Source organism: Spea bombifrons, chromosome 13 (assembly GCF_027358695.1).
Source record: "Spea bombifrons isolate aSpeBom1 chromosome 13, aSpeBom1.2.pri, whole genome shotgun sequence".
In the NCBI taxonomy this organism is placed as follows: domain Eukaryota; kingdom Metazoa; phylum Chordata; class Amphibia; order Anura; family Pelobatidae; genus Spea; species Spea bombifrons.
In genome coordinates, this window is record NC_071099.1 from 4,226,478 (window position 1) to 4,336,712 (window position 110,235).

Sequence of the window (110,235 nt, forward strand, 5' to 3'; positions counted from 1 at the left end):
GAAAGCTTCATAAGTTTTTTTTTACATCTGCTAGATCTTGGGACAGAACGGTTAGTACTGGGTATGTACGTACTGGGTATGTGTCTAGGCTTGCGCTGCCGGAGGCGATGGATTCAGAGGAATGAGGGAGGAGCGACTCTAACACGCGTCAAGAGATTCTCTGTACATGATGATCCTGCAGGGCTCCCTCAAACGGGGTAGGGTTTGATTTGTTTATGTCTGTTTCAAAGCATCTGCTAACAGATCCTCACAGCCATGACAGCATCCAGTCTACCAGCAGAAGAACTGTCATTCTTGGAAACAATCTAGTGAATTCTCTTTTATTGGATACAATACCAAAAATACAACTATACCTGGGAACTTGAGCTGCATAATATCCAATACTCACCCTTTATAGCTCGTCAAAAACCGGCCCGGAGTGGTCATCTGGTGCATTGACCAGATGGTTGCAGGCTAGTAGGGCCACATAGTTACCGATACCCCCCACTCCAGAGGCAGGTCTGGTGCTGTAGTGGAGGTAACACAATAGAAAGGCCCTCATGAAAACCATTATTTTCAGGAGAAGTATTCTTAATTATATCACTTCTCAAAATTTGTGTTTTAAAATTTTGTACAATTAAAAAGAAATTACTTTATTGGGAACAAAAAAACCCACTATGTGACCTACAGTGGTGTGAAAAAGAACTTACACCCTCTTTGATATGTATGGCTTTACATATCAGGACATAATAAGGGTCACGGTAACTCCCTGAGGCGGACACATGGGGCATAGATTTGAGTTTGGGAGGGGGCACTGATGGATGTCCCCTCTTATGTCTAAGTCACATTGTGCTTAATGGGGGGCACAAGGTGACCAGGCTACGGGGGCTCTACATGCCGGAAACACTCCATACACCTGACCGAGACCTAGCCGCAAATCAATGGAACTGTGCGATGGCTAGGAACCGCGGCAATGCCCGCTGACAATTATAACTGTGTCGCTTAGGACACCTGTTGTCCCACCACGTTGCGCCTTTGGGGTTACACTATACTTGTGGTGGGCAACACTCGGTAGTGGTTATGGAGACGGAGCACATTTGGGAACCATGGTTTAATTACCCACCTATAGGACCGGGGTTTACCCAGCCATGGCTATGGAACTCTGGCCCAGCTACCACGCGGACTATACCCAGGGGCGGTTCCAACGCTGTCGATCAGGGTCCCATGGTCGGATCACGTTTTTTGGAACATACCATTCTCGGACACTGAGCTCTCCATTGGTAACCCAGGATTGTAGCCACTCCCTCAGGATCATCCTGAAAATAGTGACTTTTTGGCCATAAAACTGTATGGAGGCACCAGGCTGTCTGGTACGTGATGGGATTATACTCCTGATCCAATTATGTTGTGTGTGTAAATATCTGTACTGTTCCCAATAAAGTCAGCGCCTGTTTTACCTTAATAAGCGTCCTTGTGAGGACAGTAAATCACTGTATTGCTATGTTACCACAGAGGTTCCTGAGGAGCTGCGCTCCATGCTGTCTTTGACACTATTTCCACGTGATGATCAAAGTCTTGTATTCCTGGTGGCTATGGGCAGAAGTAAGCAATGTCTGGCGGGTGTACCCAGTCGTGGAACCGAGCTTCCCGTCACAATAACAATCATCTGTTCCTTAGCAGGTCTAAAAGTTAATTAAATTCAACCTCTCACAACAACACATGAGATTACACCGTGTCATGATTTATTCAACAAAAATAAAGCCAAAATGGAGAACCCATGTGAACTAAGTAGACCTTATGATTTCATAGCATGTAGAACCACCTTTAGCAGCAATAACTTGAAGTAATTATTTTCTATATGACTTTATCAGGAGGTATGCTACTTACCAGAATGCATAGTGCCTACTGTTTGTTTTAGGGTTTGTGCCCTTTGTGCCTATCTAACATCAGCGTCTGACCTTACAAATGCTGTTTCGGCTGAGTGGCAAAAAATTCCCACAGACACTCTCCTAGAAAGCCTCCTCAGAAAAGTGGAGTCTGTATGGGGGAGGGAAGAAGCTTCATATTAATGCATATTAAAGGTTTTGGAAGTCCAACAAGCTCATATCTATGTGACAGACAGGTGTCTATGTATTTTTGGTCATATAGTGTACATGTTCCCATAGTAAACATACTTGTTAGGTGGGATTTTAAGGTGGGTAAGGGCTGTTATTTAGTTCAATCATTACAGGAGACTTGAAGGTATTTTTAATACATTTCAACTGGCCTTACTTGGCATTGAATGAACTAATCCTCTATTATTTAGTAACACAGACCAAACCTCCTGTTTGTGTCTGCTTGCACATTTTGGATTTAATTATTAAATCATTCTAAAAAGGCAGTATTCCAAACATATACCACGGACAACAAAACAATGAATTACATATAAGCAGGTTAAACTAAAAATGATTAAAATACTGTTATAATGTTCAGGAGATTCTATTTCATCTTTCTTTAAAGTTAATAACGTGCTTTGACCATCAGTTCAGACTAAGTAACAACATACTCCCGGTTTGCTTGGAACGGGCGGAGTGAGAACTCTAGTTCGGAAACACAGATATAGAATAGAGGTAGGAGCCCCTGGTCCGAGCATGTCTGGATTTTTCCAGGATATCCTTTTTTGATTAGTCACTCACTTCAATGACTCTACCGTAAAAATCTGCCCTTTAAATCTCAACTAACAAAATTCTTCTTTTCCCCCTCATTCATAGAGTTGTACACAGGTGAAAAAATGTGTGTTTCAAGCTTTCAAGAAGTTTCCTCTCTTCTTCAGGTCTGAAGGTTTCAGAGAACAACTCTTACAAGCTTTTCTTTTAAGTATCATGTTAGTCCAATAAAAAAGGTATCATTCTATACTCTGCAATACTCCAGATTTTTTGACATTTGTCTCATGGACTCATACGGCTTAACACACACACACGCATATATATATATACAGATATAGATACATATTACACATCCACAACTTACAGCCTTGGCCTCTGTGAGATCACGCCACATGCTAGTGCACTTTAGAAGGCAAGTACCTATCCCTTGATTTCACCAAAAGGAGGTATTTATTCACCAACGGATACGTTGGCAGGAAAGGTAGCTTGAGAGCTGTATTTTCAGATAATTAATTTCGCTGTAAATTATGCAGAGCCAAACTTAATGAGTTTGTGCTTCATGAGGTAAGATGTATACTTAAATCTGTGAAATTTCTTCAGTCTTCTTACACTGTGAATTATGCACTATAGGAGGTCAGTTCAGTACCCTGGAGAAACTTGCTAACGTTGACCCTTTCTAATGAATGGTGAAGTGCGAGAGTTTAAATTCATAACTCTCCTGCCAACTCTGCCTTTAGTGAATAAACTCTAAACAAAACAAAATGTAGCATTGTGTTTGTTGTTCAAGTGATAACTATTTAATAACGAATATAAATTTCTTCAGGTTTGTTAATAGCCAATATCATTTTTATAAAGACCACTTTAATTGCTGAATGTGATCATTCTGACATCAACATGAAAGATTACCAGATTCTGCTATAATATGATATACAGCACGGGGTAAAAACATCTAATACTATGCTGGAAATCATATATTGTGATGTACAGAATGACACAAACCTAAGAGATATTAACCAATGGAAAGAAAATTGCCATTTACCATATATCAACACTGGTGTTATATTTTTTAATAGCAAAAATTAAAAATATGTCAAAGCAATAAAAGAGGGAAAAATGCAGGGCAACTGCTGTTTAAATACCACCCACAGTCCCCCACAGCGTCCAAAACAGTTTTGCCCACAGGTTTACAATTGAATCAATATTTTATTCTGCCTCGGTTATGCGCATCAAGCTGTTGGTTGTTGCCCAGGGGTCCTTTAAATAGTCGAAGCCAGCAACAAAAGTGAATAATTCCAGGCTTTTGCTTACAATCAATGTTCATTCAATGGCCCTTCTTCTCCCTCATTGCTTGGCCTTCTTCACAATTGTGCCAACAGCAGAGATGACTGTTGTTTTTGATCCGCTGGCACTGGTGGTTACTGTTACAACAGAGGGCAGCGTGGCAGTGGTGGTAAGGATAGTAGGTTGGGCAATGGTGGTTATCGGTATGGCAGAGTCCCATTTGCTCTTCCTTTTCTGAGCATCTGGAAGGAGAACAGATTATAAAACATTAGCGGGTAACAGAAACAAGATTTTCTGAAACTGTACATCTCCTCCACAGTTGTGCCTTTGTTTGTAGCCGGGACTGTCTTACCTGTAGTGGCGGCTGTTGTGGTGCTGGTGGTTCCTGTGGGTGCACTGGTCGTGGTGCCTTTTTTAGTGCCCGTCACAAATTCAATCTATTTTGTGGTACAGAAAGACATGTCAGAACAAGAACTAGAAAAAAATATTATACTATACTATGAGAATGTTGGACAAACGTATACTTTAAATTTAAAAGGGCACAAATAAATAAATGCAATAATTTTAAAGACTTTTTATAAGAATTATGTTTACTTAATGTTTCCATATATGTGAAGAATATTTTGTAATACATAGTAATTAAGCTCAACTACTTATCCTTCCTGCTTTTGATCCAAAAGAAGGCAAAAATGTTTTACCTTCAAACTCAGGATTATACATACAGTATAATGCAATCTATATCATTTGACAGCTTTCAGTGTGTCACTTTATGTTGTCTGAGATGTACTTCCACAATATTTTGCTGATATATTAAAATGCCAAAACAAAAAACATTCACCTTGGTGCGTTCCTTTTTTGCTTTTTCAAGCTTGTCCATTTCTATCTTCTGGGCCTTAGCTGCAAGTTGAGACAGATAAAAGAATGTCAAGAGTATGTGAAAGTAGAAGACAGAATATGTTGCACAAAAATTAAGTTTGGCATCCTCAAAAGTCTAATGCCCTATAGAATACAGAATATGCATATTATATAATTATATATATATATATATACACACACACCGTATTTGCTAGATTATAAAACGACCCCCAAAAGTTTTAATATTAATTTAGAAAAAAAAAAGAAAAAGCCTGAATATAAGACTACCCCTATAAGAAAAAAAGTTATTAGTAAAAATGAATTCACATGTAAACTATTTTTTCATATTTAATAACTACGATTGAGAAAAATGCATTTTTTGTTTTCATTTCCTTTTATTTTCCAACCTGCCCCTCAGTTATGCACATCTGCCCCCCCCAGATGGACGTCTGCGCGATGCCTTCCGCCAGGGCTTCTATGACTGAGCAATGGAAGGTCACGTCACACCGGTACTCAGTCATAGAAGTCCAGGCGGACGTGTCGGGTAGCAGCGGAGGTTGTCTGTGCGCATTGCAGACATTCACTGGCTGACAGGAGGAGGATCCAGGTCTCCTGCAGCTCTGCGGGTTCTCCTCCCCTCTGGCAGCCGGTGAGAACCCGCAGAGACAACCTCCACTGCTGCTGGCCGGTACTTCCGCTGGGGCTTCTATGGTGGAGCACCTGAAGTTCATGTCACGCCAACACTCCATCACAGAAGCCTTGGGGGGAGTGTCGGAAGCAGCGGAGGTTGTCTGCGCGCATCACGCAGATGTCTACCGGCTGCCAGAAAGGAGGATCCAGGTCCACTGACCTCTATTTGAGGTCTGATTATAAGACAACCTCAAATGTAAGACGAGGGGTATTTTTCTAAGCATTTTCTCTGAAACAAAACCTTGTCTTATAATTGAACAAATACAATATATAAATAAATAAATAAATATATATATATATATATATATATATATATATATATATAAAAAATCTGTGTTACTCTAGACAGTCTTGTATTAAACTGCAAGCTAAAATTACAGTAGTGGCCCAAAATGTGCAAATTAGATCAGCTTGGGGGAAACTTGCCAACTCTCCCCTGTATCAAATGCACTAAAGTTCATATGATGGCTGTAATGTCCCTTCGTAACTCAAACCATCAAGTGGTTTTGTATTAAACAGAAGGAATACAAAACGACATACATACCCAGTGACTCATAGTAAGAGTCTTCTGACCAGCCGTGAGGGTCAAACATATCCTGGGAAAGAAAGAGATGAAAATATATAAAGGGTCTTTTATAGTTGATGGAGCCCAAGGAGTCCAAGACTATACTCTGACAAACAAATAGTGTTACGCAACATTTAAACGCTCACCTTGGGGTAATTAGTGCCTAGTTCATCAATGGAACAGAACTGGATGAGTTTCTCGTAGATGCTGAAGTAGAAAAGGACTAGTTAATGGCAAGTACTGAAAGGCAATGCTTATCAAAAAGATACAGGCCACCGGCCCTTGGCACCTCAGACTTTTACAGTCACTGCTTACTGACCTGGGGTTGCGGAACTCTTTTTTCTTCTGAATAATGTGATTCATGTCTGTGCCTTCTTTTAGCTTTCGCTCATACAGTCTGTGTATCTTTTCCTAAGAAGAGAAGTTAAAATAAGAGTAAAACCACATGCAATTTCTATGTGCATGGCTTAATCGCCATATGCCATTATATGTCCCTTGCAGACTCTCTGTAGGGTATTACTCGATCGCACACTTGAAACAAAGGTGCACAAAGGCTTTCCTGTTTTATAGCTAATCAAGACCCCACTGGATTTAAAAATGACGTGTGGCATCTATACTTCTGTATGCAATTCTAGACATGTACGCCCTAATAATTCACCCAGAGGGACTCATCCAGCAGGAGGCACTAGGTGGTTGGTCTCAAGACCCTCAGTGCTCGTCTATCAAACGCGACGCAGCAAAAACATTTCCGGTGTATTAATGTTATGCTGCCCGCTGCCGTGCCCACAACACACATTTAGCACATGTCCCCGCAGAAGCGCTGCCCTTAAACTTTACATACTTGCTACCAGGATACAGGCTAAGCTAAACTGGATGAACCAAAATGTGACGTCCAGCTTTTTAGGTAAGTAGTGCTTTAAGTCAGTCTGTAGCATAAGCATGAAGTTATGTTTCATGCTTATTGTTAAAGATTATTGGGTGGACAAATCATCATTTACAGAGAAAAATTTGGCGGGCTCTTCATGATGCATGTCTACAAAGTAAAATATCTCCTACATCATCAACCATAGTAAGGTAATGGACCACAGTCTCCGCTATGACAGAGATTCTGTGACTGTATGGATAGATCGAAGCATGTTCATGGATTAGGCAATAACAGATGCCTGTGAGGAGAGACTGAGGTGGGAAAGCTTGACACCAAGTGACTCGAGGTCTTTAGCATACAGGCTGAAGCACGAATAATTTGGGTGGAAACAGATGGGTTGCGTTTTTCCCAGCAGCCACTCGCACCTACGTTCCACATTCCACACACCTGTGCGCGGTCTCTGCAGACGCCACCCTTAAATGCTTCTTAAACGCAGCGCTGCAAAGGCTAACAACACATCGACAACGTTTTCCACAGGTTGAACTTCCCAGGTTAGACCAGGGCACCAGATCCGTTCACTTTTTAATTATACCTGCAGGTGGTTAGAGCAGCGGCCCGCGGGTTCCGGTGGAATTCGGATATCATCTGGAGACATATTCCGCACTCTCTCGGAGAAAGACGCTAAAAACATAAAAACATGGACTAATGTAATGAGATCTGTAGTCTGAGTATCCATCCTCATCAACTTCGCTGTTAAAGAGTTAAATAAACCGAGTGAGAAACATGACATTTCAGCGCTGCCAAATCACAGGATTAATTCCACTGTTTTGGAGGAGGAGGAGGGAGCAGACATGCCACAGCCTATTCTGCTCAGATTGCCTTCGACCCCCCCCAAGCGCAACGAACAATTACTTTCTGTGCTGCAGCAGTAGTTGGCCGAGACGCACACACATTAACAGTTTAGGTTACCATTGGATAAACCGAGTCCATGCTCACTGGAATAACTTCATTAATGCTAGGCTGAGATCGCACTCGGTAAAGACGTTTATTTTCAGCATTTTATACCCAAGTACCGCAACGGCTGGGCTGACATGCCAGAGCTTTAAGTAAATCACCCGCACGCGTGACAAGGTACAGAATTAAAAGCCATATCAATATGACTGGGTAATTACATTTATTTTACATAATGCGAGATATTCCCACACGAAGGAACATGGTCTTTTGCTGTGCGCAGGGCATGTAGAAGAGGAGGAAAAGCTCAGTTATTTTAATATTAAACACACAAAAAAGTACAGGAGAAACGCTCTGGACTGGTTTAGAAAAACTTCAGAAGACCATTTTATTCTTTCTTCTGTATGTTCAATCATAAAGCGCAGATATCTTTATAAGAAGTATTTTTTTGGTTTCTATAGTGACCATTAATTAAGCCAAATAAAAATTGTACGATCCAATTACTTCTGGGAAGAGTTTGGACATTGAACTGTGCCGCGGATGATGTTTCTAAGGCTACAGAACCATTCAACGTAAGCTAAATAATAATGCTGACGCTCAGAATGGACAAACACAGAAACGCAGTCGTGAGACGGAATCGTTTGTGATCTCTCTCGTGCACTGCTTGCGAAGACATAAACATTAACATAAAATCATCTATTTTTTAAGCTGCTTGTGTCCAATACACTAAGTGCATTTACGCATTTCAAAACGGTGAAATATGTGTTGGGATTCGGAGGCAGAAGAGGAAGACGGGCCACTTCCCCGCAGGGAACGCAGAACGATCGTCGGCAGGAGTAGAAGATTCCTTTGTGCTGGAAAACGTGGGTCTACGGAAAGTTATGTTTTTGAATCCCATGTATAGATGATGTATGTAGCAAGCGAGTGTGTAGTTGTAACATTTTATTGCCTTGACACTTAATTGTTTTGTGTATTAATACCACCGAATTTGACTATCCTCAAAACTATGGGAATGATCACTTGGACAGAATATGGATAAGGTGACCCTCCAGGTGTTTATTCAGTAACAAAAGCGTTTCACACCAAGTTCCTTGTGCCTTGTAAAGCGTTTCTAAGCCCCCTCCTTTACTCACAACAGAACTACCAGCCTAACGGGCGTTGAGGGGAATGGCACAGTCAGGGCTCCTGTATTCAAGCAGGAGATGGGAGGGTGCTGGTGAGTATCCAAGGATGCAACAACTGGAATAATATCAAGTTGGTTCTAATGTAAGCATGTCTAATATTCAGCAGTTGGCAGGACATACCAATAAATATCATGTGATATTATGGCCTGACAAAATACAGACAGCCTTGGGTATGCCAGGTGAACAAAATAATCACTGTAGCGATATTTGCAGCAATGTTATCTGTACTTGACCCCCCCCGATCCAGAAGCCCCCTTTCTTTGCATTCGTTATATCGGGGGCACTTCTCCCCCAGCAGGATGTACGATACAAAGCATTGGATAGTGCGTTGATTAATACGCACTTCAGTCATCAACATACCCTGCAGTCATAAACTTTACAAGAGAAGGCAGGGTGTGTCTGCCTCAGCAAATACATACAGTAACACATAGCAAAGCCGCGGTCTGTCCTGAAGATGCGTCATACTATTTGTATAACATAGGCTCAGTAGAAGAGATTACTGCTGTACACAAAACATTCATTCCACGTCTTGTGCGCACATTTCTCACGACTCCTGGTGAGCCTTGCACAGAGTAAAGTACCATGGGACTTGTAGTTAAACATCTGGAGAGCGACCTGTTGGCTACACCTTCAACAAGGGAAACTTACCAACAAGCTCTTGAGGGTCTTTCATCTCCAGCTCCGATTGTTCCTGCAATAACAGAGAGAGTATTATAGTTGAGGGAATGGAGGGTGACAACTTTTAGGCATGTATAAGATGAACATGCAGCGGGGGGCACATACATTTGGGTTAAACGTAGTGGTGCACCACTTCCAAGAGAAGCAAACACACCAGGTGTAAGGGGTGTACTCTGCTGAGGGAAAATAGATCAGAAATAAAAATAGCACATAAATGGTCATTTCCAACACGATCAACATGGCAACAGAAGGAAGAACTGAGAAGTAAGAATGCTTGGCAGAAAAATAATAAGCCAAGTCTGTCTTTGGTGTCCACGTTTTAATGGAGGACAACCTACCAAGAAGAATACCTGTCCAAGAAGGGATAACCATTGAAGCTATTTGTACAAAAGACTTTTTGATGGCCGCATTATGGCAGACAAAACAAGGCTATTTTATTTATCCACATTTCTTGGATAATAAAAGCATACGATTAAATATCACTATTGAGGTTCAGATATTCATGTTATCAAATATACTAAAGACTTTACTTGTATGCTTCTTAGATTATACAGATAGTTTAAGGGGTAATTGTAAAGATTTGGATATATAAACACACATACTTTAATGTGACACGTGAACATGTTTTATTTAAGTTTACAAAAGTGATGTATGTATTATACCGAGGCCATAAATATATATCAAGAGGGGATTCTGCCTCAAGAGTTTTTTGGTGAAATTCTGGTGCTAACCATCAACAATTGCTCGTTACCCTCATAACGTCAAATAAGAGATGAGATCAGAGTGACATCACAAATGCTTGTCATTTCTGGCTAGCACAATGTTTAATCTTGAACTTAACGTCAAGATATGAAAAGGAGAGGGAGCCCTTAGCGTGGATAAAGATGTGAGATTCCTCCTCTTTCCGAACACTGTGGCTATTCATTACAGGCGCACAATGTGTTTCAGGGTTGCCTGGCAACCATGCCGCAGGGAGGGCGGTCACTACGCGGTGGACAACAAAAGTGGTTTGCCTCCCCAGTCGGGAAATGTGCCTAATGTTGTGGCACTTTGGTATTTCCCAGAACACTAACTCCTTCGCATTCTGGAATTTGACTCGGTAAGCAAGCGTGCTAAATCTAAAGTCACAGCTCCACACAACACCCAATGGCAACTAAAACACTGATCCTAGTTGCTCTAAAAACACTTTAGACACATTTTTTATTATAATATATATTTTTCTACCCATTTTAAAGCTGAATGTGGTGCATTGTTTTAAAAACACTGCTGATTAATAATAAAAAGAACCCAGAACAAAGCCCCGCATATATATGATTTATGTCTGTCTGGGGGAATGAGACACTTTCTATTGTAAACAGGTCAGACACGGATGGGGCCTTTACTGTATCTCCCCCAACCCTTTGTGTGCCAAGTGTATGGAATGGGTCATATTCACACAGCCTTCACCCCCTGGGAGAGTGTGATCTACAACCTGCAGGCTTCCTGCCTGTATCCTGTCTGTGCCGGCATGCTGCCCGGTACACAGGGGCAGGAGCCGGAGGGCACTGAAAACTTGTGAAGAGTAAATATATATACAAAGCCAGAGGATGGGAGGGTCGTTTGAAGAATACTGGCCAAGAACACCAGCTTGCCAAAGTATGCCTGTGGAATCCATATACTACACATTCTTAACGTGGGCCTGTCACAATCTTTTATTGTAAATAAATAAAAAATGTATATAATTTTCAATAAATCTTTTAGAAGGGTAACATATCTCGATCGACCAGACATCTTCTCCGCCCTCCACACATTAACAAAGAAAGTAAAGTGTTTGGCCAATCAGGAAGAGAGAGTGTGAGAGCGTGTGTGTGCGTGAGTGTGTATGTGTGAGAGAGTGTGTGTAACTGCCAAGAATGCCAAAGGTCAGAACAAACTTCTTCCCCAGGAGACCAGCCCAATTTTTGAAGTTTGCATAAGTTATGTTTAGGAGACAGCCTTAAACTCAACACCTTTTCTAGGGAAACCCATATTTTTTTCCCCCAGGACACATTAAGCTATTCATACATAACTAGTTTAAGTCAAACTGTGTATCCCATTCTCATCACATGATATGTTGATAAAAATAAAAATACAGTTATAAAATGATTGTTTAAAAGCTTAAAGGGGCTCTCCAGCCATCATATGGACGTTGATGCATATGATAGCCAAGTAGTCCCTTGCGTTTGGTCCCTTGCAAATTCATGGAGGAATTCTGCAGAACCCCCTATATGCATTTGCTTGTTTACCCCACGGAACAAAGTTCTATACTGGTAAAAAGAGGAGGTCGGGACTGCAAAAACCCTGGAGCTCAGAATAATACTAGACAGAGTGAGAACAACTTGATTCCTCCTCTGCAAAATCACAAATCCCTCTGCACACAAATGAAATGATTAACAGAAGCACATGAGCAGAGGCGGCCATGCCCAAGGTGATGGAAATCAGGGGTATGTTGTACGGTGCGGCTCGCTTCCTGCTCTCCTCCCAGTCTCTACGCATTCGTGGAAACACGCCTGTGTGAGCAATGGCAGGTATTCAGCACCGCAGGGAAGGAACGATATGTAAGAGCATGCAGATGCCTGCCAGGCAGAAATACAATGCCAGGTATGGCTCATCTGCAAACCATTTCACTGCCAAGGTGCAGAGGCGTAATGTACGGCTTAAGGCTAGTAGGGGGCATCTTTCTTTACACAGGAGTATTCCACAGGCAATATATCCAATCCTCTTAACGTCATCTTGGTTTGGAGTCCATGATTTGGTTGCTGTGCAATCTGCTATATAATGCATCAGCATGCATGCCTGGCATTGATAATTCCCTGTATTAATGCTCATGGGTCCTTTTATCTTACATGAACAATATGCTGCTATACTCTACGTGATCCAATGTCTATACATTATCCTCTAACTGGACATCAGTCCATCTTCTTGATGTGGATAATGCCTCATATCTGCAGACAGGTATACAGGGAGTGGCGTGTGAGGTGCGGTGCTGTATGAGGGACAATCGACTTAATCAGAGCTTGCACGTTAATGATTTCTTGGTTGAGTAATCCAGCGGTGAGTGTAGCGGAAGGGCTGAGTACGTTCCACAGAATCGGTAAATATTTAACACTTGGTTGTAAGGCATAATTTCTCCAATAGGATGCCTTGATAGCTACCCAGTTAACTAAATATATCAATATTATATATATATATATATATATAAAAAAAAAACTCAGCAGAACTATGGCGGATCAAAAGCGACTAAATACCGTATGTTATGAGATACAGTGATACAGTTTTTGTTGTGCCATGAAGGGCTACGTCTCTTGTCGTGCGAATTTAATGGGAAAGTCCTGTTACACCGGTGACGGTGTGTGTATATAAGACACATCCCGAGCCCAACCCATGCAGGCGTCCCAAAGATAAGGACTTGCTAGCTGGCCGCTACTGTCCAAGAGGAAATCAAAGCTCTGATTGCTCCCACTGGTAGAAAAGTTTCCAAGAGCCGGACAAAACCCCATCCTTGTAACCAAGCAACATCATCATAACATACTTTCTGGATTTTATTACTGCAATTTCACATGAAGAGCTGGTGCATTACAAGCTGATGGGGAAAGTCTTTATATTGTCCGTGTTAAGTTCTACAACAGAAACGAGAGGCGCTTCACTATCCTGAGGGCTGATGCCAAGCAGACAGGACCTTAAGTTATATTCTGTATTCACTGTTCCAGCCAATGCTTTCTCCCTCGACAAGAGGATTCAGGATTAAACACCACCGGTAGCCGTCTGACATGGAATTCTGCTAAGCAGGCTAGCTGGCTACTAAGCTGAAAGAAGAGGTGCCAAGCAGCGTACAGAAATACTCTGCAGAATGGGAAGGCATCAATGAATATTTTGTAGTACAAAAAAGTCAGTTTTGTAGAATAAATAAAATAGACAATGCGAAACACCCAATATGCACTATGTCATGTTCCCGGACACATTTTAATTATTTCTATTTAACACATTTAAAGCAGGGGTCGACAAATTTGGTAGGGATCTAGGAACCAGATTTTCTTTTTTCCCCCGCAATCATGTTTTTATTTTTCTGGTGCCCGGGGTTTGTCGAGCCTTGCCATACACTAGCATACCATACACTTACACACTCTAACACCTTACAGTAACACACATGCACCAACACTCTACACTTATGTACACACACGCTAATACCATACATGTCAGCACCACATTGTTATATACATGCGAGCGCGTGCACACACACCAAAACTATAGATATATAAAATTACACGTTGAATCTGACAAAAAAAAATACCCAGTAGACATACTGACTCCAGCACTATAAATTTACACACGCGCTCACAGACTGACTGCAGCACTATACATATACACACTAACTCCAGCACTATATACACACATGCACATTGACTGACGTGATTGTATACACACACTCATATACACTACTCCCCCCTCCCTCCCTATCTCACCTTGTCGAAACCAGCCGCGCCGCTGCCTACGTTCTGCCATTGTGAATCTGGCACCCTATGCTTTCCTGCGGGGACACAGTGAGGCGAGAGTTGTGTATTATGTGACCCGGTTGGGAGCCTCACGGCACCCACAGGGAAGAATAGGGCGCTGGATTCATAATGGGTTTTGTGGAGCACTGATTTAGAAGGACAGTCTAATGTCCTTGACATACCTACGAAAGAAGAATGAATATTAAAGTACTTGGGGGGCATGGAATGGGCAAATGCACATAGGGGGATTCTTCAGTATGCCCACATTCATTCGCAAAATGGACCACACAACTATCTAATGCACTAAAGTGCAAAAACTAGCTATGTCTCTAAAATGCATTTTTCATTAAAGCTCTAATTTCTAACGTTCTGCATCAATAACTTGGGCCAGTTGTGCGTAAGGTAACTTGTAATTCAGGGCAGAAGTATCTTACATTGGAGCAAACAGTGACTTTGGAGATAAACATCACCTTAAAAATATCCTTATTAAGCCACTAACATTTCTGTCATTATACAAACAAATTGTTAATTGCAGAGCCCCAATAATTACATACATCATGAGGGAAAAAGCACAAACACGTGTTACGTGTGCTAGGGAGACATCTAGTGCACGATCAATGTAACTGATAAGACCCTACGCCTAGAGATGTATGTTTCCATGGAAACATACATACAAAGATTGTGATTGCCCCCTGGCTTAAAAAAAAATATTACACCCAAGTCCTGCAAGTATTTGGAATGTACTCTGCATGTAAAGGCAAGCTTCTGCCGATCTGAACAAAAACCACAAATACAGGTTATGAAATTTGAAACTTTTTTTTTTGCCAAGGAATGCCCATTAAATTGCAGTACAGAGACACCTTAATCATATAAAAGTGCTGGTGTCCCCTGGTACTAACCATATTGAGCTCAGCAAACATTTCACCCAAAATACATAACATTAATCCAAAATATAGTTATCTATATAACCATTCAGTAAATAGAGCAACCTATTCAGAGCGCAATTGGTTAGTATATTGTTGATCACCATGTCTACAGGTTCATAGGATAAGCCCTACGACTAAAGAGAATACTGACTTTTCTTAATGCGAAAATTACACACATAGTTACATAGTTCATAAGGTTGAAAATAGACCCAAGTCCATCAAGTTCAACCCTTCTACCTAACCTTCCTATTCTTGATCCAAAAGAAGGCAAAAAAAAACCCCTAATTAAGCTACTTCGAATTCTGCCATCAGTGGAAAAAATTCCTTCTTGACTCCAAGAGGCAATCGGATTTCTCCTTGGATCAAGAAGCTCTAAAATATTAATGTTATTCTATTTATATCCCTGTATGTCATGCCTTTCTAAGAAAATATCGAGGCCCCTTTTGAAGGTATCTAATGTATTGGATAACACCAATAACACCACCTCCCTAGGAAGTGAATTCCATACCTTTACTGTCCTCACTGTAAAGAATCCCTTCCCTTGTCATCTATGAAACCTCTTCCAGTCTCAGAGGGTACTTATGGGTTTTGTCTTTAGGGATGGAAATGACCCGAATGATCACCTTTTTTTGTTAGATGTCAAATGGTCAGATTTATTAGGCCATCAAGGAAACATCCAAGCTAAAACCCACTAGGCCTTTGCATGGATAAATCACTCTTACACATGGTTGTGTCTAAAGTAACGGTCTAGTGCCCCAAATTATATTTGTATGTTATAATCCATGCTTGTACTGGGTAAACATTTACAGTCAATCTGATCTGTGTCCATACGTCCTAAAAGCAGATCAGACAGTCATCGATGTGACAGTGTTTGTCGTTTGATATGTTGGTGTTTTCCCAATTTCACTACATGAAGCAAGGTAGCATTACTTGAATAGAGGTGTAGGGTAGAGGTCTAACAATACTAAAGGGGAAGGGACGAGGTATAAATGTCTTAGAATACAGCACTGTGTACAGTAATAAATGTCTTTGCTATCATACCTACAATATACAATAAAGGGAATAAAAACGCAGAAACTTTGTGTACAGGTTGGAAAACATCTGCTACAGACCTACAGTCTTGATGATAAACAATGCAACAAACTCCATGATATGAAACAATACTAAAAACCACAGGGCCCCCACCACACCGATTCTTTAGGACATTGCCAATAGAGCCGTTTCCTTCACTGACTTTCAGGAATAAGAGTCTGACTGGGTGATCAAAACCTCCGCTGCAAGATTACTGGGAGTAATATCGAAAACAAAATGTGAAAGGTGTATTATTAAGTGTAAAGGATGCCCATCCCGAAACGTACCTTGGTTTCATCAGCCTCCTGATTCTCTGTCTCAGAGTCTTCCTCTTCCTAAAAAACAAAGCAAACGTACCGGGTTTAGGAAACGGTTTGATCGACCCACTCGGCGGAAACAACTATTACACTAAATACGCGCCATGTTTGTGGCGGTAAACCAACGCTGATAGGTGCGTGTGCTGAAGCTCGAAATAATTTAATATAATTATATAATTTAATGAAATCTAAAGTGTTTCTTAAATAGTTGAAATATAAAATTAGTGACAAAGGTTAGTAAGATCCTACCTCTAGAAGGATATTGACAGAGAGAGTTTGGCAGATAAGTGGAACAGTCTTCCATCAGAAGTGGCAGAGGCTAATCCAGCGAGGGCATTTAAGCACGCATGGGATAGGCATAAAGCTGATAAAGGTCAGAGTCTTTATATTAGGAAGGATGGGCAGACTAGAGAGGCGAATGGTTAAATTGTATGTTAAAAGAACTGACATCTGATCTTTGGTAAGGTCAAATTGAACAAAATAGTTTAATTCACTTCCGACAGAGGCAGATTTTACCAGGGTGCAGTGTAGGTGTCATTTGGTATTTTGCAGTGCCGTATCCACTTGTTTAACACAATGAATTACATTTTTACTCAACATGTAGCATTATGACAAGCGGTACAGATCTTCTAAAGACTGCAGGCCACACAAACATCGTTGTGTTTACAAGTAATTCAAAAAAGACATCAAGACAAAAACGCAACTAAAGTCATTTCATTAAGGCTGAGAAAACAGAAAAGGGGCATACAATAAACAATTAGCACTATTTTACCCTCAGTGATCTCTTTGCTTCATTAGAGAGACTGTTTGGATCTAGTGTTGCATAACACAAGAAAACAAAAACAGTACAGAATCCGGGTTAAAAGAGGAGAATAATGTTTTTGCTGAAACGTCACACTATATACAGGGGCTTGTGGCTTCTAGTCACGCTAGCGGCTGAGAATACCAAAAAAAAGCGAGGACTGCTTTTACTTACTGACTGCCGGCTGGTGTCATCGTCATCCTCCTTGTTAGACCTATCCTCTTCAACCCTTGAGAGGTCGCCATATGCTCTGGACACCAGGCCACCTTTGTCATCTGAAATGATGGAGGCAGCCTTAAGAAACAGCGTACATGCAAGTCTCTATATTCTCTATAACCTCCCCTGCGCTTTAAGGGTATACAGAAGTATTAGGTCATATATATATATATATATATTTTTTTTTATTTTTTTTTTTAATTTATTTTTTTTAACTTTAGAGTAACAACAGATTTACTTGCAGCTTTAGTGTTTGCAGTACATCAGTGACAAGGTAATTAAAAACGGGACACAAAGAAAAGGAAAAAGAAGGAAAACATACATTGGCAAAACATTTTTGTCAATTAAAGGTATAGATTGGCCGGGGATTAGACCGGATGATGAGGTCTAGTTTTGTTATGAGAAATATCATTATGAATCGGGCTTGATGTCCAACTATGCGTGAAACTATTGATTTGCTAAATCTCTTCGTGCTTTTTTGTTTTCCTTTTAAGGAACACAATAAGTTTTTTCAACATAAATTAAATGTTTTTCAAAATACAGTCCGGGTGTATATATTATAAAAAGAAAAAAAAATAAGAATATCGCAGGAGCTACCGTCTCTTCAACGTTAACAAAACAGTAGAGTGCTTCTATTGTGTCGGCATGAATTATTATTATTAGTTATTGATTTCTAAAGCATTTCATGTTCTATCTTCCCTTTCTGTTGTTGTAGCGAGACTGTATCTCATAAACACCAGATGGGCAACCTGGCCCGTTAACAGGTCTGAGTTAGCCGTAAGGACTGGGGAGGACCCAGAAAGGATGCTGACTTTATTCTTGTTATTATTGTTTATTCTTGTTATTTAGCTCCCCGCCTGCTCACCGAAACGGTTTGATCCCAGAGGTAACAGTCCCCCTGAGAAATCATGAGCTCCAAATCAAATACTTAGCAGTGCTGCCTAGTTAACAAATCTTAACACCCCAAATCTTAGCAAATCTTCAACGTTTTCAAAGTAAACAGCGGCTGGAAATGAAGCAGAAATGGAAACCCTCACCTAATTTCGTTTCGGTCCCTCTGATTCTTACTCTATCAGCACCTCTCCTGTTCAAAACCAAACTATACCTTTCCTCACTCATCGAACTCAACCATAATTTAGACCCCGTTAAAACGGACTACTAAACAATACAAATAACCATAACTTGTCTCACAAATGCCCCTGCAGTGTGGATTTGCCCCACACCTCCTTCGTTGCTCCAAATTCTTACTGCCTGTGCCGCCCTTCTTACCTTCGGTGTCCCCGTCACTGTCGCTGTCCAGTTCAGGCTCGGAGTCCCCCGCGTACACCGCCAGAGAGGATAACACATTCTTCCTGCTCGCCGCCATCTCTCCCGTCGCTCATGTGACGTAGCAACCGTGGCCGAAAGGAAGGCGCTAATACGCCACGGCAACTCTTCCTAGACTTGGCTGCTGAGTACGTCATCACAGCGCGCCGGGACCGGCGGAAGTTGAGAGGAAGTTTATGAGGTGGTGATATGTTTCTGTGTAGCTTTTTGTGTCTAGCGATAACCGTTCGCATACACTGACGCATATTCATGAGACCTGTAAGCCTATTGCACGTTAACGGGTCTAAAGCCAGTATAACGGAACCGAGATAATAATGTCTCGTTCTTTAGTCCTGGGCAGTTACTGTGTACAAGACTGGTCGGGGAGACTCCTGATATGGATGACATTGTCTTAACACATCCTTAAAGGTCTCATTAAGAACTCTAACGTATGTACGGAAGGCAGTGCCTTCCTCGAGCACGTTTAATGTCTTCCTGACCGTAAATGGTGATAGTTATATAAGACAAGGTTTTGACAACTAGGTGAATGTGTGTTCAGTGCCTGAATAATCTTTAATTGTAAAAGTCAAGGCATAGTCTGGATGACCTATATGTATCTATGTATGTATATATATATATATATATATATATATATATTTATCGCATATAATGGTCTGTAGTTAAAGTCTAGACACCCCTGGTGACAGCACGGTGGTAAGATGCTGTGGCTGGCTGGGTTGCATGTTTAAGGTATTATTTGATATTATGGATTACTTTGTTTAGAACATTTGTTATATGATCAGTGGGTGAATCGATGTTAATGGAATGCGTGATCTTCACGAGCGTTGGTTTTGGAGGAGAATTCATCCAGTTTTTATTTTCGTATAACGTTAATTGATAACTTGGCAGTAAGTGGTTTTTCACACCCGCCACATGTTACATGAGTGTTGTTTGTATATATTTAATCAGTGTTTGAACCCTAGAGCTCAAAGCTTGCCAATAAGACACTTTAAATTGACACTTTTCCAGCCGGGGATGAACATCATATAAAATTAGCTGTCTCTACATTGCTTTTTACTGAAATCTTACATTATGTAGCAGTAATGAGAGTGGCATGGGGCAGTTATGGTCATAGACACAGAGAAACATGCATTACCTGTAGTTCTCTAAGCAATTACTAAAATAAGAATTACTCTTCCAGAAGTAATAACTTTGAGTCAAACCTGAGGATAGGATCAGTGGGAATGTAGGGTGAACTTGAAAGCCTGAAAACTGGAAGCAATAAGAAATGACACAGACATTTTACATGAAGACAATTCATCTTCAGATATTTGTATCCATCATTAAAACAATGGAAGGAAATGTCAGTTATAATACAGAGTGTATCCATAAATAGCAATTACCCTTTAATGTTTCATGATGTAGACTTGTCTCGTGTCCTTATAATCATTTTACTGCTATATTTATATTGTATGTATCCAGACATTTTAAAATAAAGTTACTTATATTAGTATTATTAGTAGTGATATGTTACGTTCAATAATCATTTCAGGGAACCATAAGCAGTATTAAAAATGCTCTAAAACCCACTCTCACTGAACATACAATGGCCACCATAGTCACATGAATAGGCTATGGCTTTAAATTGCCATTCAGCAGGACCCAGATGCCTTTGGTGGAACTCTCAACACCAAGTTAGTATGGTTACCAAGCTATTTATAGAGACTTTGCCTTCTAATATCCTGAAATGCATATATCCCAACCACAGCTTTCCTAACCTCCATGGTGTGACTCCCAACACATTCCACATGGCACATAAGAGGTTCTGTGGTATGTAAACTCATTACATTGTGTTTTTAGAACACTAGTAGATTCTGTAGCATTATTACAGTACAAGGAAAATACAAATTAAACAATATCAAAATAAAAATAACAATAACATGAGTAAGTGAAAGAATGACAGAATATGACTTTGACCCATGCTGTTCTAGCAACATAGTAGGTGTGGGGCAATAGAAATATTCTACTGTTAAGCACTTAGGGGTATTTTTAGTGTCATATCAACTTTTAAACTATCAACCAGTTCATGAGGTTTATTTTAATCCTATTTAGCCTCAAATTATGAACAATGAAATGAACGGAGATAACGAAAAGAGGAGGGCCCTGCTTGTGTGGGTTTACATTCTATTAGGTGGTTAAGGGGATTGAGACATGGTGGAGGACTCATTGAAAAAGGATGATGTGATTGTTGTAAAAGTCACATACAGAATCCAGCGGCCTAGAGATCTCAAAGGTGTGATAATCATGTGGTTTGTCATTGATGTTTCCTCCATGTAACTGTCTGGTTTCAAACCCTTTTACCCTACTGAAATGGCTCTAACAGAAGTCTCCAATGACTTGTCACTTCCTCCGTTCTAATGCTCCTGGATCTCTTTGCTGGTTTTGATACTGTTGATCACCACCTTCTTCTTGACTTTCTTCTACAGGCGGGATACAGCTCTCTCCTGGATCTCCTCAAATCTGTCTAACCGTTCCTTCTCTGTCTGGCAAGACATCATCACTGCTTCCACTTTGGGTTGACTTTCCCCAGGGATCAGTCCTTGGGCCTCTGCTGTTCTCTCTTTATATTTCATCTCTTGACAAAGTAATCAACTCATTTGGTCTTCAGTATCATCCATGTAAACTTTCAGAAACAATACTCCCCTACTCGATCTTTACGTTTTTTTTCCCCATGGGCTAAGGTTCTCATCCTCACTTATTACCTTTTCCTTTTCCCATCTAAGAGATTTCACTGGTGCTGTCCCCATACCTCTTTAACTTAATTCCACCGAACCTTCATCTTTCATTCTCCCTCCCAACATTCAAACATCTCAAAACTCACTTCTTTAGAGAAGCCGCACCGTCTTAGTTGCTAGAACTTCCCTGTCGCCGATACAACCACCACACTACCTCTCTCCTTTCTTTGTTCCTTATGTTTGTTACCCTCAAGATTGTAAGCTTGTGAGCAGGGCTCTCTCCCCGTAATGTATCGGTTTGTCTTAGTCTGTCGATTCTGGTCTGGTCATACCCCTTGAATATATGTATTGTATTAAGCGCTGCGTAGATTGTTGGCGCTATATAATAAAAGATGATAATAATAAGGTAATGGGGTTGTTGTGAGGGGAAAGAAGAGCAGTGACATAAAGAAAAATGGGTAGAGGGTAGATAGTGAGATTAAATAAATAAAACATTGGGATGTTGCTGCTGCTTGGGGGCCAGGTAGCCTCTTTACTGCTGGCGCCTAACTTTTTTCTGTTAATAGCATTAGATGTGAAAGATAATATTAATTTTCTAACTCTGCTAACTTTCCATTATTTTTCCTCAGCCAGAAAATGTGTTCCCAACCTTCTACCTCTTTACCTGCCAATTCCAAGTGCAGAGTCCAAGTGGCCCTTAAGGATGTCTTTGGGTTCGATTCTTTCCGGACAGATTTGCAGGAAAACGCAACACGGACTGTAGTGAAAGGTGGGGCATTGCTAATCCTCCATTACTGTCCATTTAAGATGGTTACTCTCATGTTTCTGTGTGTTTTGCATTCATAAATATGCTGTTCTGTTGTACAGACTACTATAGTCCATGACCCTGGTACAAGAATATGTTGGTATTTCTCCCCTGTAAGTGGTAAAATTCATATCTACTAACGCTTTACTTTGCAAGGCTCCTTAGTATCAATGGAATTAAGGAACAACCAGCTCAAATCAGCCTTTGGGGATCTTATTTATTCTCTTTACTGTTGTAGATACATACTCTGGATGCAGAAGTGAGGTTTACCTTGATACTGTGAAAAAATCTAGTCCTGTAATACAGTGTTCCTATACTATTATAAATGTGTCTGAACCACTCTCCTCTCTCTCTTTAGGGGACCGAGATGTGTTTGTGTGCATGCCGACCGGAGCAGGGAAGTCTCTGTGTTACCAGCTTCCAGCTGTTCTAGCCGTGGGAATCACTGTTGTCATTTCTCCTCTAATTGCTTTGATTCAGGTGAGAAGTAGCCAAATATATATGAAAGGCATAATGCTCATGCCAATTGGACCTATTCTGAGTCTTAAACAGACCCAATATGGAAATAATTATGGTCGGTCTGCTTGTCATTAAGCGATCAGTAATTGTCATTTTTGGTTTTATTTGAATTGACCTTTCATTTTTTACATCATTGTAAGTATTGTACCAGTAGGATTCTTTCCTGAACTCTCTAACTAGGGGAGAAAGTACTTAACCCCTTAAGGACAATGGGTGGTCCCTAAACCCATTGAAAACAATGCATTTTGAGCCTGTACATGTACGGGCTTTGTCATTAAGGGGTTAAGAAAGAACATATGCAGTGCACCAAAGGTCCCATTAGCTGGGAGAAAGTTAGCACCCACTTGTAAATGAATATGAGCCGTGTTTCCTTGAGGTGAACAAGGGGCAACAGTGAGCCAAAAACAGTGGATATATCTGTCAAGAAGTTATTTTAAATATGTGTGACGATTTCAAATAAGCAGTTCCTCTGAAATAAATAATAACAATGGTTTATCTGGTTCTTTGGTGTTTCAGGATCAAGTAGATCACATGCTTGCTCTAAAGATAAAAGCTTGCTCTCTGAACTCCAAGCTGCCTCTTCAGGAACGCAAAAATATTCTGCAAGACCTGGAGAGCGAGCATCCAAAAATCAAATTACTTTATATCACCCCAGAGATGGCAGCGTCTCCAGGTTTTCAGCCCACACTGACACTGCTTGTCTCACGTGGCCTTCTGTCCTACCTCATCATAGATGAAGCGCATTGTGTTTCAGAGTGGGGGCACGATTTCCGCCCCGATTACATGCGCCTGGGTTCCTTGCGCTCCCGCATACCACAAACACCATGTGTGGCCCTCACTGCCACTGCCACTAAGCAAGTGCAAGAAGACATCATGACTTCACTGAAGCTGCGCCAACCCATTGCTATATTTAAAACGCCTTGCTTCCGTTTCAACCTGTTTTATGACGTGCAGATGAAGGAGCTACTAGGCGATCCTTATGGGAACCTGAAAGAATTTTGTCTGAAAGCTCTGGGAGAAAAAAAGCCCCAAGGGGTAAGTGGCAACAAGGTCATACGTAAAATATATAGAATGAAGCCAATAAGGTGAGGTAAAATATTAGCACGAGTCAGTACATTTCAGCAAAACAATGACTGTGTGGTTTTATTTTTCTCCAATTTTTTTATATTTAATAATATATATTGGTTATATAGTTCTACTTAACCTGAAATAACATCCTCTGTCCTTAAGGGATTCTGGAAGAAATCTTTATACGTGCAAGATAAAGGGATATCTTCTTCATAATTTTCCTCTTTCTTCATACAGACAGATCTGGTAATTCAGTATTCCGGTGAAGCTGGAAACCAGTTGTCTACTAATCCCCACTCATCGACTAAATTAAAAAATACATGCTGTAGTGGTCAAGACAAACAGATATTACTCCCCTCAGCTTGTTTCTCCAAAATGCTCTACACATGTACTGTATATACTTTGCTTTGACTTTGTTATGGTTTCAGGACTCTAACTTTTATGTGCAACTTTTTTGTCCTAAACAAAGGACAACATAATGTGAAATACAGATGGGAACTTACTGACAATCTGAGCATTATCTAAAGCGGACAAGTTGAAAATTTTGATTCAGTAGATAAATTAAAAACTAAAAGCATTGTATGAACTGTTCTATTGAGATTAAGTACTAAGAATTAAGAATAATATTGAGAGAGACCAACACAAGACTATCAAATTTGTACATTTCCTTGGTCAACTAGAGGGTTAAGGGCATTCAGTACATAAAAAGATCTTCTGGTTAATGCATATATTGAGTCTTTCCCTCATTTGAGCAAAAATATAATCTGTCAGATGTGAAGATATTAGGTTAAATATTATCTCGGTAAATGCGTATTTAACGGTTCTAATGAGATTAATACAACCTCAAACATTTTTGATTACCAAACGATAAAACAATGCCACAGCCAGGTGTTTAAATTTAAAGGTCAAAAAAGACCTCTTGGCTGGTTACCTATAATCCATAGGTAGGGAAGGACTTAAATATTTGATTCTGCTCTTATGATTGATATTTATTTTGGAAAATGTTATATTGTTTTGCATTAGTATGACCCGAAGAGATAATTGGGGAGCTTGGTGCATTTATGTAGACTTTAGTATTTTTATATATATATATATATATATATATATATATATATATATATATATATATACGGTATATACTTTTCTGTGGGGCTATATATATTATAGCAGTAAGAGGATGTTGCAGAGTTGGGCACATTTATGAAGAATTTAAGCCCCACAGAAAAGTTTTGTATGCCAGCTCTTGAGATATAAATATAAACTACCAAAAAACTGTAGCCTTCACTAATAAAACTCCATTCCATGAATCTGATTTTCTTTTCAGTAGAGAATTAGCAAAAGTGGATGCAAGTGGTATTTATAGATTCTATACCTATTATTGTCCAGTAACTGCTAGACAAGGATATAGGTACTAAAGCTGAGTTTAGTATTGAATTTTAATCTTGATGTGAAAGCAAACTCATTTCATGAAAAGTAAGAAAAGATCATGAAAGTGATCCAAGCGCATTTTCCTGCCCTCGTTTGATTTGATTGAAACTCACAGCATCACCCAATCTCACAGGGTTTCTCAGGCTGTGGGATCGTTTACTGCAGGACCAGAGAAAGTTGTGAAGAGGTGGCTATCCAGCTGTCCCAACGAGGGGTCAAGTCCAAAGCCTATCATGCTGGTGAGTGTGGAACTATACTTTTCCGTATGAGCAAACACATTTACTTATTTGACCTGCATGAGGCATTGATGGTTTACATGAATAGTAGGCCTAGCTTTTAATACTATGTATTTATCAGCTGAACAAATCACCTGCAAGGTTACGCATAAAAAGGCTAATCTTTGTGGTATAACGTTTGGATCTAATTCCTCATTGCAGTGTTTTTCTATTCTGATTATCCAGTATCTTCTCTCACACATGGTGCATGAAGATGGGCTCCAGCTGCTGCACCACCTGGAGAGTATGTTTTGATTCTGCTCCTGTTTTTAGCTTTTAAAGGTGTGAGCTGAATCAGAGCTGTGACAGAGTTATTGTATAGAGGATAATTGCGTGCGACAACATATCAGAATGTGTAAGCACTTTGTGTTTTGCCACCAGGTCTTAAAGCTGGAGATAGAGTGACGATTCAGAACGAGTGGATGGAGGAGGTTGTTCCAGTTATTGTGGCTACGATTAGTTTTGGAATGGGTGTTGATAAAGCCAATGTAAGGTAAGGTAGATATGCTTCAGAACGATAACTCCTCAACTATTTGGCCATTATTACTCCTTTATTGTAACAGTTATTTGGAACCCCTTCACTAACCCTCCAAGTACCCCTTCATCAAGCATGTACAATACATATCTATCAATACTAAGTAATCAAAAGTTGTTTGTTATATGTGTTACTTTGAGTGCTGTTTATATCCCTGCATTATTCCCGTTGCACGACCTTTACACATTTCCCCAAGCTAGCTCCCTTACAGTTGTACGTGTCTGCATTAAGTGCTCCTACTTCTGAAATATACACCTTATAATGTGAGAGCGAGTGCCTTAATAGGAAACCCACATTTAAGTAATTTACATTTAAAAATCATTTGTTGTGATGAGCAAGGTACTGACTTGTAGTATGACATGCTGCTTGGGTTTGTTGGTAGGTTTGTGGCTCACTGGAACGTTGCCAAGTCAATGGCAGGTTATTACCAGGAGTCAGGGAGAGCCGGCCGTGATGGCAAGCAGTCCTTCTGTCGTCTGTATTACTCCAGAACTGACCGGGACCAAGTGAGCTTCCTCATCAACAAGGAAATCTCACAAGCCCAGGTGAGCGACAGGGTTTTGCATTGTATAGTTCTCAGGGGTGCTGATGGAGTTTAGTTGAACAATGCATATATTATTGTTTCAATAAGTCAGCATAATTGATACTGTTACAAAAATACCGTATTTCTCCATGTATAAGACGCATTTTTAGAAAATTTGGTGTCTTATACAGTGGTGGTAGATTTTTTTTTTGTTTATCGGAAATAATCATCTGCATGGGACCTGCTGCTTACCTCTGTGTTGCTCAGCCTCAGCACCGTCTCTTGTTCCGTCGGGGCGACACAGGAATCCGCTCCGTTCCTGTTCCTGTTCGAGCAACGCAGAGGGAAACAGCTGCGCCCACGGAAGTCTGCGAGCGGCACCAGAAGATCTGCAGTTTAGGTAAGGGTGGGGGAGTAAATTAATGAATATATATGTGTGTGTGTGTACGATAGCATGGATGCGTGTGTAGGGGGCACAGCGAGGCTGAAAGTGATGTGCATGTACTGGCTGCCTGAGCATGATAGGAGTGTGATTGCTAACAATTGCTAGCAGCTAACATCAATCACACTCATATCATGCCCGGGCAGCCAGTACAATAACTCTATGTAATATATTTTTTTTTCAGATTTCGGGCCCCAAAATTAGTGTGCGTCTTATACATAGGACTGTCTTATACATGGGGAAATACGGTAGTTTAAATTGGCTCAAAATGAGGAAAGACGTTGCAGATATTGCGGATGATCAACAGTCACGCAACCTGTCTGAGCCAAACCATAATTCATTCTGCATTTTGCTGATAAAATGTGCAGGATTTTTATTATAGTAAAACTGTAATTGAGCTTACATTGGGTTTTTTTATTAATTTAATTTTTTAAATAATTGTTGCTGCCTTTAGTGTCGGAATTTGGCATGTGTTCCAAATTGCAGTAACTCTGATTTCATTATACATTATATGACCAGAATTATGTTGGAACCTGACCATCACGCCTATATCTTGTTAGACATATCAATCCAAATCCATGGGCTTTAATATGGAGTTTCCCCCCCACCTCGCAGTTATAGCAGCCCCTACTCTTCTGGGATGGGGTTTGGCATGCATCTCTAGGAATTCGTGCCCATTAAGCCAAAGAGCATTTGAGAGGTCAGTCGCTGATTTTGGACGAGACGGCCTGGCTCACATCTTTCCGTTTCATTCCATGTATTTATGAATGGCTGGGCTGTTTCCGTGTTTGAGTAACTGTCCCGTTTTCTTATTTTGTTGTTACGCTGAACGTAAATCCTTCACCCACTGGGTTGAGCTCACAGGCGGTGTAGCTGCAGAAGGCATGTTCTCCCCATACTCCTGCGTTTTATGAATCACTGGTGGTTTATTTGATTATTTATGTACGTGAATGGCCTACCACCTGACCTTTCTGTGAACAGAGACTATAGAAATTCCAATCCAATCCATCAAGTTAGAGGCAGTACAGCCCTACCAGAGTTTATAGATAGGATTTATATAGATATACCAGTGGATTTGTAACCATTCCTTTGCTGACATCTATCAATTTGTAGGATTACTATTACTTTGATTTTGGTACATTAATTAATTGTTTTAGGGGAATATTTTATTATAAGTTACATCCTCCGCAAACCTTTACAGTAGGCGCCATGTATTCCGTAGAAATTGCTCTCTTGACATCAGCCAAACACAATTTCGTCTTTCAGATAATGAAGCGTGATTTATCAATCTAGAGAACACATTAACATTGTTCCAGAGCCCAGTGTCGGTGTGCTTTACACCACTCCAGCCGACGCTTGGCATTGTGCATAACGATCTTTGACTTTTGTGCAGCTGCTCGGCCATGGAAACCCATTTCATGAAGCTCATGGCATACAGCGCTTGTGCTGATGTTACTTCCAGAGGCATTTTTGGAACTCTGTAGTGAAGGATTCTGCAGAGGACAGGTGAATTTTACAGGGTTACACACTTCAGCCTTCAGCATCCCTGCTGTCACCGTGCGTGGTCTACTGCTTCATAGCTTCATAGCTGTTGTGACTCCTAGATGCTAGTTACATCTAACTTGTAGCAAAGGTGGCATCTTAGGACAGTGCCATGTTCAAAGTTACTGATGTGCTCAGTACAACGCATTCTATTGCCAATGTTTGTCTATAGAGATGGCTGCCTATGTGCTTAGCAATGGTTGAGGCTGAAGCACCTATACTTAATAAGAGAGGTGCCATCATACTTTAGGTCATATGGTGTATTTAAGTTGGGTTGAATCATTCAGCCCCCTTAGCATATATATATATATATATATATATATATATATATATATATATATATATATACACACAGCCGCAAGGACCTTCGGTAGAGAGAAGGGAGTATTGCAGTATATTAGGAGGGTATGCACATCATGCTGTTTCGTGGTAAGGCTATCCGTGTCTGTGAAATTACGTTGGGACTTGTCTTCTCAAATAGGGGCAGGTTGTTTTTAGGACCAGGGTTTTTGATGTTCTACTACTATTTGGTTACACATCTGCAACTGTCTATTTGCCATGGCATGCCAAATGCAAACAGCTAGATACCTTTATTTTTTTATAATGATTTAACAAAGAATGAAATAGAACTTAAAACTTTAATCCTTTAGGCAAAGAGAAGAGCTTCCAAAGCATCTGATAGAGCTGCCATGGCTGGATTTGAGACAATGGTGAACTTCTGTGAGTCTTTGGGGTGAGTGCCAGTTATGAATTTTCCTAAGCCTTAGCAGCAGTAGTGCGCATATGCGAATTCCCTCTTCTATTCTGTACCCTATGTTGAAAATCAATAAACAGGTGTTACTATACTTAGAAGATTTTGCAGAACATAAATGTTTTTGTGTGGAGCCGCTTATCCTGTTCTGTAGCAAAAATCAGTAGAGAATGACCCTTGTAAAATAGCCTGGGTTAAATTTTTACCACATTGTCCTCATTATAGGCTGTGCTTTTTCCCATAATTTAATAAAAAGAAATGTCTTCTTTCTTCGTCCGCTTCTCCATGAATGAGGCCTCCCGGCACACTCCTATAAAAAGGTGACGCCTCCGGGCACACCCTCTTTCCCGATTGGAGGTAAAGGGGAGGGGCTGTCCTGTGACTCCGCTGTTTTGCGGAGGTACTCCGATGTGCCGGTATAATACACACAGATTCACAGAGAAAGAGAATTGTTTTTACTGAAGTGCTGCGGGAGGCCTGGTTAACAGAGAAGTCGACGAAGCAAGAAGACACTTCTTGAGAGAAGCGGAAGACAGAAGAGTCAACAAAAGAAGCAGAGTTGCATGAAATCAGACAAGAACATGGAAGCTGTTGGCAGAGACATTGAGAGGGTGAGTGTGAGAATTGTTGAGAGATTGGGAAAATACTCTTTTAACCTTCAGATAATGTGCTTTTTTATTACATTTTCTATAAACTATAGGGGTACGGCCAATATTAGGAATGTATATACTTTGGTAGGTTGGATTTGGAATCTGTGAACACTAATAAGGGTAGAGTCTGAAACATAAACGCTGCCCTTGGTCTGAGACAAATAGGGAAAATCTACGCTGTCCCTGCCGAACAAATTTGAAAAAAATATATAGCGTATTCTGATTTTTAGACAACACCCCAAAATTTGAATATTATTTTAGAAAAAAAAAAGAAAAAGACTACCCTATAGGAAAAAAGTTTTAGTAGCAAATATTAATTCACATGTAAATGCATTTTTGTTTTTATTTCCTTTTATTTGCTAACCTGCCCCACAGCTTGCTGTTCTTTCCCCCCAGATATGCCTTATACCCCCTATATGCCACTCTGTCCCCTTGATATGCCTTATTCCCCCCTATATGCCCCTCCTCCAACTTACCGATGCATCCCTAGACTTGTCCCCCGTGCTCCAGACTCCCTGGTGTCTAATGGGGCAGCCAGTGGATGTCTGCGCAATGCGCAGACAACCTCCGCTGCTGCTCTATGACTGAGCACCGGAAGGTCACGCCACGCCAGTGCTCTTTCATAGAAGCTCCAGTGGAAGTGTCGGGTAGCAGCAGAGGTTGTCTGACCTTGTCAGACGTTCACTTGGTGCCAGAGAGGAGGATCCAGGTCCCCTGCAGCGCTGCGGGTGATCTGAATCTTAGTCTTAGTCAGGTGTCTGGGCAGACCAGCGGTTAACGTCTGCGCAATACGCGTAGGCAACCTCCGCTGCCGGCACTTCTATGGTGGAGAACCGGAAGGTTATGTCATGCTGGTGCTCCACCAGGCGGAAGTTCCGGCAGCAGAGGTCATCGCGCAGACGTCCACGGCAGCCAGAGAGAAGGATCTAGGTCCCTGCAGCGCTGTGGATAAATGAAAATGGAACAAAAACCCAGCAGGCCGCACCCCCACTTTAAAGACCTAAAGTGGAGGAAAAAAGTGTGGCCTGTATTCGGGCCAATACGGTAAATGAAAATACGAGCAATATGTGGTGTTTCCAAAAAGAGGACAAATACCTAAATACACGTTTGGAGTTTTTTCCCCCCATCTGCACTGGTTATATTACGTTTTTATAGGTGAAACTGAAAATATTTCCTTGTTTTTCTTAATTTCTCCCACATTTTTAGATATTTTCCATACTAAATGATGGTTTATTTATATAATTATTATTTCAAAAGAAAGCCCTACTTGTGCTGAAAAAAACAATATATGATTTGTGTGGGTGCACTAAAAGAGAATTTACAGTTGAAGAAAGACAGCAAGAACACAAAAATGGCTCTGGTCTTTTAGCGCAAACGTCGTAAACCCCCCCCCCCGGTCCTGAAGGGGTTAAAGGGCATACTTCTACTATCTACTATAGTTTAAATAAAATTTCTGGTTTACCATTCATCTTACAGACCACACTGTGGCACTGTTTATCTAAAATACAAAATGCTGTTGATAGAAATTAGTCATCATAGGAAAATAAATGTTTGTGTATCATTTTAGTTACCAGTTTGGTATCTTTAGGAAATGGGAAGGGAACCGTCTTTATAGATTAAAATAAGATGTTTGAAAATGTATTATGGGTTCTCGCTCCAGGGATTCGTTTTTCTAGGGCGGGGTCCGAATGGCATATCTGGGGGTATAAGTCATATGAGGGGGCACATATGAGGGGGCATATAGGGGTATAAGGCATGTCAGGGGGTATAAGGCATGTTGGGGGTGGGCATAAGGCATATAAGGTGGGCATAAGGTATATTGGGGCAGAGTGCCATATAGGGGGGCACAGTGGCATATAGGGGGTACAATTCATATTGGGGTGCATAGTGGCATATAGGGAGTATAAGGCATATCTGGGGGGCAGTGTGGCAAGCCTGGGGTCAGATATGCATAACTAGGGGGCAGGTTATCAAATAAAAGGAAATAAAAAAAGAAATGCATTTTTCTCAATCATAGTTTTTATTAAATATGAAAAAAATAGTTTACATGTGAATTAATATTTACTAGCAAAAGTGTTTTAGGTATTAAAACCTAGTTTGAGAAATAGTGTGTTTGTGTTATTGTTCCTTTAAAATATAGCTTTTATTACATCAGTAAAATAAGAAGGCGATTAGAGAAATGCCATGTGACAGAGATAAAAGTGTTGTGTGCAGTAGATCTGCTGTTTGTTTTTAAACACCCGGTTTGTTCATTAACCCCTTAATGACAATTGACGGTCACCTGAAAACAAAGGGTTTATGACAATTGACGTGCCAGGACCTTCATGACTTCAAACGGTTGCAGAAAGCGATCTACGTTCAATTTCTGCACCCAAACGGTGTTGCTGTAATGCCTTGATGTCGAGGCATTCAGTGACACAGCGATCGGCATCAGGGGCCGTGTCTGGACCCTCCCCGAGGCGCCAACGTCCGCCATACACGAGGCATTCAGAGACGCCGAACTCCCACCCCAGGACAGCCGTGACCGCTCCGGAACGGTCACAACCGCCACTGTGAGTGCTTTTGCCCCAAATGTGGCCTTTTAGCCCCCAAAAAACCTGACAATCCCATGTATGGGGGATCACTGATCAATGTAGTCAGGAGATGTTGCTGAACACGTATTGGGGTGTTGTGTGACAGCGACATATACCAGGAGCTGTAAATCCATACATAAAGTACGTGTGTGGGGAAAAATACACACACAAAAAAAAAAGAGTAAAATTACCAGCATTTGAAATACCCGGGGCGTCTAGTTCTCAAGAATATATGGTTTTATTGGGGCACACTGAAATGGCCCGGCTCAAAGATGTACCAAATAGGGCATGGGCACCAAGTGTCAAAGTTTTACATTGAAAAATGCGCATGCCCCAAATGTGGCCTTTTAGCCCCCCTCAACAACCCAACAAACCCATGCTTGGGATATCACTGTACTCAGGAGATGTTGCTGAACACATATTGGGGTGTTTTATGACAGTGACATATACCAAGACCTGTTAATTCATACCTGAAGTAAAATGTGTGTGAAACAAACAAACGCAAAAAATTGACTACCACAACGTTTGACAAAGACTGGTGGTAGATTTAGTGCATGGAAAGAGTTAAAATACCAGCATTTGAAATACCCTGGGGTGTCTAGTTTTCAAAAAATATATGGTTTGGGGTAAATTGCATTGGCCGGCTTCAAAGATACCCGAAATAGCACAAGGGGGGAAGAATTACCAGATTTGGAAAAATGGTTTTGAAAAAGCTGTTTTTAGCATGTTTTAATAAGAATTTTATACTTGTGTGTTGTGAATACATATATGTATATATGAGCATGTATATCAGCTAGCAAATGTATGTATAACATGTTGCTTAACTGACATTTGCAGTTATGGTATGCAAAACATGTTCACAAAACAGGTCTACTTCTTATACAGAAAGAATATTGTTTGTCCTAGCTGAACTGCTAATAAATGAAAAGTTATGGAGTTATGGCATTTTATACTTATCTGAATGTACACAAACACCCTTTTGCATCTGAAAAATATGCAATTTATCAGCGAGTAATGAAAGTTTTGTGTGGCAGGCTCACTTTAATCAATAAATAACCTCATGCGTTCTAAAATTCAGTTAGGTGAATGAGTAAGTGACCCTGCCGTTAGTCAGTTAGTAGGTGAAAGATTAACATCATTATGGTTAATGAGCAATGCACGGAGTATTGACGTACACTCACCCAACTTTTAAAATATCGACAGTCTAATAGCTCAGCCTCATTGTCGTTCACGCAAAACCTTTTCAAGAAGTTTATTGGAGCTCATTCTCTCACCTATATTCTGCAAGTGTAAGGATACAATTACAGGTCCCTTAAAATACTTTCCCTACACTGCCCACACTTTGATTCCTCTCTAGCCAAAAAAAGGTTCTCACTCAATTCCTTACTGTCTAACAGGGCACATAAATAATAAAAACCTACCCATTTTGTTTTTTAAACTTTTAAATGAGAGATGAATACTTTAAACACCAGCTTACTTCTTGCCATGACTTAATTGTACAAAATCAAAAAGAATGTAACTAGATCATGGTCCACCATGCCAACACTTCCTCGGTGGGGTTACGAGGAATTAATCTGCCTGGTGGTGCTTTATAACTTACTATCCTAATTGTATCCATTGGAAAGTGTTCAGCTGCACCCAGCAATGCAATGACCTGACCAGCAAAAATGTTTTTATAGCCTGTCGTATTTTAGCATTGCGTTAGTGCTAAAAAGAAGGACCTCAACGCTCTGTTTCCTTCATTTAAAATATGCTGTATGAGTTCATGTGAGTGCTGCTTTCACCAAACCCATTACTATGTACCAACTGGCAATTCACATATCTGACTACTACTCATCGTGAGTACAGTTACAATGATTGTCCTATAGTTTCGACACAAGTAGAACGCATTGCTACTCTGCATTGCTATGCTGGTTCTTCTATGGTTTCCCTCCAGTCCTTCTTCTTTCTTAATATTATGTATATTTATCGCATGGCTATTTTATCTCTGTTAAAGAGATAAATAGTGTGTTTTTTCTAGATGACTATTTCTTCATATTAAATGTTTAATGGAGCGTGATCACCCCCTGCCACAGAGAAAGGCTATAGAAAAGTCAAGGGCAGATGAGATACTTGCCTCAGATTAACAAAAAGCTTTGGGGAGAACCAGTATTGTAGGCAGAAATGTATGTTTTATCCACTACTGTTAAATTATTATGGCAGGGTGACATGTGAGCTGTATTATGTCACAGCCTGTACATAATATGTACAATAAACTCTTTTGGCACAAGGGTACACCCTCAAACAAGAACATACATGCCTCGCAGAAGAGCCGGTGAATGGCTCCTCTGCTACTATTAAGTCTCCTGCTTTGTCTACACCCTTACAGAAGAGTCACTATAAAGTTGGCTTTTTTTCTGACCACATATTGTAGGGTGACTGGTTCTCCAACCTGCTGATGATGCTTAAGCTGTAATTTCACCTGCGGGTGCTCCATGGGAACACGCTCTGCAAACAGGTCAAGTGACATTAACCCATTTTATCATAAACAGAATGTACCAGAACCCGTTCTGTCAGACGATGTATGAAAGAATGGATAAACTGTAGCAAAATCTAACCCGTCTCCATGATATTCCATTGATACATAAATTATAAGGAGCAGAGATTTTCCTTCCTTACAGGTGACATTTAGATTGTCAAACCCTATTATACTCCAGTTCAACATGGACGTTTTAATAATTTATGTACTGAACTGATATTTGATCACATTTTTAAAGTTCCATATTGCTTTAATGACATTAATAACTTTGCATTGCCTGCTTTTAGCGAGGAACTAAGACTGACCCTGTGTGGTGTTTATTCATAATCCGAGTTAAATCCACACCTCTCCCTATGAATGGAAATCCAAAGTGTCTTGCACAGAAACGATACTCTCCCTGGCGCTGTGTCTTGGCAGCTGGGGCTGCAGGTACCATTGCGTATGCGCCCAGATCGTTCAGGGTTTGAACCCAACTGTGACCCATTCTGGGCCCTATGTAACAGGATAGCCTACCAGGTAATGAAGGGGACAAGCGGCTCTGCAGATAGTTTATGTAGTAACAATCCACAGAGATGCCCTTATTCCAAAACCAAGAGTTTAATAGTTTATTAAAAAGAGAAAAATATTTACTAGACCCCCTACATCACAAATAGTGATATCTACTTTTTGGTATGAGCTCCAAAACAAATGACATTTTATACATAAGTTATACAACATTTAGCATGTTTGAGAAGGCTGCACAATCACAATATGTTATTATTGGCTTTCTTTTGTATTAGTTTGTTTCGCATGTAATGCAGTTAATCTGTTTTTTGTTTTTTTTTTAATCTGTTTTCTATTATACATGTAAAAATATCTTAAGGCACATAAAGGCGTAGCAAGTATTTGCTTTAAAACCACAGACCGACATTCAAATTCGTCAACATCTTGACTTCTTTGGTTAGCTGCATACTCAGGCAAACTAGGGTAAAATAGTATGCTTGGTCCTGTAATATTGACCGAAAGTAAAGAACGTATATGGCATTCGAGGCCCTTTAATCTTTTGCACTTTAAATACCATTGATTTATTTTACATAACATTGCCGATTTTTGACCCACCAGAAACAATATTTCCATATAACATATATTATATATTTTTATACTGTTTTTTATGACCTCCTGCAGATTTATTTAAAAAAAAAGCTTTGAGTACGAAATTCTAAGTTCATGGAGACCTAAGAAATGTATATTTTTCTCAGTTTACATTTCAAACACTTGACGCCATTCAGCAGTCCCTTTTTGAGCCCAGTTTCATGTACTTGTATAGGGTGAGATGAATACGGATTTTAAAGGAAGACATTCTGATGTTGATTGTACTTGTGTTAATATTATATAGGGTGTGTACGCGTTTTCTTCTTCAGGTATCTGATCTGTGTTTCTTTTTTTGGTTCACTTTGTCCTAAAACGGACACAAAATAATGTATTAATCCCTGAGAGTTAACACATTCTGTGTGTTTTCTGTCGTCCTTCAGTGCAGAGAGAGAATAATATTGTCCTTGAAATCAGGAGATTATATGACGTGTCTTCAGTGCAGAATTATTTCAGTTCAAATTATTCTGGGCAGTGTTTAAAACAAGTCCATTGATTTACCTGTAGTTATTGGCTTTATCCTGTCCAGATAATAGTGTCCTTCAGTGGAGTCCTCGTTCCTCTGTACCCAGTTCTTTAGGCCAAGCCAGGACAAGAACAATTTTGGCAGCAAAGTACGGTTCCGTATATGGTTCAGCAGGATATAAAAGTGCATTCGCTTGGTATAAGAAGGCGTATTTGTCTTGTTGATGTATTGATAAAGTGTGTGCAGTCCGTGGATACACGTTGTCATATCCCAGGATTTGGCTTGACCCTGTGTCTCTTACTTATGCAGCAGTGAGAACATGCAACGGCTACCATCAGCAACACCACTCCTGTGTATAAGAGATGATGGTTAACGTTACTTCGAAACTATCCAAACCTCCAAAAGTGCTGCATTAACCACAATTGTGTAGATCAGATACCATATCCAGAAGAACATATTATAAATGTTAAAGGGACAGTCATGATAGGACAGTTGTGTCAACTAAATCAACTTCATCAAGTTGCATTGAGTGTTTCATTGTGACTTGGTTTGTGGAGACCCTTCACTCTTCCAGCTTTTTGTAGGAGTTTGGTCCACTGAAACCTAAAGACAAAATCTGAGTATTGCTGCCTCTAAGTAATATAAGATTTCCCTGAGTGTGATTCTGTGGAAAGGTTTTGTGACAACCAAAGGTCACAAGAATCTAAATGGTGAACAAGTTTGTACAGTCTGCAAATCCCAAGCATTACGTTTGTTTAAATTGTGATTAAATGCTGTATGTTTACAGTAGGGCTATCTAACTGGAATTATATATTTTTACAAATGGAATTTGCTTTCACTGGCGTTATTGGTTATGTGTGATTTATCTTGGATACAATTCCGTACAACTGAATAGAGTTCATGAATAGAATGGAGCCTTGAAAAAGTTTGGAGTGATGAAGAATCATTATGGTGGCCCACTGAAAGCTGTCATGAACTATTGATTTTTTTCAATCATCTTTCTGGTGCATTGATAAAAAAAAGACCTTGGTCAATAACAGAGAGAGGCTGACAAAAAGAGAATATGTGACAAGAGGTATAAATGCAATCTTTGCTCAGGGTGTGAAGAGTGGATAGAGGATTGTACCTGCCATGCGTTTAGTGATGTGAAATACATGGGAATGATCCTTTTATACCGCACCTTCGCTTGATACTCACCAATGAATATTAGGATGATAACAAATGATATGATTTCCACTGTATCTGCCTGTGGCATCTGCTTTAGCTTCCATAAAAGCCTTTCCCCCATGTGCTGGATTTCCCCCTGCAGGGTTTGTGAAGACATGGTCAAATCCAGAAAAGGACCAGCTGTATGGAGACAATACGACAGTTCAGGCCAAAGTTAGCGTAGTGACAGCTGCAAAAATGGAGCCTCATCACGAGAGGGACCAGCAGTGCATTGGGGATTATTCAATAAAGAGGGGAGCTGGCAGGGGAGTTGCAGTTTTACCTCTCTGACTGCACTATACATAATGAAGGGCCAACCGCAGGGAGCTTCTGCTTCAAGAATAGTTTGCATGGCCCTGAATGAAACGTACCATGTCTCTGATTGAAATATTCATTATGTATGACCTATTCAGCCATTCTTGCAGTGAAATTTGCTATGCGTAATACATTCACAATTTGAAAGAACTCTGAATCAAACTGTCTTGCCAACTCTCATTTTAGTGAATAAACTCTATTGTCTTTCTATAACCTTTTTTATTCAGTTCTATTCAACACACTGATGGAAGAAAAGAACATTCTTACGTCAAACAGCACACGTTACTACGACATATAGAACATAACACCAAGTAGTAGGTGTGTGTTTTCCTGTATTAGTTGTAGGTTTTAAGATACTGAATTTAGTGGATTAAGGAAGTAACCTTTGAAAAGATGTATACGCCTTTAGAACTATAAATCTGATGTGAGCCAACTGTAAAGATACGAGACAAGTTCACAGCTCTGAAAGCAATGCTTATTCACAAAACCCAATTGAACTGATCATATATGCCAGTGTTCAAAGGTTTGGGTTTACATAGAAATGTCCTTGTTTTTGGAAGAAAAGCCATTTTTGTAAATAACATTAAATGAATCTGAAATACAGTGTAGACATTGTTAATGTTGTAAATGTAGATGGAAACAAATAGTTTTAATGGAATATCATCAGACAGATATTTGCCAGTTGCCTGGCTAGAACAATTTATTGATATTTTTTCATGTACGACTTTTTTTTGTAGTTTTTTTCACAAAGTCTGTTTTAATGTTTGCGCACATTCTTGCCTCACTGGGAGGATCTGGCCAGACCTATAAACAATGTTATGTCATATAATAACATGTTTTCTATTTGTACACAGCATTTCATTGTTGGGCGCACTTTGTTTATGCTGTAGTCTCTTGCGTTTCAACATTTTGATGGCTGCAGCCACTCAGATTTGCTTTTTAAATCCACTGAGAACATCAGCCTTACTACAAGAAGTGCCTTCTACATCTTATAGTATAGTACTCCACTTACCAATTCTCCATTCCCCAAATCCAGCCCCCATCCTATTATTCTTCTGCCTCATTAACCACATCTCTGCCAGTCTCTTGTCTTTCATTGCAACCCAGTCTTTTTTTCCCTATACAGTAATCCTTCCACCGCCAGTCACTGCCAGTATTGCAGCTATTAAGCGGAAAGTTGGCTGGGACACTGATTTTTTTCCCCCCTCTCCAAACACCCTTTAGCCTATTTGTGCTTGTTGATATTTTGTTCTTCTCTGGAATCTACTTTTTCTCCTTCACTCCCTCTCGATGAAGCAATGTTATGGTTTAAATGCCTCAGTGCCTCAAGGTAGGGCAGGGAATAATTGTTAATTGTTGCCACCCTGTGTTGTACTAATACACAATAGCTTTCATGCAGATCTTCTGTATTTTTCATTTACGGTAGTGATTGTTGAATGGTAGCATTCAGGTTTATCAAGGATACATTGCACACACATAGCATGAGCTGAAATAGACAATGGTTTTCAGAAGTCTGCAGTAAGTAACAAAACATTTGTGTTTTAGCAATGAGCGATAGTGAATTATTGCACTTTGTCTACTTGCACCTGTCTCTTGTTTAATGAAATCCTGCATAACCGTACTGTGCAGCTGCTGAGCGGACGCCTTCAGCACAAACGTACCGTGCTCTACTCATATCTCTGTTTATAATATTATTATGTCTGTGTTCTTACTGTAGAAGTCCAAACTTAAATGGTCATTCTGGCAGCCCAAGCCTAAATCGGTTCCCCTTTTTTTAAGAACCATGTCTCTGTTTGTAAGGATGCGTGCCGTCTGATACACCAAATAATATGTATAGCATTTTAAAAATGAAATACTCTGAGCCACAACATCTACAACAACGCTACATTTATTGTGCAGGCAGCTGATCTGTTGTTAATGAACCAGATTATTATTAACTAATAGTTTATTTGACTCTCTGTCCCGGATGTGTGTACGAAGGAATGTTATTTAATAACAGCGTACTAATAACAATAATGGTTATAAAGCATGTTAGGAGCACACGCCAGGTCTTACCCTTTGCTGCAGTTTGTTGTGCTCCTCTGTAACTGTTATGTCTCCCGGCTTTTCTTTCACCCCATGCAGCCCTCAGTTGACTGGTGTGCTCCTCTGACAGCTGCCCTAAACGTTCTCCCAGCTCCTTTGGTTGTCCTGGAGATGGGAGGTTTTATATTACAGGCTCTCCTCAAAGGGGTGGGAAGTAACCGGGGTGTGGAGGAACGAGAGGGGAAATAGAAGAGAACCACTGGCTCTGTGCTCTTGAGAGTTGTGATGAGATTCCTAATTTCACCCTGGACATTCTATCTTCTTTGATTACTGGAGAGTCCTCTCTATGGTCATGCTACACTCTCGTATATTGCTTACAATGAAATGATCCAGCCTATGTCTATAGAAAGCTTCAGCTGGGTAGTCATTGCCTACCCTCAAGAGTGAACAAATATGGGCATTCAGACTCGTGAGCACTTTAATGGTGTGGCTTTGCCAAGGCTGCTTCTTGCACATAGACGTTTCTTGTCTGGGTAATGCCACGCTGCCTCTGAAAGGAGCTTTTCTTTGGTTTGAAAACTGAGACTCAAAGCTCGTCTCCTGCGAGGATTCGTAGTGAAAGGCACCATTGTGGATGCTGTTCATGGATGGCAGCCACTCACTCTGGAAGTTCTGCGTCATTACGATTTGTATACTGGTCCATTAAATGTTGTTTTTTAAAAGGGATTATGATTATCAGTTTAGGTCCCATCAGTCCCTTTACCCCGGCATGGCAATATATGTACAAGCTATATAAAACAATATGCTTTTCTACATTCTTTCCTTGAAACTTTTATATTTCAACAAGTATCTATACAAATCGCAGGTGTACTCTTTAGCATAAATAACCTTCTCATATGCAGGGTCATGATGAGGTTGTTTTAAATGTTGCTTTATATTCTTTATTAAGCCAGAATCTGAACTCCAGTTTTCCACAACACGGCAGGATTTTGCTAGTTTACCCTGCCTTACCACTGTTTTTTTTTTGTTTTTTTTATTTTGCACCAGTACCAATAAATCAATCTGCATTCAAGTAATTATATACTAGTAAAAAACACACGTTTAGATTTTAGAACTATGATGAATGAGTGTGACTGAAGATTACAGCCCAGGTTTAACTAATTCAAGGCTTCCTGACCAGCAGTACGGATTTTAGGATTTCATGCATACGGTTGGCTTTATAAATATAGTTATTCTCTCCTTTGCTTAAAAGCAGAGACCTGTTTATATTTCATAGTGCAGTATAGTTCATTATCCAAGCACTAAATTTGTATTAGAGACCCACTTTGTCTGTGCCCTGCGGACCACCATCTTAACTTCCTGCACCCAGGATACGAGTCAATTTTCTTCTTCATTAAGTTCTGGCGTGGAGTGCTTTATAGATAGGAAAACCCATGGCCGAGGCAATGTCAGACACCCAGTCAAGCCATTCAGAACCATTGCATTGTTGTGAAAAATATGCGCAATGACAATCAATATTAAATAAGAATAAAGAATAAGTCCCATGAGCGTAAAGTCAAGTCGTGTATACAATAATGTAGACCTTACAGACACCATTGTTCTCTTTCCCTCCTCCAACTACACACTCAGCAGATTCTTTATGGCCATACCTGGGATCTTTTAGGCTCTGGTTCCCCGGAGCCCCCCCTTGTAGGATGGGGGCGTTCCTGCTGAGGTTGGTGGGCCTTCCTGCTGATGACAGCGGGCATGATGTTGGACACCCCCCATTTCTGGGGGAAATGGAAGAGGAGTGGGACGTGTCAGGCCCCTGCGACCCAGAGGATTCGGGTGTCAACCTGGAGAACCAGATAAGCGGCCCTTCTCCCAGAGTCTTCTAGGCATGTTTATGGCGATTGCTAATGAAGTCTGTTCCTCCATAGACTTACATTAGCCAGAGTTTATGGCTGGGTGATTATGATCGAGGCATTGTATTGTTTACCATGACCAGTACCATAAGGAGTCAGAGAGTTTGCATAGTATATTGAGCTAAGATAACAGAGCTTAGAACACATGGCAAGTATACAGCTGCAGGAAAACATAGAATGCAACGGCCCATCCGGGCTGCCCAACCTCTGTAAACATATGCAAAAACTAGGACTTCTTTTTTTACGAAAAAAAAAGAAAATTCCCCTTTTAATTTATATTTGACACTTAAAAAACTGTTTGGCTCAAATAAAACGTACTTAGCAATTGTATCAGTGCAGAGTGTTTTGTGGATATCACTAGAATTGTTACACTTAGGAGAGAAGTGAATCCAGTGACAATGCCTGTTATTGTGTAGTGATCTATTTTATTCATATTACGGCACAAAACCTCAGTGCTTTCTATTTGTCACTTGCTGCGTGTTTCCTTCCCCCATATCTAACGTCTAGTTTGCCGGTGATGACACATGCCGTCAATCAAGAAATAAGCCTATTCATTACGTACCATGTCTTAGTATCATTTAGGAATGAGTTGCTTAGGATTTTGTTCTCATTTGCTTTTTTTTTCTCATTCCCTGCTTTGGAGATAACAAGAAAACAGTGTGTGTGGAAGCCTCCAATAGAATATCTGTAGCCAAGGCCACTGAGGATGTCAGTGTGACCCTTTAGGGCTGCGTCATTGCTGTAATAAAGCTGTTATTCATGCATGTAGACAGAATAAAATCATTAAAACAAACATTTGTTCTCAATATTGAAGCTATTGACTGTTGAACTGATCCAACCTGTGATCTATTCCTTTGTATTTAGGTGTCGTCACGCTATTATTGCATCTTATTTTGGGGACGAGCGGCCGCTGTGTAATAAGGCCTGTGACTGCTGTAAGAACCCTCTGGCAGTGAAGCGCCAGCTAGAGCATTTGCAGGGTCTGCTCCTGAGTGGCAAAAGCCGGACTTGCATCCAGCAGCCTGACAAACCAACTGGACCGTTTGGATACGACAGAGAGCTTTATGAGGGAGGGAAGAAGGGCTACGGGTTTGCCAGGTGAGTAAAGAGGACATACACAATATTCCGTAACAAAGTTTTCTATGTTTTCATGAATTGCATGGAAACAAGTATTTGTCATTATTATCGTCCTCTGGGTATTCCTGCTGATTCGCCATCTCTGTAGTTGTGATGACAGTTATGAAGGCGGCCAGGCGGACAACAAAGACGATCACAAACGAGAGTGGAACAGCTTCTACCAGAAACAGATGAATCTGCGTAAGGTTAGCTTGGTATCCGTGGCTTTGTTACACCTGCTACTTGGTGTCTAAGTCAATCTTACTAAAGTGTTTTTTTTTATTGCAGAGTAAGCAGCTGGAAGAATTCATACCGCCAGGTAAGCGTGGTTAAGTTGCGTCTTTGTAGTATTAAGGTGAATGGGTTCCGTATGAAAATTCATCATCCTCCATGAATATGTTGGTCCACTTAAATGTATTATCAACTTGCATGGACATTATCTGTATATTAATACATAAAAATCCACCACAGACCTACAGAAACCTCTGTGACCTTCATAGTTTACAAGTAGAAAACAGTGTGTCTCCTTTCCAACATCTCCTTCCCCTGATGTTGTCTGAGCGCTGTATAACCACATGCTAGTCCTAGATGAGGTTGGTCCTGAAGTTGTTCACCAGCCCTAGGTCTTCCATACCACTCTGACCCCCACCTCGAAAGGTACTCCTGCACTACAAGGCATCTGTGGAGAAAATCACATCTACGGTATCTCACAAAAGGGAGTACACTCCTCACATTTTTGTAAATATTTTATTATACCTTTTCTGTGGCAACACTGAAGAAATGTAAAGTAGTGAGTGTACAGCCTGTATAATTCAACACACAGCCATTAATGTCTAAACCTTGGCAACAAAGTGAGTGCACCCCAAAAGATTGTAAGAGCAGGATCCTCTTCTCCTTCTATACCAGGATGTCTTAACCTGTGTTAAAGTTATTGTCCATTTTATATTGTATGTTAAATATTTTACTGTCCCAAATTGTAACAGTTCTACAGAATCTGCAAAAACAATATAAATACGTGCAATGTAAAGTCTATTTGGTACGCACAATATTTTTTAGATCCTATAAGAATATATTAACTATATCTTATACTTTTGTATTTTGTATTCAGTAAAATTCCCTGTACTGTAATAACCCACAGGTTCTCATGTTTTGGATGGTTTGAGGAACCCTTGCATACTATACTAGTTTTTATTATTTTATATTGGGTCAGTGCAGTGTTTTCATTATTTTGTGTCAGCTTTAAACAACCAGGAAAGAATTCCTGAACATGACTTCAGGCAAGCAGTAAGTTCATTGAGCCCAGTTACATTTAATCAGCTCAGAGTCATCAATTCTAAATGACAGGGGTGACTTTAGATTGTACTTAAAAAATCTTCCTGTCAGTGCAAACCACTTAAGATGTACTATTACGTCCTAAGTCATTTGAGACACTGTTTTAAGGCAGGGGTCGACAAATTTGTTTGGGATTTAGAGGCCATTTAACATTCACACACACATTCAAATACACAGTGTAAAATACTTTCATACACACACACATACATTAAAACTTACACATACATACTTACACACATTTTTTTTTACATTTACCTTTGTTGGCTTAGGACAGCTCTATTCCTCCATGCTCTGAGCACCCGGGAACAGATGTCATATACCCTTTCTGAGATTGTGCATGCTGGTACTGAGGGAGCGTATTATGTCTGGCCATGGGGAGGTTGGGGACAGCGATTTTGGAATTGAGGGTTCCCCTGCCAAACCGTAGGTGCCAGGAAGCGATTTGTTGTCGCCATGGCAATCTGGCCCCCTAATAACATTAGGTAACCAGTAACTGGTGCTTTTGCCTAATTTCGACATAGTTACAATGTAAGGAATGGACTCTTGCATATGGGGGGTGTACAAGGTATGGTTGGACTAAAAGGGGTTTTCCCTAAACAGCCACAATGGATAACAAAACAAATAGAATTTCTGAAACTTGCTATACCTACATCTCTTCCCGGTACAATAGAGTTAATTACTGAAGTTGTCCTGCCATCTATAAATAAAGACATTTCAATACAGAAGTATTTTTGCTAGCCACATTTTCGTGCTGGGCTATTGCTTTCAGTTGAAGAGAGCATCTTAGGTTGCAGTCATGTAATTTTTCACCTGTGCCAAAGACCTCTAGATAACCTTCGACCAACTTTCTCACTTATCCATTTGCTAGGAATTTAAAAGGCCCTGAAAACTGCCCTTTTGATGAAAATCATTAGGAGCCACAAGGAGAATACTTTAGGCGCTCGACAACTGTGCCTCTGTTTCCTAAGCATTCACGAATGGTTGTCTGTAGGAACTTTTCTGTGTGGGGCAATCACTGAGCGTAGAGATGGATGAGCACACGTGGTCTGACTCTTTAGGAGCGGCTAAAAATACACAAACATTACCAGAAAGACAACAACTGCAAGGACGTCCAGCTTGGTGAAGTTGGCTCCTCTACTGGCTTAATCAGAGGGACACACGTGTGGGTGCCCTTACATACGTGTCACTTTACCTGGTTAGCTAGAAAAGCATTAGAACATTGACATTTTTATTACATTATTCATGAATGTCTAATGTGTTTGTTGTAGTAATGCCAACTGATAACTTTTGTGATCAGTAGGTACTATTTCCTTTTCTCTTTTTATTATTTTTTGCCCTCTCTAGTGGGACATATTTTTGAAATTGTACCTGTAAAATTATTAATAATGGTTTTAGTAAACTTTTATACATGCTGGCAGACTGGATATGTTTCCACATGTCCTATAATTCACAGAATAATATTTTTACCTCCACAGATGATGACTGCCTTCTTAAAGATGCTGCCAATGACAAGATCCCAAAATTGACCGTGAAGGTAAGTGGGGCACAGCTCCATCAGACTCAGTGATATTATTATATCTAGTTCTGTTCCTTTCTAATGACAATCTAAAATTAAAGTGCACAAAATATAAGCAATGTGCTTCAGTACTAGGAATACAATAATAACTCTAAATGTAAATGTATTTCAAAACACTTAAGGTTCTAAGTCAGGTTTAATAATACAAGATAATAAATGCTGATTGCGCAAGGTGTTATCAAATTAAACCATATAACACTTCCAAAAACATGGTAAGATTTAAGGCCCTGATGAAAACATATTAAAGCACTTAACCTGTCCTTAACTGGACACCCCTCCATGATCTTGCCACTGATTGCTTACTTGAGGCAGGTAGTCGGTGACAGAAAATTGCTGCCATTGAAAATAATGGCAGCACTTTCCATACATGCATACGGGGTCCAAATGCCCCCACAGCATTTGCCAAGCCAGCATTGGAGCTGACTGTAGATGAGTATATCACTTGCATGGAGATGGGATTGACTAAACACATCTACATGACATTTAGCTGGGTTGTGAAAAAGGCCAAATACACATTGGGATCCTGGAGAATCCCTGCAAGCATTTGTGAAATGGACATGAAAATGTAAAGGGCAGCTATCCTATGCATTAAAGTCCATTATGATGGCTGGCGTGTCCCTTTAACTACTTTGTCTTGCTACAATTAGAGTCCCATATCTTTAAGGTACAGGATGTACATTCTGTTAAAACACTGTTGTGTATGATGATGGTTACAGAAGTAACAGAAGACCCCTTTTTATTTGTGTTCTAGGGACACTATTAGTGCTTGAGTTTGTGCCACAGTTTATATGCAGAAATATTAAATGTATGGGTTATGTTTATAGGCCAGGGAGCATTGTCTGAAGATGTTGGAAGAAGCTCTCAGCAAAAATCTGGAAATGACAAAATCTGAAAGCTGGTAGGAAGTTCCAAATACCTAATCACATCTATCACTGTGTAGTATTTATGCATATAAATGTAAGTTCACGCACATTAAATATGTTTACTGTTAAGACTTCTAAAACACCAGGGGTTATGTAGCCAAAGCCCCTGAAGTTATATTTTTAGTCACTAGCGTTTTGTGCCCCCCCCATAGTTAGTACGTTTTTTGGAATGAAAAGTAGAATCAACCTCTTTCTAACATTTGCCCTACATGTGTTCCCTGATTAGAGTGACCTATACTTGAAATAATGTCTATAGTATGTGTGCTAGACGTTCTCTTGGCTGACTGTTTCCTTTGATTTTTGGCAGTTCTGACGTGGGTTCGTTGGCTATAAATTTAGAGTTTGAGATTTTCAGAAGCAGCAAAGTGTCCAATGTCTACAAGGCAGGAATACTGAAAAAGGTGAGCCTGTTGTCTTGCAGTGTTTTGTGGAGTAAGATGAAGAATAGATTTATTATGTAGCTGTTGGGAATGGCACAGGATGCCATAGCGGCTAAATCTGATGAACTTCATTGACATCATTTTTTAATTTATTGTTTTTGTGCTGAACAACAAAGCCTTACTTTAAGAGAGGTGGCAATGGTTCAATTTCCCCCACAGGTAACTGATATTAACAAGGCATCAAAAGACGGGGAGCTGCACGCTGTGTTCGGATCCACTGATTGTACGGAGAAGCCAGAGGTGAAGTCGAATTTTCCAGAATGTGAATTTGTGACTGCATCGCAAATGCAGGTAATTTGTTGTAGAAATCATAGCAGGTTATGGTTTCTTAGACAGCGTTGTCTTAATGACAAGAGCTTTAATATAGAGAGCATTTCTTACTGTAAAGTGCTGACGTTTTTGTCTCTCATCCAGATTAAGAGGAAGCGAATGGGAGCGGGGTCTGCGCTGTTTCAGACCGCATCAAGTTTCTTAGAATCCACCAAAGCAGACGACGCTGGATTTTCACTGTCTAGTCTTGGGAGCAGCCACAATCCACCATCGAATAGTGTTGATGACGCCTCAAACCATACAGGTAGTAAAAACTTGGATAGTCCAAGCAAAAAAGTTGAAAGTCCCAGCAAAAAGATGAAACCCGGCAAGAAAAAGAAAGACCTTGCAACGGCAGCCTCGAAGGACTCGCAGGAAATTTCAAAGTTTTTCACATCGCAAAAGAAGAGAAAAACTGCAGAGAGTGATGGCAAAAAACGTTTTGAGAGCCCCTGCATCAGTGAATCAGAGGTGAGCCAAGAACAAAAGGCTGAGAGCTTGCTGAATGGACACCAAGTGCGTAGCAAAGAACATTCTGGGAGCGCCCCAGATCTACAGCGTTTGGATAGTTTAGCTCTACCAACATCAGATATAAGGGAAAACACAGGATGTCCAAAGCAATTAGAAACAAATGAGCTCTTGAAGGATCCACAGCCGTCAGACACAAAGGTCCTCTCTAAGGACAAACACAGAACGCAGTCTTTGCAAGACCTACCAAAGCCAACTCCGGATCTACAGGAACTCCAAAATGTCAGCTTGAACACTGACTCGATAGATAATAGGTGAGTGACACTAAATCTAAAACCATTACAACAGTGACTGCGGATCATTTATATCTAGCAATCATTATCAAGAAAAACACAGTTAAAAGTCATTCAATTTGTGCGAAGATCATGTAGTCCTTTGCTTGTTCTTCTTGTAAAACACTCAGCATATGCAGTTACATTAGAGTAATAATCTGAAACGCTTAAAAGAGCTAACCTTGATTTAAAAGAAGTACAAAACACCTAAAAAATACTGCAAACAACTATTAAATACCTAATGTTCATATGGACGTCTATGGTATTTCAACACAAAAGGCTATAGAATGGTCCCTATTTAGGGCACTGCATGGCTGGTTTCTCATTACTTTATTAAGATGTATGGTTTATTATGTATTTTGTTATTAAGATGTTATGATAAAAAGTCACTATTTCATCCATGTGTCTGTGCCACTATTATTGTTGTTGTATGACACTACCCTTGTATTTAGGTATTTATTTGTAAAATAAACTGTGGATTTCATGCATATTAAGGGTAAAAAAAAGCCAGACCACATATAGCCTACATGCATGGGCAGATCCAGAGCCTGGAAGGGGCACTTACACGGACACACACCCCCAGACACACAAGTACCGACACATCGAAAGACTAACATAACTAGACACACTAACTCAAATACACAATCAGATATTCACACTACCACAATCAACACACATGTACACACACTAAAGCACCCACACTAGCACATCTAACACAAGATACTTACGATTGCACACATCCAGGCACTCACACTTACACAACTAGACACACAAACACAAAGACACTCACATTAACATAACTGGTTACTCAAACTAACACAACCACTCAGATTAACACACACACACATACCCAGACACACACTAACATAACAAGACATAGAAAGTCTAACATCCCCAGACTCGCACACAAACACCAACATACCCAGACATACCTGCTAGCATACCCACACACACACATCCAGGCAGGCACATACCCATACAGACACACGCCTTTCATGCTACTCCCGCTCAACCCCACCTCCTCCTTGACCTGGGACTTCTCGTTGTCCCCCCTGGATCCACCCATGCCTACATGTATCAAGGCCAACTTCAACTAAAATTCTTTTAAATTCTGAATTAGTTTTCATTATTTTAACTTTATTGGGCATGTTTTTTTTTTTTTTTCACCTTTAAGTGAGACATTTGTTGACTGATGCTTGGGGTTAGTGTGTTCAATAATCTTTGCCGTTCTGGCAATAATAGTTTACGTGTCTCACAGGGAGAATTCCTGGAGCAGGTCCAGGACCCCGGAGGAGGAGGTAGGCGAGAAGGTGAGTTGCACCAACTAAGGTGGTACAGTATCTTCTCTTAGACTTTACTTTTTTTTTTTATATGACGTTCTACTTGACTTCTCCCTGTTATTGTTAATACTATATCTACATCCTGTCCATTACTTCTGCAGGATTCTGGACTTCCTGCCAACAAGAAGCCAAGAATAGAAGATAAATCTTCCTCCATTTTGTTCCACCCTGACAAAGTACCTAGTGGTCAAGGAAAGAAAAAAGTTACCTTCGACCCTAACCTGAGCAGGGAAGACAAAGAAGGAACAGCTAAAATCCTCCAGCCACCATCTGGGAATAAAGTAGTTACCCTGAAGGAGACAGCTGACATCGTGGTGAAGTACTTAACACCTTTCTTCCGTGATGGGAAATTTGCATCAAAGGTGAGTCAAGATTCCCAGTAACCTAGCCGTGCACTGCAGTTGTTTTGTTCCCAACAATAAATGTGTGATTTGTAAGGAAAACAGAACATATTTTGTATTAAAATGTATAAAAATACTGCAATGTGAATGCAGTTTTGAACCCTCATAAACATTAAACCTTGCACGTGGGAATGTTGCAAAACATGAACTGGGTTGCATTTATGCCATGAGTTGGACTACATGTCAAATGCCTATTGTCTCTTTCATAGGATTTATTTAAAGCATTTGCTCGGCAGTTGTCTCATTACCTAGCAGGGGAGAACAAGACACCACTGAGAAAGAATGGTAAGTCACTTGGTAAGACCGGCAGGTAACTATTAGTTACGGAGGATTGGTAACTCGGTGTAGTGTAAGTCGCTGCTTAACGCTGTGATGTCTTCTCCTGCCACCCAGTAAAAGAAGAAGCCCAGAGACTGATCAAGGCATTTTTTAAGAACCGGACACGTTGTGAGAGTGAGAAGGAGTGGGAAGAACTGTTGCTGAGTGCTTCCACTTGATGTCTTTGGGGATACCCAGTGTGTGGATGATGGAAGCTGGGTGAAGCTGCTGGATACAATGGATATGCTATCTATGCACTAAATACTGTACTTATAAGCACGTCGCTACCTCAGCCCATTATACAATCTGTGCGGGCAGGATTCGCTCCCCTGAGGAAGACAAGAAGCTTATTTTATTCAGGGAATCTCTCTATGCTACAGTTTCCCAATTCAACAGATTTGTAGCACAATGCGCACCAACATGCTGCGGTGATATTACCACACACGGTAACACAGGTTTGCTCCCATGTATTCAATTTCTAGTTCTGTTCTAGAAGTTGAAGTCTGTGAAGTTTGGTAGGATAAAGACTTTGAACGACTAGAGTTTACTATCCTGGTTCTGCAGACGACCATAACGTAGCATAACCAGGTTCTGAACAAATCCCGGGCTCCGAATAACCATGGCTCCTAAACTTTGCTCCAACTGTCCTAACTCGTGTTCTTCTAGGTCTCTATGTATGCATACCGTCCTAACTCAAATACATTTTAGTCTGGCTCTTAAATTGCATATAGATTTACCTGAGTTCTGAGTATTGTTCTCCTTGCTGCTACAATAGTGCTTCACCATGTGATGGCTATGGCTATGTTGCCTTATTTCTGCTTCTTGGGCCCTGAAAAGATGTTCAGTATATGCTGCTATTGGTATTTTCCCTTGGTATTTTTTCTTAGCCGTTTCATTCTCATTGAAGCCCTTAATTCCACTATCAACCTTCATCGTCTTCTGTGACGTGGAAGGGTTAGTGATTATGTGACTTTCAGGTATTATTTTTAATTACTACATGACTGTATTTTGTTTGGAAACATAGAGTTTATGCTAAGGGATAACATATAGAGTTAAAATATAAATATTTAAAAAATAAAAGGTTCTTTTTGTTTCTCATTTTCTTTTTAATTATTAAAAATTACTTATAATTACTACAATAACATGAATACTAAAATTCTAAACCAACCATTTTTATCTGATGGTCATTTCCGGCGCTCAGCATTACAAGCCGGCACCGAGACTGAGCAGGGAGACTCGCCGCAGGACTGCTGAAAGGTAAGTACAAAGGTGTGGGGGGGGGTAGATAATAGGGAGGGAGAGTAAGGGTAGATAATGGGGGGGGGGCGGCAGAGGAAAGGTAGATAATGGGGGGGCGGCATTTTAAACTTCGCCCCAGGCGGCATTATGCCTTGTACCGGCCCTGCACACCAACCTTGCACAACTTCCATTTACCCGATGAATCAAGTGGGGCTTACAGGATTACATACTTTTTGGATAAAAGCACAATGTCTCTTCTAACAAATACACAATGCAAGGACAAGTTATCAAAAGTTCCAGTTCCAATTTATGTTTATTTTCAAGGCAATTTTATAGAATGGACTGGTTAGAAGAATGTTACACAAAGATAATATCAAAAATTATTTTAAGAAGTAGGAGAAATGTGTTTATTCGAGAGACAGCTACACAGGGCCCATCTACAGCTGCCCCTTGCCCTGCTATTCCTCTCCAGTGACTGAAAGGTATGTATGCTGGTGAGAATAATTCTTGCTGTGAAGGACACCCCATCTACTCCACGATGACCGCTTTATAGCGCAAGTTCCCACTGTATCACTTAAATAGAAAATATTCTAAAGATCATCTGCACTGATTTCATCACTGCAGTGGTTTAACATGCTGTACTTGCCATCCACGGACTCTTCACGTCCCGAACACTCCCTCCCTCCATCCTCAGCAATGCATAGGACAGATATATATACAGGATAAGTTTTCATTTCTCACATTTTTTTTCTTTATTTCAGATATTTATTACCACAAATCAAAATCTTGTTGATACAGATACAGAAATATTGTATATTATGACCAAAGGATCACATTTGGGAAAAAGGTCAGTTTTTTTTTTTATATTAGAGGAAATATCACCTACACACAAAAAAAATTGCATGCTTGCCAAGTGATTGGTAGATTGGTCTAACTTCTCTTACGTTATCACCCTGCAGTATAATACATTTTAATCTGTCATCATTATTATATTATACAATACAACATACACATTTGCCATCTTTCATAACATTGTATGCAACATAAAAAGAGTCTGCTATTTAATTATGACACCTTGAGTGGACAAATTATTTTACAGTCTGGTACATTTGAGCTGGTAAAGGAAGAAGGAAGCAGAGGGCGTCTTAGAAATTAGCACAAGTGATCCTAAATCTAGTGGTCTCATTCAGAAAATCAGGAATAATCTAGACAATCACACAGATGCATTCTTATTTTAAATATGGTTGTTTACAGACAGATGGGGTACAATCATATAACTTATCAAATAGCATGTCAGTCACTTTTGTCTACACATGATCACAAATGTCTTCCGTCAGGTCTATTGAGGTGTGGTGTCCAAATGTTCTATCATTAAAGCTATAGTGTGGTACAGCAACTTTGCCTGCAAAAGAGAGACAACAATTAGATCTGTTAGTTGACCTTTAAGCTAAAAAATATTTCTGATCTATTACTATATCATATCACCAAATCTTGTTAAAAATGTTACGAATACAATCAGCTCTAGCTAACTATGGCACCTGTGTATACCTAGGTTATATTTTTTACCCAAACTATGTGGAGATATTGTTGTTCATGTAAGCCATGCCCATTATTCAGGGTTAAAACAAGCTTTCCCACATGCAATACATCTTCTACCAAGTTGTTCTGGGTTCAGGACTCGACTCAGTCACGAGCCGCCTGTATCCTTCTGAGTTGGGCCAAACAGCTCTGCAGAGTATTTCACATTCTTCAGTTCATGGCAAGACAGGTAGACATGACTGTTTACATTTATGTTGCTACAGAAGCTCAGGGTAATGTTTTAGACATATGAAACTCTAAATTGATGAACACAAATTAAGGGGGTTTATTCCATTGTACTCAATGTTTAAAACTCCTTAAATGAGAGACTCCTAACTGAGATAACTGCACACAGGCATATATATAATTTATTTTTTAAGTTCATTGAGTAAATTCATTTGCCGTTTAAATCTTTGGTAGCATATAAAATGACCATTCAGAATAGACTTACCTCTGGGAGTTCCACCCACAGTGTGTGGGGGTCAGTAGCAGAACCATAATGGATCTCCACCCCAGGATGAGTGTTGCTGTCCAGTGAACGCATGGTACGCATGCTCTTGATGTCTTGTAGTTTGACCACTAAATGCGGATGCTGGATAATGAAAAAATATATTTATTTATATGTATTGGAACAATCAAATTCCAATTTTAGAGATGCCGTCAAGAGATTGGCAGCGGAGCCAGGCAAAGATGGGAATTTAGAGTAGTGTTGTAAATTCCTTTCACTCTATTGGTCTCCAAACTCATTTAATTAATCACAATGCTATGTGAAACATTACCCTATGGTGAGTTGTATTATACTGCTGATATCATTAGAATACCTAGACTAGACAAACGTTCCATGTAAAACATAATATTTGTTCCTTATAAATGTTTTAGACGTACATTACTGTTGTTTTCCAAAACAAGTAAATGTTGGGGGTTGAGAGCCACAAAACATGGAGAGGTGACACAAGGCTCACTGATTCTTTCCACTTGGAGGACATTATAATCAAAGAGAGGGAGTGCTGCCACGGTCTCTGTAAAGGGGAAAGATACAGTTATATTAAATCTGTTCATATACCATCTCACCATCCATGCTGCAAGAGCCGGCCAATACATTATGCTGCTTGGTGCTGAATCATGGGACTGCAATGCCTTTTAACCCACTGAGACTCTAATGCAATTTAAAGCCCTTTAAAGAGGCTCTTTACAAATACCTCTTGGTAGTCTACCAAGAGGTATTTGTGACCCTGTTCAATCCCCTTTTCCTTGAATTTGGGGAATTTTCTCGATGGGGGCAATTACCCATCTGGCCCCCAGATCAGCCCATGCACCCAAAAGAAACATGCCTTTGGGCAGCAAATTGCCACCCCTGCCAAAGTACAGTTTGGTTCACCCATTCTAGTTTGATGACAATTTAAACTGTTTTTTTTTTCATTTCAGAACCATAAAAGGTTTTATTGAATATGATTCCCTCCATGTGTGCATATGGCTATTGTCAGTACCATGATGTTCAATAATGCCATGGGCTCCAATCCCATATCTTTTTAGATCTTTATAATGCCCCTTGTATGGACACAATAGGATTTCATAAAACAGCATTGTGAGACTCTGTTCTCTGTACAATATTTGAAGCAATCAAGCTTTTGTTTTGTTGTCCTCACCTAAAAAGCGAAGCTTGCCCTGCTGGACAGTCAGTTTCTCTGTTGAGCGAAGTTCTTGCATTAGATACTGTTGAACAGCCTGCAAGTTAAGACGTTTCTGTACAGAGCTTGGTATGTACATCATAAGCTCCTGCCTACGATCAACGACAAAAGAAGGTTTAGCTGAATTTACACCTTAAATACTCATAGAACTATTATTCAATTATAGGCTATGGTGATTCAGTTGTGATAAAATGCTTATTTTATTATAGAATAATCACACTTTCATTTGTCTGCTTCTACTGTAAAGGCATATATGAAGCCCTAATAGACTGATCTATTACAGATTGCGGAAAGAGAAAAACGTACTTGTTAGGAGGGTGGCTTAGACCTTTTATTCGATGCAGGATTGCTGCCACGGCCCCTGTCTGCATCTCCAGTTTACTTGAAGGACTAAGTAGCAGGAAATTTCCCTGCATATAATCCTGATGCACCTGGGAAAATAAAGGTTCTAATTACTGAACACTAATGTAATATAATATATATTGTGAGCTGAGATCATATAACCACACAGTCTTAGGGATGGAAATACCACACAAAGTTGTATTGCTTCCAGTGTTGCAGTCCTTTTTATTAAACAGGTCTGACAAACAAAACATAAAATGTAAAATGAAGAAAAGAAAAGCTTTGCTCTCTAAGCACTAACTAACAATTCACCCGCTGCCAACAAAAAAAACAAACTGTAGCAGAGACTTTCTCTTCATACAAAATACAGCCTGCTTTTGCCATATTTGCCCCCAAACAGCCTCCATGTGCTATCTTTGCCCCAAACAGCTTTCCCGTGCCATTCTTTAACTCCAAACAGCCTGCCTGTGTCATCCATGTGCCCTAAACAGCTTGTCTGACAGAAGTTACCTCATCCTTGAGGATTTGGAGAGCAGGGGTCTCCCTGCAGCACTCTTACAGAATCAGTTCTGTGGAGGACTCTGTGAATACAGAGAGCCGGATGCTGAAGCTGTCCCAATGTGGCTCTGGCCCCCATGGAGGTTTACCTCTGCGTGTGTGTGAAATGACTCAGGGTTTACCCCGACCCCCAGCAACGCCTCTGCTTGCAAAAGGGCCCTCCTTTTGTATCACTATGTGTAATGTCTGTTTCTGATATTTAAATAGTCTTATTTTTACTGTACTATTGTAACAATGTCATTTTTTACATACTTGGCTAAAATGCACTTCCACATAAAGTTCACTGCGTTTGCTGAAGTTGGCTTTCCAAGTTACACGTCTGAATTCCAGGGTCACGGAATTGTCTTGGAGCAGAAAATCATGGATATATTCTCCAGGACGCAGAGGCCTCATAATCTCGCCTATAAAGGAAGAAAGTCGATCTTTAGATTGTAGGGCTCTACAGCTTCCCTCACAAATACCTACTTGGATACATTTCAATAAGCACCTTGGTTTTTATTAGCAAATATGGCAAATTCTTCCATCTCCTTTGGATCAGAAACCGCCAAGTGCTCACAAATCTCTGATACCAAATCACCTGCCACCTGAAAGATGAACAAAGGTAAATGTGACTAGATCAGAATGCATTTTAAAAACAAAACCTGCAATTAATAAAACACATATTATGCATCATTACAGTACTTTCATTGTATGTCATAGAAGCATAAAATCTGACCGCAAATAAGAACCAGTCTGCACATATGTAAATTGCCCTCCCTATGTTATCCTTTACCACTTTTGCTGGAAGGGTGATCCCCTTCCACAATAATTTCTAATAAATCAATATGACCAGGTTACTTTACTGACCCCCTCATTGTGTTTTGCGTGAGCATGGAGTGGAAGGAGGACAGTATATTTGTTTGGGGTTCAGGGCCGGACTGGCCTACCAGGAAACAGCTTACTGGAAGACTGTTTAAGGGCAGAGATGGCACAAGCAAGCTGTTTCAGGGGTAGAGGTGGCACATGCAGGCTGTTTTAGGGGCAGAGGTGGCACAGGCATGTTTGGGGGAACAGATGGCAAAGACAAGCTGTTTGTGTGCAAAGGTGGTACAGACAAGCTGTTTGGGGCCAAAAGTTGTACTGTGGGGCATGTTGCTTGTGAAACTGGTGTGCCCTGGGCCCTGTGGTTTCTAGTTATACCCCTGGTGTGGCGTGTGGGAACATGAGCTCGATCACGCAATAAAATATATGGGGCTGGTGTCCAAATAATTCCAGGGCTGGTTTTCCAGTTGCACTGTTGGGGTTCCCATCTCCATGTGTTACACAAGCTGGTTCCTATTACCGATGATTGCTTCATCATGCTGAATTATATCATGTTTGTTTCATGGAAGATTTCATGTTGCATCCGCCTAGGGAGTGTTTAATGTGAATGAACAGTTTTATCTGTATTTACTTCCATTTTTTGGCAACCATGGTGGTCACTTAAAAAACCCCATAAAAGAACATTCCTTAATGTTATAATATTGAACACTACAACTACTCTTGCTTGTTTTTATTTTTGATACATGCTTCACAATAGGGTCTATTTAGGGGAGTCAATCATTTCAACATCCTGATATCACCATGCATTATGAAGTGCAAACCTCAGTGAGCTTCTTCCTGAGGAGATGCCTAGGGGGTCTGTATAATGTATAGCTAAATAATTGGGGAGATATTTAGTGTGTGTGTGTGTGAGTTTCTGGGGTGGTCAAGGGGACAATGGGGCCACTTGGCATTATCTGCCCATGGTCCAGATAGTCCCAGTCCTACTCTAGGTTTAGCTAATCCTGCATAATCTATTATTAAATGGATAACGAGACTTTGGAGAACTCGCAACCAATTAAACTATGCAATAATGGGGCCAACCAAACTCTTCCTGCTTCAAAAGCTGGAGTTGAGAGTGAGATAGAGAAAGCAAAATGTTTTTTTAGACACGTCACTAATTCAATAGTGTCCATATAATCTCAACTTCCTTTAGTTATTGCAAAATGCAACAAAGTTTTGCTCTATTGTAAGCGTTACTGTTTGTGAATAGTAGAGGACTGAGGAGCACAAGGTGATACTTGCCGTGAAAGTTATGATTTTGGTGCTGTATTCAATTCCGCCATGCAAAAATATCACAAGACGTCGGGAAACCCGTCCGCTCTGAAAAAGGAACATAAAGAACAATCCATTCAATTGCTAGCGGTGGGCAAATAGAGACTCTGAGGCATTTGCTTCAGCCCCGTGTTTCTAGGGCTGTCCTACCTCCGTACCCTTCTGGGCCCTTCACTCGCACCCATCCTGTTCCCAGCTAGTAACCAAGGTGGCCAGTGGGCTCGTGTAACACAAGTACCATGAGCCCTCAGTAATAGTGCAGCAGCCCTCACAGCGTGTGCATGATGCATAAACGTAGGGTTCAGCACATGGGGTTGAGGAGGGCAGTGGGGGAATGTGTATATTCATATGTATAAGTGTATAGTGTTAACGTGTGTGTGTGTATGTATGTGCGCATGTTATGGTGCTAGTACGAGTGTTGGTGTCAACGTGTGGTGCTAGGGGTGAGCCTAGCGTTATGGCACCTGGGAGAGAGGGAGAGAGTGATAATAGTCACTCAACCCCTTCATTTGGGACAAAGGTTATTTTAACATTTTTGCAGTGTTGCTGTGGTTTTCTTCTCTCATTTAGTGCACACACTATATTATTTTGTTTTCAGGACAAGCAGGGCTTTCTTTAGATACCATTATTTTTTATCATATCTTCTAATTTACTATAAAAAATATAAAATATAATCTCCATATAAAATATACTATTAAAAATATAAAATATAATCTCCATGTGAAAGATGTGCAAAAACTAATGAAAAAAGTTTTTCATATTTGTCCTGAGTTTAGAAATACTCAATGTTTTTATGTTTTGTTTGCTTTTTTTGCATGTTATAGGGTAATAAGTACAAGTAGCGTTTAGCTATTTCAAAACTACTTTTTTTTCCCCAGAAATGGTCTTTCTGCCTCCGTCTCCTACTTGGGGGATCGTCAAAGATAGCCACTTCAATTTACCCCATCAAACCATTTATGTTTGAAAACTATACACCCTAGGGTGTTTCAGATGCTAGTATTTTAACTCTTTCCATGCACTAATCCTACCACCAGCCTATGTCAAACTTTATTGCATCGTGAGCCCGTACATGTAGGGCTTTGTCGCGAAGGGGTAATTATTAATTCAATACGCAAACTGTTGTCCAGACTATTATAAGATATAGCCGCCCATGCCTGCATTCATTTGCAAGCCATCCGCTAAAATTGGTTGATAATATGTGGACATTTCTTATTTCACGCTAAGAATTAGTGATAGACGTGCAAATGGGCCAAAAATTATTTGGACAAATTTTTCGGTTGGTTTTTGGCCCATTCGTTCGCGGGCAACGATTTTCTTTCCCTGCCCATTTGGTCTCTTAGCTGCTACTACCATGGTTATATCATTTTTCCTATTAATGGGTGGCTAACATCCCCCCCACACACAGGAAACGCCTCTCCTGAGCCAACAAAGGTAGGCAATGGGGAAAAGGTAAGAAGGTATTGGGCTGCAGATGCCCATGCACAGTATAAAGATTTAAAATTCTGACCAAAATATGACCTGCCCCAGAATCACAGTTACCAGTAGTGCCTCCAGCTCTCTGCGCGGTGGGAGATGTCGGCGTCCATTATACCGCACTGTTCGACGGAGGTGTTCCTGACAATTCCGTGACATTTCTGTGGAGAAAGAAGCAGGAGTGTAGACATGGTTGGCCCCACCATACAGACATTTTAATGTCAAGCAGACAGTGCCTGTCACTCAGAGAACTGTACATTAAGTACAAATTAAGTATCCAAGTTTAACAAAAAAAACCCCAACATTGTACATTAATAGTATATTGTGCTTATGTTCTATTGTGTTAACTGAAAATGTTTTTCATTGTTGCTTCATAATTGAGTTTAAGAGTTGAGTACCTTGGTAGGTGCCTTCAATGTCTTGCAGGTATTTGGTAACATATGGTAGTAATGTGTTAGATGGGGGGTAGAATCCAGTAAGCAGACTTAGAACAATCCATCCGCGTTTGCAGCTTTCACTGTGGGGCATTGTAATGCAAAAATAATAAGTCATTCTTCCGCTATAAAGGGGACGCGTTAAGTGATGATTTCATCACAATGTAAAAATCTAGGCAATTTCTATAAGGCATTTCATTAGAGCCAGGCACTGGCTACTAATTTTGCGTAAAGCACTCTCTGATTATTTGGCTCTGGTCCTTGGCTTGAATTATTGGTTATAGTTCCACATCCCTGCATATAAGTCCCACAATCAAACCTCACATAGACCTCATTATGCGGTGAGCTATCATGTTTAGGAAGTTTAAATATGAATATTTTCACATAACACAATGTATTCAGAAGTACTCACTGCTTGGGATTTTCTGTTATTTGTTTCAGCACTTGACAGTAAACCTCATCTCTTAGGGTTTCCTTCTCTCTGCAAAGCTGGATAGTGGAAAAGAATAGTTATTGTTTATTCTCAACACTCTTCTCCTTTTATTCTGCGATCTCTTACCTGCAGTATCTCATATAGACATTCAATGTCATCCTGCTCTCTGTAATGTTGATCTCCCATAAATCTCATCAGAGCTAGGACAGAGAAAAACATATGCATATGCCTTCTGAACAAAATAACACAAAGAAACACACACACATGCAAGAAAACACACATTCACACAGCAAATACGTCATGGTACATACTCATGAAATTAGCTGTTGCTTGTTCATTTAGCTCTTTATCTGTGTAATAGATCAGAGACTCCTGGATGGGAACCTAAATGAAGAATTGGGATATAAGTGTGCAGGAAAGGGCGGAATACAGCAAGTGCTTAAGAATAAATAAAGATCTGCCAGCATTGTATTGGTTTGTTCTCACCTTTATGTGTTGTACCATTTCAACAGGCTTCCTTCCTTCAGCAGCCATTCCCTTCCAGCCAAGCCTGGTAGTGATAGTAATATGCAAGTTATATATTGTTAAAATAAATCTCATGCACATATATTACATAAAAAATCATAAAAAATGTGCTTACATAGTTTGCAGTTCCCGGAAATATTTCAGTGCAAATTCCACCATTGTGTAATTGGTAGTATCCATTGGTGGTGGGGTAGGAGCGTAAATGGGAGGAGGAGATAGGCTTTCTCTGGAAATGGACCTCTCACTAGTCTGGCCACTCTGTCATGAAATATATATTGTTTATTCTCTGACTCTGCGAAGTGCACACTAATACTGTCTCTCTATCCACATTGGTAGATGCCCACTAACCTCCTTGCTTATGGTCCTTTTCAAGATCGGTGGTTCCTTCTTGCTTTCAACCTTCCTCTCAAGCACTGTGTAATAATCGGGGGTGGCTGCTGGTTGCCCCAAATGAGAGGGGAAAAGACCAGAACGTCCACCAATGGACCCAAACTGCCATCCTGTGGAAGACAAATTAGGGAATATAAACCCCCAGAAAGATAAGCATTTCCAGCTTCTGTTTCCATTATCTGACCTAAACACCGGTCAAAACCCCCTGAAATAACACTCATTGTAAATGTGGTTTAAGATCAAAATACATTGATTGGTGTTCTATTGTTAAGCAGCACTTTCATATTCACCTCTCAATTATCAATGTATGGATCTTTTAAAAAGTTATATGGCTCCTATCTACCACAGAAACATCCTATTAATAGATTTACTAATTTTAGAGATTTAATGGTATATATTTATATATATAGATATATATCCCCCCCCAGTATATACCGGTAACCACATTTGTTTTCCTGCCACTCAGGGACACACTATGGAGCAGATGAGATTACAGACACAGGTGTGTGTGTGTGTATATATATATATATATATATATATATATATATATATATATAATGTCAAAAAATAGAGTATTGCAGAGTATGCGGTGATACCTTTTTTATTGGACTAACATAATATTTAAAAGAAAAGCTTTCGAGAGTTATCCTCCCTTCATCAGGTCTGAAGCGATACTAATCAACATGATAGAGGTTACAACTTAAAACAAGTGATGGTATAAGAGAAAGGATGGGATGGGGTGGGAGACCTATAAATAATAGGTCTGGAGGTGAGAAATGCAGAGAGGTAGAGAGATAACCAAGGGACAGTTATTTACGACACCCCACTCAACCCCCCACCCCATCCTTCTCTTATACCATCACTTGTTTTAAGTTGTAACCTCTATCATGTTGATTAGTATTGCTTCAGACCTGATGAAGGGAGGATAACTCTCGAAAGCTTGTCTTTTTAATATTATGTTAGTCCAATAAAAAAGGTATCACCGCATACTCTGCAATACTCTATTTTTTGACATCGTGTCTACTGGACTAATATGGCTTCACCCATTTACACATATATATATATATATATATATATATATATATATATATATATATATATATATATTTATTTCTACACTGATTCACATATGCACACTGTCACATACACATAAATACATTTTATAAATTGTGTGTATATATATCACATTGATTCACATATACTACTATATATTAATTATTAAGAAGCCTTGGAAACCATGATGATTTCAGATTTAATAATATACATGCAATTACAACATGAGTAGATATAGAATGTCAGAGAATTAACTCCTCTATTACTAGACATTACACACACAGTCACACAAACAAACACAGTGACAAATAGACAAACACAGTCACATACACAGAGTCAAACACACATACCTGGTGCTGGCTGCAGCTTACACTGAGTTGGTGTGAAGGAGGGACTTAGCCTATCAGGAGAGGCTTCTGAACGCTCAGGTAATCAGGAGAGTTGAGAAGTCTCTCCTGATTGGCTGAGACCTCCTTCATTCAGACTCTTCGTTCGGGACCCGGGACTTTAAGTCCCATTGCGGGACTGTCCCGGGAAATCCGGGACATGTGGTCACCCTTGATCAGTCCATAATTTGCAGCACTCCCAGCCAAAGTCTGCTTACATGTGGCTGAATTCCACACATGGCTCTATCCAGCAGGCAGCTGCATGTAGGTCATTTATCAGTCTCAGGCCTTAAAGTACCATTGCCAATTTTCATTATGTGGGAAACAAAAATAAATAGAAACACAATTGTGTAATTTTGTCAAAAATATAAAGCAGTGTAAGGAAAGGTGAAATAGTGCACCCTTTCCATTTATTTTTGTTTCCCACATGTTCTGTGCCTATCATCTGCCAGTGCCTGCCTTCCCAGGCCTAGTGCCCACTGTTGGTGCTCCTTTTTCACTGTCCTTACTCTGGGCTATCACTTATTTTAATTTGTGTATTATTGGGGAAATTCACTCCTGCTCCTGCTCCATGTGCCTATCATCTTCCAGTGCCTAATTGCCCAGGCTCAGTGCGTAGGGTTGCTGCTACTCCTGTCTCACCTTTCTTACAATGGGGAATCAATTCTTATTTTTTTCTAATATGGGGGATCAGTCTTGTGGCTGGATGAGTCTGTCTAACATTGCCTGGCCTGTCCCGTGCCCTGTGCCTCAATGCCCTTCCTTACTTTGAGAAATCGAAAAAGACATACATAACTCTCCGATGACATTCAGTCCTCCGATAAATCTTATTTATGGTCTCTTTCTAGATTTTTATATATATTTATATATGTTCCAGTCCAATTACCTTTAGCAAAAGATACACAACATACAAAGACACATCTAAAATCATCTTATATGATACTTATTGCTGTACGTACCTGGCTGCAGTCCATCCATTGGTAGTACTTTGATAATGTCGCCTTTTTTGAACTGGAGGAGACTTTTGTCATCGGTAATGTAGCTGCGTAGAGCAACTACATGATTTGAGTCCTAATATAAAAAACAGAAATTAGCTACTTAACTTTTAATAAATATATACAATGTGCTTTTCAATCCCCCATCCCCTTACTACCTTAACCAATTCTTGCATGAAAACATCCACCAACGACTTTAATGACTTTGCTTTGTCACAATATAACAGCAGATCCTCATTCCGAAGACAGAATTTAATAGAGAAGGAGTCAGCCATCTCCAAGGAAAGGACATCTGCAAAACTGCAGGTACAGTCATATAGGTGGTCACATGACACAATATTTTAAACAGTAAATGTCATCAGTGTGGTTATCCTGTTATAGACTATAATTTTATACATATACCTGCTGATTAACCATACAATGACTGATTGGGTAACAAAAGTGAATATAATATATATATATATATATACACACACATATATATATATATATATATATATATATATATATATATATATATATATATATATATATATATATATATATATATATATATATATATATTTAAGTATTGCTACTTGTACTTGGGGTATGGAATAGCATTACCTTAAAATCTTATATGGGCTGAAAAGTCCAGCAAGTTAAAATCTTGTTGAGCAAACTCAACTCAAGGTATTGTACCATGCAACATCTATGAATCTAGTGAAGGCGTATCATGATAAGCACGGGAGTAATTGTCCACTGACCTATTTTGATTCAAAGAATTTGGTCTATTAGAAGCAATAAAGTTACAATGGCTGGGAGGCTGTCTGGGAAATGCCGGACTGGTTGGATCCTTTCTATGCGCCTTAGGTTTGCTTTCTGTGCAGATCATTTTAAGTTTATTAAGGAACACAGTTTTTACCAAATGACCTGGGCTCATTGACGTGGCTTTCTTTTTGGTCTGAAACACACCAGTTTGTCTCTGGCATTTTATGTGCACCTATTCCTAAGTGTCTAATTCTTTACTGTCACACTTTCCATCTTACCTGTAGCTGCACAAAGTCTTTAAGTGTCTCTTCTGGATACCTGTGGCACTGACTTCCTTCACAAGACGGATCCCTCTATGAGAGACTCCTAGCATCAGCAATTCACTGTCCTCCTCTAGCTACAAACACACCAGAAATCACTTAAAATGAACATAAAACATAAACTGGGACATTATCAAGGCAAGAATGCAGGCACATTGAAAACATTTAACCAAGGGCCACATAGTATTTGCTTATATAATATACAGGTTATTTGAGAGTATTGTACTGTCAAACACACCACTAGCACAACATCATCACAAACATTTCTCCTCACTTACGCTAACATGAAAAAGACGTGAGAAGTAATTCTCCCAGTTGTCCCGTGCAGCTATAACAATGCGTTTCTTGATGGATTCCTCGGGGATGGATTGAGCATCACTCCCCACGTGAAACTCACCTGGAGTAAATAAAGTCAATAAGTAGCAATGTATATTACCTATATAAATGACTCATTTAGTATATATCCCATTAACTAACCAATAATTTCTCAACCAATGGCTTAGCCATCCTTTATACACTCTACCTTATCTAATGGGGGGGGCTTGCCCTGCAAGAACTGACCTTGAAAATATATAGTTTATGTGCAGAAGTCACCAGTTAAACATATCTGTGGGTTCCACAATGCCTGTTATCAGGATATAGTTACAGGTTGCTAATATCTGGGAACATGTCCTGAATGGGTTAATAGCTTTAGGAATGTCAGGTCTGAAGACTAGAGCTTTGGTCACTGGACATTTATAGGACCCCAGAATAAAAATGATTTTCGGGGTCTCATTAATACAAGCAACACAATATGGACAATTTGTTTTTAAGAACTATTGTTACAGTGATTTAGCAATAAGGAATATGTCAGTTTGTATAAATGTATTCTCTTCAAAGGGACTATCCGGTCCACGAACAGCTCTTTAATGTGCTTATATTGTAATGCCATCCCCGCCAGTGATGTTTTCTGACGTAGCTGAGAATCCACTCACCCAGAAGGTCCCTCATCTTCTTTCTTTCTTCCCGTGTAAGTCTGAATCCAGAGTCTGAGAATGTATCCCGAACGATCTGGAGTGATATAGCAACACAATTTCTTAATGGAAACCATAACATCAGTATTTAGCCAATAAACATTCTGTTTTAAAGCTTCCTAAAATATTTTACATGTCAAAGGAGCACACAACACAACAAACTGTGCCCAATGCAGTATTTCTTTGAAATGCCCTCTGTGTGGTGCTTCGTTTGCTGGAGCTGCCATCCTGACATATGTATCCAACATTTGTGGAAATGGCAAAGGTGAACCCAGCGGCAGCCTTGAAGTTATGTGCAAAACCATTGACTGTATGCCCGCATACACAGACGTGCAAATACGCAAAGACAAACTGGGCGAGTAGAATTAAAGTTATGATGACAGCTTTCATCACTATGCTTGATAACACAAATACTCATTGTCATACAGGACTTAATGTTAGGTACATTCTGTTTTCTGCTTTTTACCCTGTGACCACTCACCTGCTCGCACAGGAGATTCAGGCAGTGTGGGTGCGTGAACTTCTCTTTTGGATAGAAAAGCTGTAAAAAGTTAAATAAAATGTAACTGAAAATAGTTAACGTGCACGAAGACAAGTTCTGGGCTAAAATGAATGGATTAAAAGCTAAAATTGTGGTGAGATGTTCTTTAGAGCTGAAACAACGAATCGATAAAATCGATAATAATCGATAACGGAAATCATCGATAACGATTTCCGTTATCGATTAATCGAGTGATCAATTCGTTGTTGGAGCACTCGGCTCCTTTTACTTACCTCCGCGAGCGTTCCCCGCTTCTGCTACATGCTCTGCCGTCTCCGCCTTCTAGCTACGTGACGGATGTGACGCGTTCCGGAGGTAAGTATTCTGCACAGATCGCACAGAGCGAATCGCTCTGTGCGAATGGAGCCACTCGCACAGAGCGGTTCGCTCTGGGCGAGTGGCTCCATTCGCACAGAGCGATTCGCTCTGTGCGAGTGGCTCCATTCGCACAGAGCGCTTCGCTCTGTGCGAGTGGCTCCATTCGCACAGAGCGGTTCGCTCTGTGCGAGTGGCTCCATTCGCACAGAGCGGTTCGCTCTGTGCGAGTGGCTCCATTCGCACAGAGCGGTTCGCTCTGTGCGAGTGGCTCCATTCGCACAGAGCGGTTCGCTCTGTGCGAGTGGCTCCATTCGCACAGAGCGGTTCGCTCTGTGCGAGTGGCTCCATTCGCACAGAGCGGTTCGCTCTGTGCGAGTGGCTCCATTCGCACAGAGCGGTTCGCTCTGTGCGAGTGGCTCCATTCGCACAGAGCGGTTCGCTCTGTGCGAGTGGCTCCATTCGCACAGAGCGGTTCGCTCTGTGCGAGTGGCTCCATTCGCACAGAGCGGTTCGCTCTGTGCGAGTGGCTCCATTCGCACAGAGCGGTTCGCTCTGTGCGAGTGGCTCCATTCGCACAGAGCGGTTCGCTCTGTGCGAGTGGCTCCATTCGCACAGAGCGGTTCGTGAGTGTGGGTGCAGGGCAGAGTGGGGGTGGGGGTGCAGGGCAGAGTGGGGGTGGGGGTGCAGGGCAGGAGACTGGGTGCAGGGCAGAGTGGGGGTGGGGATGCAGGGTGTGAGTGTGGGTGCAGAGCAGAGTGGGAGACTGGGTGCAGGGCAGAGTGGGGGTGGGGATGCAGGGCAGGGTGTGAGTGTGGGTGCAGGGCAGAGTGGGTGCAGGGCAGAGTGTGAGTGTGGGGGCAGGGCAGAATGTGGGGGCAGGGCTGGGTGCAGGGCAGAGTTAGAGACTGGGTGCAGGGGCACAGTGCAAAGTGCTGGGTGCAAAGTGCCAGTGCTGGGTGCAAAGTGCCAGGGCTGGGTGCAAAGTGCTGGTGCAAAGTGCTGAATGCTGGGTGCAAAGTGCTGGATGCAAAGTGCCAGGGCTGGGGCAAAGTGCTGGGTGCAAAGTGCTGGGTGCAAAGTGCCAGGGCTGGGTGCAAAGTGCTGGGTGCAAAGTGCAAAGTGCTGGGGCAAAGTTTCTTGAACAGTAATAGTCCACCTCTTTTCAGAATGTTTGGGGTTATTTTGTTTCATAAATATTGTGTTTGGGTTCTTGTACTTTGAAAATATTGTTTTTTATTACATCATAACAAAATAAGAATGTTAATGTAAATTTTAAGTTGTTTTTTAACATCCAGTTCATTAAATTCTTTTAAATAAACGAAAAATTTGCATATTGTTTTTTTTATCCGATTAATCGATTAATCGAAAAAATAATCGGCCGATTAATCGATTATTAAAATAATCGTTAGTTGCAGCCCTAATGTTCTTGTATTATACAGAATTAAATTCAGGACTTGTTCAGAAGACTTCCAGAAGTTACCTCTTTGCGCATGTATAATCTCCAGGAGACATCGCTGTATGAGAAGAAAACGCTAGCTGTGTGCTTGGAGAGGATGGATCTTACTGAATTGTCACCATCGAGAGTACGCCCTGAAAAGCAAGAAGTAAAAAAAAAATAAAGATTTTAAAGAAAACTGGAGATGAATCTGATAGTATAGACTTCAGTCCATCAAGTTTAACCTTTCACACAAAGTTGATCCAAAAGAAGGCAAAAAACCCTACTTGGGGGATTACCAAAACCCTACTTGGTTTGATATTCCTCACCTGCCTCTCTGGGAGCCTGTATTTCTGGCGGAGGAGGAATGAAGCTTGGTGGAAAGACATCAAAAAGGGATTTCTGCTTCTCCCGAATAGAACTGGATTTCTCACTTGGTTTTTCTTTGGGTGGTTTAGGAGGGTCCTTGAAGGCAAAAAAAATGTTTGAAAAGTGTAGCAGCTGAGACATATAAAACTTGTCACACTTCATGAAGTGACATACTAAAGCCCTAAAACCGTTTCCCAAAATGTAATATGTAGTTGTCTCACCGGTGGACGGTTTACAGCCATTTGAAGTCTTTCTAGAGCCTCTTGTTTTGGGTCATTTGTCTTCAGAAAGCTTTTTGCTGGTCTCCTGTAAAAAGACAATGTCAGCTTGATGCCTTTGACATTCTAGGTAATCAATGATACATGCACAGTGTTAGGGTGCTGCTATTGGGTCCAGCATGGTCTCCTCTCTTATCCTAGTCCATTGAATGTAAAGAGAGTGCACAAGTTGCATTTTCACATGTAGAGTGGTCACTGGTTTCCATTTAAACCTACCGCTCTCCTCCACCTATATTCCTGTTATGGTTCTGGAAATTAGTGCCCACTGGTAATGTTTGAAGCAGGGACCATAAGTAATTTGAGTTAGAAATATGTGGTGCTGCTCCTCTACTCATTGGTTAAATATGACATAGGGACCCCACAACTGCCACTTATATTATAGTTTGTGGTCCCATAGCCAAAACATTCCAGCCTCAGACATGTTTTTTCGATATATGTCTATGTTACCATTTTCTCTGCTTTAGCTTGTTCTTATTAGCTGACCTGTGGATCACCCACCTGACTGGCTGAAAAGGCTTGAGCTCTGGTTGTGGGCGGTTTTGATACATCATAATAATTTCACGTATTTCCCGACTGGGCTGGGGTTTTGGAGTATTTTTTACAACACTTTTAACTAGGTCTTTATCTTCAGGCTTTGCCTTTTTAGAAGCAGCAGCAGCAGGAGGAGGAGGAGGAGGAGGAGGTTTCACTGGAATTGCCTTTGGAACGGGGATATCTGCAAAACAGAAAGGTGCAAATTTGACGGTTGATTTGATCCTTTCATTTGGTGACTGCTCGGTGACCTTAGTATCGAAATATGCTAAGCTGCTAGATATGCCACCGCTGCATTCATTTGGCATCACAAAATGCAGCACGTATGAAATAGCAGCACCTACTCTCAGCTGGCTGGGGCTCTGGTTGTGCTGGTTCAGGAAACTCTTCATCACTGTTACTCTCAGAGCCGGTACCAGGAAGCAGGATTTTGGAAGGAGGCTTCAATGATTTTATTTTAATATCTTGAGAAGCTGTTTTAAAAAAATTTAAACGTTTATAATGGTTAAGCACTTTATGCAGCAACATAACCCTATTTTTTTTTACCCAAAGTACACCGAAGATACTCGCCAATTTGTTGGAAGAACCGGCGCTTCTGTTGGAATGTTCGTCTCTGCTCGGAGTAATCAGATTCATCATCAGTGTCAAAGACACTCTGTAGAAAGGGACAAACATAGTCAAAAAATGAGGCCACTAGAAAAGGTGAAGATTCGTGTATCCTTTTCAATTCTTACTCTGCCCCTTGCTGCAATATAATTAGGCCCATAACAAACCTCATCCCTCCCTGTGCTCCTTAGCCACTACCTATGAAAGGTTTTTCTTTTTATCCACCCCAGTTACTCCCTAACCCCTAACATTTTCTTAAATAATCTTCAACCCTGTTTCTCAATAATTACAGCCACCAATTGGTCTGCCATGTTTACCTCTTTAGATTTCTGTGGCTGCTGAATCTCTGGCTTAGGCTGTGGAGGGGTAGGTGCTGGAGCGGGGTGTGTCGCAGGAGGAGAAACGTCAGGAACTGGATCAGGGGGCACAGCTGGTTTTGGAGCAGCTTTAGGAGATGGTTTTGGAGCAGCTTTGGGTGATGGTTTTGGAGCAGGTTTGGAAGCAGGAAGCACGGGAGGGTCTCTGATCCGCTGGGGGGGATCCTGAAGATGCTGTGACTGCTGTTGCTGAGATAGCATTGTGGCCTGAAGAGTCATTTGCTGTGCCTGGAATAAAGCGTTTTGTTTTTAATTTACATTGATTTTATTGGTGGAGGGGGTGTTTTGTAGCTGGTCTCCGTTATATTAATTGTTGCCCCCTTACAATCCATCATGAATGCTGCTGCCTATTCCTTAATTAACACCCCCTCCCCGGTAATCTCTTCTCTGGTCATCTGTAAAATTCTGTATCTCAACTACAAAGATCTTCATAGCAGTTCCTCTATCTATATCTCTTCCAATATCTCCATGTACACACCTATCCAGTCCTTTCCCTCTTCTGATGATCTTCGTTTGTCTCCTGCTCTAATCACGACTTCTCATGCACATACTCAAGACTTCTTTAGGGATGCCACCATCCTTTGGAATGCCCCGACTTACCCCACTCTCCATAGTCTCCAGTCTTTAAAACCCCCTTTTTACAGGGAAGATTGTCAACTGATATGCTAACTTCCATCCCCCTACCCTAGCTTCACTTTTGCTGTTTGGTGTCTCTACCATACCATCTTATTCTTTGGTCAGTCTGAACATATGCAACATTATTTATTTAAACTTAATTTCTTGGCAGACTAATCAACTCATTTGACTTCTACTATAACCTATATGAAGATGATAGTCACATATACCTGTCTTCCCCTGATCTCTCTCCTTACCCTTGTCTGTTTTATGTCAGAAGGCTACTTGAAATCTCTCCAAACTAAACTCGGAATCTTCCCTTCTTCAGTCACCACACCAGGACCTGAATTATTAATCTCCTTTAATAACACAACTATCTTCCCTGGTGCCTTGGGCTCACCATGCTCCATCTGTCCATTCATCACCAAAGAATCTACCTGCTTTTGTCGACTCGCATACACTCACATCTCCTGCATGCAACAACTTTCAAGCTCACTGTTCACTCTCGCTAGTGAACAGACTCCTCCTTGTTGGATTTAATATGGGGATTTTAAAGCTTATAATGGCAAAACACAGCATATTTTTTTCTCAAAAAATCTACTCTGCTGAATGTAAAAACTGTCACATGCCCCAACCTTTAATTTTTGTCATCATGTTAATGTTTGCCTCGTTTGTAATTTTGCACTGGGGATATACAGTTTGTCTTATGAAGGAAAGAATAAAATGACAGATCTATTTGTTTAGCATACCAGAAATTGTAATTAATTGCCCTGATTTAATTACCTATCTACACATTGATCAAATCCACAAGTGTAGAAACTAAACAACAACATGCTACAATTAAAGCTCATGGAAGCATCTGCTGGAATAAAATTAAGTCTGTAGACAAAATGCACATATTAAATTGATATATTGTAGAAATGTGTACAAAAGTCTTAACTTATTTAAAACACGATTTTAAGTAGATGGAATCCAGGCTAACCCAGCCCAACATAAACTACTACATATAAAACCAAACTATTTCTGCATATTGTCTTTCTTTAGTTATAATTGATCAATTACTTTGATTTGAATTAGCTGCCAGGAGTTTTCTTTGGTCTGCTTAGACATGTGTTGACTCTAAGTAGCAAGAAAGACATCCCTAGTTTCCAACTACGTCAATGCAAATTGCTGCCTGGCGGTATGTATGATGCATACAAAACAGACAATTCAATGTATTAATCATGGCAAATACAATAAGATCTGCACCCTGATTACCGACTCATATTGTGTCTTAGAGTATATGCATCCTACATGTAGCGCCATATTTTGACTACTGCAACACTCTTCTGGTTGGCATTCCACGGTCTCGACTCTCTCCTCAGAGTCTGTTCTAAATGCTTATCTTTCTTGCCCGCTGCTCCTCTGAATTTTGGATGGATCATCGAGGTTTTGTCTAAATGGAACAGCATCTTGAAATACAGTGAGGCATTTTAAACATAGATGGGTTGGGTATAAAGCTATCCTGAACAGTAGCCAACACCAAGAAGGAAAGGTTTCTACAGCAGGAGAAAAAAATTGGGATGACGGTTTGTATCTGCGGCAAAATTCTATGTTCCTGCACTAGACACGGGGATAAGCTATTTATCATTTTAATGTTGAAATTAATTGTCAATTTACAAACTCAAAGACCACAGCCTTTCAGGGTTTGTATTGGATATACATGCAGAAAACAGACGTATCTGTTGTTGAACTCCTTACCAACAGAAGAGCCTGCTGATTAATGAATGCTTGTTGTTGTGCTGCTAGCTGTGTGGGATCTATAGCAGGCACCGGTATAGTCTGTGGCATAACTTGGGGCATCATTGCTTGCGTGGGAATCATTGCTTGCGTGGGCATCATAGCTGTGTGAATTGAAACAAATACATTCGAATTAGTGAAGTTACATTTCTTTGTAACAGAATGTGATCCATTATGGTGATAATATTTTGAAACATTAGTGACCTCATTACACTGATCAAGCCCCCAACTTTTAACTTTGTCTATAACAGATGGAAATACATTTTTATGCAGTGTATCTTTTTTTAAAGATTATGCCTATGGTATAGAGTTGTACCCTGTTATCCATAGAAAGAGAGAAAGCAAATTTGGCAAAGACAATACCTTTTTGGCTGATGTATAACTGATGTATAATGGATTGCAAGCTTTCAAGATGATCTAGGTCTCTCCTTCAGGCATATTATATCAGGTATAGATAGATTAGCTAATAGATAATAGAGTGAAAGCCCCGAGAGCAGAGTCATCTACTTAATGTTATTGTGTAATATCACTTGTAATAAATGTAATGTAAGGGATTTTTTTTATTTCTAACTTGTTGGTTTAGATATTGATTTTGTAGATCAAATAAACCCTCATAGAAAGAATTATTCACTGCCAGCACAGACTCACCAGGCAAAGTGGGCATCAATGGCATGGTTCCCATGGCTGGCATCATTCCATTCATCATTGGCATACCATATGAAGGAACTGAACCAACTCCTAAATGATGATAATAACACGGTTAGTGGAAATTTATAGTTGCGGTTTTATACGTAGTACTTTTAATACACTTATAACTTCATTGTCATTAAAGACATTTATAGAAATTCACATTGGGTGATCTGTTAATTCACAAAAGAGTTTAAGGTATTATATAGAACCTTGGGGGAACTTGTGTGGAGTGGAGCTCAGTAGTTCATCATTTTAAGTATACTCCGTATCCGTGTGCTGGCCTTGCATTCTCTTTGCTACATTATATGGACAAAAGTATTGGGACATCTGACCATTGCTCCAACAGGGACTTTTATGACGTCATCTACAATATTTTGGAGTGTTTCTGTAGGAATATTTTATACAGAAGAGCATTTGTAAAGGTCAAACACTAATGTTGGACGAGAAGGCATGGCTCGCAATCTCCATTCCAGTTCATCCCAGGTGTTCCATGAAGTTGAGGTCAGGGCTCTGTGTGGGCCAGTCCCAAATGTCATGTCCCTGTTGGTGTAATGGTCAGGTGCCCCAATACTTTTATCCATATAGGGTATTTGAAATACCCCCAGGGGCTCGCTCTAGGAGTAAAGGGGGTGTCTGGATAACGATCCCTTCCACTTAACACCTAGAGATACCTACCCAAAGTACCTCAATGTATTTCACAACCTGTGAACGTTTCATGGTCATTGTTTAGGTATTGGTAAGAGAGATATTCTACATAAATGTCTCCACAGGGACATTATAATTCTGTCTGTTTAGTGTTTGTTTGTGTTCTTTGAAACTTGTAAAATCCACGGATTCTCAGTCCTTTTCATAAGAAAATGTTCTTACATAGGCGGCCAGAGGTGATTTCTTCCTCCAGGACTGGAGACCACAGAGACTTGCTGTCCCTGTGTTTCTACCTCTGGGTTAAGCAAAGACCATGTACCATTGCCTCTGGTGACAGTATGAGACTCCAATAAAAAAAAAAAAGTTGCTAAATAAAAAAAACTGTTTCTATGTTTGTAATATTTATGATTTTAAGGTTGATAACATTGATTGATTACATTAATTGATGCATATGAAAGCAACAAAGAAAAAACTAAATTAAAAGGCACCTCTCAGTTATATGCATTACGTACATGTACATATATGATATGATTATTATTATTAGTAGTGTTATTATTTATTGAATTATATAGTGCCCTTGTACAATGGGTAAACAGTAACATACAATTTGGACTTAGAGACAAAGGGTAAGAAGGGCCCTGCTCAAACCATTTTATAATCTAGACAGAGTTAGGTTATATTATGCAAGAGGTAAAGGTGGCAATATTTGCAAACATTAATGTAATAATTTAATATGAGATTATCAACTCTTCTTAAATAAAGAGAGATGGTAAGGAAAATGCATTGCAAAACATTAATATACCTGTTAGCTTGCATTCGTTGCTAAGTCTTCAAAAATGTAAATTGTGCGACTATAAGTGAATTCTTACTCACCTTGGCTAAAAGGGCCTTGGTGTGAAGGTCCAATGCCACCTCCACCCTTCATACGCCAATTAAGATTCTCAGCTCTATCCAAATCCTTAAAGGGAAAGATAAATGTTAGCTAAACCTCAAACTGCAAAAATCAAACAAAATCAAATCAATAGCCCAAAATCACAAGCTGACATGGGCCCAACTATTCCACCTGTCTTCATGACACCCTAGCTTGAGGGAATAGAATAATAAATTCACATGAAAGTACATACTGTATTGGCCCGTATATAGGCCGCACTTTTTTCCCCCACTTTACGTCTTTAAAGTGGGCGTGCGGCCTATATTCGGGGTCTAGCGCCCGACGCCCAGGCAGGCAGCGGGGTTAGGATACAGATCCCCCACAGCGGTGGAGAAGACCTGTATCCTACTCTCTGATACGCTCAGACTGCCTCCCCTGTCGGCACTTTCCACGGGGGGGTGCCAGCACGGGAGATTGTCTAGGCGCATTGTGCAGACGTTCACCGGCAGCAGCGATGCGCGTGAACGACCTCCGCTGTCGGCATGTATGCTCGATGTGCTTTAACAATCTCCCTTGCCAGGAATTCCCACGAGGGGAGTTCCGGCAAGGGAGATTGTTAAAGCACATAGTGGGGGCAGAGTGGCAGCGTATCTCGGGGGGGGCAGAGTGGCAGTATATATTGGGTGGAGGGCAGAGTGGCAGTATATATCAGGTGGAGGGCAGAGTGGCAGCATATCTCGGGGGGGGCAGAGTGGCAGCATATCTATTCTACATTTTTTTTAACTAAGAAAACATTTTCCTTAAAAAAGCACCTAACTTTAAGGGTGCAGCCTATATCCGAGCCAATACGGTATATCGGGTGGAGGGCAGAGTGGCAGTATATATCGGGTGGAGGGCAGAGTGGCAGTATACATTGGGTGGAGGGTAGAGTGGCAGTATACATCGGGTGGAGGGCAGAGTGGCAGTATATATCGGGTGGAGGGCAGAGTGGCTGTATATATCGGGTGGAGGGCAGAGTGGCTGTATATATCGGGTGGAGGGCAGAGTGGCTGTATATATCGGGTGGAGGGCAGAGTGGCTGTATATATCGGGTGGAGGGCAGAGTGGCTGTATATATCGGGTGGAGGGCAGAGTGGCTGTATATATCGGGTGGAGGGCAGAGTGGCTGTATATATCGGGTAGAGGGCAGAGTGGCAGTATATATCGGGTGGAGGGCAGAGTGGCTGTATATATCGGGTGGAGGGCAGAGTGGCAGTATATATCGGGTGGAGGGCAGAGTGGCAGTATATATCGGGTGGAGGGCAGAGTGGCAGTATATATCGGGTGGAGGGCAGAGTGGCAGTATATATTAGGTGGAGGGCAGAGTGGCTGTATATATCGGGTGGAGGGCAGAGTGGCTGTATATATCGGGTGGAGGGCAGAGTGGCTGTATATATCGGGTGGAGGGCAGAGTGGCTGTATATATCGGGTGGAGGGCAGAGTGGCAGTATATATCGGGTGGAGGGCAGAGTGGCTGTATATATCGGGTGGAGGGCAGAGTGGCTGTATATATCGGGTGGAGGGCAGAGTGGCTGTATATATCGGGTGGAGGGCAGAGTGGCTGTATATATCGGGTGGAAGGCAGAGTGGCAGCAGATCTATTCTACGTTTTTTTTTAACTAAGAAAAATTTTTCCTTAGAAAAGCACCTAACTTTTAGGGTGCGGCCTATATTCGGGTGCGGCCTATAACCGAGCCAATACGGTATCTCTGTTACCCCATACACTCTAGTGGTTGGATGTCACATTGCAAGTAAAACAGAAAAAAGGTTCTGGTAGTGGCCCTAAATCCTTAAATTGAAGCAGTCCAGTTGACAAGTGCCCCGTCGCCTTCGCCTTGTACACTGTCCTGCTTAAACTTGAAGCAGGATTGGTTTTAGGACTTTCCATTAGTGATGTCCCTTGGTGCGGTGGCAAACTACCTGTACACTTTCACCGTCTATTCCTGGCCTGACTTTGGAGACGATATTCATAATTTGCCTCTTGTCCTTCCCTTTACTGGATACCTGCTATTGTCACAGATTCCTGGGGGCTTAACCTCTGAGGGAATGGGGTTGCCCTGTGCCAAGTCTGTAAACCTATTTCTGAGAAATGACTCCCTCCCTAACCTTGTCCAGAAAGCATACTTACAGTTGGGGGGGAAAGCACAGGATTGAAGAGCTGATCTACATAGTTGTCAAGTCTCTGTGGGCCACTCTGTCCTGAGAACAACAGAAGTATGAAAGAGCGTTAAGAGTATAACACGTGATACAGGGACATGGAGTAAGAACATCTTTACAGCTAAGTTAAAAGGAAGATAATAGGGCACACAAAATTATAAGTATCACAGCCATAAAGGGATAAATGAGAAAATCAAAGCCAGAACGAGCTCTACCACACAGGTGACCTATGCCAGCGCGTATCCAGCTTTAAGCTGTATGAGATGCTGCTGCTGCCAAGTTCCTTCGAATGACAGCAATCTTATCTTGAGCTTTGGGAAGCTTGTAGCTGGCCCTGATAAAACCAAATGTCTGCAACACCCAGGTAACACTACCCTACAGACACCCATTCACTGACCTCCAATGTTTGCTGAATATATGTCCAAGTAACTAGCATCTTGACCTGCAGTTGGCAGAGGTGGGGCTTGAATTGGTGGGGCTGGTGGAATTGGAACATTACCTCTGTGACAAAGGAAAGACATGGAATATCCATATTACAAATTTAAATACTTCATCTAATCTTAAGCTTATTACGGTCATTAAACCTCAGTCTATTAGGAGGTCTCACGAAACACACAGGGTGTCCCATAAATCAGGAACCATAGGAATTATGCTGACATTTTTATTGTAAAAAGGTGAGTAAAAATGTCACACATTCTTACATGGAGTAAGGAGGAACAAATTTGAGTTATTTTGATAGTGTTATCACATGATGTGAAGTTTTTCTCCTATGGTTCCAGGCTAACAGTACATCCTGTACATCTACTTTCAATTCAATTAAATAATTGAACAGTTGCATATTATATTAAATCATCATATCATTTTTATGTGCTTTTTTATAGATTGTGTATCTACTCTACCATTATGCCATCATCTGCAAGTGATAAATGTGTCCATCTATATTAAATTACACTACAAATACATGCCTTTGCATGTCATGGTAGACTTCTAATTTATTAACATGGGTAAAGATGTATGCATGAATATCCTCTTGAAAATGAAAGATGATTATAAGAGCGATATTTCTAAGGGGACATTAAGTGCAAAGTGTCTTGTCGTGCATGTGTTAAATACACTTAATATTAACCTTCCTTGATTCCACCCAATCCTGCTTGTTAGGCAGCCACTAAATCTACATAAATCACACTGTATGTAACAGTGCTATATAGAAAACATAAAATGACCAAATCTCACATTTCCTGGATAAATACTGAACCACAGCCATACTGTCTACACTCAACAGGAATGAAAATCATTAAACATCAAAAAATATTCAAATAAAATAATGGATATGTCACCTATCCATAGTAGGCCGAAAAGGTGGGGGTGCCGGAGGTGGTGCAGGTGGAGGAGCAGGTGGGAGACGGGGAGCTGAGAATGTTGGATGTCCAGGTGGCAGTGGAGGTGCAATGTCTGGAGGGGGCTCTGGAATTTTGTTGTCTCCAAAAAGGTAGTCAGTTGATTTCGAAAAAGCAGGAGGGGTGCGATCTTCTACTTCTGAGATCACATCCAGCAAAAATTCATTTCCAGGTAGATCTAGCCACTGATCCCCATCCAATATAGAAACAGACCAGCCCCGGGGAGTCTCCACCATACCTCTGTATCAGATAAAAATAATATCAGCAAAATAATAAAGGAACAGACCTAAAAACGAATTAACAAAAACAGGAGTAATTTGCACATATACACAAAGGGCACATTAATAAAATGTTACCTGGACTGCAGAAGCCAGCTTGCAATTTGCTCTCCAGTTGTCCAAGAATCTATTTCAGTGGAGTATTTTTCTTCTACATCAGAACAAGAGACACATATTTAAAGTGAAAAGGAAAACACAAAGGGAATAAAGTAACAAAATGAAAATAGAATGTTTCAAAAGGTAGAAAAGGAAACTAAAGGAGACAAGATGGAAAGAAAGGGTTAGGACTTTTACAAGGAATTGAAAAGGGAAGGGATAGGTAAGAAATTGGTACACAAGAAGAAGATAGAAGAAAAAAAAATAAAAAAAATAAAGTGAAAGAGACTAATAACCTTGCTTTAGTTTGTGAATGATATACTAAATGCCAAACTATGATGGGAAATCTCACATTACATCATCGTTTAATCTCTACATAATCCAAGAGCAGTCAGATAAAATAAAGATAAAGTAAAAATAAATCAGTCATGGAAGTGAATGGTACAATAATAAGAATCAGACAAGTAGTTGAAAGAAGGCACAGGACCAGCATAGGAGTAATGGGAGAGCAAGGGTAATTGACACATGAAGACAAAATAGACAGCAAGTTAGGCATTTTGTCAGATACAATGGGAGGATCGAAATAATAGGGGCATAGTTAAATAAATAAATAAATAAATAACATATTATGGTCAATGCACAAACAGTACGCTATATTCACTAGATTTAATGGGGCCTCCTGAAGATGGGTGGTTTCTGCTCCCTTTTATAAAATCTGGCAGAGGCTATTACAGGATGTTTTCATAACCCACCAGTATATGTATGCACATCAACTACCATCTTTCCTTTCCGCTCATTAGCTGTCCACTCAAGCATGCTGGGGGCATGACTTCGGAAGGCTTCATGGTTGTTCTGTCCATGGCACCCTGATCGAAGAAGAGAATGCTGGCATATGGCTTTATATCCCCCAAAGCCTTGATCAGAGACATACCTGTGTGATAAAGAATATGAATACATGAGTGACCACATACAACACAGACTTCCAACAGGTACCACGCATAGAATACCCTACAAAACATACTTAAGTAGGTATTTTTCCAGGGTCGGTGATGGAGTGATGCAGCTCAGAAGGGCTGAAAGCAAGAGCCACGCGTTTTGGCATTGTTGTTCGTTGGTATTCTGCACTGTCAGACTTGCTACTTGGCACAGCACCTCGTCTGTCAAAGACGTCTGTTGCAGGCATCGCTCAGCTATGTAATTACCAAGAATTCTCAGTTGCCAATTAGGCATTGCTGTGTTTCCTACAAACCTCAAGGCCTATGACAAACAAAATCATTTGAAATTATGACATATTGCTTTTAGAAAGTACTTATGACAGTATGACACGTGCATCCATTAGCACTCCTCACCAATTTGTATAGCCCCAGAGCAGCAGCATGACTTTCCCTTGACACACGAGTTAATGGATCCTGAAGAGGTGTGCCCAAGGGTGGCAAGACAGCATCCTGTAAAGACATAGAATATACTTTTACTACAAATACTAGGTTTTCACACCAGAATTTTTTTTTATATACAACATTTTTGGATGAGCAAACGTTAATTTACCAAGGACATAGGAGCATCCAAAATATCACTAGCAGGATATGTATTTTTCAAAATATATACCTTAAAATATGATCTTATGAAAAGAGAGAATGGATAGTTGTCGATATCTGGGGGCAGAGAAAGCTTCGACTGAACCACGATCTGAGGTGGGGGAACTTCGGTGATTTGTGCATTTTGGTAACTGGACTGTACTGTGGGAAAAACATGAGAAAACAGGGATGTTTCACGGTGCTATAGGAAGAGAACACAGAATCCCTTAGACTATCAGACATAAATACAGAGGCGCACACCTTACCAACCCACACAGACAATGCAACCTTCTATCAACGAGCTAAGCACTTTGTACTGAAAAGTAAAATTATATCCCAATCCTCCTCTCAAACTCACACTGTGCGGAGTTCAGAACAGCAGCCAGGTCTGCCGGTACATCCAGTAGCGTCAGGTCCTGTTCAAGACAATGAACTTCATGAATGATAGCACTTTTTGTTAACTTCCATGGCCCTATTATCGCCTATCGCTACTGAAAAGCATACCCCCACATAAACGCAGATAGGATTCCATTTCCATACAATGGCTCTTTACATATTAGAAATTATTGCCCTATTTATATTATTTTATTTAGCGTCAAGGCTCGACCAAATATAAAAGGAAATAAATAAATGAATCTACAGACACAAACATGCATATATAAGGTAAAAATAATCCTGCTGCGCAAGTGCCGTCAGGTAAAACACAAGGTATGAAAGACATGGGAGAGTTATAATGCAATAGGTGAGTATTAAAAGCACACCTACCAGATAAATGTACGATGGAAATACAAGTGCAGCTAGTATTGTTGTGTATGCATATATATCATTCATGTATATTTCAAAGCGAAGACAACATAGATGCCACCTAACGTTTGTGCACATGAATACTGTACCGTGAAAATATGATTTTGTTTATAATGGACCATTATCAAGTGTATGTTTCAAGTGTCATGTATTTTGCAATGACGGAAATGTATAAAATGATTTTAGGCTTTTCGCAGATATGTCAAATGTAACAATCTGTCTCTGAATAACTAAACATAAATCCAGTACATTTTTTTACTTTGTGCGATGGAATCTATCCTATCCATGTAAAATATCTAATTGGTGAACACGTAACCCCAGCTTCTTTAACAACATCATTGTGAATGAGTGCGCCAAATGTATACGTCAGGAGCAATAATATGGGACTGGCTGTATCAAAGCTCAGCTGTAAACATAACAGGTCAAAGTATAAATAATCCTATAGTTATTACACACCCTTCAGCAGACAAGTTTAATGCTGTAGAATATAATATCACACATTCCAGAAACCTCACTTTACAGAAGAACATAGTTTGAGGCCACAAGATAAATCACAACAAACGATAATAATGAGTTAAAACTTTTAAAAGGCTGATAGGAAAGGTTTTTGGGTTACACAGAAACGCTGAGACTAACATCCCCAAACAGGGAATCAAGTAAAATGGAGTACAGAGATGAGGCGAGGGAGAAAGTAGATAAAAACGTACCATGTTGGGTAGAGTCTCCTGACGAGTATCTTTAAGCTGTTTAAAAAAAATGACAGTTATTACACACACAATTATACAAATGCAAAGTACGATACACGGTTGCCAAATTAGAAACAAAAACATATTTATGTAGAAACAAACTATGACAGACACACATTGGTTCTTACAATAATGGACCCAGAATAACAATGTAGTACACATACCCTCTCATGCCAAGAGATTTCAAAATGCAAAGATACTACCCTTGTCCCCAGAGCACAAAACTACTCTCCCATCTTCTTTCTGTGGCTTGTAATACACATACCTTCAGCAAGACATGCAACAAGCCCTCTGATTTACATCTCACTAGCGCTGCTTATGCTTCCTTGTGACAGAGATGTGACACACCCGGCAAGCGAAAGAGAACAAAGTCCATAAGGGAAAAAAAAAAAAAAAAGAGAGAGAGAACAAGAAAACGTGTACACAACTTCAAGAACACAGGAATACCCGTGAGTGTCTCTTCTAGACATCCGACCTTTGATACCTCAAGAATCCAAGAAGATGAGGACATATATTGTAAAACACCCACATACATATACATACATGCACACTATCTCACAGAAATTATAGTCTTCAGTACATGTACTGGTATTGGGTACCTGTAGTTACATACAGAAAAAAAAGAGAACTATATATATATATATACAATGTCCTCCACTAATATTGGCACCCTTGGTAAATATGAGCAAAGAATGCTGTTAAAATTTGTCTTTACTGTTTAACCCATTAATCTTTTCTTAAAATACAAAAGATACTGTGCTCTCATGGATATCAAACAATTGCAAACAAAACACAGACTTAAAAAAAAATAAGTTAAATATATGTGTGGCACAATTATTGGCACGCCTATGAATTCCCATGAGTAAATATATATATATATAAAGTATATTCCAATTGATATTTTACACCTGGGTGACTAGAAAGAGGAAATTGTTCAACCATGACTTCCTGTTTCACAGGGGTATAAATATAAGGTAACACATAGGCGAAATTCCTTTAGTGATTTATCACAATGGGTAAGACGAAATATAGCTGTGATGCGCGGCAAAAGGTTGTTGAGCTTCACCAAATGGGAAGCGGCTATAAGAAAGTAGCCAAAGCATTGTAAATGCCCATTTACACCATCAGGGCAATAATTAAGAAGTTGCAACCAACTGGAAATGTTATGAATCAAGAGGTCTATATGTCTAGATTTGTCAGGGTCCAGCTACCCGGCGCAACGTCTACTGGATTTAGGGGTGATTATTTCTGAGGATTTAAAGGTAGGCAGACAATGCAGTAGAGCAGCAGGTAAGGCAAGCAGAATGCTTGGTTGTATAGCGAGAGGTATTAGCAGTAGGAAGAGGGAAGTGCTCATGCCGTTGTACAGAGCACTGGTGAGACCTAACTTGGGAGTCTTGTGTACAGTACTGGAGATCGTATATACTAAAATGGTTCATGGATTACACGATAAAACTTACCGGGAAAGGTTAAAGGATCTTAACATAGATAGCCTGGAAGAAAGGGGGGGATATGATAGAAACATTTAAATACTTAAAGGGAATCAACACGATAAAGGAAGATTGTTTTTTATAAAGGAGAAATACTACCACAACAATCTGCCTTCACTTGGGGTGAACTGTGAAGGAGAGTCCACCAGCGTCGACTGAAAAATTTGAAGGTTCGGGAGAGATTTTGTATGGAGGAATGGTCTCAGATCCCTTGCAACTTATTCTCCAACCTAATCATGCATTACAGGAGAAAACTCAGAGCTGTTATCTCATCTCCCTTTTCGCAGGAAGATCAGAGAATCTGACAACTTTTCTGGATTTTAGGATAATTCCTCCAGGGGTTATTTACGAAAGTGATAGTTTGTAGGTGACAGTTCCACTTTTTAAATTCATTTTGCATGATGAAGGGCCTACCCCAGAGAGCTCCTCCTGAAAGAAGGACTGAGCTGTCCCTACATAATCCATAGTTCTATGAGTGAAGAACCTTTCAACAAATATCACTAATTCCACCATACATTATACAGGACCAACCAATCTCTCCTTGAAGCAGAAGTTCGTTGGAGTTGCACCTTCGTATTGCGTCTGTACACTGAAACCGCAACTCTCCTGTCAAATCCTTCTCTAGTGAACAAATCTCTACAAGGTTGGTTGTTGCCAACAAGGTGAACAAACGCTCATGTCTACTAGGACTATGTAAAGATGTTGCATGGTGATACATAATTTGTGCAAGTGTGGATATAGATAATGTCTGCATAAATAATATTAAACACTACTACACAAGCCCCATTGACTATGAAACTGGCCAGTCATTTAGAGAAAATTAGATCAGTTCATAAAATATTGTGTTTGTTACTGAAGAATGAAGACTTATGAAGTATATTCATCGATACAGGTTACCTATCTGTCAAATTAACATTTTACTAATCTGTCTGGCTATAGACTAAAAATACACGTGAAAACTATGCTGGAAAACATATCAAGTTGGCTGCCACAACTCAAGGAAAGTTCAACATATCCACAAGCAAAGGAGCTGAAAAAGTGAAAGCTGTTAAAACAAAAACAACGCACCATGAGTGAGAAAACAAGAGCTTATATGAGATCTTAGGGCTTGAACAATATCAGCAATGTGTGTTGTTGTTATATCCAAAATATTTAAATGTCTATCCATTCAGCCATGTTTGAATGAACTGGTCCTCATGCCAATCACCCAAGGATTCCTCAAGAGCTCAGAGAAATCATTCCAAGATTCCCTCCTTTGGGTCATTGCCAAATTGCTTGATAAATATGAGTATGCTATTCTTTTTTTAATATGGGTCACAAATACAATTTGCAAACAGATACAGGTAGTGCTATAGATATTCAGTTGTCTGTTTAGGTTTTGCCAAAGCATTTGATGCAGTGTCTTACTATGGCTTTGTCGTTTTAGACTAGTAAACTAGTTTAAATACGGGAAGCAAAGAGTCGTTCTAAACAGAATCTTCTCTGACATTGTTGAGAGTTAAAATGGAGTTCTGTTGCATTTTCAATATGTATATTAAAGGCCATAAAGCGGTATCGAAAGCTTCTATTTTGCATTTGGGAACAAATTTCACCTGGTTAAACGGGATTATCAATTCATCTCTTAATGTGCAGAGTATTTGCTTAGTTTGGGAAAACTGTCAGATATGAGGTAGATAATATTCATAATAATAGATGCAAACTAAAACTTTTGGACAGTTAAAAAAACACATGCTACGGTAATTATCAACTAAGGTGGGTCAGGCTAGGAGAGCTAATGTTTCAGTGATATTTGTGGATACTGGCTGACTAGTTGTCAAGGCAAACAAAATATTTGAATGCACTAAATGGGGTACCGATGCTGGTATTAAGCATCGACATACAATTTTGGTTAATTTTTACATACAATATACAGTATCATTAAAAAAATAAAAAGTAATTCACTTTGTCAATAAGAAGTAGTTTTTCTTACTATGCGTGTCGTACTATGTCGACCGTTATATTCTTACTTACTTTACAATCCAAAACAGAAGGGGCAAGTAAAAGTGCTAGGTTACACATTTTTCACATATATAGCAGTTAAATAAAATGAGGTATAATGTATTGTACTGACTTTTATTGTAAAACTGCCATAATTTGTGAGGCATCTAGTATTTCTTTATAAAATATAGGTTTAGCTAATGTAGCTGAATACATGAACAGGGGAAATTTAGGATTTTTGTATTGATATGAAATAAACACGTACGGTCCTCTTCCTCAGCTGGTTACTTCTCCTTTGTATAGAAGGAATTCTGGAAATCAGTAGGGCAGCCCCAAACTGCACTCTGTGTTTTTTTATCCTCTCGTAACGTCTCCTGCGGTGGAGACAGATAAGGAATCATCTGAGCCCAATCAAGGTCTTTGGCCATAACTGTAAAAGGTTTATGTTCCTGATGCCTACCTTGCTTGGTGTCCCCTTACATGGGCTTGGATTACTGTGATTTTGCGTCTATAGGCTTGGAAGTTTTTGCGGTTTAAGAAACCTCGTAGGTTCTTTTGAAGAGTAACAGCAGCAATGCTCTGCAGCTCCTTCCACCGTTTCTGCAGTAACTCTCTTCCATGCTCCTTCAGAAAGACCTGTATATAAAGCCACATTATTAATGTCAATTCAGCTATAACCAAAATAAAGTGTGACATAATATAACCTCACCTCTTCTAACCCCAAGTGAAACGTAACATGCTCTAGTTTAACCACGCAAATGGAACAGATGGACCCATTTCATATTGTTTTAAAATGTATTGTTTTAGCCCGAATTTGAACTTCTGCATAAATTTCAATACTCTTTAACATACTGATCTACTTAGACAAAATATTATTTATCGTCCTCAAATTGTATTGTTTTATTTACATGTATAATCACAGAAAACCAATGCAGAAACATTGTTTTTGTTTCTATGGCAACAATCTATCAGTGCATGATTTCATGCCACATGGCAATTGGGTTTTCTAATGCTACAATTTCTGGTCCATTTATATTAGTTTCTATAGTGAAGTAAACCCCACTAAAATCTGTTTGCAGCCTAGTTTAGGACCCAGGATGCCCAGGGTGCTCTAACAATCAACATGGATCAGAGTCTCTTGAATCGCTAGAAATCTAATTATTTTATTGACACATATTAGGAGAGGAACCTGAAGGGTAACAATTAATTCCCTTAACTACATTCTGTCCACTTTGAACAAGAAATGCTAGATTTCTTGAGGTATAGCAGTAGCAAAACCCAATAGGACCGACATCAGTAAACTCAGCCAATTGTCTAACCATTTAGACACGTTATGGTGCCATGGCACTGTTTTACTTTGATTAGATCACGTAAGACGTAGAAATAATCAACAAAATACATATATGTTCACATTGTTGGCATATAACAGGTTTGTTGAATTCCAGTCCTCTCTGGCAAGATGATTTTTAAAGATTTGTTATCAAACTGTTAAATGTTTTACCAAGTATTACATAAAAAATCATACTAAAGAAATATCAACATCATGATACAATTTTGAAGCCTGGGGGGCTTGAGTTGATGTAGGTAGACATATGTGAACATATCAATCAATTAACTAACACATAGCTACTATGGCTTTAAAACAGTAAGATGCACTAACAAGTTAACCTATGCACCTTGGTATACCCTTTTCAACAGCATTTGATATGTCACAGCTTTACCACCTGGCCTGTAAGTTTATCTTTACCTTAGAAAAGCCAATTTGATAAAGAGTCGAAGGGTCCCCGAGAGTTTTGGTGAGGACAGCAGCGCAGCATTCCCGCTCATCTGAGAATGAAACACCTTTTCCTGCCAGGTGGGCATACCTGAGAGTTGAAGGGTTAATGCACAGGAACACGGTTAGAGATTGCATTTGAGCTCACAATGTAATTGATCTTTTTTGAGTAGATTTTTGAGTAGAGTTCCTTCTGAGGCCAGCAAGTAAAAACATCCGCAACAATTCAACCTCAAGTCTCTTGGATATTTTAATGCTGAACTTCTAATATAAATGGGGATGCTTATAGGGTTGTATATAATTAAGCAATGTTGTCAGAGGTCTCAGATCTCACCTCCCAACAAATTCCTTCAGTGGAATGCGGACTGGGTAACCTTCCTTCATCAGCTGAGCAACTTCCATGATCCCAGAATTCCTCAATTGTAACGAAACAAACTCCACATCAAATATACCTGGAAGCTGCAACAGAGACAGATGTTCTCAATGACAAAGAGCAACCTATGAAATGATGATATAAAGTGTCTACTATGGATGTAGTTTATACACTCGAGGGAAACTTTAGGCATTAGGGAATATAGATATGCAGTTTTCAATGCTATTGATGTATCCTAGGTCTCCATAACACATAGGTGATATGTATTTTAGAATTAATATTACAATAATGTATTGCAAATGTGAACCAGGATAATGCAAAACATTAATCATAGTATCAGTAAAACACCCATCTCCTTCTTAAGTCTAACCACATACGTGACACAGTACAAAATTACAAGAAATGTCCTCCTTTTCATTGGCAGGAACAACTGGATTTAAAGAATCAATACAGATGTTATAAAGGAGTTCCCTCTGTTGAATGATTCTTAAATATTTCTTCAAGTTATTATTTGAAGGAAAAAATGTATTTGCATATTTATATGCGATGAAGATAAAACATTTTTTGAGCATCAAAATGTGTGAAATAAAACATCGTTGTCATTTCTTTGATGAGTCAAAGTCTGAGTCTGAGAAATAACAACAAGATTGTAAATAGCCCCAGCTATAAGAAATATTGAGGCATACTATATGCATTAAGTCCTAGTCTTTGCATAGAGGTCAGCACAGAGGACAGGTCTGGGAGTGGAGTAGAAGATACTATGGCTGTGATTCAAATGTCATAGGGCTCAGACGATCTACTCTCTTTTACCTTTTTAGAATTGGGGGTAATGCAGCGGACAAAAAATGTGCGATTCCTAAAAGAAATGACATAATAAATAAAACATGTATATATAAATTCCTACTCATCTCAATGTATAGATTCTGAAAATGTCACTTGTCCAGGCCCCATGCCTGAATCATGTACGTCTTCATTGGTGGAAATTCGCTCACTTTGACGCTCAATACAGATTATGTTTTTACTTCTTCTGGCAAAAGTTCTTAAAACGTATTTAAAAAAAGGGGAAAATGATCTTTAAAAGTATCGCAGTTTAAAGGGCAGCAAGTGTCCTAAAGTGCCCGTTTTTATATTAGACAGGTCATTAAATTGATAACCATGCATCTTTCATCTCTGTTAAATACAAATAACGTTTAGACGGCTCATTGAATTAGGCACATTCAACTGAAAACATATTTCTAAGGGCCTTTGCAAGGCATATTCTGCTTTTCCCGATTTTGACACTTGGATAAAGAACATTATAGAGTATGGATCGAACAGCATGCATGCAAATAGAGAAAAAAACTTTATAATTACCCCTACTTTACCTTTCCAAACGACTGGTCAGGTCCTGCATTGACAGCTGGAATCTCCGAGACAGAGTAGACTCTGGGCATTTACCTCTAGTTTTCTGAACTTCCTGCTGGTTAAAAGTGCTAGACTTCTTTAAAAGATCTGAAAGAAGCTGTTGTATAGGAATAAATAATGAGAGTACGGGAAGCAATGTGAATTAAAATGGTAGATCAAAATACAAATAATTCATTGTGTGGCTAGTATGTATGTATGTATGCATGTATGTGGACAGCACTTTGTTGAACACATGGACAGGATTATTGTATTGCACAGAGACACAATAGATGCATCCTTGGTAGCTTAGGTTTCATCTAAATTGTCTATGAACTGGTCTGTGCAACTTGGGGTCTTGTGAATGTTGCGGGTAATAGTGATGCTGGAATTGGAGAAGATACGGACAACAAATAGATTAGGGTGGGAAGAGTTTAACAAGAAACAATTATTGAGAGAATGGGCAAGAATAAGCCAAAGCCAATGGCAAGATATACACCGACTGAGTATGTCAATGGCCCTGTAGAAAAGTCTTACCTGTCATACCCTTCAGCCTATCTTGCCACCACCAGGATTTAATTGACTCCCTGTTTGTTTACCTGACTACATAAAAATGCACCAAGTGCAATGGTTAAAAACAACAAAGGGGCATAATATCATGCAAAAAAAAAAAAAAAACATGAATGAAATGATGAACCAAAAATCAATTTGGGAAAGCATTGGTTACTCACAAAGTGGGCGATTCTATTTCTCAGAATATACAGCTGAACTCATAATATTGGTTGGTGCTTTCAAAAGGTTTACACTTACACTTATCTATAGATTACCTTTAGCCGACTCTTCATGAAAACATCTCTGGCCAAAGGAGGGAGTTTGCTCCTGTTCTTGTTTAAGAAATTATGAACCTATATCATGAAATAGAGCGATACTGACAATTCAATCCACATGGCTTTACAAGCATGCACATAAGGTAAGTTAGGGAAGATGGCACAGATCACCTGATATGTGACAGGCCCGGCATAATGTTGAAGGGTGAATACAGGCAGAGGTAATTTGGGTTTGATGTAGATGTTGCTGTCCCCATGGTGGTAGTGGCACTTCTGCAGGAAAGTGTGGTCTGTGGCCTGAGGGTACAGTGCAAGCAAAGATGGTCATTGACCATTATCATAAAATATCACGTAAATGCAAATACAACTGATACAGCTGTACATTGTGCACATAGTATGCACTCTCTAAATCCTTGGGAATGTGTTGTTTCAATATTACGTGTGTAGAGAAAAGAACAATCTTATATTTCATACGTCATGATGCTTTTATCTTGAAAACCTGCAAAACACTCATATCTCATACTAGGATGTCTGAAGGTCTAACCTGTGCAAGGTCGCTTTGTTCCTCAAGGATGTGAAAAATGCCATGAGGACGTTCAGTGATAAGCTCCAGACAGGATATCGCTCCATCAGGAGAGAGAACAGCCCAGGAGAGCCCTTCCTTTGTGTACTCAGCCTGTGTTGCATTTTACAAGTTAAGGGAGAATACAGCATTTAACTCGACTTGGTTCATCAAATTGCTTTATTCTGCGTACCTGTTCCTGAATGATTATTCTCTGTGTACTGTGATACTGTATCAGCTCATTGGCAAAGTTCCTGCACAGTTGCTCCAAGCTGTTAACCCCAAGGTTCTGTAATACAACACCAAGACTTCACAACAGTAATCATTTCTTATTGAAGGAAATCCATGAAAGATGAACAGCACCGATCTTTTAGGGACAACCTGGCAAGGACTGGAGTTGAAGAACAGCAATGTCTCTCTGTGTAATCAAGCTAGAAATTCACGTGTTATTCAGCATGCATCAGACCTTAGTGCGTATGGGACATCAGTGAGCAAGCAGGGAGCAGTAAGTAAGTGAATCCATATAATAAAACAGGAAATTTACATTTATTGCACTGTCTAGTATGTTAATTTCTATAGTAACAACCTATCAGTGCCAACTTTTCTATAAGTGTTCCTGGCAAAAATATGAACAAAACGATATTTTACATGATAAAAGATTTCCTTTTCACTCAACACAGAAAGGATGGTTCATTCAGTAACACAAGTGCATGGCCGGAGTAGGGATAACAAGGCGGTCTTGGAACATGAAGGCCGGAGCCTAATATGTGCGCTGTATATAACAGGTCACACATTATGTTTTTATGCTCACGTAGCCTGTGGCCAGGCATATCCAGTTTGGGGCTGCATGCTTGTGCAGATCAGGTGCATATGGAGGGATGTCGGGCAGTTGCCCACCTATCATGGGCCCAGATTGCCAGATGACCAGTCCAGGCCTGCACAAGTGTTACAATCACCGGCGTAGAGTAGGTGGAACAGCACTGGGGAGTTTTCTGGGGCTATATAAGTAACAGACGTAATACAATATTCATTACGCTAAATTACACTTTGTGTTTGTGACACACCAAGCAGTGCAGCATGCAAACTACAAACCACAACCTTGTGCACCAATTATACATCATACAAAAACTGTACCTCAAACCCAGAGACGTCTATAATACTAAGAGCGCTGTCTGTCTCGCGGACAGAGAGCCAATCGTTCCCTTTTTCCAGAAGCCAATCAAACAGCAGTGAGTACAGAGCCTGAGAGATGGAATCCCTAGAGGGAGAATACCCAAAGGGTAAATATAACATCTACCAGAACTCCAGCTACAATGAATATGGACTGAGGTCCTGCTATGCCCCAAATACATAAATACCGACACATACAGAATTAACCATCTATTCCTGCCATGCAGATGTACTTACCGAGCTTCGATTGAAGACTCTACAGAGAGAGGGGACAGCACCTGATCATAAGATGTTGTCTGAGGGAGGAGATAAAAAAGATCACTTGTACATTGTTTGATACAATAGAACAGGCCTCACTTCCCATGAATGACACAATTACGCTATACGACAACCATGGAAAATAAACCCATCGCAGAAGTAAAAACATACATCAATATGGATTGTCTGTTTGGCGAGGAAATATTTCTATGCAGGGATTATTCATAGGAATGACCTGTGTGTATTAATCCTTTATTGATAGTATGTGTGCCAAATGTGTTTTTGGATTGCCATCTGGATTGCCAGACTTCTATGATAACAGTTAATGCACCGAGTATGTTCCTATTGTTCAGTTGTTTGGGACATGCGATTGCAAGATCCATAGGGTGGTTACTTTAAAGGCCCCAACATTGTTTTAGTCAATTGCTTCTTAGGCCAACAGTTTTGATGTGTACCACAAATACATCGGTACCCATTTTTGATTTCACATTGATGACCAACTTACTGTGACTCGTTGTGTGATTGCTTTTTGAAGACCTTCTGAGGATATCTGCAACAGGTTTGCCACAATTCCAATCTCTGTTAAGCTAAAAGCAGTTGCTGGACCATAGGAATCTCTCTGAGGAAATAAAAAGATAATCCAATGCCTCATTCTACAATAAGACACCAACGAATAGTGTCTAGCAAATGTACAGTATCTGAAATATTTTAGAAATAGAACATGGAATGTAAGCTACACCTTACATCTTGTATACAACATATATAATAGCAATGCACATAAAGTTCTAGAGGTAAATGAGTAAGAGAATGTAATTCTTCATTGCTGAGACAAAGCAGAGGACATAATACTAAGGCTAGGTTTCCACTTGTTTTTTTTTTTGCTAAAAACGCCCATAAAAACGCCAATTCAGCCACACGGTGTTTTTTTTTGTGAAAAAACGCTGCAGCCAGATGTTAGCTGTTCTTCAATAGGAAATCGCACAATGCCATATCCACTTGGCGTGCCAAAAGCAACAGCAAACAATTTGCACCATCATTTGGGGCCAATCTTCCTAGAGGAGCAGACATTCGGAATAAAGCATGCCTTACAAACCACAGAAAAGAGACAAAAGGGTCCGCCGGGGCGTTTAAGTAAAACTCGACCAAGTAAATGACATCAGGAGGGGGCAGATACTTGCCATTTATCCTAATCCCTTTTAGCTAGGTGAAACATCTAACTTGTAAAGGCTGGAAAAACTGCCTAAGGTCAAAAAAGCAATTTCCACAGAAAGGCTAAAACGCCATAAAAAACGCCAAAACGCAGGTAAAGGCAGTCGCAGTTTTCTTGGCGTTTTTTCCTGGCGTTTTTCATCAAGAAAAAAACGCAGGACAAAAACCCAAGAGGAAACCTAGCCTTAGTGCTGTGCCCACCATAGAGGTGACCTAGGTGGCGGCTTTGGTTGGTGAGTCGGTGGAGGACTCAGCACGCAGCTACTGGAGTGAGTATATAATGAGTTTTTTCAATAATTTGGGAAAAACCTGTAATGAATACTTTTGGGTAATTGAACACCTATGTTTTCCATAGATTATAATGTAGATTACAGTCTATTCTGTATTGCACATTGCTATTCAATTACTTGTGATAGATTAGCTCCAGAAATTGTATTCAGCCTAATTTGCCTAAGGCACTAGAATCCTTAGACCAAATCTACTAATGACATATAACAAACAAAATGCCAGCTCAGACTGCATAACTAAAAAGCAAGGTGAAAGCAGCTATCCCACACGGGTGCTCTAGTGAGAAGGAGCATCCACTCCAACACTGAAATCAATCAATTAAAGGAACACCGGCACTCCATGAAGATAGAAGTATAAAAAAATGTATTTTATTCGGATGCTTGATCCCATATGTATAGAAAATATAGGGATGCCCAAAATAATGCAAGAAAAGAAATAAACGTGTTTCGCACCTCAAGTTTTGATAAAGCACTTGAGGTGTGAAACACGTCAAGCGGTCTCTCTTTTTCTGCGGCTGGTATGATATTCATTGTATATTTTTTATTTATTTTTTTCTTGCATAATTTTGGACACACTTTATTGTTTTATATATTTTATACATATGGGATCAAGCATCCGAATAAAAGACATTTTTTTATACTTCTATCTTCATGGAGTGCCGGTGTTCCTTTATTTGATTCAAATCTACTAATGAGACAGACTTTGTGGATCAAATTGTTCTTATGTGCTGTCAAACTCTTTGTACCTCACATGATGTAAAGCAGATGTTGCCCAACTGCAGGATGGCACTAAGGATTATCCATATAAAGGTCAGCTGGTTGTCTGAAAGACCAATCGCACGTAGGCATTTTCCAAGTTGTTGGAAGTCAGACTTCTCATTCTTTCCTAAGAGGTGACATGCACGACCCTATAAAACAAAAGGAAATGTTTTTCAAGAAAACAGGTTTGCATCAAATCCAACATTTTTACATATATAATGACATATAATGTCATTTAATATAATGACAGGTAAGTAAAGAACATAAAAGATTACATAGCAAAAGAAACATATGGGGTCTTTAAAAAATTACAGGTTTTAAGCAATTAGAGGAAATGTAGGGCTGGAATCTCTCTTTTAAATGCGTTAAATTATGAATGGGCCAGCTTACCTGGTTTAGGTAATAATAGGTCTCTGGCTCCTGAAGATACAGATCCTGCTTCTCACGCTCAGGAAGCCCCTCTAGCAGCTCATAGAAGACGTGAAAGCTTCTCTCACCAACGGCCTGTTATTTATTTGTGAATGGAGATGGTCTTCAGAGAGTAGCTTTGAAGTGAAACTTTTTAAAAGCACTTCCTAACGCTTACCCACCTGGAAAACAACCCGAGACTTCTCAAGGAGATAATGAGACAGTGAGCTCCCCACCATGACTCCTCTGCAAAAATATTTCAAAAAGAGAACAGCTAATGGTTGCTTTGTACTTTTGGGCGAAATGAATAAAAGGATGTAACATTGTGACAGGAGCAGTGTGGAGCAGATCAGGAAACTGCCTATGAAATGAAACTGCAGGGGTAACATTTCCCGACATGTACATAGACAACTAAGTTTAGTTTAAGCTTCAGAGGGTATTTTAAGAGAATAATAGCAGCCGGGACTGAAGGCTTATTCAGGATTCTGTCCCATCAACACAGATTAACTGCACAAGTGTAGAACATATGTTTTAGTTAGACAGAGGGAGACACCTTTAAACAGCTGACACTGTACCTAGGAAAACTCACGCATACGCTTATATATATATATATGTATTTTTTCCCCAGAACAAGTTATCCTATTGATAATACCTAGTTTAATCCCTTCACCACTGTTGACATAGAGGATACATCACAAGAAACTGCTCCTTGAGGATTGAGGGTATATCCTCATTGCGTTTTGGGCTAAATCCCTGCTGGTAAATTGGAGATCAAGCTGTGAAATGACAGTCTGTTTTTCCGCTCCGACAAATGGGGCCATAATTTGCTACTCAAACTGACAGATTGAATGTGACAGTGCTCTAATTGAGCGCCATAACAGGGCAATTTAATTAATATATTTTGGGTATTATTTTCCCATTGGTTTTAGCTGTGTCCAATTTATATACCTGTAAAACTGTAAAAAAATGGGGGGGAGTGGGTTTGCCGATTTTATTACTACAACATAATGTCTTACATTTAAGGATATGGTTTCAAAACAAAGCTTTACTTGTGCGGAAAAAATGCAGAGACAGAGAGTAAAAACATGAAAATTGCTCCGGTCCTGTAAAACAGCCCTGGTCCTTAAGCGGTTAAGACAAATCATGCATCACATCACGTGATATAGTGATAAAAAACACAAATTAATCAATAATATTCCATTATTTCTTCATAGCTGCCACACCAAATAGTAACACCAACTTAATAGCTTTGTGACATAACTCAACATATTGCAGTGGAGGCACACATAAGAGGTTGAATTTCATAATCGCCTTGAAGAATCAAGCTGTAGATAAACAGACATGCCCACAATTATGGTAACTCTCTTGTATCTCAGATGCAACTGCTACAACCCCCATCATCATAATTACTGGTGAGCCCAGGGTTAGTGGTGCCTGGGTGCGTTATTTCTTTGCCCAGCCCCAGCATCACACACACACAGTGGAATGGAGATTGCCAGCTAGGTCCTCTTGTCCAACATCAGTGCCTGAAGTCATAAATACTCTACTGGATGAATGGGCAAAAAGATAATATGACAATTATACTTTACTCGTCTATAAAAGCTCATGTAAAAACCTGCTAAATAGATTCTATTCCATTTGTCCCAAGTTTAGAAATACCCAATGTTTTTATGTTTGTTTTTTTTTGCTCTTTTGGGGGTTTATCGCATTCTTTCTCAAAATTGCCCATTCTGCCCCCATGTGCTATTTGGGACATCTTTGGGTCACCTCAATTTACCCCCAATATCAAACCATATATGTCTGATGCTGATATTTTAACCCTTCCCATGCACTAATTCTACTACCAGCCTTTGTAAAACTTTGTGGTAGTATTTTTTTTGCATTTTTCGCACACATTGTAACTCAGGTATCAACCCATGCATAGGTTTGTTGGGTTGTTTGGCTTCAGGACATGCGCAAATCATTTTTTCAATTTGGCAATAGGGCATGTGGTCATTCTGTTATAAATTACAATTTGAAAAACAATTCTATAGTTTGAAGCTAGACACCCCAGGGTATTTCAAATGCTAGCATTTTAACTCTTTCCATGCACACATTTTACCACCACCCTTTGTCAAACTTTGCAGTAGTATTTTTTGTGTGTTTTTCACACACATTCTAAATGAATTTTACAGCTACTGGTATACTTCACTGTCAAACAACACCCCAATATTTGTTCAGCAACTTCTTGTGAGTACAGTGATACCACTCATGCATAGGTTTGGTTGTTTGGGGGCTAAAAGGTCAAATTTGGGAGGTGCACATTTTTTTAAAACAAATTGACATCTAGTCCGTTTGCACCTATGCTCTATTTTGAGGCAACTTTGAAACTAGTCAATTCAATTTACCCCACCAAACTATATATTTTTGAAAACTAAACACCCAAGTACCGATATTTCAAATGCTGGTATTTTAACTCCTCTTATTGTAAATATTCTTTTTTGGAAAGATACAGCACCAATTTTAGGACTTGCTCATAAAAATAATTAATAAAATACATTTAATTTTAACCTATTCCTATTTCTATTTCTTTGAACTGGATGATTCCCATTTTAATGTCATAGTGGAGTATTTTTTCTTTTTTTTTTTACATATTTATTTACTTTTCTAACTATTTTATATTTTCAATGTTTCTAATATTTTTTTTTAATTTTATTTCATTGATCACATAGTGATTAGTGAGCTGGGCTCCAGTGAACTGCATGGCCTGCTATAGGTCTGGAGACCCTTGGGGCGGAGGGATAAGGTGGCTCACAAGAGGATAGCCTCTCTATCGAGTTTGGCCAAACAATCAGAGAAGCTCCAACCATCTCCATGTTATCGTAAAGGAAGGGGTGAAATATAGCAGGACTATCTGTCTTCTTAACATATGCAGCCCAGCTCAACCCTTACTATTTATATATATATATACAGCCGCACGATGCCCAGAATGGGACGTCTCTTTCCCTCCCATCACACCTCCCTCATCATGCCTCTGCTTCCTGACACTTACCTGTGGAAGGACACATGTAGAATATGTCCAAAACGAGTGGAGTTGCTGTTCAATGCTGTTTTAGCATTTCCAAAGCTCTCTAAGGCAGTGAGGAAATCTGGGAGCTGTGAACAGTCGAAAAGGGAAAATAATAAGAAGATGTAACCGGAAGAATAGAAAGATACACTAAGTGAATGTCAGCTCTGATTGGTTATAATAATAAATATATTATTGTCTACATTACTCAAAGATGTAGCTTGTATTGTTCTCATGCCCTGTTATAACTATAGCCTTATTTCACCTATGTCTTGCGACATAGTAGTACAGCGGAAGCCCCTCACCTGTGATATCCTTCCACCTTGTTTTCTTTGCATTAGATACTGTGTGATTAACATGATCGTCTTCGTCTTACCCGACCCACTGTGTCCGCTGTAGGGAAAGTAGGAAAGGTTAATGTTTCTGTTCAGAGTTTGTTCTCAGCTTAAACTAATAGTAATAATTATTAAAAATAATAATAAAAATGTATATACTGTATTATGCATATGAGTAGTCACATAAGGAGGTGTATTCACTAAACAGGGAATGAGCTTTCATCTTACTGACTTCCCTTTAGTTTATAAAGGGCCAAATCCAATAAGCTTTTGCTTCAGCCCTTGTCAAACTTTATGGTAGTAAACTTTTTTTTTTATTTTTCACACATATGTTGTACTCCAGGTATAAATTTACTGCCCCTGGTATATGTCACTGCCAAACAACACCCCACATGCATGGGTTTGTTGTGTTATTTGGGAGGAAAAAGGCCACCTTTGTGAGGTGTGTATTTTTTTGCCATTTAGACATCTGGTCAGTCTGTGCCCACATCCCATATTTGGGACATCTTTGAAGCCGCCAATTCAATTTACCCCATATTGTGAGGGTCGGCAACGTCATTTACATGATGGCGCTTGTGGTTGCTCTTCGGAGCAATCACAAGGCGATCAGGGTAGAGGGGTTGTGTTTCTACATGTCTCGATATCAACATCATTTATGCTTAGGAAGCGATTCCAATCACTTCCTAAGCTGTTTTAGCCTGCCCCCCCTGCGATCTTTGCGGATAGATGAATTGAAGAGATTAGAAAAAAAGAAGATGTAATGAGACAGGGGAATTAAAAAAAGTGGAGAGATAAAATAGAAAAGGGATTGGTAGGGAGAAAAGGGGAGGGGTGATAAAGAGGAACAGAAGTGAAAAGACAGGAAAAAGGTGAGGTAAACAGAAAGGGGAAAGACAGAAAGAAAGGGAAGTGCGATAAAGAGAAAGGAAAGACAAGAGAGAGAAAGGGAGAGTGAAAGAAGACAACAGATAAATAGAAAAGTGGTACGATAAAGAAAATCAAAAGAAAGGATTAACAGAGAAGAGGAAAGAGAAAGGAGAGAGAAAAAAAAGAAAAAGGAGGAGAGATAATGAGAAGAGGGTCAACGAGAAGGGAGAGAAACAAATTAAGAAGAGAGATAAATAAACAAGGAAGAGATAAAGCAAAAATGGAGAGATAAAGAGAAAAAGAAGAAAAGATAAAGAGCAATGAGAATGCTGCAATAAATAGAAGATAATAATGAAGAAGAGATAATGAGGATCAAAGAGAAGGGGAGAGATCAATAGCAACATAATAGATGAAGACTTTTGTTAATGTATAAATGTTTTCCATTTGCAGTTGTGCATATCTATATGTGCTATCTAATATGCTACGGGATCTTTTGGAGACCTAGCAACGACCCTGGCACTGCGCCTTATAGCTGTATAAATATATTAGAATATATATTTCTGGCAGTGATAGCATACGCCGAGTAACTTACCTAAGAAGGATGTTTGGTACACATTCAGTACTCTGTGAAAGAGTGAATGCTTCTTCCACCACAGCAAAAATGTGCCTAAGAAAAAAAGATATGCTAATGTTCTGTAGGTCATGACATGGTTTGTATAAAAGAGCCAGCATGTGCAAATATTCTGATCATTGTGTGGCTTACTTGGTGGCATTGGACCAATGTCTAGAGGATCAGTACTTTGGTAGGTAATACATACACAGTACCATGCAGACAAACAAATAAAACTAGGGGCCTTTTAGAGAGCGTACCTCGTATGTTAATGAGATGTATATTGTGCTAGTACTCACGGTGGTGTTTCTATCGTTTTACTATTCTGATAAATTGAAATCATATCCAGGTTGTTAATATTTAGAGATTTGAAGGGATTCACTGATAGAAGCATGTGGCCAGCTCGTGTCTGAAAAAGAAATAAACAGCAATGCTTACACTCAATTAAGTTTCTTCACAAACAGTGAGTTGAGGGGCAGTTAAAAACTTCTCATTCGTGCATTACTTACTTATCCATTAGGAAGGATAAACTTGATCCTACTCCAAATAGAAACTCGACAGTACTGGCCTTGTCTTATACATTATTTTCTATTACAGCAGCCATACAGCAACTTCCCATAGATTGGCTGTAAATGCCACAAACTGTGCTGGAGTCTCACATATCTCTACACGCATTAGCAGAAAAGTAGTCATGTCTAGGGCAGTGCCTGAGGTAAACGCTCTACTAAGTAGGTCTCTGTCTACTGAGGTAAAAGTGTACAGAGTTTTGAGTAAAGCCTGCCCCCTAGTAAAGACAGATACTATAAGATTTTTGGCATGCTAATTTATAATTATAATTTTAATTTGTTTGGTTTTTCCATATGGGATTGGTAGTTGGACATGTTACTAGCATAACTGCCTAAAACATTCTGCTGAGACATTGCTAATAGAAACATGTTTAATTCAGTCAGGAAATAACAGCTCTGGATAAGACACACAGACTCTGTTAGAACTCTTCTTGTGGCAAGCTAAAGGGCTGATGTTCTTCAACAGGGATTGTGGTGCCTACATCCTTATAAACAACCTAGTATACTTGATATATAAATAACTTACATAAATAATGTCCCAATGGAATCTCTTTTTTAAGCAGAGCAGGATGGCACTCTCACAGATGTCCCTATTAAAGGTACAAGATGTTACACACATGATACACTTCATGGTACACATATTTCATTAATACTCAAAGAGTAAATGGTCTACAGCAGGCAGTGTAGCTATTTAACCACCTTGCCTAAACAGCAGCTAAACAAGCATGGTCATTGAGATTAAAGGGGCATGAAGCTTTTAAATGCGCTATGCTTTTGAATTCGAAGTGAAACAGAATGAGGGAAGGCGGGACAGTCTCGATTTTGGGTCTCTGTCCCACTGTCGCACCTATCCCTTCCTCTGTCCCGCTTTGCAGGGGCAGAGGAAGGGTGAGGTGAGAGCTATACTCACCTCAGGTGCAGCTGCGGGGGGGGGGGGGCGCCCAGCCGCCTGATCAGCAGCTGCAGCCTGCAGACTACTTGGGAGATCACGATCTTCTGCAATATTACTAATAAAAATATTCAAGAGGATGGGTCTAAGTACAGGTCCCTGAGGTACCACACTGTTAACAAAACCTTGCTTCGAATATACGCCAGTGACTATAACCCTCTGTTGTCTGTCACTCAGGCACTTTTTTGTTACCTTCAATAATTCAACTTTTAAATAATCCCATTTCTCCTGGATTCCATTTAAATGGCCTCAGTCTGGAGTGACTCCTTTACACATATTCTCATTTTAGAAAAGTCAGCTTTCCTAAAATCTAAAGCTTTTGTTTTCGTGTGGTGTCACTGTTCATATATTAAACCACACAGACTGATGATCACTAGATCCCAAACTCTCACCTACAGTAATATCCATTAACAAATCTCCATTTGTGAACACTAAATCCAATATGGCCTCCTTACAAATTGGCTTCTCAATTACTTATTTTAAAGATAATCCAAGTAGGAAGTTTAGAAGATCTGCACTCTGGGCACAACCAGCTATTTTGGTTTTCCAGTTCACATCAGGGAGATTAAAATCACCCATGATTATAACTTCCCCCTTCACTGTCATTTTAGCTATTTCCTCAATTAGTAGGTTATCTTGCTCTTCTACTTGTCCAGTGGGTCTATAAATGACACCTACATGAGTACTGTACACTTACGAATTGTAATGTAACCCAAACTGACTCTATGTTCTCCTCTTGCATATTACAAGTAAAACACAAAATGCAAATTTTGATAATAATGCATGATTTACAGAATCGAGCAGCCCATTTTTCAATTTTTCCCCTGTCCATTTGCCATCTCTCCCCTGGAATGTCCACATATACATACTTACTTCAGAAAAGATAGGTCAGACACATCTACCAGCTCTACATAATCACCCCTGTCTTGTTTCTAGGAAATAAGGAACACTATAGTTAATGTATGCATTTTTACTGACTCCATAGCCTGCAAAGCATAGCTATGCACATATCTAACTGATAAAAAATATAGTTCTGTGATTGTATTACCTGTTTCTTATTTAAATTCATTTGGAGTATGTCCTCTGTAGTGTCCTCTGACTCCCACCGTTCCTTTGGTAAATGCGTAGGTTGAGCTGATTTTGCATGAGGTATTTCCTGGTGCATTGACCATTTGCTGAGGTTTTCTATGGTCATCTGAGGTAGTAGGGTCTCAGAGCTAAGCCAGCTAGTAGAGTCACCTCTCCCTGGAACACTCTGTGCCCAATGAACATGTGTGGTTGCTTCATAAGTAGGGCCATGATGAATTATCTCTTCATCTTCCTGTGGATGTTTTATATGGGAAGGTCCGTTTTCAGGTTTACTTGGTGCTACACTTTGTAGGTCTTGAGTCTGTTTGGAATCTCTATCGTCATGACCTACCTTGGGATGTACTAGCTTGTGGAAAGTGACTAGTTCTTCGTTCCCTTTTGACATTTTACGTGAAATGGAACGATATTGGGAAGAAAGTGATGATACCCTTTTTCCTAGTTGAGGATGCATGTCATTTGTATTCTCTGTTAAGTCTACATCTGAATTCCTGCTAGATGGTGCTGGCTGAACAGATGCGACCATTCTCTGTTCAGTGCTGTGCGAAGACCTTGCCACAGCAGGGGAACTTTTCATAGTTTTGGCAAGGTGGTGAATCCTTGGGAAAACAATTGCATACTTTGCATCACTTGTACCTGTGCTTTCTTCTGTCTCATAGGATTCCGCTAATTTAGATGTATGCGACTTTGAGTCTTGCTGCTTTTTCTCAGTCTGGTTTACCCCTTCAAGCTTTCTTTCCTCTGTGTCCTGATTTATTACTGATTCAGCCACAGCTTGATTGATTTGGCTAGCTAGCCTGGATGTGCTCAGCAACCTCATGGCTGTTCGTCTCTTTAGTTCACACTGTTTATGCTTCTTTCTCCTTCTAAAGGTCCTGGATAGCCAGTCTGTGATTCCAATGGCTCTAGCTACACTAGCCAGGCGTTCTTTTAAGCTTGACTTCTTGGTTGGAAACCTTCTGAGCCAGCCAGTTACCCTACGAAAGGCTGAAACTGAACAGGTAATGTTGGTGTTTTTTTGAGTACCAGGAGCAAGTTGTATCTTCAGATCATCCTCTGCTTCCTGTTCATTCACCAATTCATAATTCTTAGGTGATGGCAGCTTATTTTCATTACCTTTGGATATCAGCTGCTCTACTTGTTTCACATTTTTTATTGTAACTGAGACAGATTTTTTTGGATTGGAAGATTGACTGGACTTAGTAGAGTCGCTGGCCTGTTTCTCTTCCAGATTTACATCTTTCTGAGGGAATTCTGTCACATCATGTTTTTTATCTTCAGAAGTGATGTTTTGGTTATCTTTCCTCCTTTCTAGTAGATTTTCTCTGGCTTCTCTTTGCTTCCTCCTCAGATTTGTGATAATGTGCGTCTGTGCAGTTAACATATGGTTCCTCTTTGTATCAATCTCCTGTCTAACAAGTGTTTTTTCTTTAAATAGAGGGGAACTAAGCTCTGCTTTTCTTCTTACACTGTTTTTGGATTTTACGGGTGCTGTCTTCTCTGGCTCTAAATTCTGAAAGTTAGATTGTGAAAGAAGATCCACAAATCTCTTTCCACTGTGAGAGTTTTTAGTTAACTCTTCAGAGGCTGTACCAAATTTAATGTTTAATAATTTGGCTTTCACACCGGAAGGCAGAGCCTTTCTATTCAGCACTTTACATATTTTTGTTGTATTATGTTCTGAGTCTTTCTTATTGTTACTCTGCTCATCTGAGTTATCTTCTGAAGTAGATGACTCTTTCAAGTCTCCATCTGTCTCACTACCCTCTAAGCCACTCTCTTGACTTTTTACTGTTTCTGAATCAGTGTCATCTTCCTCTTTGTCATCCTTATCTCTATCTTCTGATTTATTAATTTCATCATTTTCGCTCAAATCATCTAACTCATCTTTACTAACACATTTTCCTTTCCCTTCTTCATTATTATCTCCCCCATATTTGTCATTCTCATCTTCTTTGTCCTCTTCTTCACTACCACTGTATTCCTGACCCATTGTTTCTTCTTCCCCAGACTGACTGATGCCAACATTATCCATATATCCATTACTGTCTGACATTTCGCTGGAGCTTTCATTTTTATCACTGCTAATATGATGCGCTTGTGTTTGTTCTTTTCTGCTTGTGCTTTTAATACTCTGTTCCTCCTCAGTAGTATCTTGATCACTGGAGTTGATAGGGCTGCCTTCTTCCTCACCATCTTTGCATTTCCCTGCACCACTAGTGCCTTCAGTCTCACTATCGTTAGTTGTTTTTACATAATGCTGTTGTTCAGCTAGCGGTGGTTTAACTTTAAATCCCTGTGGTTCCTCTACAGAAGTACCGCATGGAAAAGATTCCATACTTTTCTTCCTATTTTTCCTCCCCCCATCTTCTGCCTGAGACTTAATATGCTCCCTCTGCTTGGTCAGAATGTCTACTTGCACCCTGTTTTGAGACAGCACCCTTTCTTTTCTGCTTAACTCATTACTTACCTGTGATTTCTCTTCTCTAATTTTAGAATAACTAGTATCGTTCTGCCTCTTTGACCTCCCCTTATCCCCAATATTCTTCACACCACTCTCTGATTGTTTCTTGTTTATCGGTAAGTATTCTTGGTTCTCACAAGAGTTTTCCCTTCTCCCAAATTCACTGAATTTGATAACAGATGAGTTCATTTTGCTCTGTTTAATAATGAAGTGTTGCTTTTCGTAATGATTGTCATTTTTATTGGATAAAGTCTTTGAATGAGATGGAGCTTGTCCAGCTTGTTGGGTGCTTGACAGATTATCTGCTGTCATATTGTTGCATAGAGCTACTCTTACTGTCTTCTTTGCACATGGCAATTTCTTATCTGTCCTCTTAATAGATTGTTCAGTGCCGTGTTTTTCCTCCTCAATATCAGTGTTTTTTTTGTTCTCCTCAAAGTCTTTTATATTGGACATTTGTTTTGCCCTGGTAGAGCGTGCTGCTGATTCTTTGTCTGATTTGGTGGTGTATTTGGACTTATTTCTTATTTTGCTTCCTGATGAAGAGTCAGTCTTTGTTTCACTAACTTTTTGTATGTCTGTTTCTGTTTTGCTTTTAGACGGGCCACTTCCTCTTATCTTTACATGCGTTCTGGCCCTGTGCTGTGTCTTTGTTGAAGATAATGTTTCTATTTCTGTTATACTGTTTATATTGTTCTTTCTGACCAGTAAGTCCCTGCTTGACTTGGAATTTGATGAAATTGCTCCACTTGATTTTGTAGTAGATAGAGCTTGTTCCATGGTTTTAGAGCATGAGACAGCAGCATTCTCCCCTGTCTTAGGCTTGGATAAAACTGCTTTACTGTCTTTCGAGGTAGATGGAACAGCTCTATCTGTGTTTTGATTATCTGGAGCTATATTATCAGTCTTCTTTGTAGTCAGTACTCTTTTTGTTTTAAGTGAGGAATCTTGTATCTTATTTCTCTTATTACCATCTGTCCTTTTCTTGGAGGTTATTGGCGGATCCCCCTCTGTTTTTCTTAGGATATGTATATGCTTCTCTTTTCTAGAACCAGAAGTATTATTGATGAAGGGTATTCGCTCCTCACTGGAAGTACTGTTGCCCTGATAAGAACATATACTATTTACACAAAGGCTGTCTTGGTCATCAGAGTCAGTTTCACTTTTACTTGGTGATCTCCTCCTAACCATTTTCTTTTTCTTCTTTTTCTTTTCATCTTGTTCTATATTTTCATGCACCACTTCCACTTTTGCATCAGAGCTTTCCTCTGCTGAGTTGTCTCCTTTAATACTGTACTCTTCCGTCCATCTGACTTTTCTGTTGGACTGTCCTTTCTCAGCGGACCTGAGCTCTGATATTGGGAGTTTTTTTCCTTTCCTCACATCCCACTTAGGCACACTATTCCCTTTCCCCTTTTCTCTTTTCTTCTCTACTTTTTTTGATTTGTGCACCTTTGAACGTCTCATTGTTAAACAAGGTTATAAACTCTTCGCAAATAATTATGCAGTGACCTAAGAAATAAATACAACATATGTTCTATAGACCATTTTATTCAACGGAGAACATCATTTTAAAATTTAAAGTTATATGTTCTTTTTTCTACGGAAAACATTATTATCCCACTTCACTTGGTATTACATATTAAACTACATGTCCGTAGGCTGCATAAAATCAAATAAGACACTTATTAATTATACATTTCAGTCTGAAACTGACCCTGACATCCTTATGTGTTAAAGACTCTGTAAGAAAAAAAACATATATTGCATTAATTGTTAAGCAAAGAAACCTTAGCCGGTCTTTATTTATATTCACAGAAGAAAACACACATTTCATTGTGCATAGAGCTAGATGTCTGTTTTCAGGAGGAAGTGTGACTGTGTTAGGAATAGGATATCCAGATTTCATTCTCATATCACCCCCTCTTTTCTTAAGAACCTATAGAGAAGGGATGGGTCTACTGGCTTCCTAGGGCTACAGAAAGAAGCATTAGAGACTTTAGAGAGTATCCGGGAGCCCTGTACAATCAGGAATTCAGGCAAGGTAGTGCCAACACCTTGTGCTCACCTGTGATTAGAACCTTGGTCTGTCAGAGTTCTGAAACTTACTTCTGCACCAGGCTATTGGACTGGTTCAGACATTTAACTTCCACACCTGCAACCAACTCATTACACCAGCCAACTAGTAGACTAGCACCTCACTCTAGATGCTCAGTTATTTGTGCTTCACTAGCTACCTAGCAGTCTACATGGTTGTTCAAGCAGCATCCAATTCACTTCCCTAACCTTATCTGAATTCCCTGTTGTGTACTCCTGGCCCACCTGGCTCTGATCAGAGCTCCTGATTCCGCTACATTGCTATTTCCTGGTTGCTAACCCTCTGGCTATGTCTGACTAATTAAGGTTCCTGAATCTGTTGTGTTACTGATTCCTGGTTAGTATGATTCTGGATCCATCTTCTGTGTAGCTTCTAGTGACCTCTGTTTGCTGCAGTCCTCTATAGGGTTCCCTGTTGTTTTTCTACTCAAAATTGAGTGTACAGGGATACTTGTTTCACTCTCATTGGTCTGCTGTACACTAGAGCTGGAAAGAGGCCATTCTCTAAAACTGGCTCCCTACACAAATACTCAAGGTTTGTCCAAGATTACAGCTTCCCAAAACAAGAGTACTCATCGTTTGTCTCCTTACTGAAATCAATTATACAAATCTTCCAATGTATGCTCTGCACTTTCCCATTGGGCCATGCCTCTCTGGCTGCTTGCCATGGGAATATCTGCAAGTGCAATTGGCTTTGTATCCATGAATAGTTTCTGAATTTGATTCCTCCCCGTCTGGTGGTTGTCCTGGCAGGTAGGAAAGAGGATCATTGGATTTCTTGCAGATGCCCTTCCCAATTAAAATTTCTTGCATTGACTCGTGGGAGTGGCGGTTTTCCTGCAGCAGCTGACTCTAGAGTTGCACCCTAAGAGCCTGGAAAGGTTTCATTTCGCACAGATCTCTCATTGTTTTAGGGTGCTTCCATGTCGGCATTGGGAATTGAGGGAACTAACCCAATTTGAGAGAATATATCTAGAAATAAGCATCCCTCTATTGGCATCCGGGTCCTCTACAAACTCCTCCTTGAAGAGTGGCTTTCCCCTCTCAGAATTTCATGGGTAAGTGTAAAGACATTCTAAAAGGAGCCCATATCTCTAGCACCTTAGACCATTCTTGTTCACTTGCCACCAAGATTCAAGAGAATGATTATAAGATACCTACTATGTACATAGGTCTGCCATAGGTCTAAGGGCTCCTTTATCCACCTCTGGTGGGAATTAACGTGTTAGACCATTTTGGAGGAGAGTCCGTGATCTAAATGCTTGGGTCATGTATGTCCCACCTCCCCTGTGCTTCATGATAGACTTTGTGTTCATTACCAGGACACCATAGCCTAGTCAGTTCTCTTTGGTCCACTGCTATTTCTCTGATTATTGGGCAGGAGCTAAAAGTGCTTGAGCTACATGAGGAGATGGTGATGGATAACCTTCAAACAATGTTGTTTGAAGGTAATACGCTGGAAGTGTTTTCTATTCCTGTCAGACGCACAGGGATGCATACACACTGCACTATACATTACGAAGACACCCCCCCCCCCCAAACTTGTTACAGGGAACGGTTTCCCTTTTATTTTTATCTTTTACAAAATATTTTGACAGTGACTTTATTAAGTTATTTGATACTAGTGCTGGGTAATGTGGGAGATCAAATGGGGACCCTTTCCTGTTGCAGGTGTATTTGTAGACACACAGACTATTATGGGCATGAGTGATGACAGTCAGCTTCTTGCAGCCTACTTCCTATCATGTAGGATGACCAACCAATAAAATAATAATTTTTGTAGTCATGTTACAGTCAGGGGAAGCTTCTTAGCTCTCTGCTTTAAGGAAAACAAGAATCGTGGTTACTGCAGCTACAGGAGGAAATAATTTATGTGTCTATATTATACCAGTATATAGGGATACCTCTGTAGGAATATAGGAGTGTGTGTTTATTGTAAGTCTTGTTTCTTTAAGTCAAAATAATTGACTCATAAACCTTGCAATTTCAACCATTTCAGGTATGAGATAATGATTGACTCAAGATCATACACTAGATAGCTGAAACACTAGAGTATAACAGAATCTAAATATGCAGATAGACTTGCAAACGCTAGCCACAGTTAGTTTATTTTTCTGCTTCTTAGTCAAATGTACATATCTTTAAGTTTAAATAGTTACTCAAGCATTTCAGCTTCTGATCATTCGATTAGTGCACACTCAAATCATTCCCTTTAGTATCAGCTGTCATCAACAGCGTGTAAGACATACAAAGGCAACTTAAAGGATAAAGCTTCAAATCCGCATCAGCATGTAAGCCCTCGTATACAGAAAAGAAAAAAAAAAAGTACATATTCTTAGAACGCCTGAAGCATGCATGCAGACACCCATTTCCCTTTATAACCTCAGTATTATAATCTACTTCGATTAAAGGTGGTGTTCCACTTACAGAACAAAAATGTAAAACACCATTGAAGAATTGCTATTTTATTCATTCACAACAAGGTTAATTTTCTTACAAGAACTTTCAATTTCTACAGCGGTTGTTGCCAGATCATCAAGCCATTTGCCAGGCAAATAAATGTTTTACTCCATTGCCCCGATTAAAGTATATTAACATTAATAATGATATATATCATTATCAGATCAAATATTTCCCTTTGTGTAAATACAGCCTATACCACTAAAACAGCTTATGTGACAAAACAAGCAGATAAGAACTCACTTGCACTGGTCCAGCAGCATCCTTCACCTAAAGGTCTTTCTGCCGTGCTCTAACAGAACACATGCATTATTAAGCTAGTAGCTGGGAGATCAGTGGCAAATACAAGTGGTTAGAAAGAACGGTACGGATTATGTAATATAGCAGGTGTATGCATGCAACGCTGAAAAAGCCTCATATTACATGAGAACAGTTTTTCAACTTGTGCTGGGTTTTTTTTTTTTTTTTTTTTATGTAATCAGCGAGTATTTCAACACCTCTTCCTTTCAAAATAATTAAATGTTTCATTTAAGAAGATTTTTTCCTTAAGTACCCTAAATTAAATTTGCTTCATAAATTTCACCCCTGTCAAGTATTCACAAAACCAGACACAGCCAAGGAAAACCTTAACAAAAACACAGATCTGGGGTGAGTAGCAGTGTAGATATCAATCATAGATGGATATCAGATGATATGAAGGCATTAAACAGTACAAATATTTACCATGTATTTAATATCTCAGCCTACATAACCTTTAGGTAGAGGTAAGATAGCCAAACAGGTAGCTAGTCACTTGCGGTGAAGCTACAAAGCCAGCTATGCAACGCCGGTTGACATTCCCAGGGCTAGATTTAGGGTGGCCACATGGATCGTATCTAGGACATATTTTCAGATATTGCTGACCAGCACATGTAACGTAACCAACTCCACTATATGGAAAGTATAAACATGTGGAAGGCAACCAAATGATCATACTGTAGTGCAGTAGTTTATGTTGTAAAGAATGATCAACAATGCAAACATTACATGTGTCCTGGAA

General features: G+C 39.9%; 3 protein-coding genes across 3 annotated transcripts; 1 reads left to right on the forward strand and 2 right to left on the reverse strand.

The window, feature by feature from the left end:
• Positions 1-3,669: 3,669 nt before the first annotated feature.
• On the reverse strand, positions 3,670-18,970 carry SAP30BP (SAP30 binding protein). Its single transcript, XM_053453114.1, has 11 exons — positions 18,806-18,970; positions 17,495-17,595; positions 16,489-16,536; positions 9,664-9,706; positions 7,473-7,561; positions 6,335-6,426; positions 6,162-6,222; positions 5,995-6,046; positions 4,744-4,802; positions 4,258-4,342; positions 3,670-4,147 (listed from the first exon to the last, which is right to left on the reverse strand). The coding sequence occupies exons 1-11, from the start codon at positions 18,900-18,902 to the stop codon at positions 3,966-3,968; spliced, it is 909 nt and encodes a 302-aa protein (XP_053309089.1). The 5' UTR covers positions 18,903-18,970; the 3' UTR covers positions 3,670-3,965.
• Positions 18,971-19,007: 37 nt separating this feature from the next.
• On the forward strand, positions 19,008-51,177 carry RECQL5 (RecQ like helicase 5). Its single transcript, XM_053453113.1, has 20 exons — positions 19,008-19,043; positions 22,206-22,345; positions 22,740-22,861; positions 23,417-23,935; positions 25,530-25,635; positions 26,053-26,164; positions 26,589-26,751; positions 29,364-29,446; positions 43,114-43,347; positions 43,475-43,571; positions 43,654-43,684; positions 46,173-46,231; positions 47,098-47,171; positions 47,504-47,597; positions 47,796-47,927; positions 48,051-48,727; positions 50,004-50,055; positions 50,187-50,447; positions 50,696-50,771; positions 50,880-51,177. The coding sequence occupies exons 1-20, from the start codon at positions 19,039-19,041 to the stop codon at positions 50,981-50,983; spliced, it is 3,141 nt and encodes a 1,046-aa protein (XP_053309088.1). The 5' UTR covers positions 19,008-19,038; the 3' UTR covers positions 50,984-51,177.
• Positions 51,178-52,770: 1,593 nt separating this feature from the next.
• MYO15B (myosin XVB) lies at positions 52,771-82,495 on the reverse strand. Its single transcript, XM_053453782.1, has 43 exons — positions 82,407-82,495; positions 82,204-82,239; positions 81,051-81,108; positions 80,724-80,854; positions 80,468-80,563; positions 80,140-80,375; positions 79,871-80,049; positions 79,101-79,173; positions 78,685-78,984; positions 77,745-77,848; positions 77,319-77,389; positions 75,154-75,238; positions 73,594-73,683; positions 72,907-73,031; positions 70,492-70,779; positions 70,139-70,223; positions 69,913-70,080; positions 69,536-69,752; positions 68,981-69,065; positions 68,720-68,855; positions 68,436-68,545; positions 66,578-66,637; positions 66,058-66,133; positions 65,362-65,480; positions 65,042-65,160; positions 64,172-64,313; positions 63,978-64,089; positions 61,538-61,689; positions 61,305-61,447; positions 61,151-61,214; positions 60,976-61,048; positions 60,791-60,864; positions 60,644-60,720; positions 60,196-60,314; positions 59,864-59,958; positions 58,250-58,372; positions 56,697-56,820; positions 56,462-56,610; positions 55,616-55,740; positions 55,268-55,401; positions 54,507-54,640; positions 54,073-54,213; positions 52,771-53,445 (listed from the first exon to the last, which is right to left on the reverse strand). Exons 2-43 carry the CDS (start codon positions 82,204-82,206, stop codon positions 53,383-53,385), a joined length of 5,058 nt encoding a protein of 1,685 aa, XP_053309757.1. The 5' UTR covers positions 82,207-82,239; positions 82,407-82,495; the 3' UTR covers positions 52,771-53,382.
• Between the last annotated feature and the right edge of the window lie 27,740 nt (positions 82,496-110,235).

Coding starts and splice junctions, on each gene's coding strand:
- SAP30BP (XM_053453114.1), bottom strand. CDS start 18,902: ATGGCGGCGAGCAGGAAGAATGTGTTATCCTCTCTGGCGGTGTACGCG. Junction 16,537..17,494: donor ATGACACCAGCCGGCAGTCA/GTAAGTAAAAGC, acceptor TTTGTTTTTTAG/GAAGAGGAAGACTCTGAGAC. Junction 7,562..9,663: donor AGACCCTCAAGAGCTTGTTG/GTAAGTTTCCCT, acceptor TTATGTTTTTAG/CGTCTTTCTCCGAGAGAGTG.
- RECQL5 (XM_053453113.1), top strand. Junction 26,752..29,363: donor AGGAAATCTCACAAGCCCAG/GTGAGCGACAGG, acceptor TTAATCCTTTAG/GCAAAGAGAAGAGCTTCCAA. Junction 50,772..50,879: donor GACACCACTGAGAAAGAATG/GTAAGTCACTTG, acceptor CCTGCCACCCAG/TAAAAGAAGAAGCCCAGAGA.
- MYO15B (XM_053453782.1), bottom strand. Junction 64,314..65,041: donor AAGACTTTGTGCAGCTACAG/GTAAGATGGAAA, acceptor CTGTACCTGCAG/TTTTGCAGATGTCCTTTCCT. Junction 56,611..56,696: donor ATTTGCTAATAAAAACCAAG/GTGCTTATTGAA, acceptor CTTCCTTTATAG/GCGAGATTATGAGGCCTCTG.